Source organism: Oreochromis niloticus, unplaced genomic scaffold (genome assembly GCF_001858045.2).
Source record: "Oreochromis niloticus isolate F11D_XX unplaced genomic scaffold, O_niloticus_UMD_NMBU tig00002136_pilon, whole genome shotgun sequence".
NCBI lineage: Eukaryota > Metazoa > Chordata > Actinopteri > Cichliformes > Cichlidae > Oreochromis > Oreochromis niloticus.
Window position 1 is genome coordinate 170,967 of NW_020327578.1, and position 144,179 is coordinate 315,145.

The window sequence follows — 144,179 nt, forward strand, 5'->3', positions numbered from 1 at the left end:
CATTTGAATATCTTCTGGTTCCACTTTTCCTTACCTGAAAGCTGAGCATTGCTGATTTCTGACAAGGACACAAACCTCAGCGCTTATCATGGATGTTACATCCTCTGTGCAGCAATTCCAGAGAAAACGAGAGAGCAACGACCACTCATTAAGACCAGCCAGAAATCTGTCCCTTTCTGGCAGCTGTGGAAACTTCCAATAAGAAAGTTTGCATTCTTAGAACAATGCTGGGTCATGTGTGATGTGTCATATGAGGATATTACACTGTTATGGCCCATCTAGGCGCGGCCAGACCACAACATAAAGGGTGATCCATCCCCGTCCAACCCCAAGCAGCACGTCACACACTTAATATTTTGTGACAGTGATTTATTTACAATGAGTGCAGTTAAACAAAGGAAGGGAGCATATCATAACTTCAGGGTGAACCCAAGGCCAAAACAACAAACAAAAGGTAGCCTATCTCAGGAATAAACACAACTTACCTACTCAAAAGAACTAAACCAAACGACAATCACTTTCCTCCCTGCCTAACAAAAACAGGAGAAAACTGATCAAACAAAAAGGCGGTCCACCCCTACATGCTCTTACATTAACCAACATAGTAACATAGTGACACAGTGAACGGTCTGCCGGTTGGGTTGGGCCGAGGATGAATGAATTGGCAGTCCCTGGCGGTCTCTTCTTATCCGCTGCCTCCCGGTCCTCAGCCAGTCGGTGCGAGCCATCCACCCTGGATGCACCAACCACGGAGGAGCACCTGCACACTCAAATTTACATATGATTACGATCACAGTCATAACATACACTTTGCCTTAATTCTGTTCAATTAAGTGTTTTGATCGCTGATCTAGTATGGCAGCTTTGTGTTGTGCTGCAAGTTAAAACCCATTGTCCTCATGAGCACAGCATCTAACAACTCTCCTTAAAAAAGTCGATTGACTTTAACTGGACACAATGGTTTCCAGTGGGAGATACATTCATCACTCATCCGTGACACTGGAGAAGTCACCTGGATGTAGGGCTGTGCGATATGACCAAAATCTCATATCCCGATATAAAAATTCTATCGTCCCGATAACAATATAAATCACAAAGATTTAACATTTTCTGTAAATTCTGTGAATCTCTGGCAGCTCGTCTTGCAGGAAGTGTTTCCAGCTGCACGTCGTGTACCTGGAGTCGAGTGTTTTAACCGATGCATAAAACTACACATTTTTAGTCATAAGTTGTAACAGCCGCCGTTTTTCTTTGTGAGTATTTATTACACAGCGTGCTGCGAGGAAAAGTCTGTTCTAACGTTTGGGTTTATTTTTTAACACCTGACGGCTCTTTTTTACTTCGCATCCGTAAATAATCTGCTCTTTCACGTGATTCAGTTTATTTTGAAAAGTCTCAAGAGGATCTTGAGCTTTTTGATGCAGTCTCAATCATCCAGGAAAGTAAATCTCCAAAAGTTGAATCTGTTCATCTGGACGTAGCGTTTTGTGGGAGAAGCGTTTCGTCACTCATCCAAGTGACTTCTTCAGTCTCAGCTGACTGCAGGTTTCCCCAAACCTTATAAACAGGACATCTGCATAATGACTGAAACCAGCCCACTGAAGGAACAATGGGCTGTGAGGTCAGTTCCTTAATCATAATTATGCAAATTCCCATGACCATGGGAATTTGAGAAGGTGAGAGATGTCATTATGGAGGCAGATGAAACCATGGTCTCGTACGACGTTACATCTCTCTTCACTTGCATCCCAGTCACGGAAGCGTTGGAGGTAGTTCGTAAGAGATTACAGGATGACCCCAACCTCAGCAACAGGACCACTCTCAGCATCGACCAAGTGTGTTTGCTTTTGGAACTGTGTCTTCATTCCACCTACTTCACATACAAGGGTCAGTTCTACAGGCAGAAACATGGGTGTGCCATGGGTTCCCCAGTTTCACCCATCGTGGCCAATTTGTACATGGAAGAAGTGGAAAAGAGGGCTTTGCTATCCTACCCTGGAACACCAGCAAGCCATTGGTTCAGATATGTGGATGACACCTGGGTGAAAATCAAATCTCAGGACGTACTACATTTCACGGATCACATTAACTCGGTGGACCGACACATCAAATTCACCAGGGAGGATATGAAAAGTGGCAGGTTAGCCTTCTTAGACAGAGATTTCCATCAGTAATGGGGGGCATCTAAAAGCTGACATGTACCGTAAACCTACGCATACGGATCAGTATCTAAGGTTTGACTCTCATCATCCACTGGAGCACAAACTGGGTGTCATCAGGACGCTACAACACAGAGCAAACACCATCCCCACTGACACAGCGGCCAGGGAGGCAGAAGAACAGCACATCAAGAAGGCCCTGAGTAAATGTGGTTATCCCAGCTGGACTTTTGTCAAAGCTGGGAAGGCACCTAAAGAAAGCTCCAGCCGATCCAGGAGAGAAGGACAACCGCTGCCCAGGTGAAAACCTGTAGTGATCCCATATGTGTCAGGAGTATCGGAGCAGTTGAGACGCATTTTTTCGAAACACTGGGTCTCTGTGGCTTTTAAACCCCAAAACATGCTGCTCCAAAAACTGGTCCACCCCAAGGATTGGGTCCCCCGACACAAACAGGGTAACATAGTGTACGCTGTTAAGTGCCAGGAGGATTGCCAGGATTTATACATCGAGGAAACCAAACAACCTCTGGCGAAGCGGATGGCACAACACAGAAGAGCAACCTTGTCAGGCCAGGACTCTGCAGTCTATTTACACCTACAGGCCACAGGACACTCTTTCAAGGATGAGGATGTACACATCCTGGACAGGGAGGAACGCTGGTTTGAGCGCGGAGTCAAGGAGGCCATTTACGTGAAGAGGGAAAGACCATCTCTGAATCGAGGAGGGGGCCTAAGGGTACATCTTTCGCCATCTTACAATGCTGTGATTGCAGCCATTCCCCAACTCTCTGTGAATGGGACTCATGGCCATTGATCAGTGGTCTTTGATCAGTGGGTTTTGGTCAGTGGTTGTTGATCAATGGTCATGGGAATTTGCATAATTATGATTAAGGAACTGACCTCACAGCCCATTGTTCCTTCAGTGGGCTGGTTTCAGTCATTATGCAAATGTACTGTTTATAAGGTTTGGGGAAACCTGCAGTCAGCTGAGACTGAAGAAGTCACTTGGATGAGTGACGAAACGTTTCTCCCACAAAACGCTACGTCCACATGAACAGATTCAACTTTTGGAGATCTTGAGCTTTATTGTGAAAGGTTTATGTGGAACATAAACAAGCGGACACGCGATGCTGTTACCATCATTGTTGCTAACGACATCGCATAAAAACAGGCACTTGTCCGTCTGTAGTGTGGTTATATTAAGTATAAGAGACAGAGAGAACTTTAAGAAATTAATATAGCCATTACAGTGACCGTCAAAACGATGAAAAAATATTGCCGTAAACAGTTTATTTTGCGACACCACGAAACAAACGATAGCATAAAATGAAACTATAGACGTTTTTATATCGTCATCCGATATACAGGTCCTTCTCAAAAAATTAGCATATTGTGATAAAGTTCATTATTTCCTGTAATGTACTGATAAACATTAGAATTTCATATATTTTAGATTCATTACACACACCTGAAGTAGTTCAAGCCTTTCATTGTTTTAATATTGATGATTTTGGCATACATAACTCATGAAAACCCAAAATTCCTGTCTCAAAAAATTAGCATATCATGAAAAGGTTCTCTAAACGAGCTATTAACCTAACCATCTGAATCAACGAATTAACTCTAAACACCTGCAAAAGATTCCTGAGGGTTTTAAAAACTCCCAGCCTGGTTCATTACTCAAAACCGCAATCATGGGTAAGACTGCCAACCTGACTGCTGTCCAGAAGGCCATCATTGACGCCCTCAAGCAAGAGGGTAAGACACAGAAAGAAATTTCTGAACGAATAGGCTGTTCCCAGAGTGCTGTATCAAGGCACCTCAGTGGGAAGTCTGTGGGAAGGAAAAAGTGTGGCAGAAAACGCTGAGAAAAAGTACTTTGGACCACTGAGCAACAGTCCAGTGCTGCTTCTCTGTAGCCCAGGTCAGGCGCTTCTGCTGCTGTTTCTGGTTCAAAAGTGGCTTGACCTGGGGAATGCAGCACCTGTAGCCCATTTCCTGCACACGCCTCTACACTGTGGCTCTGGATGTTTCTACTCCAGACTCAGTCCACTTCTTCCGCAGGTCCCCCAAGGTCTGGAATCGGTCCTTCTCCACAATCTTCCTCAGGGTCCGGTCACCTCTTGTCGTTGTGCAGCGTTTTCTGATACTGTTAGATCTATGTCCCTCTACAGAAAAAAGGCAAATATTTCATACAGCCATTACTAGCAGCTCCAAAACTATGGAACAATATGCCTTTTGAGATAAGACAGGCCTCTTCTGTTTTTTTGGTTTATTTGATTCTGTGCTGTTTTATCTTATTTTAAACATAGGGCTGTTTTAATTTTAATGTATTATGTGTTTTATTTTTTTATTCTATTGTTCTTAACCTATTTACTGTACAGCACTTTGGTGCTGTGCTGGGAATTTTAAAGTGCTTTATAAATAAAGATGGTTTGGATTAGATTGGATAAAATTAAATACATCTTGTTCTCTTAGAATTTATTGTTGTGATCCAGTGGAACCCTTTTCCTGCTCCCTGTTATGGATCGCTGTGACTACAATAAAACTCCCTCCATCCATCACTGAACTGTACTGAAGTAAAACATCATCCTAAGGACTGCAGTACACCAAAGGACACCACTAATAAACACTGATTACACTCTGTTCTTCTTGCAGCAACAATTTTTTCTGCAGGTAACAATTTCCCATGTTACCTGCAGCTGCAATTGAGCAGTAAGACTGTATTTGTCTCTATTCAAATGATGATTCAGTGAATTTGAATTATTCTGCAGCAGGAGAATGACCCCAAGCATACAGCCAAAGTCATTAAGAACTACCTTCAGTGTAGAGAAGAACAAGAAGTACTGGAAGTGATGGTACAGCCCCCCACAGAGCCCTGAACATCATCGAGTGTGTCTGGGATTACATGAAGAGAGAGAAGGATGTGAGGAAGCTGGTAGGAACAACCTACCTTCAAAAACTGTGTGCAAGTGCACTCAGAAGAATTGATGCTGTTTTGAAGGCAAAATGTGTTTACACCAAGTATTGATTTGATTTATCTTTTGTTCATTCACTGCATTTTGTTAATTGATGAAAATATGGTGACTTTCAGCTAGCAGGGCTCAAATTAGAGCACCAATCAGTCGTCTTGATGCATTCTCAATCATCCAGGAAAGTAAATCTCCAAAAGTTGAATCGGTTCATCTGGACGTAGCGTTTTGACCAATCAGTCATATTTGTAGGTTATTGTTACGCCCCAGTCTAGGGGTACAGAAACATAACATAAGGGTTAGAAATAAGGGTTAAAAAGGAAGTGACCCCCCCCCCCCAAAAAAAACAAAACAAAACAAAAACAAGCAAAGTCAGGAAAGGAGGTGCTATCTAAACCCTATGTGAAACATAAACCAAACAAAGGACACATGCTACACCTAACTCCCTAACTGAATTAAACAGGAGAATATTAAGGCAGCTCACCCCTTCTGCTTCAGTGCCTATATACAGTTTACTATTTACAACTGAAAATGTGTCTACACACTATGTACAAAGCTCTGTAGAACCCAAGAATCACACACACGAATATCATAAAGTTTGGAGGCCAAGGATGGCTCTGCTGCTGCTGTCAGTTGCTTCAGCCAACAACTGCTGGTGAGGGATGTTTTAAAAACAGCCACATGATGAGGGGACCAATAACCACCGCCAGCTCTCCAATCAGGAAAGACCTGTAGATACTTAAAGACATAGCGCAGAAACAAACTCTAGATGGCCAGGGCCGTAACAGTTATTGCCAATAACCTTCAACTATTAAAATACGTTTTGCTAAATGACTTTAATGTCTCCTGTATTAGATCAAAATAAGAGAAAACAGATAACCACTGTGTGATACTCTTTATCTCTCACCTGGGTTTGTTGGTTTTGTCAAGTCAATTAATACAAAGAAGGACTGGCTTTGTTGAGCTTCCTCAGTTAAAACACTAACACAGGTACACACTTAGCCTGTATTTTTGTAGGAAATTTACATTCTGGCAACTTAAGCTCAGCATCTGCAAAATTAACATGAGAAGTTCAAGATTACAGAAAACAAACTGAAGCAGAATTAAGAGAAACTCTATATTTGTTTCTTTATCAGTACCTGTGAGAAGACTGTTCATACTGTGTTGTTCTCTCTGCAAAGGTTTCTATCAGTAAATCTCAGAGAGACAAAGGAAACATTTACCATCAGGTCCTGAGCTACTGCTAAAGATACTGTTACTGTGCCACGTGCATATCTTTGGAAGTAATGAATTAGGTGGCAAAATTTGAGAATTAAAATCAGTTAATTAACTAAAAAGATAGAAAACAAGTAGAAAACCAAATTGAAAAGAAATATGTGTTGGTGTGTCGCCTCCTCTGATAAACCTCCACATGCACCACTGAAAACAGTTAAATTAGTTTGAATCTGAAATCAGGGCTCAAACTACTTGTTCTGAGACCATTTCTTCATTTTTCACACCAAACTGTTTAATAAGACAAACGTTACAGAGTTCATCAAATATAACTAACACTTTAACATTATCAGGATTTCATAATACAAACTTCAAATCAACAGGAAAACAGCTGCAGAACATGTGGATCAAAATTAATTCATTAAAAAACAACACGTGGACTTCAAGGATACAGTAAATACACTAAAGTGAAAGGAGGAGCCAAAATTTGAAGGAATTTGAATTAAGTAAAAGTCACCTGTGATCTTTAAAATGGTCCTGATGTGTGCTGCTGTTTTTAACTTTAGACATTTCTTTGCTGCCACTGTGAATACGAATGTGTTCTTTCCCCAATTAAATAAAGGTTACACTGACTCACTGCTTCATCTTCTGGTACAAACTGGTATTATATGGAAGCACAGCCCAAAACCAGTTTAGCTTGAGTTTCTTTTTTCTGGACATAAAGTCACAGCAGGTGTTGTTTCAAAGCTGGTGGACAGATTTAGTTCATTTTGGAAGTTTTAAGAGCAAGTGCTGTGAAAATATTTGCAGTTTTGGGAGAAAATGATTTAAGAGAAGGAATTACCACAGCAAAAGATTATATATGAATGAAGGATCGAAATTTAACTGAGGTAACACATAAAATGAATACAACTACTAAACACTACTGTGTCCTAAGGGAACAAAGAATAAAATGTAACAGGGATAACATTTTAGAGAATTAAAATCCCTCAAAGGAAAAAACATAAACTTGATATGCATATCTATACATGCAGCTTCCTAAATGTAACATTCAGGATTATTCACTGCAGCTCCAGAAATCAGAGCTACCTCATCAGATCCAAGTGTGACATCAGCTGACACTCTTTACAGGAGATTCCATCTGAACTCTGTGGAGCCTGATCTCAAGGTTTTTAAGTCTGACCCTGAAACCAGAAGAGGATCTTTCTCTCTCTTCAGATTCATTGTGATCCAGTGATTTCAGTCCTGCATGATCAGGCTGATGTTTGCACAGAGCAGATAATGAAGTGAATGTTTTTGCACATTGGTAACAGTGAAACAGTTTATTTACAGTGTGGAATTGTTTGTGTTCGGAGTATGAACTGAGATTCCTGAAGCTCTTGTCACACTGGTCACAGCTGAAGTTCACTTCCATGTGTGTACGTTCATGTTTGTTACGATGACCTGATTGTGAGAAGCTTTTGTCACAGTGTCTGCACTTGTATGGTGTCTCTCCTGTGTGGATTCCCTTGTGCTTTTTCATTGAGCTCATGTCGAGTGGTGAAGGATGACCCACACTGGTCACAGATGTGCTTTTTTACCCCACTGTGGAAGAGTTCATGTATTTTTAATGTACTTGGTGTGTGGAAGCCTCTCCCACATTCTTTGCAGTAGTTCATTTTGTCTCCAGTGTGTCTACGTTGATGAGGTTTTAGGTCCCGTTGATGATTGGAGGTTTTTCTAAAAAGGTCACAGAGAAACTCTTTCCCACCACCACAGTGACGACAGGGTTGAGAACTGGATCCATGTGCTTTGCTCCACTTCTAAACAAAGACAGTGTAAGTCAGGGAATTCCTTCAATGTTTTTATCCTGAACGTCGCCTGAAATAAAGAGCATCTCTGCCAACGTCCAATTACATTTTACTGTTTACATTACAACACTCAGCTTACTGAGAGAAAACGAGTCTTCATTTTTCCGAAGAGTTCATTCAGTATAACTCCATAAGTTTACTGATCAGACTTGTTCCAAACAATCAGGGTACAATTACAAGATAAAAATAAATATATCCTCACAGTAACTGCACTTGTAGAGTTACTTTCTGGTGTGGATCTGTCGGTGTTTTTTCAGCTGATGATGAGCTTTAAAAGTCTTCTCACACAGGTCACATTTATAAGGTCTCTCCTCAGTGTGGCTAAACATGTGTCGTTGTAACTGTGCACCTGTTGTAAACAGTTTCCCACACTGATCACAGCAGGAAACATCATTTCCAGTGTGAATCCGGAGGTGACTATTTCGGTACTGTTTGTCACTGAAACTTTTTCCACAAAAGTCGCAGCTGTACGCTTTAATTCCAGAGTGGGTAACTAGATGCTTCTGTAAGTGTACATTTTGAGAAAAAGCTTTACCACACAAGTCACAGCTGTATGCTTTAACTCCACTGTGGATGAGTTGGTGTGTTTTTAAGCTTCCAGCTTGGGTAAAAGACTTTCCACACAAGTCACAGCTGTATGCTTTAACTCCACTGTGGATGAGTTGGTGTTTTTTTAAGGTTTGAGTGTGCGTAAAAGACTTTCCACACAAGTCACAGCTGTACGGTTTAACTCCACTGTGGATGAGTTGGTGTTTTTTTAAGGTTTGAGTGTGCGTAAAAGACTTTCCACACAAGTCACAGCTGTAAGGTTTAACTCCACTGTGGGTGAGTTGGTGTGTTTTTAAGTTCTGAGCCAGGGTAAAAGACGTTCCACACAAGTCACAGCTGTAAGGTTTAACTCCACTGTGGATGAGTTGGTGTGTTTTTAAGTTCTGAGCCAGGGTAAAAGACTTTCCACACAAGTCACAGCTGTATGGTTTAACTCCACTGTGGATGAGTTGGTGTCTTTTTAAGTCTCCAGCCTGGGTAAAAGACTTTCCACACAAGTCACAGCTGTAAGGTTTAACTCCACTGTGGATGAGTTGGTGTGTTTTTAAGTTCTGAGCCAGGGTAAAAGACTTTCCACACAAGTCACAGCTGTAAGGTTTAACTCCACTGTGGATGAGTTGGTGTGTTTTTAAGTTCTGAGCCTGGGTAAAATCCTTCCCACACTCATCACAGCTGTAGGTTCTCTCTCGCTTTCTTCTGTGAGGTTTGTCGGCCTCCTGAGAGCGCTGACTTCTCGCTCCATGTTGGTCCTGCAGTGACAGAGATACAAACAGAGGCAGTGAGTGAAATGCAGTCGTGGAACAAACAGAAACTCCCTCCATTGGTGGAATCAAACATGTCAAAAAACACATTGTAGGTGTGTTACCACCACCTTCTGGTGATAGTATCACATTACAATGATGTGCTACAATGAGAGTTGTAATGAAAATGACATTATTGAAGAAATATTGATCAGTAGAGAAACTCTTTTACTTCAGAAAAAATTGTGAGTTCAACTGATGATGTTGTTGTTGTTTCAATGTGTGTAGAGAAAATATGATCTTTGTATTTTCTTGTAACTTCTGTGGTTTTTGGTTGTGAATGTAGATTCTGTATATATGGAGGAGCCCAGGATGGAAAAGATAAAGCTGCTGTTAATGGGTTTTTAAAAACCAACCAGCTGTACACACAGTTTCAATAACAGTGTAACTGTGATGTTTTTCTCACCTTTTGTGTTGAAGTCATTGTTTCCTCTGTAGTGGCTGAGCTGAGTCCAAATAGCTGAAATTGTTCCTCTGCTACACCACCAGACTCTTCTCCTCCTGTTACTCAGCTGGGACACAAAAAGTATATATATGTATTTTATTCCTGACAAATAGAAGCAGAGCAAATAAACATGACTAAACTCCTCAGTGACAACAATACATATGAAGCTTCAAGGTGAAACCCCAGAAGCAACTACAAAAAGAAAGTCATCAGTTGCCTACAAGAACTTGAAAGGAAAAACCACTGACCCCCTGCATGTCATCGCCTTTACCCAGGGGATGCTACACCCTGTATATATGGACTTCCATAGATCCACAAAGACGGAGTCCCGATCAGTCTCAATGGTAGCAGTATAAACTCAGCCACCTACAACATTTCAAACACCTCATTACCATCCTAGCTCCCCTAGGATGGTTATGAGGTTTTTAAAAAACATTTCGAAACTCACTTTGTTAATGTGGAATTCTAAAATTATTTTACAAATGGAGAATTTATTCTACAATTCATCATCTAAGCATCTAAGAATTCTGTATTTCGATGTGTGTCTTATTTAATGAATCATTTCAATGTAAGCAGCTATCTCTTGGTAGTTTTCAGTCTTTTGAATATGTGGCTTTACAGCTGAAGGCCCCATCCAAAGTTATGTTTCTTAATTTTTACAGGCCTCCCAAATACTGCACAGACTTTTTAATGATCTCAGTGAACTGCTGTCTGTGATCTGTGTTGATTTCGACTGTGTAATTATTGTTGGGGATTTTAACATCCATGTGGACAACCCTCAGGACAAAGGGGCTAAAGACCTGAGTAACACTCTGGGCAACTTTGGGCTGACTCAGCATGTAACAGAGGCCACACATAATAGAGGACACACTCTTGACCTACTGATCTCCAAGGGCCTGAGCATTTCAAAGGTTACTGTGTCTCACGTGGGCCTGTCTGATCATTACTGTGTTTTCTTTGAAAGTAAAATTTCAGCCCACGTAAATATATCAACAGCAGTGATCACAAAACGGTGTATAACTGAAAACAGTAGTGAGATCTTTAACCAGGTCTTCCCCTTAACACCTGACCTGTCCAGAGGTTCAGTCAATGAGCTCGTCAATAGCTTCAATGCTAAAATGTTAAATGTAATGGACACTATTGCTCCCATTAAGGTGAAGGTTATCTCTGGAGGGAAAAAGTCTCCATGGAGAAACTCCACACTGGTGAAAAATGAAAAAAGAGAGTGTAGGAAAGCTGAGCGCAGATGGAGAAAAACAAACCTGCAGGTTCATTATGACATCTATAAAGAGAAACTTCACAATTATAATTTACAACTGAGGAGTGCAAGGAGGTCCTACTTCTCTGACATCATCACCAAAAACAGTCATAATGCTTGGGTCCTATTTTCTACAGTTGACAGGCTAACAAACCCTCCTGTGTCAGTGGCAGCTGAACTTCATTCGACCACGGCCTGCAATGACTTTGCCAAATTCTTCACAGAAAAAATCCAAAAGATTAGACAAGCAATTGGTACATCAACAGAAGATTCAGGATATGTACTGTGTCCACCGAAAAACTGTCTAAACACCATCGAACAGTTTCACCCTATAAACAGCAAGGACCTGGAGGACATCTTAGGTCAACTGAACTCTTGCTGTTTAGATGTCCTGCCAACAAGTTTTTTCAAAAAGGTCTCAAAGACTTTGGAGTCAGACCTGTTACAGATCGTCAACTTTTCTTTAATATCAGGTGTATTTCCAGAACCACTAAAAACTGCTGTAATTAAACCTATACTGAAAAAGGACAATCTTGACAAGACACAAATGAACAACTACAGGCCGATCTCAAATTTCCCATTTTTAAGTAAGATCATTGAAAAAGCAGTTTCTCAACAGCTCAATTACTTCTTACAGTTTTTCTCAGTTGCTTTGGTGCATTTCTCACAACAGAATTGATCTCTGCACCACTACTAAGGCTCTTCTCAAAACAATTAGTGCAAACTGCAAAACATGGTGGATAACTTGCAAAGGTGAGTCACTTCATCAAAAAGAAAAGTCAGTTGTTCAAAAGCAAGTCAGTTGCTCAAAATAAGGAGTCAATGCTTCAAAAGCAAGTACTTATATCAATCAAAGTGTCTGGGCTGTCACAATTACAAGTCAGTACACCAGCACCTTTGGTCACAAAATCAAATGGTTTGAACATGTTCTGATTGTGACGGATTTCTTTGTAGGTGCTTCCCAATGACATGTCAAGTCTGAAAACCATAAATTGTAAAGGAAACTCAAGACACTTCATATGCACTCTTGATAATATTCAATTGAAACTGTGCACAGCATTGTGCAACTGGGGAAATACAGTAAATCAAACATTTTACAGCAAACATTAACTCACTTAGATAGTAAACCTTACTGCAGTAGTTATGAAACAAAAAACCCCCTGAAAAACAGACACTGCTGCATATCAATCATTGATATCTAGATGCTCCCGTCTGTCTGCCCACATATTTGCATCAACATCACAGCGAATGTCAGCTCTATCGATGCATCGGGGAAAGTATCTTCTGGAGTGTCGAGTCCACCCTCTGCAGGACTCTGCTGTGATGTCATCACAAGCTTTTGTAGGTTCAGTATGCACCTCATGCCAATCCTGTCTGTTGGTTTACATTATATATATACTTGTAGAGTAGGGGATACTGTAACGCGATTCACCTGTGACTGGGTAGAAGAGGCTTTTCATTGGTTGCAAGTAAGAGTAACACACACCAATTTTCATTAGTGTGAGATAAGGTTCACCTGAGAAAAGTAATTTATGGAGATTTTCATGGAAACTCCTTAAAAATAGGGTTTTCAAAATGGGTGTACAAATTGTTTGACAAGATGTTCAACAATTTTGAGTGCACTGACACAAGCAATGAAATGAAGACTATTAGTTGTATGGACAATGACTATTCAGCTGGTACAAGTATAAATAATTGTGACATTCATGATAGAAGCAAGGAGATAGTGATGAATAGCAAGTCAAAAGTGACCATTCTTTAGATATTTGTACTTACTCAACTGCTTCATGTCCAAAGGCATTTGCCTTTGGGTGAAATGAACATGAAACCGCCACAAGGTTGTGCCAAAACGACTACATGTTGTGGAGGTTGAACTAACTATTGTGCAAAGTTTAATTCTGTTGTGAGAAATGCACCAAAGCAACTGAGAAAAACTGTAAAACAGAATAACTGCTATGATGCCTTCCAGTCAGGTTTTAGACAAAACCACAGCACTGAAACCGCTCTGACCAAAGTGTTTAATGACATATGTCTGAATACAGACAGTGGAAAAATGTCAGTCTTAGTTTTACTGGATCTCAGTGCAGCATTTGATACAGTTGACCACAACATATTACTCAAACGACTGGAGAATTGGGCAGGTCTTTCAGGAACTGTACTAAACTGGTTCAAAACATACTTAGAAAACAGGAAATACTTTGTATCAATAGGTAACTTCACATCTGAGCAGACAAGTATCACATGTGGAGTTCCCCAAGGTTCCATCTTGGGACCCCTTCTGTTTAACATTTACATGCTCCCACTGGCACAGATTATAAAGAACAACAAAATAAACTATCATAGCTATGCAGATGACACACAAACATATATCACAATGTCACCAGGAGACCGAGGCCCTGTACAGGCTCTTGGTAAATGCATTGAGGAAATTAATGACTGGTTGTGCCACAATTTTCTCCAGCTAAACAAAAACAAAACTGAAGTAATAGTCTTTGGTGCCAAAGAAAAACGATTACAGGTCACCAGAGAACTTCAGTCTATACACCTAAAAACCACAAACCAGGCGAGAAATTTGGGTGTAGTGATGGACGCAGACCTAAACTTAGAAAAACACATTAAGACAATAACAAAATCAGCTTACTATCACCTCAAGAATATTTCAAGGATAAAAGATCTGATGTCTCAACAGAACCTGGAAAAACTAGTCCATGCATTCATCTTCAGTAGGCTTGATTACTGTAACAGCATCTTTACAGGTCTACCTAAAAAATCAGTCAGACAACTACAGCTCATTCAGAACTCTGCTGCTCGAGTCCTCACTAAGACCAAAAAAGTGGACCACATCAGTCCAGCTCTGAGGTCTTTACACTGGCTGCCTGTCCGTCAGAGGATAGACTTTAAAGTTCTGATGCTGGTCGATAAAGCTCTGAATGTTTTAGGACCAAACTATATCAGTGACCTCCTGACCCAGTATGAACCTTCCAGATCCCTCAGGTCTGGATCTGGTTTTTTATCAGTTCCCAGAGTCAGAACCAAACACGGAGAAGCTGCATTCAGCTTTTATGCTCCATATATCTGGAACAAACTCCCAGAGAGCCTCAGATCAGCTGAAACACTAAGTTTATTTAAATCCAGGTTGAAGACTCACCTATTCTCAGCTGCATTTGAATAAAACACCAAATCCACACTTAAGTTTAAATTTCTAAACTTCAATTTTAACTACTGATTTTATCTACTGTTCTGATTTTATCTACTGTTTTTTTAATCAATTCTAATCATGCTTTTTATTTGTTTTTGTTTTTAATGTCCCTGTAAAGCACTTTGAATCACCTTGTTGGTGAATTGTGCTATATAAATAAACTTGCCTTGCCTTGCCCTGCCTTGTGTGGCTATTGTGGTTCTCCATATGGTGGTACAAATAGAGGACATAGAGGAAGTGGCACACATCACGAGGGGGTACATGTTGAAGGTGTTAACAACACACAGTGTGGTTGGCTAGGTTAACTCACAAGCAGAATTTAGCTGTGCCTGACTACAATAGAGACTTTCTTCTTTAGATGTTTCTGAAACAACAAGGTGTAGTAAACAGATTTGTTTCAGAAAAAGGGGAAAGGAATTAAAACGACATACATAAGCACAGAGTGTTTTAATCCTGCTAACACATACACACACATGCAATGAAGCTCATGAATACCAGATGGTATTTTAAGCCTGTGTTTCTGATTTTATCATCTTGTTCGGTTCACTTAGTGAGATGAGAAGCGATATATGAACTAGTGGACTAATATTATATTAGGAAAGATGACTGAATGATAGCAGGGGTGAACAGAATGCAGCAGAGGGTTTAAATGAGTGAGACTAACAGATTCTTAGTTTCTTGTTCCTGATGATCAGATAAATGATAAGTTTAAAATCCAGTTAAGGAACGAAGAAATAAAGAAGGTCAAAGATTTTAAGTTTTTAGGAATAATTTTTGATTTACGTCTTAAATTTGACAAGCATGTAAAGAAGATTGCTAAGATGGTCAAGGCTAATCTGAATTGTTTTGAGTTAATTCAGCACCATATACCTGCTTCAGCTATGGGCAGAAATCTGTGCCATCAGAAACTGAATTTGAATAAGTTAAATTTGAATTTGAATTACTCAGATTGAATCTGAATTGTAACTTGAATAAATGCTTTTGAAAACTGAATTTGAATTAGTCTAATTTGAAATTGAATCTATGGTTTGAAAATGATCATCACTAAATTGAAATTGAATTTTATATATTGAAAATGAATTCATTTGCTCTGAAACTGCATTTTATCATTTGAAAATTCAACTCTCGAATAATTTCAGTTTCACTCTCACCATTCAGTTTCAGTTCTACAATTCAATTTCAGTTCCAAAATTCAGTTTTTTGGAACTTGCATCCGGTTCCGGTTCAAGCGCAGATTAATAGAACTACGTTTTACTAGCAGACCGAAAGTGTTACTGATGGGAATCTACAGCGTCTTGAGCTGAATTAAGACTTCAGAAGTCATTCGTCATGTCGAATGACCAGCGGATAAACTCTCAGGTTGGTAATAAATGTATTACATGTATAAGAACAAGCGTCATGTTAACAAATGATAGCCGTACAGTAACTTTTATGCTTATTGTAGCTGTTAGCTAAAAACGCTAATTTAGCGTAGTTTGCCCTGAATTCAGCTTTGACAAACAAATATGATCGACTGTTTCTAGTAGAAATCCAAAGTTGTCATCTTGGACCCTCTCAGAGCCCTGTATGCTTGCAGAGACCCCTACAGTAGGGAAACAGGCAAAACGGTGTCCAAACCTTTGTATTTTAGCTTTATTTATGTCTTACACAACATCGCAACTCTTTAGCTAACTTAATAACTTTAGCTAAAGTGAGTAGTTAGTCTAATTCATTAGTGCAGCATTACTGGATCACCTGTTTGAAGTGATCAACACCCAAGACAAACGCTACACAGTGCCGTCCTGCAACTATTTTTCAAATGTTGCACTACCTGTTCTATACACGCAGTGTCGGACAAGGGTGGAGACGGAATTACAAGCAGTACAACATTTTGCTGCAACGACAGACTTATGGTCCAGCCGAACTAAGCATTATATTTTGTTAATAATTGTGGTTTACATTTTAAGAAACATCACTATTACCTACCTCTCTCATCACCTTACACACGGAAAGAATACTGTTCAAAATGTTATTGTTAGAAGAATTTTAAGGTTTTGTATGTAAGAGTAGACAAGTGAGACATTGATTGTTTTTATGTTCAGTCTCAACTGTTAGGAAGTTGATGTGCAGTTAATAAGTGCAATAAATATTTATATTGGAAAAGAAAATCGTGAGAGAATTGTGATCTCAATTCTAAGCAAAAAAATCGTGATTCTCATATTATGCAAAATCGTGCAGCCCTGGCATCATTGTCACATTTTAGAGAAATATAATCTATTTGAGTTTTCTTAAATTAGTCTTTAAATGTATAAATAGGATGGCCCCAGAGTGTCTTAATAGATACATCCAGAGACAAGATAGTAATCGTATTACTAGAAGCATGGTGAACGGAAACTGCAAGATATCATATTGCAGATCTAAATTTGGTCAGTCGGCATTTTACATAAAGGCTTGCCATCTGTGGAACACACGTCCAACCAAAATCAAATTGATTACAGACAATCAATTAATTGTAGTTGTATTTATGATGTATTTTGGCTTTATGAAAATGTATGTTTTATGTGCATTAAATCAGTTTCATGTTTTGTACCTGGACTATGTCAGTCTGCATTGTCCCTTTTAAATAAATTTAAATTCAAATGTGTGGGGGAGGCTTTACCATGACATACACCTGGTTACATGGGAAGAAACTTATTATCTAATAGGACACTAGGGTTGTGTGAAATGTGTGTGGCTGGTGGATGAAAGTTTTGGGGATTTATTTGGCGGCTACATTTTTTTTTTTACCAAGTGGAACCTGTCAATACGTTTTGGTTTGATTTATCAGTTAAAGGAGACGAGTATGCTTTGGCAAGTACTAAAACTAGACTTTTGTATTTTTACATTTTGTAGTATTTTCTTTTTACTTTTCATGTTTGAGGAGTGCACTAAGACTGGACTGATAATGGGGACAAATGGTTCACTGACTTGACACTGATGCGCAGATTGCACCTACTCCAAGCAGACAAGGAAAGGGTGGATGTATGTATGTTTTTCCAGGAGCAGGAAGATGACAGCGACATCCTAGGGTCACATGAGCTTGTGGGCCATGCAGACTTAATCTTGTAGTTGTTCATTTCTGTGTGTATTTACCAGCGCTGTGTTATTCATGTTGTAGTGCCACATTTCTTTTTTTATAAATCATATCACATTAGTAACAGTAATATTATTTCCTCACTTTAGTGTTCACCAGTTGTATACATGCATGTAGAATGTTATCACAAGTGGGCCCCATGTTATTGCACCTTCACAATGGACCCATCGTAGACTGGAAGACATCCTGCTTTAAGGGAGGTGACAGCGAAAATTGTTTTTAAATACTGAAGCTAGCCCTCCACCTCTACCATTGGTCTGGGGAGAACTGAGAAATGAACAATCGGGAGGAAGGAGTTCCGAGAAAGAAGAAAACTCACCACGTCCAAGCCAAGTTTCCATCAGGAATATAAAATCCAGTCCCGACGAGATATAAAAGTCATCTAGGATGAAAGTCAGCCGATCAGCTGATCATTGATCAGTTTCATGATTGAAGTAGCAACAGGAGATCCTCACAGATGCTGTCTTTACAAAAGATAAAAATAAAAACTAGGCCATTGTTTATTGGCAGACCAAGACTGTGATGATAAAAGGCTTGATTTTCGACATCGTGTTTTTAGTGATGACACTTCTGGCAATATGACGTTTTTGTTTATTTGCCGAACATATCTCCAAAAATGCACATCATTGTTGAGAAACTTCACAGCACAGCACACTGGTTTTGCATGCGTGAAGTCGGGTCCAGGATCCAAGACTACGACAGAAAAGCCAATCAGCTGATCATTGATCAGTTTCATGATTGAAGTAGCAACAGGAGAGGGAGGGGGAGAGAAGAAGAGGCAGTCACTCCATATATCGGTTGTTAAGCTTAGCGTGGGAATGCTTTCTTGATTTCTCCGGGACAGCTTTCTCTTAGATGAAATGCTGGTTTCGTAGCAAAGCTCCAAATGCTCCACCAGACCACCGACAGCTCTCTTACGCCACAACCGCTCTATCACGTGACACATGCTGCTCCGACGTGCTAAGGTTATGAGCTGGGTTACGCTATGTCGCAAGTTTTTGTGAAGTCCTTTTGTGATATTTAAAAGATCGGATTAAATTTTGAATTTCTTTTCGATAACCGATCGAGTAATTTAGGTGAGTATCGGACCAATACGTAATATCGGATCTGTCCGTCTCAAATCTCCACTGCAGGGGCAGAATAATCCCCTAGTCTGTGGAAAAACATATCTCAGGGCAGTCTACCCCTGAGATTGAAGCAAGAAGAGGAGGAAGAACGCAGAGAATCACCCAACACGGAAGACACTGAGTGTTAAATTACAACAGAGGTTCTAGTTTTAGTACAGAGAGAAGAAAGAGACACAGGTGAAGATGGTTTTGTGGGGGAGCAAAACACACTTAGCCAGATTAGTGTGTTTAGTATGGGACTGACACTTGTAGAGCATATTTTAATGGAATAGACGTGGACTACATTGAAGTGGAAACACCAGCTGAATTGTGTGAGTGTAGCCTGTGGCTATGTCAACACTAACGCGTTTTTGTTTGAAAATGCATCGTTTTCTCTCCATTTTGGCATCCGGTCCACACTGAGACGGTGATTTCGCTGATGGAAAGCGCAGTGGCTTGAAAATGCTCTTGGAAACGAAAACTTTCTAAAACGATGATGCATGTTAACCTTATGAGTTAGTTGCTTTGTTTGCTCTCAATTTTGACAGTCCTATTAAAGATTAATATCAGTCTGTACATGCTGCAGATTTCTTGAAATTATTTAACTCTCAATCACTTTTGCAACTTTTTACTTTTGTTTTACTCACAGCAACAAGTGCACCTCATTATTAGTCCATTTAAAAAAACTGTGCTTTTCCTCAACATTTTGCTGCCACGTTTCAAAGAGCCGGTGTTCTGGGAATCCATCCTACCTGAAATACCATCCTACCCATTGTTTCTGCACATGGGCCAAACCATCCTACCTTTGTTAATCTGAGCTACAACCATACTTTAACAGCTAAAGTTCAGTGGCGAACCATCCTACCTTTGTCAATAACAGCTAGAAACATACTCTGATGGGTAAAATTAAGTGTCAAACCATGATACCTTTGTGAATGTTACCTACAAGCATACTTTAACGGGTAAAATTAAGTGGCAAACTGTCCTGGCATTTTGAATATGAGCTACAAGCATACTCTGATGGGCAAAGTTAAGTGGCAAAGTGTCATACCTACTTAAATTTGTGCTGGAATTACTCGGTGACAGCAGAAATGTGCATAAACTACTTACCGTAGGATGTTTTGCCAAAGTGCGATGGTTTGTCAGAATACCAGAAAGTAAATAAGCAGCAGACAGAAATGAGGCAGGTCGAATCTTCTTGCTTTTCATGCATGCGCAGTACTGACACGTAAGCGTTTTCGGCCGTTTCAATCTGGATGCGCAACGCTGTGAAAATGACTGAAAATGCTAGTGTGGACACGGAATGTTTTCAGAAGAGAACGCCGTTTTCCAATCTATCCGGGCTAGTGTGGACGCAGCCTCACTCTTCTCTCAACGTCTTCACAATAAACTGTGAACAGATACCGAGGAGAGCAGCAGAAGACCTCATCCAGGAGCTGTTGAAGTACGATTCTTTTTGATGGCAGCAATCAGGCGGAGACTTTTACTTCCAAAATCAGACTGCTGGCAGCAGGCACGATATTTGCCCATTTTGGGGGTGCTTCAGCCAGAGCGATGGCGGCTGAGACGCAGCGGAGCGGAGGTTGAGTGTCTGGCTTAAAACAGGACATGTTAGCTGCATTTAACCCTCAGTTACTCTTTATATAGGTAGGTAGGACTCAGACCATGTTTCTTTTTAGCAGAAAAACATCACACCCAGGTAACCTGCAGTGTTGAAAATGTCTTTTCTGACGATGGTTGCTACTCTACAATCCATCCTACTCTGTAGTAAAATCAGCCATATCTAATCGTCCTGTTGCTCCCATTGAAATTTATATAGACTATTTAAAATCTAAAACTTAAGATTGTCCGTAGCCTACTGTTGTTACCACTGTCCTGTTTGCAATGGATACTGAGAGAGGAATTTTTGTTAGTGATCTTAATAGAATTTTTTTTCATTCCAACATAACATTATCATTGATTGGGGAGATTAAAATTAATGATATATTTTTATGTGGTTCAGCCACAACTCTATTAAAACCTCAGCCAGTAATAGGTAGGCCAACTTTTGGACCATCTAGTTGTCTGTATGACTGCCGCAGTACGTACATCACATTTGCACACTATGAGAAAGTGCCAAACGGAGCCCTGGTGGAGTGAGGAGCTGTAAAGAGAAGCAGATGCTCTGTTTATATTTTAAAAATGTTTTAAGCTTGTTTCAAAGATTCTGTACTGCAGCTTAAAATGTTTTCCAAAAGCACACATACACTTATCAGTGTTTCTCAAACTTTTTACAGTGTGTACCACCTGATAAAAATGTCAAGCTCTCCTAAGTACCACTATGAAAGCATGAAACTCATAAATCTTACAACACAAAATTATTATTATTAAATTAGTAAAATTAGTATCTGCAGTAAAGATTTTTTCATACATTGTATACATTCTACCACAGGCAAAGTTGCCTCTATTTTTATAGTTTTTATTAACATTTTTTAATAATTTATTCTGTTTTGGGAGTGTTTTTTAATGTTTCTGTATTATACATTATACACATTAAAAGTGAATCTCTGTCCAGAAAATGCACTGAGTTTACTTTTTACTCACTATGAGCATCATTCATTATTCTCCCCCAGTAATTAAGGTCAGGATATGTATTTTTTTTTATTCCAATCCATTCTTATTTTGCAGCAGCAACATTTAAGGATGCAGGGACTGACAGAGACAGGTTTACCTTGCCTGGCTGGGCAGCTCTCTGGGTGCTCAGCACCCCCAAAGATCTGATCCTAGAATCGCCCCTGGCTGGGAGTAAATAAAATACAGACGCATCTGGAGATCATCCTATGAAGTCCTATTCTGAAGTGTTTGAGGAGCATTCCTCACACACACCTTTATAGCGTAAGGGGGGAAGGGCGGCGGGGGTAGCCCTTTGGCACCCCTGCTCTGTAGGCTTCCACTACTCTCTCTCTATTAGTCACCCTGGGGTTGCCCTCCCCAGGCTTGTACCTGTGGCTTCCTGTCCTGGGGGTGGAGGTTGGCTGTTCTTCTGCCCTGCACCCTTTTGTTCATATTCAAAGACTATTTTTCTGTATGTATTCTTACCCCCTAGAAACCGCCATAATATAATGTTGCAAGCAATCACGAACTCTACAGTCTGTCTAACTCCAGTGTATACCAAGCGATCTATTATTCTCAACAGAGATAAACTCAACATAAACTGAACCCACATTAAAGTTAGCTCGGTGCTTACCTTTAGATGAGCCCACAAACCGAGAGAAACTCCGTGATGAAGCTGGAAGTCTTTCCAAGCACAGGAAACAGATCAGGGAGCAGAGACCCACGTGGTTCACGCTGATCTCAGCTACAATCCAGGAGACAAGGGTGTGCAGATCGATGCAGATATCGATCCAAACGTTGGTAGTGGTATATGTTCCTGTAAGTTCACTACTTTACTCCCGTTTCATGAAAAAGCAGCTCTCTCTGCTCGACTCCTCTCCTGCACACACAGTTTGCTCCACCCCCTTTTCCCGGCTCTGCTGTGATTTGTGGCTGTGCGGTCACGTGACTCAGCTGAACAAGGTATCCAAGTGGGGAGTTATTTCAAAATTAGCCCCTATCTCCTTTCCCTAAACTGTTTCCTTGGCCTCGTGGAAAACGTCATCGTGAGAAGGAGATTTGCTAAGGACTCAGGGAAAGAGAGGATCGGTGCTGAGAATTAGAACAGCCTTTTGTTTTGTAGTGCCCAGGGTGTAGATTTGGTTGTGGCATTGGTGGGGACAGATGATTTAGCCATCGACCCCTGCCCCGATTCTTATTTTTAAAAAGGAGAAATATACTTGCCTACATATGCTATTCTGCGTGCTTTTAAACTATTTAAAATTACAATTCATTGTTTTATATGTGAATTATATAATGTCAAATTACTTAAGTATTTTAGGCTTTAGTTATATTCCATGTAAATCAGATATCATACAAAAATAGAAAAAATAGAGTCACGACAATAAAAGAATATGACTTTAAGGACTTAACAACATTACTTCAGTTATAGTGCACCAACATCTCTTATATATTAGCACTAAGGGAACACTGAATGACCTGCTGGTTTTTGTCCATAAAACTACTCATCTATGATTACCACACAGTAAACGATCTCTCAGCAACATTATGCAACATTTTAGGCACTTTTGCCCCGATCAAGTCAGTGAGCTGGGATTTTTTATTCTAAACATGAACTACTGTTGCCCCACACAACAACTCAATGTCCACTATGTGAAGGAGCCGAACAAATGCCTTCTCCTCTCGTTATGTCAAGAGATTTATTCTAAATAACACTTCTTCAGCTTCGAATCAGAGAGGAGAAACATACACTGCAGTTAGTTACTTGCAAGCAAGGGCAGCCACAGCACTCGCACAGAAGTGAGGACTCTGAGACTCACGCCCTGCCACTGCCCTGGTCTTTCTTTATGTACATCAGTGGGTGCGTTTGTTCATTACATTGGGATGTGGAGTCGTATACAGGGAGTGCAGAATTATTAGGCAAGTTGTATTTTTGAGGAATAATTTTATTATTGAACAACAACCATGTTCTCAATGAACCCAAAAAACTCATTAATATCAAAGCTGAATGTTTTTGGAAGTAGTTTTTAGTTTTAGCTATTTTAGGGGGATATCTGTGTGTGCAGGTGACTATTACTGTGCATAATTATTAGGCAACTTAACAAAAAACAAATATATACCCATTTCAATTATTTATTTTTACCAGTGAAACCAATATAACATCTCCACATTCACAAATATACATTTCTGACATTCAAAAACAAAACAAAAACAAATCAGCGACCAATATAGCCACCTTTCTTTGCAAGGACACTCAAAAGCCTGCCATCCATGGATTCTGTCAGTGTTTTGATCTGTTCACCATCAACATTGCGTGCAGCAGCAACCACAGCCTCCCAGACACTGTTCAGAGAGGTGTACTGTTTTCCCTCCTTGTAAATCTCACATTTGATGATGGACCACAGGTTCTCAGTGGGGTTCAGATCAGGTGAACAGGGAGGCCATGTCATTAGTTTTTCTTCTTTTATACCCTTTCTTGCCAGCCACGCTGTGGAGTACTTGGACGCGTGTGATGGAGCATTGTCCTGCATGAAAATCATGTTTTTCTTGAAGGATGCAGACTTCTTCCTGTACCACTGCTTGAAGAAGGTGTCTTCCAGAAACTGGCAGTAGGACTGGGAGTTGAGCTTGACTCCATCCTCAACCCGAAAAGGCCCCACAAGCTCATCTTTGATGATACCAGCCTAAACCAGTACTCCACCTCCACCTTGCCGGCGTCTGAGTCGGACTGGAGCTCTCTGCCCTTTACCAATCCAGCCACGGGCCCATCCATCTGGCCCATCAAGACTCACTCTCATTTCATCAGTCCATAAAACCTTAGAAAAATCAGTCTTGAGATATTTCTTGGCCCAGTCTTGACGTTTCAGCTTGTGTGTCTTGTTCAGTGGTGGTCGTCTTTCAGCCTTTCTTACCTTGGCCATGTCTCTGAGTATTGCACACCTTGTGCTTTTGGGCACTCCAGTGATGTTGCAGCTCTGAAATATGGCCAAACTGGTGGCAAGTGGCATCTTGGCAGCTGCACGCTTGACTTGTCTCAGTTCATGGGCAGTTATTTTGCGCCTTGGTTTTTCCACACGCTTCTTGCGACCCTGTTGACTATTTTGAATGAAACGCTTGATTGTTCGATGATCACGCTTCAGAAGCTTTGCAATTTTAAGACTGCTGCATCCCTCTGCAAGATATCTCACTATTTTTGACTTTTCTGAGCCTGTCAAGTCCTTCTTTTGACCCATTTTGCCAAAGGAAAGGAAGTTGCCTAATAATTATGCACACCTGATATAGGGTGTTGATGTCATTAGACCACACCCCTTCTCATTACAGAGATGCACATCACCTAATATGCTTAATTGGTAGTAGGCTTTCGAGCCTATACAGCTTGGAGTAAGACAACATGCATGAAGAGGATGATGTGGACAAAATACTCATTTGCCTAATAATTCTGCACTCCCTGTAATAGTTAATCACATGTTAGAATTGTACGGTGGCCCTGAGAGGCAAACGGACTGCAACTTCAGAAAACACTTGCAAAAAGAAAAACACCTGCAAAAAGAAAAACACCTGCAAAAAGAAAAACGCTGCAAAAAGAAAAACACTTGCAAAAAGAAAAATGCTGCAAACAGAAAAACGCTGCAAAAAGAAAAACACCTGCAAAAAGAAAAACGCTGCAAAAAGGAAAAACGCTGCAAAAGCACACAAGACACAACGAAAATGTTTCTGGGGAGACAATAACCCGACGGACCAGTTGCACGAACCAAAACATGCTAACAACTGCACTGGGACTGGGAGACACTTGAAATAAGTGCAGCGTTTTTCTTTTTGCAGGTATTTTTCTTTTTGCAAGTGTTTTCTGAAGTTGCAGTCCGTTTGCCTCTCAGGGCCACCGTAGAATTGTATATACAGTTGCTTCCAGATGCCTATAGCACCTGCTGCTTATTGCATTTGTGTATAATACGTAATAAACATTAAGATTAAACAGTGTTAAAAAAGAGGAAGAAGAAGTATGCCGCCTTCCTGCTGTGTTTGTGATAGTGAGGACAGTTTATTGTTTTAGGGGGAAAGGTTATCAAAACAAGTTTCTGATCCGCTCAAACTTGTTATTTCAGTTCCAAAAGTTTGGCTCTGTCCTAAAACACTCCAGTTAGTCCTGCGTTTGGTACCGTGGATCATGGATTTTACTCTCTCGTTTGGAGCACTGGGTTCAGGTCCTACTTGGCGGGACAAACTTTTTGCGTCAGTCTCTGACCATGTTTCGTACTCCTCTCCTCTCTTGTGTGGTGTCCCACAGAGCTCAGTTCTACGTCCCCTCCTCTTTTCTTTGTATCTGCTCTCTCTTGGATCTATACTGAAAAAACACAGCATTGCATTTCACTTCTATGCTGATGACTGTCAGATCTATGTCCCTCTACAGAAAAAAGGCACATATTTCATGCAGCCATTACTTCAGTGTCTTGATGACATTAAGGCTTTGATGTCTCTTAACCTTGTAAAATTCAGTGACAAAAAGACTGAGGTGATGGTTTTTGGCAGCCCCACTGAGACACCAAATGTATATTTAGATACCTTGGCCCAGTATGTTAAGCCAACTGTCACAAACCTGCTGGTCAAAGTGGACTGTGATCTGAAACTTGACAGTTAGATCAAAGCAGTGGTAAAATCAAGCTTCTTTCAGCTCAGGCAGCGAGCTAAAATAAAGCCAATTCTTTCACAAAGGCACTTTGACACAGTTATCCACGCCTTTGTTAGCACTCGGTTGGATTACTGTAATGCACTTTATATAGGGGTCAGTGCTTCATACATTTAGAGAGCGTCCAATATGCTGCAGCTCGAAAGTTGGAGCACATTTCCCCTATTTTAGCTTCACTTCACCTGCTGCCCATTTCTTTTTAGGATTCCTTTTAAATTCTTTTATTTGCTTTTAAAGCCCTCCATGGCCTAGTCCAATCTTATCTCTCTGAGGTGCTACAGCTGTATACACCCACCTCTCTCAGGTCAGCTGATCAGCTGTTCCTGAATGTACCCAGGACTGAGCGTAAACTTAGAGGAGATCGTGCTTTTTCTGTAGCAGCTTCAAAACTGTGGAACAATATGCCTTTTGAGATAAGACAGGCCTCTTCTGTTTTTTTTGTTTTATTTGATTCTGTGCTGTTTTATCTTATTTTAAACATAGGGCTGTTTTAATTTTGATGTATTATGTGTTTTATTTTTTACTGTTTTTTTAAAATTCTACGTATTTTGCCAGAAACGCAGGGAGCTCACAAAACTATTTCAATGACCACCAAACAGCTAAAACAATAAATGAGAGCAGGTGAACAGATTCCACACAAAGAAGCGAACACAAAGCGTGGATCCGATGCATCAGTGAGATGTCGTCTTTCTCACCCGACGACATGAACACGGACACGCCGTCGGGGCAGAAAGTCAACATCTCACTGATTCTGAGCTGCAGCTTTTGTTCCTCTCCGACCAAAAGAAAGCTTCATTTTTGGTGCTTAATACATTTGTTTTTTTAATTATGCCAAATTGAAAAACGCTTAGCTTGCTGTTTTTCTGTGTTTTATCCTCAGTTACTTTGAAACAGTTGCTGAGTCAAAATTGAATTTAATCAAATAGATTATAGAAATCAGTGACGATACCCAGCCCTAGGGCGTTTATCAATATGCGTACTTGTGCGTACTTGCATTCTCGTGTACTCGTGATACGTCATCAGTCGGAGACCAAGTACTGTTCCAATTCGAAGTACGCATCAAGCCGAGAACGCGAAAAAATCCCGGATGTGTTCTCGATCCGCCCGTTTTATCGAGCATGCATCGGTGTGGACTTGGGACAGCTATATATCCCAGAATGCATTTCGTCCAAAACTCAACAGCGGACTCCCGGCACATCGTCCCCCCCCCCCCCCGCGCTCGCGGTCTTCTCACTACTCAGGTTAAAGAAACTCCAGCAGCTGTCTATAGTATTGAGTGTCCACTAGAATAGAAATAAAAGCGTTCTAACATCTCACCTGCTTGTTTTTATTAAGGTATGTACACGTATGTACATGTACACTATTTTTATTAATAGAGGTTTCACTACTGAGGTTAAAAATGATATATAAGTTACTTAGATCACTTCTAAATGTTAATGTTTGGTTTATTTCAGTGTTTTATTTGTTCCTGAGTAAACCGGTTTGGCTGTGATTAAAGTTAAGCTTCATAACATGTTACTCACAGTTACATTAAGAGGGGACGGCAGTAAAAACTCCGGACCTGTGACATCATCACGTACGCAGGTGTTCCAATTGTACATATCGCGAGTCCGTGCTCGCGTTCTCGCGTACATGGGCATTGATAAACGGCCCTAGTGAGTAGCCTAAGCCCAACAGAAGTGGATGTAGCTGTGGGTAATGAGAAAAGATGAAAAGGTTGATAACACATTATATGCAGTAAATGCACTGCCCAAGTGTCCCCTCTCCCCACTGCCTCTCAATAAAGAACTTTGTGTTTTCAAGATTGTTAGGTAATCATTTACAAATCTATAATATCTGCATGGACAGCGTTAACTGATGACATTTCCGGCCACATTTGGAATTGGGACAGCCTTCATCACGTCACTGTGGTGTAATCAGCCTTCAAATGGGGTCTCAAAATTGTACCAAAGAACTCTGTACCTCCCTCCATCCAACCACACACTTCTTTGGGTTTGCCATCAGCCCTGCCTGCCTCAGGGAATCCAGGACCGTGACCAACCACTGCACATGCTCCACCGAGGTATCACTATGAATGATGACATCATCCAGGTAGGAAACAGCATATGCAGTGTGAGGACGCAGCTATCGCTACAGGAGGTGCTGAAAAATGGCCGGGGCTTCAAACAAGCCAAACGGAAGTGTGACGAATTGGTACGAACCATACAGAGTGGAGAAGGTTGTTTTTGTCTTTGGACTCTGCAGACAAGGGAACCTGCCAATCAGCTGCGTTTCAAAGTGGTGCTCCATGAGAGTCGTGCACACGGGCAGGGGGGAGAACACATCTGCAAAGCGCTGTTGCAATGCAGGAACATCTGCTTTATTGGAATGTGTGAGATGTTGATCACAATGCATCTTAAACACACTCTCCAAAAATATCATGCCCACAGCACGTTTTTGAGAATAATCACATATTTTTGTCCTTGAAGATCATTTCAGAGTTGTTAATGAGCTGCAGGAACCCTGTTCTGTGTGAGTGGAGAACAGCCAAGTCGCCTCCTCTGATAAACCTCCACATGTACCACTGAAAACAGTTAGATTAGTTTGAATCTGAAATCATGGCTCAAACTACTTGTTGTGAGACCATTTCTTTATTTTTCGCACCAAACTGTTTAATAAGACAAACGTTACACAGAGTTCATCAAATATAACTAACACTTTAACATTATCAGGATTTCATAATACAAACTTTAAATCAACAGGAAAACAGCTGCAGAACATGCGGATCAAAATGAATTCATTAAAAAACAGCACGTGGACTTCAAGGATACAGTAAATCCACTAAAGTGAAAGGAGGAGCCAAAATTTGAAGGAATTTGAATTAAGTAAAAGTCACCTGTGATCTTTAAAATGGTCCTGATGTGTGCTGCTGTTTTTAACTTTCAACATTTCTTTGCTGCCACTGTGAATACGAATGTGTTCTTTCCCCAATTAAATAAAGGTTACACTGACTCACTGCTTCATCTTCTGGTACAAACTGGTATTATATGAAAGCACAGCCCAAAACCAGTTTAGCTTGAGTTTCTTTTTTCTGGACATAAAGTCACAGCAGGTGTTGTTTCAAAGCTGGTGGACAGACAAGGTTATTATCGTTAACGAAAACTAACGAAATAACGAAAACTAGAAGTGAAAAAACATTTTCGTTAACGGAAATAAAAAGGAAAACAAAAAAAAGAAAACTAACTAAAACTGTAATGAGTGTTCACAAAACTAAAATTAACTGAATTTATAGCAAAAATGTGTTTAGTTTTCGTTGATGTGTGCGTGTCATACAATAGTCAAGGGTAAAAATGAAGTTTAGTTTCCAGGTTTTTTCTTGCTGTGTCTCATTATGCCAGCAGGTGGCAGTACGTTAGTCGAGTCGTCTGTGTCGGTGCTCCGTCCACGCGCAGAATCATGTCAGGAAAAGTCTGGAGAAAGCACCAGAGTCCAATTTGGGATTACTTTGAATATGACTTTTTTTTGGATAAAGCAAGTGTCTTGTAGTGGAAAGAGACAAATTATGAGGGACATTTCTAAAGGGAAAAAAATCCCACAAACCTTAAAGTGCACTTGAAAAGCTCACACAAGAAGGCTAACCTAGCTTACCTGGAGAAGGTAAGGGAGCACACTCAACCCTCATCCCCAGAAACAGAAGCTAACCCCAGGCAAGGCAGCGTGATGCATCCCGAGACAACAGGACTGGGATATCTACATAACTGTGTGAGTCAATTGCCTTAACACCCGGTGCTGCAAGAGTTAATAGTCTCATTGGGGCCAAGATATACATTTTATAGTTGCCTGGTATCAATGGTTGTTCATCTGCCTTTATTTATTTATTTAAAGAACCCATAGGTGGGAATGTGAGTTGTCTGTCTCTGCGTGTTAGCCCTGCGACAGACAGGCGACCTGTGCAGGGTGCAGGGTATGGTAGCTGGAATAGCAACATACCCAAGGATAAGCAGAAGAGAATGACTGATATGATGAAACTGGGATTTTGTTACACTTTATTGCAAACACAACTAAAACTATAACTGAAACTAATCAAAACTAAACTGAAACTAAGGATTTTCAAAAAAATAAAAACTAAACTAAACTAGCAAACAATTGGTAAAAACTAATTAAAACTAATATAAAATTGAAAATCTGAAGTCAAAACTAAATAAAAATAAAAACTAATGAAAATTGCAAAACTATTAAAACCCTGTGGACAGATTTAGTTCATTTTGGAGGTTTTAAGAGCAACTGCTGTGAAAATATTTGCAGTTTTGGGAGAAAAGGATTTAAGAGAAGGGATTACCACAGCAAACGATTAAATATGAATGAAGGATGCAGACCTTTTTATTTACCACGGGAATTCACCACTGTTTTCATTATCGGAGTGTACATTCCACCTAGCGCTAATGCTAGGTGGTTAGGGGAACTATATACAAACATCAGTGAACTGCAAAACACACACCCGGATGGACTGTTCATTGTTGCTGGAGATTTCAACCATGCAAATCTCAAGTCAGTGCTTCCCAGATTCCATCAGTATGTGGACTTTGCAACGAGAGGGGAAAACACGCTGGATCTTGTTTACACAAACATCCCCGGCGCATATCGGGCAGAGCCCCGCCCCCACCTTGGCTACTCAGACCACATCTCTGTTATGCTAATCCCAGCATACAGACCACTCGTCAGGCGATCAAACCAGTTCTGAAGCAGGTGAAAACCTGGCCAGCAGGAGCCACCTCTGCTCTTCAGGACTGTTTTGAGAGCACTGACTGGAACATGTTTAGGGAGGCTGCAACCTACGGCGACTTCACTGACTTGGAGGAGTACACGTCAACAGTGTCCAGCTACATCAACAAATGCACCGATGACGTCACTGTCTCCAAGACCATCATCTCACGACCCAATCAGAAACCGTGGATTACTGCGGAAGTGCGTGCACTTCTGAGGACCCGAGACTCTGCCTTCAAAGCAGTAGATAAGGTGGCGCTTAGCAGAGCTAGGGCCGAACTTTCTCGGGCCATCAGAGAGGCGAAGCGTGCACACGCCCAGAGAATCCACAACCACTTCAAGGACAGCGGCGACACACGGCGCATGTGGCAGGGCTTAAAAGCCATCACCAACTACAGGATGACAACACCTGCCTGTGATGGTGACGGCTCCCTTCCAGATGCGCTGAACAACTTCTACGCTCGCTTCGACAGGCAGAACGACGTGGCGGCGAGGAAGTCCACCCCTCCTCCGAACGACCAGGTGCTGTGTCTCACTACAGCTGAGGTGAGGAAAACTCTACGCAGAGTCAACCCATGTAAAGCTGCTGGACCAGACAACATCCCAGGCAGAGTGCTCAGAGAATGTGCTGAACAGCTGGCAGATGTTCTCACCGACATCTTCAACATCTCTCTGAGCAGTGCCGTCGTTCCCACGTGCTTCAAGGCCACCACCATCGTCCCCGTGCCCAAGAAGTCTTCTGTGTCCTGTCTCAATGACTACCGTCCTGTTGCACTTACACCCACCATCATGAAGTGTACGGATCGGGAACTGCACCTCCAGCACCACCACACTGGGCACTGGGGCCCCACAAGGCTGTGTGCTCAGTCCTCTGCTGTTCACACTGCTGACTCATGACTGTGTAGCAACACACAGTTCAAATCACATCATTAAGTTCGCTGATGACACGACCGTGGTGGGTCTCATTAGCAAGAACGACGAGTCAGCGTACAGAGAGGAAGTGCAGAGGCTAACGGACTGGTGTAAAGACAACAACCTGTCTCTGAATGTTGACAAGACAAAAGAGATGGTTGTTGACTTTAGGAGGACACGAGGCGACCACTCACCGCTGAGCATCAACGGCTCCTCTGTGGAGATCGTTGACAGCACCAAATTCCTGGGCGTTCACCTGGAGAAAGATCTCGGATGGTCCCGCAACACCAGCTTCCTGCACAAGAAAGCCCAACAGCGTCTTTTCTTTCTGAGAAGACTGAGAAAGGCCCAGCTTCCACCACCGATCCTGACCACCTTCTATAGAGGAACTATTGAGAGCATTCTGAGCAGCTGTATCAGTGCCTGGTTTGGGAACAGTGCCATATCGGACCGCAAGACCCTACAGCGGATAGTGGGAACAGCAGAGAAGATCATCGGAGTCTCTCTCCCCTCTATTAAGGACCTCTACACCACACGCTGCATCCGCAAAGCCACCAGCATTGTGGCTGATCGGACACACCCCTCTCACACACTCTTCACACTCCTGCCATCTGGAAAAAGGTACCAAAGCATTAGGGCACACACATCCAGACTGTGCAACAGCTTCTTCCCACAAGCCATCCGTCTCCTCAACAAAAAAGGGACTGGACTGATAAACAAACACACACACACACACACACTATCACTCAGCTCAACTCAACTACCTCAAAGCATTGAGACTGGACTTACACATCAATCTGAAAATGCTCTTTTTGCACAATATTTTTATGTTTACTGTTCCTGCACTACCTACATATCAAGTATGTTTACGGTTTCCTTTGCACTACTTACCTAGTTAGAATAGTTAGTTTTAGTTAGATAGTTAGTTTTTGTTAATTTATGTTGTAATTTATGCTAGGTCAGTCTGCCCTGTCTCGAGCTAGCTAGTTTAGTAATTTTCTGTTAATTTATGTTGTAAATTTATGTTGCATGTAGCACCTTGGCCCTGGAGGAACGCTGTTTCGCCTCACTGTGTACAACTGTATATGGCTGAAGTGACAATAAAGCCAACTTGACTTGAGGATTGAAATTTAACTGAGGTAACACATAAAATGAATACAACTACTAAACACTACTGTGTCCTAATGGAACAAAGATCAAAATGTAACAGGGAGAACATTTTAGAGAATTAAAATCCCTCAAAGGAAAAACAAATGAACTTGATATGCATATCTATACATGCAGCTTCCTAAATGTAACATTCAGGATTATTCACTGCAGCTCCAGAAATCAGAGCTACCTCATCAGATCCAAGTGTGACATCAGCTGACACTCTTTACAGGAGATTCCATCTGAACTCTGTGGAGCCTGATCTCAAGGTTTTTAAGTCCGACCCTGAAACCAGAAGAGGATCTTTCTCTCTCTTCAGATTCATTGTGATCCAGTGATTTCAGTCCTGCATGATCAGGCTGATGTTTGCACAGAGCAGATAATGAAGTGAATGTTTTTGCACATTGGTAACAGTGAAACAGTTTATTTACAGTGTGGAATTGTTTGTGTTCGGAGTATGAACTGAGATTCCTGAAGCTCTTGTCACACTGGTCACAGCTGAAGTTCACTTCCATGTGTGTACGTTCTTGTTTGTTACGATGACCTGATTGTGAGAAGCTTTTGTCACAGTGTCTGCACTTGTATGGTGTCTCTCCTGTGTGGATTCCCTAATGCTTTTTCATTGAGCTCATGTCCAGTGGTGAAGGATGACCCACACTGGTCACATATGTGCTTTTTGACCCCACTGTGGAAGAGTTCATGTATTTTTAATGTACTTGGTGTGTGGAAGCCTCTCCCACATTCTTTGCAGTAGTTCATTTTGTCTCCAGTGTGTCTACGTTGATGAGGTTTTAGGTCCCGTTCATGACTGGAAGCTTTTCTACAAAGGTCACAGAGAAACTCTTTCCCACCACCACAGTGACGACAGGGCTGAGAACTGGATCCATGTGCTTTGCTCCACTTCTAAACAAAGACAGGGTAAGTCAGGGAATTCCTTCAACGTTTTTATCCTGAACGTCACCTGAAATAAAAAGCATCTCTGCCAACGTCCAATTACATTTTACTGTTTACATTATAACACTCAGCTTATCGGACAAAGATGACTCTTCATTTTTCCAAACAGTTCATTCAGTGTAACTCCATAGGTTTACTGATCAGACTTGTTCCAAACAATCAGGTTAAAATTACTAGATAAAAATAAATACATACCTCACAGTAACTGCACTTGTAGAGTTACTTTCTGGTGTGGATCTGTTGGTGTTTTTTTAGCTGATGTGGAGATTTAAAAGACTTCTCACACAGGTCACATTTATAAGGTCTCTCCTCAGTGTGGCTAAACATGTGTTGTTGTAACTGTGCATCTGTTGTAAACAGTTTCCCACACTGATCACAGCAGTAAACATCATTTCCTGTGTGAATCCGGAGGTGACTATTTCGGTAGTGTTTGTCGCTGAAACTTTTTCCACAAAAGTCGCAGCTGTACGCCTTAATTCCAGAGTGGGTAACTAGATGCCTCTGTAAGTCGCTATTTAGAGCAAAAGCCTTACCACACAACTCACAGCTGTGTGCTTTAACTCCACTGTGGATGAGTTGGTGTTTTTTTAAGTGTGCAGCCAGGGTAAAAGACTTTCCACACAACTCACAGCTGTGTGCTTTAAATCCACTGTGGATGAGTTGGTGTGTTTTTAAGCCTCCAGCCTGGGTAAAAGACTTTCCACACAAGTCACAGCTGTAAGGCTTAACGCCACTGTGGATGAGTTGGTGTGTTTTTAAGCTTCCAGCCAGGGTAAAAGACTTTCCACACAAGTCACAGCTGTACGGTTTAACTCCACTGTGGATGAGTTGGTGTGTTTTTAAGCCTCCAGCCTGGGTAAAAGACTTTCCACACAAGTCACAGCTGTATGCTTTAACTCCACTGTGGATGAGTTGGTGTGTTTTTAAGCCTCCAGCCTGGGTAAAATCCTTCCCACACTCATCACAGCTGTAGGTTTTCTCTCCCTTTCTTCTGTGAGGTTTGTCGGCCTCCTGAGAGCGCTGACTTCTTGCTCCATGTTGGTCCTGCAGTGACAGAGATACAAACAGAGGCAGTGAGTGAAATGCAGTCGTGGAACAAACTGAAACTCCCTCCATCAGTGGAATCAAACATGTCAAAAAACACATTGTAGCTGTGTTACCACCACCTTCTGGTGATAGTATCACATTACAATGATGTGCTACAATGAGAGTTGTAATGAAAATGACATTATTGAAGAAATATTGATCAGTAGAGAAACTCTTTTACTTCAGAAAAAATCCAAATGATGATATTGTTGTTTCAATGTGTGTAGAGAAAATATGATCTTTGTATTTTCTTGTAACTTGTGTGGTTTTTGGTTGTGAATGTAGATTCTGTATATATGGAGGAGCCCAGGATGGAAAAGATAAAGCTGCTGTTAATGGGTTTTTAAAAACCAACCAGCTGTACACACATTTTCAATAACAGTGTAACTGTGATGTTTTTCTCACCTTTTGTGTTGAAGTCATTGTTTCCTCTGTAGTGGCTGAGCTGAGTCCAAATGGCTGAAATTGTTCTGCTGCTGCACCACCAGACTCTTCTCCTCCTGTTACTCAGCTGGGACACAAAAAGGATATATGTGTATTTTATTCCTGACAAAAAGAAGCAGAGCAAATAAACATGACTAAACTCCTCAGTGACAACAATACATATGAAGCTTCAAGGTGAAACCCCAGAAGCAACTACAAAAAGAAAGTCATCAGTTGCCTACAAGAACTTGAAAGGAAAAACCACTGACCCCCTGCATGTCATCGCCTTTACCCAGGGGATGCTACACCCTGTATATATGGACTTCCATAGACCCACAAAGACGGAGTCCCGATCAGTCTCAATGGTAGCAGTATAAACTCAGCCAGCTACAACATTTCAAGCACCTCATTACCATCCTAGCTCCCCTAGGATGGTAATGAGGTTTTTAAAAAACATTTCGAAACTCACTTTGTTAATGTGGAATTCTAAAATTATTTTACAAATGGAGAATTTATTCTACAATTCATCATCTAAGAATTCTGTATTTCGATGTGTGTCTTATTTAATGAATCACTTCAATGTAAGCAGCTATCTCCTGGAAGTTTTCAGTCTTTTGAATATGTGGCTTTACAGCTGAAGGCCCCATCCAATGTTGTGTTTCTTAATGTTTACAGGCCTCCCAAATACTGCACAGACTTTTTTTAATGAACTCAGTGAACTGCTGTCTGTGATCTGTGTTGATTTCGACTGTGTAATTATTGTTGGGGATTTTAACATCCATGTGGACAACCCTCGGGACAAAGGGACTAAAGACCTGAGTAACACTCTGGGCAACTTTGGGCTGACTCAGCATGTAACAGAGGCCACACATAATAGAGGACACACTCTTGACCTACTGATCTCCAAGGGCCTGAGCATTTCAAAGGTTACTGTGTCTCATGTGGGCCTGTCTGATCATTACTGTGTTTTCTTTGAAAGTAAAATTTCAGCCCACATAAATATATCAACAGCAGTGATCACAAAACGGTGTATAACTGAACACAGTAGTGAGATCTTTAACCAGGTCTTCCCCTTAACACCTGACCTGTCCAGAGGTTCAGTCAATGAGCTCGTCACTAGGTTCAATGCTAAAATGTTAAATGTAATGGACACTATTGCTCCCATTAAGGTGAAGGTTATCTCTGGAAGGAAAAAGTCTCCATGGAGAAACTCCACACTGGTGAAAAATGAAAAAAGAGAGTGTAGGAAAGCTGAGCGCAGATGGAGAAAAACAAACCTGCAGGTTCATTATGACATCTATAAAGAGAAACTTCACAATTATAATTTACAACTGAGGAGTGCAAGGAGGTCCTACTTCTCTGACATCATCACCAAAAACAGTCATAATGCTCGGGTCCTATTTTCTACAGTTGACAGGCTAACAAACCCTCCTGTGTCAGTGGCAGCTGAACTTCATTCGACCACGGCCTGCAATGACTTTGCCAAATTCTTCACAGAAAAAAATCCAAAAGATTATACAAGCAATTGGTACATCAACAGAAGATTCAGGATATGTACTGTGTCCACCGAAAAACTGTCTAAACACCATCGAACAGTTTCACCCTATAAACTTTGGCACTTGCAAACGTGAGTCACTTCATCAAAATGAAAAGTCAGTTGTTCAAAATAAGGAGTCAATGCTTCAAAAGCAAGTCCCGTAATCAAAACAGATAATATATTCATCAAAAGCAAGTACTTATATCAATCAAAGTGTCTGGGCTGTCACAATTACAAGTCAGTACACCAGCACCTTTGGTCACAAAATCAAATGGTTTGAACATGTTCTCATTGTGACGGATTTCTTTGTAGGTGCTTCCCAATGACATGTCAAGTCTGAAAACCATAAATTGTAAAGGAAACTCAAGACACTTCATATGCACTCTTGATAATATTCAATTGAAACTGTGCACAGCATTGTGCAACTGGGGAAATACAGTAAATCAAACATTTTACAGCAAACATAAACTCACTTAGATAGTAAACCTTACTGCAGTAGTTATGAAACAAAAAAACCCTGAAAAACAGACACTGCTGCATATCAATCATTGATATCTAGATGCTCCCGTCTTTCTGCCCACATATTTGCATCAACATCACAGCAAATGTCAGCTCTATCGTTGCATCGAGGAAAGTATCTTCTGGAGTGTCGAATCCACCCTCTGCAGGACTCTGCTGTGATGTCATCACAAGCTTTTGTAGATTCAGTATGCACCTCATGCCAATCCTGTCTGTTGATTTACATTATATATATACTTGTAGAGTAGGGGATACTGTAACGCGATTCACCTATGACTGGGTAGAAGAGGCTTTTCATTGGTTGCAAGTAAGAGTAACACACACCAATTTTCATTAGTGTGAGATAAGGTTCACCTGAGAAAAGTAATTTATGGAGATTTTCATGGAAACTCCTTAAAAATAGGGTTTTCAAAATGGGTGTACAAATTGTTTGACAAGATGTTCAACAATTTTGAGTGCACTGACACAAGCAATGAAATGAAGACTATTAGTTGTATGGACAATGACTATTCAGCCGGTACAAGTATAAATAATTGTGACATTCATGATAGAAGCAAGGAGATAGTGATGAATAGAAAGTCAAAAGTGACCATTCTTTAGATATTTGTACTTACTCAACTGCTTCATGTCCAAAGGCATTTGCCTTGAAATGAACATGAAACCGCCACAAGGTTGTGCCAAAGCGACTACATGTTGTGGAGGTTGAACTAACTATTGTGCAAAGTTTAATTCTGTTGTGAGAAATGCACCAAAGCAACTGAGAAAAACTAAAACAGAATAACTGCTATGATGCCTTCCAGTCAGGTTTTAGACAAAACCACAGCACTGAAACCGCTCTGACCAAAGTGTTTAATGACATATGTCTGAATACAGACAGTGGAAAAATGTCAGTCTTAGTTTTACTGGAACTGAGTGCAGCATTTGATACAGTTGACCACAACATATTACTCAAACGACTGGAGAATTGGGCAGGTCTTTCAGGAACTGTACTAAACTGGTTCAAAACATACTTAGAAAACAGGTAACTTCACATCTGAGCAGACAAGTATCACATGTGAAGTTCCCCAAGGTTCCATCTTGGGACCCCTTCTGTTTAACATTTACATGCTCCCACTGGCACAGATTATAAAGAACAACAAAATAAACTATCATAGCTATGCAGATGACACACAAACATATATCACAATGTCACCAGGAGACCGAGGCCCTGTACAGGCTCTTGGTAAAAGCATTGAGGAAATTAATGACTGGTTTTGCCACAATTTTCTCCAGCTAAACAAAAACAAAACTGAATAATCTTTGGTGCCAAAGAAAAACGATTACAGGTCACCAGAGAACTTCAGTCTATACACCTAAAAACCACAAACCAGGCGAGAAATTTGGGTGTAGTGATGGACGCAGACCTAAACTTAGAAAAACACATTAAGACAATAACAAAATCAGCTTACTATCACCTCAAGAATATTTCAAGGATAAAAGATCTGATGTCTCAACAGGACCTGGAAAAACTAGTCCATGCATTCATCTTTAGCACATCAGTCCAGCTCTGAGGTCTTTACATTGGCTGCCTGTCCGTCAGAGGATAGACTTTAAAGTTCTGATGCTGGTCTATAAAGCTCTGAATGTTTTTGGGACCAAACTATATCAGTGACCTCCTGACCCAGTATGAACCTTCCAGATCCCTCAGGTCTGGATCTGGTTTTTTATCAGTTCCCAGAGTCAGAACCAAACACGGAGAAGCTGCATTCAGCTTTTATGCTCCATATATCTGGAACAAACTCCCAGAGAGCCTCAGATCAGCTGAAACACTAAGTTTATTTAAATCCAGGTTGAAGACTCACCTATTCTCAGCTGCATTTGAATAAAACACCAAATCCACACTTAAGTTTAAATTTCTAAACTTAAATTTTAACTACTGATTTTATCTACTGTTCTGATTTTATCTACTGTTTTCTTTTAATCAATTCTAATCATGCTTTTTATTTGTTTTTGTTTTTAATGTCCCTGTAAAGCACTTTGAATCACCTTGTTGTTGAATTGTGCTATATAAATAAACTTGCCTTGCCTTCCCTTGCCTTGTGTGGCTATTGTGGTTCTCCATATGGTGGTACAAATAGAGGACATAGAGGAAGTGGCACACATCACGAGGGGGTACATGTTGAAGGTGTTAACAACACACAGTGTGGTTGGCTAGGTTAACTCACAAGCAGAATTTAGCTGTGCCTGACTACAATAGAGACTTTCTTCTTTAGATGTTTCTGAAACAAGAAGGTGTAGTAAACAGATTTGTTTTAGAAAAAGGGGAAAGGAATTAAAACGACATACATAAGCACAGACTGTTTTAATCCTACTAACACATACACACACATGCAATGAAGCTCATGAATACCAGATGGTATTTTAAGCCTGTGTTTCTGATTATCATCTTGTTCGGTTCACTTAGTGAGATGAGAAGCGATATATGAACTAGTGGACTAATATTATATTAGGAAAGATGACTGAATGATAGCAGGGGTGAACAGAATGCAGCAGAGGGTTTAAATGAGTGAGACTAACAGATTCTTAGTTTCTTGTTCCTGATGATCAGATAAATGATAAGTTTAAAATCCAGTTAAGGAACGAAGAAATAAAGAAGGTCAAAGATTTTAAGTTTTTAGGAATAATTTTTGATTTACGTCTTAAATTTGACAAGCATGGAAAGAAGATTGCTAAGATGGTCAAGGCTAATCTGAATTGTTTTGAGTTAATTCAGCACCATATACCTGCTTCAGCTATGGGCAGAAATCTGTGCCATTAGAAACTGAATTTGAATAAGTTAAATTTGAATTTGAATTGCTCAGATTGAATCTGAATTGTAACTTGAATAAATGCTTTTGAAAACTGAATTTGAATTAGTCTAATTTGAAATTGAATCTATGGTTTGAAAATGATCATCACTAAATTGAAATTGAATTTTATATATTGAAAATGAATTCATTTGCTCTGAAACTGCATTTTATCCTTTAAAAATTCAACTCTCAAATAATTTCAGTTTCACTCTCACCATTCAGTTTCAGTTCTACAATTCAATTTCATTTCCAAAATTCAGTTTTTTGGAACTTACATCCGGTTCCGGGTCAAGCGCAGATTAATAGAACTACGTTTTACTAGCAGACCGAAAGTGTTACTGGTGGGAATCTACAGCGTCTTGAGCTGAATTAAGACTTCAGAAGTCATTCGTCATGTCGAATGACCAGCGGACAAACTCTCAGGTTGGTAATAAATGTATTACATGTATAAGAACAAGCGTCATGTTAACAAATGATAGCCGTACAGTAACTTTTATGCTTATTGTAGCTGTTAGCTAAAAACGCTAATTTAGCGTAGTTTGCCCTGAATTCAGCTTTGACAAACAAATATGATCGACTGTTTCTAGTAGAATTTCAAAGTTGTCATCTTGTACCCTCTCAGAGCCCTGTATGCTTGCAGAGACCCCTACAGTAGGGAAACAGGCAAAACGGTGTCCAAACCTTTGTATTTTAGCTTTATTTATGTCTTACACAGCATCCCAACTCTTTAGCTAACTTAATAACTTTAGCTAAAGTGAGTAGTTAGTCTAATTCATTAGTGCAGCATTACTGGATCACCTGTTTGAAGTGATCAACACCCTAGACAAACGCTACACAGTGCCGTCCTGCGACTATTTTTCAAATGTTGCACTACCTGTTCTATACACGCAGTGTCGGACAAGGGTGGAGACGGAATTACAAGCAGTACAACATTTTGCTGCAACGACAGACTTATGGTCCAGCCAAACTCAGCGTTATATTTTGTTAATAATTGTGGTTTACATTTTAAGAAACATAGCTGTTACCTACCTCTCTCATCACCTTACACACGGAAAGAATACTGTTCAAAATGTTATTGTTAGAAGTATTTTAAGGTTTTGTATGTAAGAGTAGACAAGTGAGACATTGATTGTTTTTATGTTCAGTCTCAACTGTTAGGAAGTTGATGTGCAGTTAATAAGTGCAATAAATATTTATATTGGAAAAGAAAATCGTGAGAGAATTGTGATCTCAATTCTAAGCAAAAAAATCGTGATTCTCATTTTATACAAAATCGTGCAGCCCTGGCATCATTGTCACATTTTAGAGAAATATAATCTACTTAGTTTTAGGAGTTTTAATCATTTGTGTTTTCTTAAATTAGTCTTTAAATGTATAAATAGGATGGCCCCAGAGTGTCTTAATAGATACATCCAGAGACAAGATAGTAATCGTATTACGAGAAGCATGGTGAACGGAAACTGCAAGATATCACATCGCAGATCTAAATTTGGTCAGTCGGCATTTTACATAAAGGCTTGCAATCTGTGGAACACACGTCCAACCAAAATCAAATTGATTACAGACATCAGATCCTTTCCATTGAAGGTTAAAGCTTGGTTAAAGGGAAATCAGAGATGTAGTCATTTTAACTAATGATTTTATTTTTATTTATTGTCTATTAATTCTAGTTGTATTTACGATGTATTTTGGCTTTATGAAAATGTATGTATGGTAAAGTGTACTTATTTTCATTGTAAGCCCAACAAGGGACAATTGTTGAAAATTAGCAATAGCTATAAACTTGTGTGCGTTACATCACTTTCATGTTTTGTACTTGGACTATGTCAAACTGCATTGTCCTTTTTAAATAAATTTAAATTCAAATGTGTGGGGGAGGCTTTACCATGACATACACCTGGTTACATGGGAAGAAACTTATTATCTAATAGGACATTAGGGTTGTGTGAAATGTGTGTGGCTGGTGGATGGATGTTTTGGGGATTTATTTGGCGGCTACATTTTTTTTTTTACCAAGTGGAACCTGTCAATAAGTTTTGGTTTGATTTATCAGTTTAAGGAGACGAGTATGCTTTGGGAAGTCCTAAAACTAGACTTTCGTATTTTTATATTTTGTAGTATTTTCTTTTTTTCTTTTCATGTTTGAGGAGTGCACTGAGACTGGACTGATAATGGGGACAAATGGTTCACTGACTTGACATTGATGCGCAGATTGCACCTACTCCAAGCAGAGAAGGAAAGGGTGGATGTATGTATGTTTTTCCAGGAGCAGGAAGATGACAGCGACATCCTAGGGTCCCATGAGCTTGTGGGCCATGCAGACTTAATCTTGTAGTTGTTCATTTCTGTGTGTATTTACCAGCGCTGTGTTATTCATGTTGTAGTGCCACATTTCTTTTTTTATAAATCATAACACATTAGTAATAGTAATATTATTTCCTCACTTTAGTGTTCACCAGTTGTATACATGCATGTAGAATGTTATCACAAGTGGGCCCCATGTTATTGCACCTTCACAGTGGACCCATCGTAGACTGGAAGACATCCTGCTTTAAGGGAGGTGACAGCAAAAATCGTTTTTAAATACTGAAGCTAGCCCTCCACCTCTACCATTGGTCTGGGGAGAGCTGAAAAATGAACAATCGGGGCGAAGGAGTTCCGAGAAAGAAGAAAACTCACCGCGTCCAAGCCAAGTTTCCATCAGGAATATAAAATCCAGTCCCGACAAAATATAAAAGTCATCTAGGATGAAAGTCAGCCAATCAGCTGATCATTGATCAGTTTCATGATTGAAGTAGCAACAGGAGATCCTCACAGATGCTGTCTTTACAAAAGATAAAAATAAAAACTAGGCCATTGTTTATTGGCAGACCAAGACTGTGATGATAAAAGGCTTGATTTTCGACTTAGTGTTTTTAGTGATGACACTTCTGGCAATATGACGTTTTTGTTTATTTGCCGAACATATCTCCAAAAATGCACATCATTGTTGAGAAACTTCACAGCACAGCACACTGGTTTTGCATGCGTGAGGTCGGGTCCAGGATCCAAGACTACGACAGAATGGCCAATCAGCTGATCATTGATCAGTTTCATGATTGAAGTAGCAACAGGAGAGGGAAGGGGAGAGAAGAAGAGGCAGTCGCTCCATATATCGGTTGTTAAGCTTAGTGTGGGAATGCTTTCTTGATTTCTCCGGGACAGATTTCTCTGAGATGAAATGCTGGTTTCGTAGCGACGCTCCAAATGCTCCACCAGACCACCGACAGCTCTCTTACGCCACAGCCGCTCTATCACGTGACGCATGCTGCTCCGACGTGCTAAGGTTATGAGCTGGGTTACGCTATGCCGCAAGTTTTTGTGAAGTCCTTTTGTGATATTTAAAAGATCGGATTAAATTTTGAATTTCTTTTCGATAACCGATCGAGTAATTTAGGTGAGTATCGGACCAATACGTAATATCGGATCTGTCCGTCTCAAATCTCCACTGCAGGGGCAGAATAATCCCCTAGTCTGTGGAAAAACATATCTCAGGGCAGTCTACCCCTGAGATTGAAGCAAGAAGAGGAGGAAGAACGCAGAGAATCACCCAACACGGAAGACACTGAGTGTTAAATTACAACAGAGGTTCTAGTTTTAGTACAGAGAGAAGAAAGAGACACAGGTGAAGATGGTTTTGTGGGGGAGCAAAACACACTTAGCCAGATTAGTGTGTTTAGTATGGGACTGACACTTGTAGAGCATATTTTAATGGAATAGACGTGGACTACATTGAAGTGGAAACACCAGCTGAATTGTGTGAGTGTAGCCTGTGGCTATGTCAACACTAACGCGTTTTTGTTTGAAAATGCATCGTTTTCTCTCCATTTTGGCATCCGGTCCACACTGAGACGGTGATTTCGCTGATGGAAAGCGCAGTGGCTTGAAAATGCTCTTGGAAACGAAAACTTTCTAAAACGATGATGCATGTTAACCTTATGAGTTAGTTGTTTTGTTTGCTCTCAATTTTGACAGTCCTATTAAAGATTAATATCAGTCTGTACATGCTGCAGATTTCTTGAAATTATTTAACTCTCAATCACTTTTGCAACTTTTTACTTTTGTTTTACTCACAGCAACAAGTGCACCTCATTATTAGTCCATTTAAAAAAACTGTGCTTTTCCTCAACATTTTGCTGCCACGTTTCAAAGAGCCGGTGTTCTGGGAATTCATCCTACCTGACATACCATCCTAACCGTTGCTTCTGCACATGCACCAAACCATCCTACCTTTGTTAATCTGAGCTACAAGCATACTTTAACAGCTAAAATTCAGTGGTGAACCATCCTACCTTTGTCCATAACAGCTAGAAACATACTCTGATGGGTAAAATTAAGTGCCATCCATGATACCTTTGTGAATGTTACCTACAAGCATACTTTAACGGGTAAAATTAAGTGGCAAACTATCCTGGCGTTTTGAATATGAGCTACAAGCATACTCTGATGGGCAAAGTTAAGTGGCAAAGTGTCATACCTACTTAAATTTGTGCTGGAATTACTCTGTGACAGCAGAAATGTGCATAAACTACTTATGGTAGGACGTTTTGCCAAAGTACGATGGTTTGTCAGAAAACCAGAACGTAAATAAGCAGCAGACAGAAATGAGGCAGGTCGAATCTTCTTGCGTTTCACGCATGCGCAGTACTGGCATGTAAGCGTTTTCAGCCGTTTCAATGTGGACGCGCAACGCTGTGAAAACGACTGAAAATGCTAGTGTGGACATGGAATGTTTTCAGAAGAGAACGCCGTTTTCCAATCTATCGGGCTAGATTCGTAGCCCGACGCAGCCTCACTCTTCTCTGAACTAGAGCAGGGCGATATGGCCAAAAATATTTATCATGATATATATTTGAAAATTTGCGATAACGATATAACTGACGATATAATTGACGCGAGACAAAATACAACTCCACAACTTTACTAGCGCAAAAAAAACCCATTCATGTATTTTCACTTAAACAAGTAGCTGTTTTATGTGCATTAAAGCTATATAAAAATTTAAGCGTGCAAATGAAGTTTAACCAAAAGGCATTTCCAGTAGAAATGGGCTGACATATCCTGAGCATAACCATGTATAATATCCACTGAAGTTAAAAGAGGTGCTTTGCAACATGAAACCACAGTGTGCCAAATAAAAAAAGTCAAATGCGTATTTTTCAGACCATAAGGTGCACGGGATTATAAGGCACATTAAGAGAAATAAAGCAGTCAGATAAATCAAACTTTAGTCAACTCATTCTTCTTGCTTCCTCCACTTCTGTACCATTGATTCATTAATGCTGTATTCTATCACAGCTGCTCTATTCCCATGTTGTTGCAGTATATTATTGACTAACCTCATATTGTGGATGGATTGTCTCAGTTGTTCTCCTGACTGAAGTTTGGTCCGTTTACAGCATCCTGCCATGCGATTGCATTTGTCTCTAACCCTCAGGAACCCTCATGTTAACTTTTATCGAGTGGAAAAGTGTTAGCGTTGATTCCTCCAGCTTCACTGTTTATGTTATGCTAACATAGCTGTGTCGCTAGCGATCACGTAGCACATCATTATAAACCAGCTAGTCCAACTTCAGTAACCCTACAAACGTCACTGCTGTTTAGTTTCCTGTCTTCATTTATGTTGGAAGTGATAGCAGAGCTGTACGTTTGAATTATTTCAGAAATCTCTCAGTCAGAACATGCTATATCATGCTCAGGTAACTAGCGAGCTAACTTCCGCTAACTTCCTGCTAGCTTCTAACTCCGTTAAGTGTAATAAATTCTGTTTTCATGGATGCCTGGATGTTAAACTTCATAGTTACACTTGGTAAAGCAGCAATGCTGATCATTTTATTAAAGATGAAAGAATTTAGACAGTTTTTTTAACTCTCAGTGATGCTGCAGTGTTTGTTTGACTTTGGGACCTGAAACAGACGGAGTTTAGGACCGAGATTACTCCAAGATTTACGAGCGCCTTAGTCCCACAAATACGGCAATAACGACGCCCGCTTGCATGTTCTATAAAAAAACTGTGCTTTGTTGTGTATCTGACGGACAAACACCAAACCAGTTCCACATCACTGAAGTGGCACTATTTTTACAAACTAATTCTGGTTCATCCGCTTCACTCAACGATCCGCTTTCTCCCTTCTCATTCTCCGTTGCCGCCATGCTTTTTTTGGCCATGTGCGGATGAAAACAAAGGCACTGCGCATGCGTGTTTTACCCATCTTCTATCGCGATATTTCATTTTCTTATCGTTGCCCAACATTATACCGGTATTACCGTGAACGGTATAATATGGCCCAGCCCTACTCTGAACCTCTTCACAATAAACTGTGAACAGATACCGAGGAGAGCAGCAGAAGACCTCATCCAGGAGCTGTTGAAGTACGATTCTTTTTGATGGTAGCAATCAGGTGGAGACTTTTACTTCCAAAATCAGACGTCTTCATTTGTGCTGGCAGCAGGGGCGATATTGGCCCATTTTTGGCGGTGCTTCAGCCAGAGCGATGGCGGCTGAGACGCAGCGGAGCGGAGGTTGAGTGTCTGGCTTAAAACAGGACATGTTAGCTGCATTTAACCTTCAGTTACTCTTTATATAGTTAGGTAGGACTCAGACCATGTTTCTTTTTAGCAGAAAAACATCACACCCAGGTAACCTGCAGTGTTGAAAACGTCTTTTCCGACGATGTTTGCTACTCTACAATCCGTCCTACTCTGTAGTAACATCAGCCACATCTGACCGTCCTGTTGATCCCATTGAAATTTATATAGCCTATTTAAAATCTAAAACTTAAGATTGTCTGTAGCCTACTGTTGTTACCACTGTCCTGTTTGCAATGGATACTGAGAGAGGACTTTTTGTTAGTGATCTTAATAGAATTGTTTTCATATTAATATAAATTTTCATCTAATTGAATACAAGCTATTTGTGTATGATTGTCAGTGCAAAGAGGGAGAGAGGAAAGAGGAACGTGAGGAGAAAGTACAAGGTCAGGAAGAACCAGGTAAGAAAACAGACAACTGACAGGCAAAACAGAAACTGTTAAACTGACAAAGAGACAAAACCTGATTTTGCTCACACAATCTGGAAGTTGTGTCCTCCCTATATTACAGCTGCTATACAGAATCTGCAAAACAAACTGGGTTGAAACATTTTTGACCCTCTTTAACAACATTCCAACATAACATTATCATTGATTGGGGATTTTAAAATTAATTATGTATTTTATGTGGTTCAGCCACAACTCTATTAAAACCAAAAATAGGTAGGCCAACTTTTGGACCATCTAGTTGTCTGTATGACTGCCGCAGTACATACATCACATTTGCTCACTATCAGAAAGTGCCAAACGGTTCCCTGGTGGAGTGAGGAGCTGTAAAGAGAAGCAGAGCGCTCTGTTTATATTCTAAAAGTGTTTTCAGCTTGTTTCAAAGATTCTGTACTGCAGCTTTAAATGTTTTCCAAAAGCACACATACACTTATCAGTGTTTCTCAAACTTTTTACAGTGTGTACCACCTGATAAAACTGTCAAGCTCTCCCAAGTACCACTATGAAAGCATGAAACTCATAAATCTTACAACACAAAATTATTATTATTAAATTAGTAAAATTAGTATCTGCACTAAAGATTTTTCCATACATTGTATACATTCTACCACAGGCAAAGTTGCCTCCATTCTATAGTTTTTATTAATATTTTGTAATAATTTATTCTGTTTTGGGAGTGTTTTTTAATGTTTCTGTATTATACTTTATACACATTAAAAGTTAATCTCTGTCCAGAAAATGCACTCAGTTTACTTTTTACTCACTATGAGCATCATTCATTATTCTCCCCCAGTAATTAAGGTCAGGATATGTATTTTTTTTATTCCAATCCATTCTTCTTTTGCAGCAACAACATTTAAGGATGCAGGGACTGACAGAGACAGGTTTACCTTGCCTGGCTGGGCAGCTCTCTGGGTGCTCAGCACCCCCAAAGCTCTGATCCTAGAATCGCCCCTGGCTGGGAGTAAATAAAATACAGACGCATCTGGAGATCATCCTATGAAGTCCTATTCTAAAGTCTAAACACATCTTTATAGGGTAAGGGGGGACGAGCGGCGGGGGTAGCCCTTTGGCACCCCTGCTCTGTAGGCTTCCACTGCTCTCTCTCTATTATTCACCCTGGGGTTGCCCTCCCCCAGGCTTGTACCTGTGGCTTCCTGTCCTGGGGGTGGGGGTTGGCTGTTCTCCTGCCCTGCACCCTTTTGTTCATATTCAAACACTATTTTTCTGTATGTATTCTTACCCTCTAGCAACCGCCATAATATAATGTTGCAAGCAATCACGAACTCTACAGTCTGACTAACTCCAGTGTATACCAAGCAATCTATTATTCTCAACAGAGATAAACTCAACATAAACTGAACCCACATTAAAGTTAGCTCGGTGCTTACCTTTAGATGAGCCCACAAACCGAGAGAAACTCCGTGATGAAGCTGGAAGTCTTTCCAAGCACAGGAAACAGATCAGGGAGCAGAGACCCACGTGGTTCACGCTGATCTCAGCTACAATCCAGGAGACAAGGGTGTGCAGATCGATGCAGATATCGATCCAAACGTTGGTAGTGGTATTTGTTCCTGTAAGTTCACTACTTTACTCCCGTAAAGCAGCTCTCTTTGCTCGACTCCTCTCCTGCACACACACTTTGCTCCGCCCACTTTACCGGCTCTGCTGTGATTGGTGGCTGTGCGGTCACGTGACTCAGCTGCACAAGGTATCCAAGTGGGGAGTTATTTCAAAATTAGCGCCTATCTTATGGAACGCCAGGACTGCCATAATGAAATACTTAAATACACTATTAAATAATTAATTAAATGTGGCAGTATTTAATTAAAATTGGAATTAATTAATTAAATAAATAGTTATGACACATGTAATTAATTAATTATTGACACATTTCATTAATTATTTATGTATTTCACATTTTAATTAATTATTGACACATTTAATTAATTATTTAATGATATATTTATTTATTTCATTTTGGCAGTCCTGGCACCTGGCTCTCATCATGAATTAATTTTATCTGTCAGCCTCACCCATCAAACTCAGGGGGCGGGGTTAACGCTGCCCAGGCAGCTTCTCTAACATTTGATTGGTTGCCGTGCAAAGTAAGTCGAAACAGGTCGATCCTAGATAATCGATTGCTTCTGTAGACTTGAGGCAGCCGTATCCCAGAATGCATTTCAAATCACAAGCAGTGTAGTTTTAAAATACCCCGTTTTTCTGTCACTAGTGATGGCCAAATGAAGCTTTCTGAAGCATTGAAGCTTGTATTGAAAAACGGTTCATTACTCAAAGCTTTTCAACACAGTTCTCTCTGGTGACATCTGGTGGCCAAAAATATGAAGAGCAGCTTGAATCCACAAAATAAAAGCAACTGCTTCATAATGACTGCCCACTCTACAGAGCGGAGTTCTGTCTGATATTGGGCTGCTGTTGTGTTGCTTTGAACGTGTATTTTTTGGTGTTAAAAAATGTGGTTTATTTGTTTAATAAATAATTTTGACCAGTAAACCTTCCTTGTTTAAACATGCTCCATGGTTTGGTCTTTCTTTGCTTGTGACTTCTTGATGTTGGTAAATACAATAATTGAAAAATACCACGTTACATATAACATACATATAAAAATGCACATTATGGAGTATGCTTCTGCTGTGAGGTCCTGCCTCCATGTACTTATGCAATTAATCGCTAGACGGGTATATTTATAAATAATATTATATTAGGGAAATTTTCCTATGCATATTTTTGACCAGGGGGCAGAATTAATTGTGAAATGGAAAGTGAAAATGCTTGTGAACTTGCAAATTAAAAACATGATACATTTAAGGTGACCCTTTTTCATTTTTATTTAAGAAGAGAATTTGTTCCACTGTGCGATGGCCGAATCTGTTCCTTTTTGCGGAGATAATTTCTCCTGCCTTAAGGAAAATCCCTTCACATGGCAGAGAAGAGGCTGGAGTGCAGGGAAACTGGTAGAGATGCAGTTATACATTCTAACTGGGCCCCACAAACTATCAGCTAAAGGGAATAAATAAATTAAATTGCTGCACATTTTGTAGACTAACATTTTAAGGTTATTTTGAAAATAAAATATATCTTTTTATAATATTAAATGTTACGAGTCAAATGGAAGTCTTTCTAAAGTTATTTAATGATATTTATATTATGAAAAGTAGATTTCTGACATTTTAAGTTTTTACCATTTTCAGATAAAATAAACACGCACAAAACAAAAGCAAACAGCCAGAACACAAAGCTGGAAAACCCACCCGATTGACCAGAATCAACTCAAAATATTCCCACACAACAGAACCTCCTCTGTTTCTCGCTGGCTCCAAATCTCTCAGTAGAATGATCAGTGGTTTACTATCTGTCACCATCAAAACATTCCACAAATCCCGCGAATGATTCACCTGCTTGTAAACCATTGAATCAGATACCGAAGCAGTGAGGTTCTAAATGAAGCTTTGGACGTCACTGATCACGTGACTCTGGCCAAACAAATCAAGCTTCGACACAGTGCTTCTGAAGCAGTGTGTTGATTTTTTTGACACACGCACCGGAGCGTCAGCTTCAAGCAAGCCATCACTAGATTTAGCCATCGACCCCTGCCCCGATTCTTATTTTTAAAAAGGAGAAATATACTTGCCTCCATATGCTTTTCTGCGTGCTTTTAAACTATTTAAAATTACAATTCATAGTTTTATATGTGAATTATATAATGTTAAATTACTTAAGTATTTTAGGCTTTAGTTATATTCCATGTAAATCAGATATCATACAAAAATAGAAAAAAATAGCGTCACGACAATAAAAGAATATGACTTTAAGGACTTAACAACATTACTTCAGTTATAGTGCACCAACATCTCTTATACATTAGCACTAAGGGAACACTGAATGACCTGCTGGTTTTTGTCCATAAAACTACTCATCTAAGATTACCACAAAGTAAAAGATCTCTCAGCAAAATTATGCAACATTTTAGGCACTATTGCCCCGATCAAGTCAGTGAGCTGGGATTTTTTATTCTAAACATGAACTACTGTTACAGCAGCAGACATGGACTACTGTTGCCCCTCACAACAACTCAATGTCCACTATGTGAAGGAGCCGAACACATGCCTTCTCCTCTCGTTATGTCAAGAGATTTATTCTAAATAACTCTTCTTCAGCTTCGAATCAGGAGAAACACACACTGCAGTTAGTTACTTGCAAGCAAGGGCAGCCACAGCACTCGCACAGAAGTGAGGGCTCTGAGACTCACGCCCTGCCACTGCCCTGGTCTTTATTTATATACATCAGTGGGTGCGTTTGTTCATTACATTGGGATGTGGATTCGTATAGTATGCTTTATATATTCTGAGGTAAGTTGATCTTTAGTGTTACATCATATTCTATAAGGATGTTATGTGTTTGTAGACTTTCTGCCCAGTTTGACCCATTTAACAGAAGTCAGCCTGTTTAAGGCTCTGATATCTATTCTGTATGACTTAAAGCAGTTATGACATGGTCTGATTTTCTCACCCAATAAAGGAATATTTCATATATCAGTCTACTCTTCATTCTATCAGAAACAGTTATCACAGCTCGTACATTTTCCTTTTTACACATATATGTGAGCATTGAGCCAAATTTAGTAATGACAACATATTAAAAGAACAATGTTTGTCTCTTATGTATAATACATCTATATATACACTGTCAGAGATATTTGTCTTTGAGTGAAGATTTAAGGTCATAGGAAATATAAATAACTGCTACTTGCACCTTTGACCCAGAGTTCAAGCTCATATATATGTGTGTATATATATATATATATATATACAGTGGGGCAAAAAAGTATTTAGTCAGCCACCGATTGTGCAAGTGCCCCCACCTAAAATGATGACAGAGGCCAGTAATTTGCACCAGAGGTACATGTCAACTGTGAGAGACAGAATGTGAACAAAAAATCCATATATATATATATATGTATATATATATATATATATATATATATATATAGTCTGACAATACATATAATATTGGCCATATTATATTAACATTACCACAGTGAGATGACTTTAGTCTCATGAACAACATTAGCTAATTATTATTTACTAACTAATCTTGAAATGACTGTTCAGTACAGGAATGAAGCCCAACTATCATGTTTTACAGTCCTGTGGTCTCAACTAATCAAAGTGATGTCATGACAAAAATGAAGGACCAACAAAACATTTTTTCTCCTTCATTTCTGTCACACACTGCTGTATGACACGTTTCTCGCGTACTTGTAGTATGCACCGTACATAGTACGCGTAGTGTGCGTACTACAAGCGTGCAGACGCTGAATTGGGACACAGCCACTGCCTCCTACAGGACACTCTCTTCTTCCACCTTTTTACGGGACATTCACGTAACACAGCACCGATACTGCCTCACCGGGCATTACCAGTAGAGCAACACACTATTATCACACTCATTCTATCAGTGTGTTCTTCAGATGTCTGTACTTGTAAATAATACCCTGCATACAGTCCAACAGATCCATCCTACAATAACAATGGATACACAAACAAATATATTTATATAAACAAATAATTCCTTTTGATACCACAAGATCAAACAGATTTAAATATCAAACAAAGAAAACACAAAATCCAGTTTCTAAATGGAGATGTTTGTAATTAAGGGAAAAAAAATCCAAATCTACATGGTCCTGATGAGGACTTATAGAAAATGTGAATAAGAAATGTGTGCAGAGAGGCGTCATGCACTTGATACCATGACAACAGGACGGCCCTGAGCCCTCAGAGGCCGACACAAAGCTGTGACTGTTTATCTGCACGTCTCAAACACTCCTCCATTCTGACTGAGCTCAGCCTCCATTTTCTACAGGGAGACTCAGAGAGGCTTTCACTTTCATTTCACAGGAACAGCTTTGCCTCTACTTTACCTGCAGGTTCACATATGGAGAGAAATTTGCCTCGCATAGAAATCTGTGTATGCTTTGGAACTCTGAACCGAACATCCCCAACACAATACACTGTTCCTGTTTTTATGCATAATCAGAGAAAAGAACATTCGTTGAGTTTGTGAGAACAGCTTAACATTTATATATGTTATTTATACTATGAAGAGTATTTAAAGGTTTTTTTAACATTGGAGTGAAACTGTGACTCCAGCCACCCATGAAACACCAACCATGTGAGACTCAAAGCTGCCATTACTGATCCAATCACATGTGCTGAGGTTGTCACTGTGGACAAACACAGCGTCTCATAAACTCTTTGATCATGTGTTTCACAAAAGAAAAGGAACAGAACACAAAAACACAGACTCACCACTGAACATCCCCACCAGTGACTGTGTCCACAATGCACTGCATGCTGCTTACTTCCACTAACAATGAAGTTACTGCATCATTAGAGCCCTTCATGTTTCCACAAAGTGGCCACACACATGCACATACAACAGTGATTCACATGGTAGATAAGAAAGAAAAAAACATACGCACAATTTCTTTTTGGAAAAACAAAAACAAAAAAAAACAGTTGGGTGGTGTGTGATGGCTCATATAAAAACTCGCCCATAAAGGCAAACAGAACCACACTCACCTCAGACTCTCTGACCAGGGCAACTGGAACCCAGTTCCACACCTGATGGTTTCCACTATTTTTGATTTGATAAAAGGCAGGAAATCACTCAAGAAATTGATTCTCTTTTTTCATCTTTAAGTCAATTTTTTTTCCATCCTGATGATCAGAGGAGTGTTGGAGGGTTTCAGATCCTTCAGAACAACAGTAAGTGTTTAAACTGACGTCTTTCAGTCTTTGAGGTAATCTGACAGGTCGACTGAAGTCTGTGAGCTTCAGTGGATTAACAGATTGTTAATGTTAATCCATCTGAACCAGGATTAAAACTTCTCCTTATAGGTTACTGGTTACAGATGAAGGTCATGTGGAGTTAGTGGAAACCATCTGATTTACTGTGGGCTGGTTTCATCTGTGAAAACACATCTTATGAAATGGATTCAATGTGTTTTATCACCTGAAGAACCAAAAGCTACCAGACTTTATCTGACACAATATAAAGAAGAAAATCACATAAATCACAAAGAGGAAATTTACTCAGTTACTCTCCTGTACTCTGATTACAGTCATGTATGTTTTCTCTGTGTGTGTTTCTGCTCCTTCTTTGTCCCTCACTGTAAACAGATGTACTGAGAGACTCCTGCACTGATGTTTCATAGGAAAGTCCAAACAGCCTCACTGGTTCTCCATAAAGAACAAAGATTTGCTCTCTGTGGCTCCAATACAACCTAAAGACAATCAAAGGTGGAAAAAGTTCTCCAGAACAGCTCTAAAGGAGGCCATGACCTTTGACTTTATTCATTTCAGTTGATCTCAATTCACTGACAGACAGAGTGGAGGGTTGTCTCTACATTTCCTTGTTTCCTTGGAAAAGTTCATTTCCTGTTACTGTAAAACCTGCTTTACCTGTTAAATGGGACGTCAAAGTGAAACGAAAGTCAGTTGTTTAGCTGTCTGGCACAGAGGTCAGTTCACCAACAGATTGACTTCTTACACTTCTTACAAACTGCTTTGGACCTACAGAGAAAGCAGATGGATTAAACCAACCTCACAGTTTTTATCTTCATATGGATTTTTGTTCCATCCTGATGATCAGACCAGTGTTTGAGGATTTAACAGATCTCTTAAGAACAACAGTAAGTGTTTGCTGTCTTTTTCTAAAATCATTCTCAGATCAATCATCTTCAGTCAAACTTTTTAGGTAAAAAGTTTCAGTTGTCATGGTTACAGTTCAGTTAACATCCACCCACAAAAATGTTTGAACAGAAAAACTGTTTCAAAAACGATTGAGACAAAATTTAAAATGTCATTCAATTTCTACAGGATGTTACCCCTGTAAACCTTGAAACACGAAATTTCTAGAAAATTCACATTTTACTGGTCCAACATATCAAACGTCCACCGAACACGACTTCTTCTTCTGTATCAGGTGTTGAATCTCAGTTTGAAGTGTTGAGTTTGACAATCCAACGTCACAAGAGATTGAATCGCTGAAGAGTTTGAACACGCAGCTGAACAACAGGTCACGTGGAACAATATTCCACGCAACCTGTTGTTGTGAGAAATCACAAATCACTATGTAACATGTCACTACGTTAGTCCAACGTAACTGTAGGAGGTTATGTTGGACGTAGTGACATGTCACTACGTTACGGGTTACGTGTTACTACGTAACACGTCACATGGCTCAACTTCCTAAGAAGTCGGACATTTTGAGATCATCGAGTGGCAGATAAGCTAATTTTGATCTTTATTTAAACCTTAAATATAATCTGATGTGTTCAGGTTTAAACTCAGGTTCAGTTATTGAGTGAAAACACCAACAGACTCAGACATTTAGAACAAACTAAGAGTCAGATCAGCAGAAACAGAGAACACGGACATGTCTGCTGTAACTGCGTCACTCTGCTCCACGCTGATGTTTGTCCTGTTCGTCTCTGCAGGTCAGATTTAACTGTTAGAAACTAAACTGAGTTTATTTCTGAGATAAAGAGTCTCAGTCTGGTTTACATGCTGATAATATTTCTCTAAGAATTAGTTTCTGATTCATTCAGTGTTGCGATCGACACAAAGCTGGGTGGAGTCTGTGTGTGTTGGTGCAGTTTGCAGCACAGACACAAAGAAGTGTAATGTGTGTGTCAGTGTGATGTGTTGTAGTGTCAGGAGTCAGTATACAGCTACAAAGCTTTTTGTTCAGTGTATACAAACAGCTGTAGCTCCATAAAGGCAGCATGCAGAGACTCACAGTGTCTTATAATGAGAGGCTGCTTTCTCTCACACATTATGTTCACTTATTATCAGCACATGTTGTTGTTTGTGCAACAGAGTTATTGTAGTTTTGTATTTTCTCATTAGTTTTTATTCCATTTGGACTTTTTGTGTTTAGTTCAGTTTAGTTTCCAGATGATTTTCTTCTTTTTCAGGTTTGATTATTTATTGCTTGAAGAGTTTTTAATGGTTTTATTCTTTTTTCATTCTTACTGTTTGGAGGTTTGTGTCAGAGGCCAGATTTAGGAGCATCAGTACAGCTGTTCCAATAAAAGCAGAGACTCAGTCTGACAGACATCCAGAGTCTCAATGAACTCGTCCATCAACAACATTTGATCAAACTAACAGATTCTAAAACTAAAGATTTGTTTTTATTTGTTCACAAAATGGTTTCAGATGATGTTTTTCATCCATCTCAGTCTTTCTCATGAACTTTGTCTCCAAACCTCTCAGCCTGAGCTTCCCTCTGATCAACTCGTTCATAATCTCGTCCATTCTGCTCTCAATGAAAATCTGAACATGTTCAGCTCGGCCTCCTGTCTTTGTGTCAGAGTCTCCAAAGCAAACATCACAGCAGCTCACTGCCATCTTTAAACCTTCCCTTTCACTCTTGCTGCTGTCCTTCTGTCACAAATCAGCTCTGATGAAGATGCTCGGGATCAGGTGAGGAGGAGGAGAAGACTCGCTGTGGTGACGCCTGAAGGGAGCAGCTGACACAAGAAGAGACACAATCAAAGATCATCATCTAATAACAGAAGACAATCTTTTATTGTGTGTTTCTGATTGGCTGCTGTTGAAGTGAACAGTTGCACTTTGACCTTTAACCTCTCTGCTCTGTGTTGTTTCCTCTTTCAGACCAGAAAAACATCACAGCTGAGTCTGGACAGGACGTCACTCTGACATGTCGAGCTCCAAACAACAACATCATCAGTTTAGAGTGGAGCAGAGCTGACCTGGGAGATGAATATGTGCTTTTGTACCGGGATGGAAAGTTTGTTCCAGCCAACCAGCATCCATCTTTTAAGAACCGGGTGGATCTGCAGGACAGACAGATGAAGGATGGAGACGTGTCTTTGATTCTGAAGGATGTGACGATTAATGATGCTGGAACATATGAGTGTGGTGTCGTCCAGACAGGAACAGAGCATTTGAATCCCATCAACACCACCAACCTTCATGTTGTTCCTCCAGGTGAGTGAGTAGAGTTGAGTGTGTGTGTGATCAGAGGTGAAGCTGCTTCCTGGTTGTTGATGTTTGTTTCTAAAGATGTTGTTGATGAGACTTTGTAGAAAGCAGCTGGTCTGAGTGATGTGATCAGAGTGCAGTAGATAATGTCTGACAGCAGTTTGAAGAGGAAATGGATTCTGTTCTGTTCTTCACTCATCACCTACCTGACAGCTGACACCTCACACCTGTTTCTCACCTGCAGGTCAGACAGGAGGACAAGAGAAGGATGAAGACAACAAAGATGGAGGAAAGGAAGACAGGTGGACTGCTGGACTGATAGTTGGTCTGTCAGTTCTTGTTGCTGCTGTTGTTGGTTTCCTGATCTACAGAAGATGTAAACTGAATCCTGCTGATCCACATGTAGCAGAGCGTCTTCAGCATGATTGTGAGTCAGATGAACAAACACAAAGATAAATAAATGATGGTGAACATCCAGCAGACGGCTGTAGAAAGCTGGATGTTCAGAGTCTGATGTTATTTCTCTGATGATCATCATGTTCAGACTCAGACCAACAGTGTGTGTCTGTGCTGTCTGTCAGTGACTCTGAACTACAGTTTCTTCATCTTCAGGCTGTTCATGAGATTTACTGACACAAAGTCAAACTGTGTTACAAACACACATGAATTTCTGAGCTCTGGGCCCTGTTTCAGAAAGCCGGTTTAGTGCAAACTCTGAGTAAGTATACCCTGAGTTAACGAAAACTCTGGGTTTTCGGTTTCACAAAGCGAGTTTAGATTAATGCTGGGTGAGTTACTATGACGACACACTCCGTGAAGCTAACCTGCCCCCTAGCAGGTTTACTTCAACTAACCCTGAACTTCTCCGCCTCTTTGTCGGAAACCTGACTGTAGGAAGTGTCAGACATGGTGCCCCTTCCTTGAAGAGCCAGTAGATGTTGAAGCCCAAATTCTCCGCAGAGCTCTCCGCCGGGAGAGAGTGATTAGAGCGCGTTTGGACATTTTATCATGTCCTGATGATTTTCTGTGTGAACGTTACTGTTTTTCAGCACAATCGATAATTTATTTGAATAACATTCTCGGGCCTTATATTGCTCATGTGACACATCGCGGACATTCTCTCGGTTCTGTACATATTATTTGTATTGCACTTCGTTTTTTTGCAAACGGGAGCTTTCTGTATAATATTGGTGACGCTGAGCACGTTTCCAAGGCTACCGTCTGTCGGGCAGTCAGGAATGTTACAGTTGCACTGAAACGTCTCCTGTACTCGTTTGTGGTGTTCCCCGGTCATAGACCCACAAGATTTATCAAAGAGGGATTCCACAAAATTGTAGGTATCAGGATGAACAAAACTTAATTCATGATGTGGTGATACTTGAACTACTACTTAGATTTTACATTTATTTTCAGGGTTCCCAGGCGTGATTGGCTGTATAGATGGCACTCACATTCCATTCTGCTGCTTGAAGTGTTCCATTTCCAAAAAGCATTTTTTTATTTTCTTGATCAAATAGGTCTTGTACAGCTGCTTTACAGGGAGCTATTGAAACACAGAAAATAGCATTGACATTCATAGTACATGCCTACTTAGGTTGGTTGTAAATCAGTGCTGAACATCTTACTGAGGAAAGGTTTGTTGGAGAAGTGGCTGGACCCTCTTCCTCTACATTTTTTATATTTCATTTTTACTTGCTGCCAGGAACGTTTGGGGCCTGTTGGGTTGCACATGCGCTCACATCACATCACAAAATAAAATGTATAAAATAAAAAATAAAATGAAATATAATAAAATAACGTGTTAAATGGGTGGAAATCCCTAGATCAATTTTTAAATTAACACTCACGCATTGACTCTGTCGGCTATGTATTGCCATGCATGCTCCCTTTCTTTTGCAGCTGAGGCTGTGTTACTTTTTTTCCGCAAAATTTGCATGTTATCGGCATATGCTGCCATCAGAATTTCGGCCTCAAGCGCTGTAAAATACATTGGCCGCGCCTTCTTTCCCTCCGTCTCCATGGTGACTCGCTTAATCTGTGCTCCACTAATCAGGGCTTTATGCGCGTGCTTAACTTGGGGTTAAAGCAACTCCGCGTTGATTGAACTAATTGTTATCAGCCTTTCTGAAACCGAATATTCCGAGTTGGACAGTTCGGGGTTACTCAACCCTGAGTATCATTTTTAACTCTGAGTTTTCTAAACCGGCTTTCTGAAACAGGGCCCTGATCTCAGAGTCAGTGAGTGTTTTTGTGTTGGAGCTTCAGCTGTTTGTAAGAACTTGTTCTGTGAGAGATGAACAACACAGACCTGAGATCAGCTGTTACAAACACTGAATGAAGTGACAACACAAATGCTGTGTGATGATCTGAGTGTAGATGAAGGTCTGTGGATTATAGACGATCAATAATCTGCCTGATTGTGTTCAGGATCATTGATCAGTTACAAATGAATGAGCTGTGACTCAGTTTGGATGTAGAAATGTTGTCTCAGTCAAACTGAGCTCTTTCATGTTTCTATGAACTTTGTGTGTGTTGAATGCAGCAGGAAGAAAAACAAAGTGTGTGTAACAACCCTCTCTGTAACTGATGCTGCTTATTTTACACTCAGCAGGTTTCATCATCTTTTCATTAAATACAGCTGAGAGTGTTTTACAGTCACAGTGTTATGATTGTTATGAAGCTACAGATTTATGGAGCTGCACACTCAGAGATTTCTGTCTGATCCTGATACTCTGAAACTTTTATTGAACTTTTGTTACAGAACAAATATAAATAATGTTCAGCTTCATGTTTACATGTGTTCTGCATACGTTACCATGGTGATTTAACCAGGTTTGTGAGAGAGACGACTCTGACTGTTTGCCCGACACAGCTCACTAACTCATCACTCTGGCTTCATATTTAAATTCTTCTGCACTTCACAGTCAAACCTACCAAACATCAACATGTTAAATCTCCATGGTAGCTGCACATTATTTACATTTGTTCTGTAAGAAAAGTTCGATAAAAAGTTTTAGTTTTCACAAACTATGAACTGGAAATGCTGAGTGTGTCTGAAATAACAAGAACACACACACTCTTGAATAAATAACATCTTGTAGTTTCTGACACTTTGCATGTTTAGCATGAGGCTAAAATTCCCCCTCAGTGGGTCACTGGTGACCTGCTGGATGTTCAGAGGTTCATTAAATCCAACATGACTAAAAACTCAAATGTCAAAGGAAATAAACAAAATATTTAAAGTCAATCATTCTGATCATAATTGTACTTTGACCTTTAACCTCTCTGCTCTGTGTTGTTTCCTCTTTCAGGTCAAAAAAACATCACAGCTGAGTCTGGACAGAAGAACATCACTCTTCTATGCCGAGCTCCAAACAACGGATACCCTCAGATGACTGTAGAGTGGAGCAGACTTGACCTGGGGGATCGATATGTGCTTTTGTATCGGGACAGTCACTTTAATTCACACAACCAGCATCCATCTTTTAAGAACCGGGTGGATCTGCGGGACAGACAGATGAAGGATGGAGACGTGTCTTTGATTCTGATGAATGTGACGATTAATGACACTGGAACATACGAGTGTGGTGTCGTCCAGAAAGAAGGTTTAAAGCTCATCAACAGCACCAACCTTCATGTTGATCCTCCAGGTGAGTGAGTAGAGTTGAGTGTGTGTGTGATCAGAGGTGAAGCTGCTTCCTGGTTGTTGATGTTTGTTTCTAAAGATGTTGTTGATGAGACTTTGTAGAAAGCAGCTGGTCTGAGTGATGTGATCAGAGTGCAGTAGATAATGTCTGACAGCAGTTTGAAGAGGAAATGGATTCTGTTCTGTTCTTCACTCATCACCTACCTGACAGCTGACACCTCACACCTGTTTCTCACCTGCAGGTCAGACAGGAGGACAAGAGAAGGATGAAGACAAAGAGAAGAAGGAGGATGGATCTGTTGGACTGATTGCTGGTCTGATAGTTTCTTCTGTTCTTCTTGTTGCTGCTGTTGTTGGATTTTTGATCTACAGAAAATATAAACAACAGCAGAGTGAGGAAACAAGCCAGCCTCCTGTTGAGCTGCAGCAGGCTGAAATGTCTCAGAGTTCTTCCAACTTTGATTCTGCTGCTGCTGTTCAGAGTTCTGGGTGTTGTCAGTGTTTAAAATCCTGCAGAAACAGATGAACTGAGCACAGACAGCAGGCCCACAGTACTGTAGGTTTATTTCATTTTAATCTTTAATGGCTGCTTCTGTTTCTGCTGACAGCTCATCTCAGTGGACGACTTTCATCTTTAAAACAAGTCTTTATATTTCAGCTCTGTAGTTCACTGGAACATCCAGAGGGCTGTGACTACAAATCAGCTTCAACACAGTCAGACTTTCTTTGTGTTAGCTGGCTCAACTAAACCTGAAACTGCAGTCAGAGACAGCAGGTATCACCATGGTGATTATCAACTTCCTCTGTTACCCTGGCTCTCTGCTTCAGGCTCTGAGCACGCTCAGATGAAAAGGAGCGTTTCATGTGTCATGTGACTTTTCCTCTACACAAAATGATCCCTGTGAGCGCCACTCAGTCCAATCAGAGGCATTACTCATTGATAACTTCACTAATGTCTCCACTAAATGAATACAGGTACATTGTGACAATGAGATGTGCAGTTTAGCTTCATTCAGTGTTTTCAGTAAGTTACAGTTTAACAAGCTGCACATATAAAACATTTCATCCAGCAGAGAATCTGCATCACAGTGAAAACGTGGCTCTAACAGCTGATTTAAAAACAAAACTCTGAACATGACCTGCTCCTGACCAGGTGATGTTTCACCATCAGTTACCATGGTGATTTAGCCTCTTTCTGACACAGAAAGCTCTGACTTTGAGTGTGACACAGCTCACTGAGACATTACTCTGGTTTTGTTGTGCTCTGAGGTTCAGTTTTTCAAAATTAGAAAATCTCAAAGTAAAACGCTTTAAAACTCTACAGCTGCTGTCAGCAAAAATAACTTTTAACTCTTCAAACAAATGAAATCAACACTTGAACATTTTTCACTTTGATGGTTTTGTTTCCACTGACTGTAGTTACATCATTTTGAGCTCAGATTACACATTTATGAAATATGTTCACAACTTAATCTGATGTGTGATTTCAGTTTCTCCTTGTCTTTGTGATGTGTGGTTTGTTTACCCTCAGTATCCATGAGCAGTGTCACAGACCTGGGATCAGTGTTTTTGTTTATAAGATCAAATATGACCTCATCATGTGAGTTTAAGCTTTGGACCACAAAACTTCAACAACACTAATCCTCAATCAGCTGTTTCACTAAAATTACATCCAAGTACAAACTGATCCCATCGTTCATGCATCAATTTGTAGCTGACAGATGGTTGCCTAGGTAACCCTCTAATGTATTTACTGCTGGTACATTCATCACTCAGCAGTACGATTTAATCTGATTGGTTGTCACTTCAATAGTTCTCAAGTAAAGAAAAGTTTACCTCAGTACTCGCTCACTTCAAATCACTGATCAGTTATTTCCTCGTCTGAGTTTCGTTGACCTTTCGTGACCTCTGACTGCTGCTGGTCTCTTTGTGTGAACACTTTTCACTGAAACTGGAAATCTGAGTTTCTGTGAAGTCTGACTCAGGATCCAGTGATCAGGGACGACTGAATGGTTCAATTCAATTCAGTTTTTAATCACAACAACAGTCGCTTCAAGGCCCTTTATGCTATCATTATTATTATTATTATTATTATTATTATTATTATTATTATTATATTTATATTGAAAAGTAAATAATGTGCAATAATACATAATGTACTCAGAGTCAGAGTTTTTTAGTTTGTTCATTAATAACAGTTTTAAGCATGTTGAGTGTTTTTCTTTATTCAAGCATTTTTAATGATGTGATTGGTGATTAAAATGTGTAGCTGCTTGTTTTGTATGTTTGGCCTTGTATGTGTGTTTATGCTCTGATTGTATTTTCCTGCTGCTCACACACAGGATTAAAAAAGCCTGAAAACTCAGTGTTCACAGAGTCTGAGCTCCAAAGGTCAGTGTGAAAAGTGTCTCTGTATTTGAACAATAAACTACTGGATAAGTCTGATGCTGATATCATCCTCTGTTATTTCATGAATGAGTCTCAGTCGCTCTGACTTTGGTTTAAATTATTCATTTTTTAAATTTGTGTCATTAGCAGAGAAACTAAATCATGTAAAGTTTATCATCATGTCACATGTCATCACAGATTGAAAAGATTTAATATCTGTGTGTTTGTTATTAACACTGAGTATTTATTGTTGTTTTTAATCATAAACTGAGGTTTGAAACATTTCTGGATTTATTGAAATGTGTCTGTGAGAGAGATGTAAACTTGATAATGTGGAATAAATGTTTGATAATATTGATAAATTTTGACAATAATGAATGAAATCTTGGAATCTATGATCCATGCTGGATTCTTGTCATTAAATCTTTATTAATTGTCTAACATCCTCTTATATTGTGCTTTAAAAGCTGTGACTATAGAATTAATCACTCTCACACATAGTTTAAGCAGTTTAACATGTGTACCTAATAAACTGGCAGGTGAGTGTAGCTCCCTGTAGTTGAATTGGGTTCATGAGGTTCAGGTTCACTTTGATTAAGTTAAAAACAAAAGATTTTGACGCCTAAAAATAACAAATTAATAATAGCAATACAAAATAATAATAAAATCAGTAGTAGACTTTACAGTTTCTAAAGTCTCAACTAACTTAAATGTGTGTGGAGGTCTATTGAAGTTTGCTGAATTATCACATGCAATGGTCCAGTTTGACCTCATGGAGGCAGTGCTGTTATCAGTCATCAGGCAGGAAACAGGACATCTGTTCAGGCAGGATATTGTCTGATGACCTGGCTGTTTTGAAGAATTACTGTGAGCTGGTTTTGCAATGAAAGAAAGAACGTGTACTTTAGTGATCCCCGTGGGGAAATTTCTCTCTGCATTTAACCCATTCACTCAGTGAAGCAGTGGGCAGCCATTGGGCGCCCGGGAAGCAGCGTGTAGGGACAGTACCTTGCTCAGGGGTACCTCAGGGTGGCTATTCAGGGGAACTGAACCCCCAGCTTTGCGATCATGGGGCGACCACTCAACCTACTGAGCTATCCCTTTTAAAGCAAATCCGCATTAAACCTCAAACCATTTTTTTCTGAGTATTTTCAGAGTGATTTCTGATGACAACAGCTGAGTGACATTTCACTCCGATGTTACAAAGAGTCTCTGAGAAACCTGTTTCTGACTGAAACTCTTCATTCCTTTGCAGATGATCTGTTAGCTGTTTCACAACTACATTTTCAAGAATTTTTGAGATGAAAGAAAATATAATTTTTATATGGAGGGTCTTGAGTGCCAAAATGAATTCCTTAAATAAATTTCATTAAAAAATAATTAATAAATAATTAAATTTGTAATCAAATGATGCTCGTCTGCATTGTTGTTGGACCACATCTGTCCCAATGAACTCTCAGCAATGCTGTCACAGCTAGAACGTCACAAACAGCAGAGACGTGTCTGATATCTGGTTTTAGTACAATCACAAGTTAAGAGATGGAGTTTGTTAACATGAGAAACATAAAGAGACAATTTAAAGTGTTTCTGCAGGTAAAACCACAGCAGCTTCCTTTAGACTGGAGTTAGTGTGAAGCTGATGAGCTTCTCACTGCAGTGTGTTCTGGTTTGGTTAATAATCATGTTCATGCTGTGAGAACATGTTTGCTTTGAGCTCTGTGGTGAAGAGTGTCAGTGTGCACTGGAAGAAGATGCAGCTTTGTGGTCGTCCACCTGCCTTTTTCTCAGAAACTAAACCCAGTTCTTTGTGGTCACTCTTGAGTTTCACAGCAGACGTGTTAGGATGGAAAAAACTGTGAAAAGCTGCATAATAATATCACAGTCCTGTTGCAGTTGTACCTGCAGTTATTTTAACGTGTTTTATTGTACAGAGACTGATTCAGCTGTGGTCTACTCAGCAGTGAGAACTGAAGACGTCAGTTATGGACAAACAACCATCAGAACAAGGAGGCCCAGGTACAGCTGCTCTTTATCTGTGACTGAGACAAGCTAGCTGCTCACCCTGCTGTGTCAGAAAAATGAAGACCACATCCTTCGGAGGACCCGGCCTTCGCAGTCTACATAGCTAACACTGCCAGTGTCATTTGATTTCATTCATAATGTGATCATCAGCAGAATTCACACAGTGATATTTATTAAATCACAAACTGACCAAAACTGTAAGTGAAATGTTTCAGTGTGTCTCTGTAATCACACACAATTACATGTGTTTGCAGAGATTTAATGAAGTGTGTGTGTGACATGTAAATGGTTCAGCGTCCAGCCTGCCTGGGAGGAGCTCATTGGGCTCTCGCTTTTGGCCCACACACCTGAGCTGATTGGTTCCCATTTTCCCTAGCCGCTATTTAAGGTTGTGGCTCAGAGGAGCTCATTGCTGGAACATTGAATGTCCTGAGTTTGTCCAAGTTTGCCGCCTGTGATTGTTGGCGTAGTATTAATACGCGCTTCTTTATATAAATTCCCTGGACCTGTTTGTGTTTCCTACCCTGGATCCCTGAGTGCAGCTGTGTGGATTCAGTCCAGCGTGACAGACACAGTCTTACCAGGGTGAATGGGATGCCAGATGAGGACAGGTCAAACAAAACAAAACAAAGCAAAAAAATCACCAATGCATACATGCAGCTCACCTTCACACACTCTGACACTATAGTGCAGCTAGACCCCAGTCACCTCCACTTTTGGCCTTCTGCGTCTGACTAAAAGAAACAAAAGTTATAATGTATTCCAACAAAACCCTGAATATACCCTCTGCCCAACTGCAGAAACACGCTGGCGATCTGCAGCTAGAACATAAACAAAGGTCTACAAATACAAAACATTCAGAAACCAAATATACAAACAAAACATAAACCTTTAATGTAGAGCAGATGGCGTCACAGTGTCACGCTAAATCGCCACATCCGACTGCTCTAATTAGATGATTTGATCAATTAACATGCACAACAACAGGCTCCCGTATCTGGCATGTACGGCTCAACTGTTTTTGAAAATGTCCCCTTCTAATAAGATGGCAAAAGGCAAGAAACAAAAAAGAAATCCAAAAGGAAAGGCAAAGCAGTAGCACTTCTGTAAACGTAGCCTGGAGAAGCAGTAGAGGCTGTAAGGCTATCGGCTGCCCACTGAGGCCCACAATTCCTGCAATGCATCATACATATTTGCAGCAAAAGACAATAAAAGGCTGAGATCGTGACGAATGAGTTACGCACCAATCAAAGGACATTGCTTAATTTATTAACAAAGTGACCCATAGCAAACTCCTTCAACTACAAACACACTTGTTTACCAACGAGTAAAATAATAAACATATGGCACAAAATAAACACTTACCAGCAGCGATGGAGGCTTCAGGGAAATAATCAGCAGGTGATCTCTGTAACATGATAACACCAATCAACCAAAGTGTAGCCAATTCAGCCGAGGCAACAAGTATGCAACTCCTACCTGAAGTAGAACAGGCATCTCGGAAAACGTTGGAGCAAATATGTGATGTCTTGATAAATCGAGTAGATATTTGAAGTTTAAACAGCACCATTCTCACCTGAAAATATCTTAAAAGTTTATTTTGCGATTCAGAAAGAGTAATATTTTAAATCTGCGTCACTCTGAAACTGCCTTGTTCAAGTTTTCGATGAAATGCATTCTGGGATATTTGCCTGGGTTAGCCTACAGTAGCTAGCGAACTGATTGGAGACCAAAACAGCCAATCAGAATTTTTGCATCCAAGTCTGTGATTGGTTGGTTTTGTGGCACACTTATAACGGTGTACAGAGAGTTGAGCGCGCGAAGCAGAGATGTTGTGAGAGCAAACAACACACTGACAGCAGGGGGATGTTCTTCGTACCTCGCTTACTACATCCAAGATCAAATGACACATCCAAGATCAAATCATCGCGCTAACCGTGAGCTCGCTAATTCGGTTCTCCGAACGCACCTGTTGTTGACGATTAGTACAGCTGGATGAAGTAATCTGAGATCACTGGGTGACTTAAAAGGGGCTACGCATCGATAGTAGAAACATTGATCGGCAACCCTGTGATTGGTCGGCGAAGATGTGGAAGGAGCGCACTCAGTGTATTACGGCAGCAGAGCAAGAACTCTTGATTTTGGGATATCAGAAGTTTCAGAGTTTAATTAAAACGCAGGGGAACACTGCAAAGGCTGCAAAAGCAAGGAGAGAGGGCTGGCAGAAAGTTGCTGACAAATTACACTCGTAAGTGATCCATGATATTACATTATATCATGTGATATTATATTATACCACATTATATTATATTACACCATATCCTCTTCCACATTAGAGCCACAACAGGACCCACTAGAACATGGGAACAAGTAAAAGTGAAATATAGGAATATTCTACAGAATGGTAATATTTATCACTTATATTGCTTTTAGTCTATGACAAGAGACCCTGGAATAATCTGTTTGTTTATAACAGCAACCAAGAAAAGGGCAGAGCAAATAAAGACAGGTGGTGGTCCTGCACCCCCTCGTCACACCCCTTTTTGTACTGTGACATTTATTGACATTGTGGGTTTTTATGTGTGTAGTTTGAATAACACTCCATCACTTTTACCTGTTCCCATGCAAGGGGTGACTGAAGCATGCACAGTAAGTCGGGAGTAAGTATATACAGTACAGTAAGTATATATACAGTGTTGGGGAGTAACGGAATACATGTACCGCCGTTACGTATTCAGAATACAAAATATGAGTAACTGTATTCCGTTACAGTTACCGTTTAAAAAGGTGGTATTCAGAATACAGTTACTTTGTTGAAATAAATGGAATACACGGCGGTACTTTCCTGTTTCATATTATCGCGGGTCAGGACTGTTTGGGTTTGTTTGACAGCTACGTTCTGTTGTTCCAGGCGGCAGCGTTACGGTTGCCATGGTTACAGGGTGACGCGCTCTCTCTCTGCGTGTTTCCTGGGTGAGAGAGCGCTTTTTTGTTGTTGTTGTTGTGCTAAGCTAAAAGGCAGAATGCTACAGGCATAGCTCTAAAGCATGTAGCCTCATGGGCAGTGTAGTCCGTGCTGCAGGGAGAATGGACTACCATACCCGTTATGTGTCTGTGAGCGAGGGAGGGAGAGAAAGGAAAAGTCCGAGCTGTCACGGAGCAAAAACGGGAGCTGGAAGCATGTAAATATAATAATAACCACAGCAGCCAAGAAGAGTGCCTGAGGAGCCCATTTGTAAGTAAGCTATTAAGACTCAACTGTACACTGTGTTCGTGTTTTCCTCCGGAAAAAATAAGTTCCGTTGGAGAAGCCTTTCAACGCCTCTCTCTGTCTCCCGCAAGCAAAGTTGACCCAGACAACAAAGTAAAGCTAGTTTTCGGCTACCAGCCCGACACGAACCCGACGTATTAGCCAGAGGTCCCTTTACTACGTTTCGGAGCCGCGGACCTTCAGTAACAGTAATAAATCACAGCAATAGGACATTCATGTAGTTGTAAACAGCATGATAATATATTAAGTATTCCAAAGTATTCAGAATACGTTACTCTCATTGAGTAACGTAACGGAATACGTTACAGAATACATTTTGGGGCATGTATTCAGTATTCTGTAGTGGAATACATTTTAAAAGTAACCTTCCCAACACTGTATATATATATATATATATATATATATATATTTGGAGAGAGAGAGAGAGAGAGAGAGAAAGTAAATAATAACCTCACGGGAGAATCGATATCTCTCTATGAGCACACCGTCGCGCCGAGCTAAAGGATCCCGTCTATCCCGCAATATACGCTAAATTCTGTAAACTCTCCTTATCAATCTTGCACCTTCCTTGCTCGCGTACAAACGGACAGGACATGGCTGCGACAGACTTCCCAAATCCACCTTCGCTTTTTTAGCCGTGGTCTCTCATCTTGATTGCACGTAGTAATTTACTATTACTACTCTAAAATATGAATTACATCTGACATGATCTACTACATGTAATAGAATGATTAATAGTACATTTCCCTTTTTTTCGGAAATGACCTGTATGTATCTGTATGAAATCAATAAAAGAATCAAATACATTATCTTTAGTTACATTGATAATATTTATTTATGGTAAAACAGTGGCGAAATATCGCTCTTGCTTTCATATAACTGCAGCGGACATACCTGAGAGGCCGCGATCTAATCCTGTTTACATAAAGTAAACCTGCTCCCGAGCAGGCTTACTTTTACGGCTCTGTTGCTATGACAGCAAGCCCCAGATGAGCTTCGGAGAACCGAACGATCCAAGATCACGCCAAATCGTCAACATTCAAATCCGGCTAACTTGCTTAGCGAGGTACGAAGAACAGGCCCCGGGGGCCTGCGCTTGAGTCCTCCTCCAGACCGTAACAAAAAGTCTGATTCTGATTTGATTTATTTACTCAAACAGCATTTTTGGGTTTCTTGTCTCAGGCCAGCATCATTGTGCACTTAGGCCACTTTTCTTAGTGCAGTAATGAATTAGCAGTGCTCCTAAACTCTGTTTGTTTTGGTTTTTAGGGCTTCGTCACTCAAATGATCACCTCGTCATCAGGCTGCAGCATTTACACCCAGCTGATCATTTGAATGGAGTGTGCTGAATCAGGGACTGGGGTCATAGAGAGAATGTGTTAATAACACTGAGTGGTGGGATTTAAAACTATGGACACTATGTGCTGACATGACCTTTTATAAATTTACTGTCCAATCACAAACCTTTAATGGGAGGAAAGAATTTGATTGGACAGTGAGAGTCAAGTTCTCAGTAAGGACAGAGTGAGAAAGAGTGGACTAAAGACTCAGAATTAAACAACAGTTAGGTCATCGCTGGTCAGGTAAAAGTTATATGTTTATATCATTATATTGATTATTAGTCAAATCTCATTAGGCAATAAAACTACTGTGGTCAGAAAAGAATTTATTCATTAAAAAAATAGAATTTACAAATAAAAGAAAAAGGTTCCATTAAAAATGACGTGAAAGAAGAAATTGAAACAAAACGTTCATCACTTTGTTCAGAAGGATAAGAAAACAGCCTCTGAGTGCGACCTGCTTTGGTTCAGTCCATGATCTACTTGTTGAGCCTTTCTGAGAAATGATCCATGTGATTGATTAGTTATGCCTGCAGAGACCAGAAGGGGGAGCTCGGGTACAGATGCCTCATTATCAACGACATCATTATGTGAAGGATCTTCATGGATTTTTGAGTTTGAAATGTATGTTTATGCTCTTAAACTGAGGAAAAAAAACATGTGAAACTCTTCTGACTGATAATTAGAGACGTTCAGAAGTATGGAAGCAGAACAGTAACACTTGATTTTGTTATACATACAATTAAACTTAAAATAAATGGCATTAAAGATGAAAAACACAAACTAATAATTAAACATTGGCAATATTTTTTTTTTTTTTACATTTTCTGCTTTTCAGTTTACATTCTGTGTCGCTCTTTTGGTGTGTGGGAGGAGCTGAGAGGCGGGACACCTCACACCTGTTTCTCACCTGCAGGTCAGACAGGAGGACAAGAGAAGGATGAAGACAACAAAGATGGAGGAAAGGAAGACAAAGAGAAGGAGGATGGATCTGTTGGACTGAAAGTTGCTCTGTCAGTTCTTGTTGTGCTTCTTATTCTTGTTGCTGTTGTTGGTTTTTTGATCTACAGAAGATGTAAACTGAATCCTGCTGATCCACATGAAGCAGAGCATCTTCAGCCTGATTGTGAGTCAGATGAATAAACACAAAGATAAATAAATGATGGTGAACATCCAGCAGACGGCTGTAGAAAGCTGGATGTTCAGAGTCTGATGTTATTTCTCTGATGATCATCATGTTCAGACTCAGACCAACAGTGTGTGTCTGTGCTGTCTGTCAGTGACTCTGAACTACAGTTTCTTCATCTTCAGGCTGTTCATGAGATTTACTGACACAAAGTCAAACTGTGTTACAAACACACATGAATTTCTGAGCTCTGATCTCAGAGTCAGTGAGTGTTTTTGTGTTGGAGCTTCAGCTGTTTGTAAGAACTTGTTCTGTGAGAGATGAACAACACAGACCTGAGATCAGCTGTTACACACACTGAATGAAGTGACAACACAAACGCTGTGTGATGATCTGAGTGTAGATGAAGGTCTGTGGATTATAGACGATCAATAATCTGCCTGATTGTGTTCAGGATCATTGATCAGTTACAAATGAATGAGCTGTGACTCAGTTTGATGTAGAAATGTTGTCTCAGTCAAACTGAGCTCTTTCATGTTTCTATGAACTTTGTGTGTGTTGAATGCAGCAGGAAGAAAAACAAAGTGTGTGTAACAACCCTCTCTGTAACTGATGCTGCTTATTTTACACTCAGCAGGTTTCATCATCTTTTCATTAAATACAGCTGAGAGTGTTTTACAGTCACAGTGTTATGATTGTTATGAAGCTACAGATTTATGGAGCTGCACACTCAGAGATTTCTGTCTGATCCTGATACTCTGAAACTTTTATTGAACTTTTGTTACAGAACAAATATAAATAATGTTCAGCTTCATGTTTACATGTGTTCTGCATACGTTACCATGGTGATTTAACCAGGTTTGTGAGAGAGACGACTCTGACTGTTTGCCCGACACAGCTCACTAACTCATCACTCTGGCTTCATATTTAAATTCTTCTGCACTTCACAGTCAAACCTACCAAACATCAACATGTTAAATCTCCATGGTAGCTGCACATTATTTACATTTGTTCTGTAAGAAAAGTTCGATAAAAAGTTTTAGTTTTCACAAACTATGAACTGGAAATGCTGAGTGTGTCTGAAATAACAAGAACACACACACTCTTGAATAAATAACATCTTGTAGTTTCTGACACTTTGCATGTTTAGCATGAGGCTAAAATTCCCCCTCAGTGGGTCACTGGTGACCTGCTGGATGTTCAGAGGTTCATTAAATCCAACATGACTAAAAACTCAAATGTCAAAGGAAATAAACAAAATATTTAAAGTCAATCATTCTGATCATTATTGTACTTTGACCTTTAACCTCTCTGCTCTGTGTTGTTTCCTCTTTCAGACCAGAAAAACATCACAGCTGAGTCTGGACAGGACGTCACTCTGACATGTCGAGCTCCAAACACCAACATCAAATCTGTACATTGGAGCAGAGCTGACCGGACAGATAAATATGTGCTTTTGTACCATGATGGTCACTTTGTTACAGACGACCAGCATCCATCTTTTAAGAACCGGGTGGATCTGCAGGACAGACAGATGAAGGATGGAGACGTGTCTTTGATTCTGAAGGATGTGACAAGTAAAGACACTGGAACATATGTGTGTGCTGTCTACATGGAAGAAACACGCTCATGGAATAACAGCATCATCGACCTTCATGTTGATCGTCCAGGTGAGTGAGTAGAGTTGAGTGTGTGTGATCAGAGGTGAAGCTGCTTCCTGGTTGTTGATGTGTGTTTGTTGTATGGATGAGCTGGTGGATGTCAGAGGTAGACAGATGTTTCTCCAGCTGTTGTCTTTGTGGCTGGTAGTCTAGAGTTGTAGAGCAGCATTGTTTGGGTAAGGTTAGAGCAGAAACATTTATTAATCTTCTTGTTGCATTCTCAATCATCAAGGTAAATTAATTTCCAAAGATTTATTCTGTTATCTGTACATTTGAGCGGAGTCAAGGAGGTCATTTACATTAAAAGGGACCATCTCTGAATTGAGGAGGGGGCCTAAGGGTACATCTTTTCACTATCTTACAATGATGTGATTGAGGCCATTCCCAAACTCTCTGTGAATGGTACTCATGGCCATTGATCAGTGATTGTTGATTAATGGTCATGAGAATTTGCCTGATTATGATTAAGGAACTGACCTCACAGCCCATTGTTCCTTCAGTGGGCTGGTTTCAGTCATTATGCAAATGTACTGTTTATAAGGTTGGGGAAACGTTACGTCCAGATGAACAGATTCAACTTTTGGAGACATTTATGAATCAGTCTCTTCTTCTCTTGCTCTCTAACTCGTCTGTAAACATGTGTGGGGAAACTCAATGTTAAAGCCTACAGCTGGAGGGGGAGGGGAGGGGTGAAGCTGGTGGTTGTGAGTCTGTGAAAGTGAATCCTGCCGGTGCCATAGCTGCTGAAAACGTACTTAGTGCAGACACAAAACGTCCATCAGCTTCAAAGTGTGTCAGAAAAATGTCCACATGATGACTGATGGATGAGAGAGGTCCCATTTTTGTTGTTGTGCACAAATCATTGAACAACACAAACACTTAGAGCTCCTTTCAGTGCTGCCTGTTTTGTTACTGCACACATTTCTGATGGTCCTACAGTCCAACGTAGCAAACATCTCCCTGAAGCCTCTTCCTTAGAGACCAAAGGTTGGATCAGAGCAGCTGAAAGGACACATCTATGAATGCAGGCAGAGACTTTCTCACAGCCTCACACTTCATCTGATCACATTTAGACTCAGGTTCTCTGTTAGTCACTGAGATTACAGACTCACATATGTATAATAATGTAAGATCAACAGTAATAATAACATAACAAAAATAAAGCCAATTCTTTCACAAAGCCACTTTGACACAGTTATCCACGCCTTTGTCAGCACTTGGTTGGATTACTGTAATGCACTTTATGTAGGGGTCAGTGTTTCATACATCTACAGAGCGTCCAATATGCTGCAGCTTGAAAGTTGGAGCACATTTCCCCTTTTTTAGCTTCACTTCACCTGCTGCCCATTTCTTTTTAGGATTCCTTTTAAAATTATTTTATTTGCTTTTAAAGCCCTCCATGGCCTAGTCCAATCTTATCTCTCTGAGCTGCTACAGCCATATACACCCACCTGCTACAGCTGTATACACCCACCTCTCTCAGGTCAGCTGATCAGCTGTTCCTGAATGTACCCAGGACTGAGCGTAAACTTAGAGGAGATCGTGCTGTTGTAATTTTGATGTATTATGTGTTTTATTTTTTACTGTTTTTTTATTCTATTGTTCTTAATCTACTTACTGTACAGCACTTTGGTCCTGTGCTGGGTATTTTAAAGTGCTTTATAAATAAAGATGGTTTGGATTGGATAAAATTAAATACATCTTGTTCTCTTAGAATTTATTGTTGTGATCCAGTGGAACTCTTTTCCTGCTCTCTGTTATGGATCTCTGTGACTACAATAAAATTCCCTCCATCCATCACTGAACTGTACTGAAGTAAAACGTCATCCAAAGGACTGCAGTACACCAAAGGACACCACTAATAAACACTGATTACACTCTGTTCTTCTTGCAGCAACAGGTTTTTCTGCAGGTAACAATTTCCCATGTTATCCGCAGCTGCAGTTGAGCAGTAAGACTGTATTTGTCTCTATTCAAATGATGATTCAGTGAATTTGAATTATTCTGCAGCAGGAGAATGACCCCAAGCATACAGCCAAATTCATTAAGAACTATCTTCAGTGTAGAGAAGAACAAGTACTGGAAGTGATGGTACAGCCCCCCACAGAGCCCTGAGCATCATCGAGTGTGTCTGGGATTACATGAAGAGAGAGAAGGATGTGAGGAACAACCTACCAGCCGAGTTCCTTCAAAAACTGTGTGCAAGTGCACCTAGAAGAATTGATAATGTTTTGAAGGCAAAAGGTGTTTACACCAAGTATTGATTTGATTTATCTTTTGTTCATTCCCTGCATTTTATTGATTGTTGAAAATATGGTGACTTTCAGCTAGCAGGGCTCAAATTAGAGCACCTATCAGTCATATTTGTAGGTTATTGTTACGCCCCAGTCTAGGGGTACAGAAACATAACATAAGGGTTAGAAAGGAAGTGACCCCCCCCGGTCCCCAAAACCATACTCAGAAGTCAATCTTTGAAGTGAACAGTGGTTTATTTTTGTCTACACTGAAAAACTTAACTCTGGGATGAACAAAGCCCAAAATACCCCCCCCCCCAAAAAAAAAACAAAAAAACCAAAAACAAACAAACAAACAAAAAAACAAAAGAAGAACAAGCTAAGTCAGGAAAGGAGGTGCTATCTAAACCCTGTGTGAAACATAAACCAAACAAAAGACACATGCTACACCTAACTCCCTAACTGAAATAAACAGGAGAATATTAAGGCAGCTCACACCTTCTGCTTCAGTGCCTATTTACAGTTTACTATTTACAAGTGAAAATGTGTCTACACACTATGTGCGAAGCTCTGTAGGTCTCAAGAATCACACACACGAATGTCACAAAGTTTGGAGGCCAAGGATGGCTCTGCTGCTGCTGTCAGTTGCTTCCGCCAACAACTGCTGGTGAGGGATGTTTTAAAAACAGCCACATGATGAGGGGACCAATAACCCACCGCCAGCTCTCCAATCAGGAAGGACCTGTAGATACTTAAAGACACATCACAGAAACTCTAGATGGAAGAGGATCTGGTATCCCACAGGTCATACACCAGTCGTCTGACTAGGTCTCCGCTGAGAGGAGTCAAGAAGGTGAAGATCATGCAGTGTAAAGTCTCTAGATGGCCAGGGCCATAACAGTTATTGCCAATAACCCTCAACTATTAAAATACATTTTGCTAAGGTGACTTTAATGTCTCCTGTATTAGATCAAATTAAGCGACAACATATAACCACTGTTTTAACCTCCTAGGACCTGCCGTCCACATATGTGGACATCACATTTTGCGTTATTTAGACCAAAATACTCAATTTTGCTCTACATGGGCCTGATATCCACTTACGAGGACATTATACTGCTACTGTTCTATCAAATTTTTAAATGAATATCCTCATTAGTATGGAACGCCAGGACTGCCATAATGAATTAATTAAATACACCATTAAATAATTAATTAAATGTGGCAATAATTAATTGGCTCTTATTTTTCTTAAGAACAAAAATAAGGTAAAAAAAAAAATATCTGGAAATTCTTTGTTTTTACATTCATTGGGCCCCAATATGCCCAAATATCCAAGAGAAATTAAAAATGCATGTCGTGGAAGAGTTCGGGTCTAAGGAGGTTAAAAATATATGATCACCTTTGGTTACTCTGGTATGAATAACTCTGAATCACTTTATGGTAAATAACACTATGTGCAGAAAACTGTGAAAGACTTCCAGATGACAAGTTTGTAGTTCAACATACAAGTGACGACCTTTGACCTTCATCAGGTTTTATTTAATTGTGCCAGAGAAAATCTCATATGCTCTTCATGCAGCTGAGTACATCAAGTGTTTAAAACGGAAGCTGTGCAGGTCTGAGATCAGCAGCTTTGTGAAACACCAAACCACACACCAGCTTTCAGCACGTGTGGTACTTTAACCTTTGCACTGTTTTCATCAGTTCATTTTGCAGTTAACATGTTAGATGATCTGTCTGCTGTCACTGGGTGGTGCTGAGGTCTGAATCTGAGGGCAGCTCCTGTAATCACAAAGAAAACAGAACCATCACAAACTCAGATATAAATTTTATCCCTCAAAATTGAAATAAAGCTGATTCTTCTGTCCTCACACACTCAGGATCTGAAGTTCTTCTCTTACATTTTTTCAGTTCTACAGTTTAATCCATAGTTCCTGATTAATGAGGAGTTACTGAAGTACAAGCTTGTAAAAAAGATGTTACTGTCTTTACAGTAGTGATGGGATTTCCGGCTCTTTCGCCTCCCAACCGACTCTTCAGGTTGTTTTGTTGCTTTCATTAATTTATTATTAACAATAATATAAAATTATGCACAAAAGGAATTACTAATGTAAAAAAAGTGGTTTTATTTATATATGTTTATACATAAATAAATGCTGTGGTCCCTAGAGACAAAGCACATACAAACTCCAAAACACATTTCTAGCGTTAACTGAACTTCCAAAACAGAGCTACCTAGATCACTTAAATTACACAATTGAAAGCATATGTGTATTGTTTGTGTATTTATACACAAGCACTCATATATATTCAAATAATTTTAAAAGAAAGTTCATTTACCTGTTACTACCACACACCAAATCCGGTCGTTGGTACTTCCTGGCTTGTGTAGCCACTAGGTGTCATGGTCCTGGGTCGGTGACCCAGCGCTTTAAGTTTATTATTATCCTTTTTCTAGTTTATTCTGATTTTGTATTTGTTCTTAGGGTTTGAGTTGTGTGTTTCTTTCATCCCTACCTGTGTCTCTCCTCTGTGTTCTGTCCGTGTCCCCAGTTGGTTGTATAAAACAGTCCTGTTTCCTGTTTTACTTTGTAGGTTTGTGTCTCGTTAGGTCCATCAGTTCCAGCTGTGTCCCCTCCTGTCTGCCATTTCCTAATTACCTGGTGTGTGTATTTATACTGCGTGTCTGCCTGTGCTCCTCGTCGCGTCGTCTGTGTTCATTCCCTTTGTTTCTCTACGTCTCCCTGTTCTGCTGTCCTCATCTGCCATCTCTGAGTTTCTCCCGCTGACCATATGTCCAGGTTTGTTTGTTAGTTTCACCCAGTTTAGGTTTATGTTCAGTCCTGCCCTCACTTCTGTTATTTTCACTGTAAATAAACCTCCACTCGCATCTCCATCACCGTCTGCATCTTGGGTCCTCATTTATTCATCACACGACTGCTGCCCCAGTCGTGACACTAGGTAACAAAAGCTCAACACTGCGCCTAGCATCCTGGAGCACTTCTGTCGTGTTTTGTACGTGTTTTGGAGTTTTTACGTGTTTTGGAGTTTGTACGTGCTTTGTCTCTAGGGGCCACCGTAAATATACTTTTATTTATTCATGCCACATAAAATGTAATAAATAAATCATATAATACAAAAACCAACTATTCAAATTTCAACTTTTAATTATTTAAATTTTCAGCTTTTTCCTTTTACAAATTTAAAGTGAAACAGCATAAAACACTGCAAACCACAACACAATTAAATATAAACTAAAATATGAAAACAAAAAGAAGATGCATATTCTCTGTCATATAGGCCTGCATGAATAAACTTTCTGAATCCTTTATCATCTGCAACTGAAAATAGTTGTGGACAGGGGCGGATCTAGAGACATTTTCTTAGGGTAGCAAAGAAATCAAATGGGGTGGCAAAATCAAAGCCTTCACAATCTCATTGTTACAGCTTAAATTACACAAAATGTCAGAAATCTGCACTGTCATGAACAAAAAATTTAAACCTAATTTTTCATTATTTGTTGGATCAACCCACTGAGGTCTGAAATACAACCGACCATTTTTGACTCCTTTTGAGTTTACGTCTTGATGCATTCTCAGTCATCCAGGAAAGTAAATCTCCAAAAGTTGAATCTGTTCATCTGGACGTAGCGTTTTGTGGGAGAAACGTTTCGTCACTCATCCAAGTGACTTCTTCAGTCTCAGCTGACTGCAGGTTTCCCCAAACCTTATAAACAGTACATTTGCATAATGACTGAAACCAGCCCACTGAAGGAACAATGGGCTGTGAGGTCAGTTCCTTAATCATAATTATGCAAATTCCCATGACCATTGATCAACAATCACTGACCAAAACCCACTGATCAACAACCACTGATCAAAGAACACTGATCAATGGCCATGAGTACCATTCACAGAGAGTTGGGGAATGGCTGCAATCACAGCGTTGTAAGATGGCGAAAGATGTACCCTTAGGCCCCCTCCTCGATTCAGAGATGGTCTTTCCCTCTTCACGTAAATGGCCTCCTTGACTCTGCGCTCAAACCAGCGTTCCTCCCTGTCCAGGATGTGTACATCCTCATCGTTGAAAGAGTGTCCACTGGCCTGTAGGTGTAAATAAACTGCAGAGTCCTGGCCAAAATCTCTCTTCACTTGCATCCCAGTCACGGAAGCGTTGGAGGTAGTCCGTAAGAGATTACAGGATGACACCAACCTCAGCAACAGGACCACTCTCAGCATCGACCAAGTGTGTTTGCTTTTGGAACTGTGTCTTCATTCCACCTACTTCACATACAAGGGTCAGTTCTACAGGCAGAAACATGGGTGTGCCATGGGCTCCCCAGTTTCACCCATCGTGGCCAATTTGTACATGGAAGAAGTGGAAAAGAGGGCTTTGCTATCCTACCCTGGAACACCACCAAGCCATTGGTTCAGATATGTGGATGACACCTGGGTGAAAATCAAATCTCAGGACGTACTACATTTCACGGATCACATTAACTCGGTGGACCGACACATCAAATTCACCAGGGAGGATATGAAAAGTGGCAGGTTAGCCTTCTTAGACAGAGATTTCCATCAGTAATGGGGGACATCTAAAGGCTGACGTGTACCGTAAACCTACACATACGGATCAGTATCTAAGGTTTGACTCTCATCATCCACTGGAGCACAAACTGGGTGTCATCAGGACGCTACAACACAGAGCAAACACCATCCCCACTGACACAGCGGCCAGGCAAGCAGAAGAACATCACATCAAGAAGGCCCTGAGTAAATGTGGTTATCCCAGCTGGACTTTTGTCAAAGCGGGAAAGGCACCTAAAGAAAGCTCCAGTCGATCCAGGAGAGAAGGACAACCGCTGCCCAGGCGAAAACCTGTAGTGATCCCGTATGTGTCAGGAGTATCGGAACAGTTGAGACGCATTTTTTCTAAACACCGTGTCTCTGTGGCTTTTAAACCCCAAAACACGCTGCGCCAAAAACTGGTCCACCCCAAGGATCGGGTCCCCCGACACAAACAGAGTAACATAGTGTACGCTGTTAAGTGCCAGGAGGATTGCCAGGATTTATACATCGGGGAAACCAAACAACCTCTAGCGAAGCGGATGGCACAACACAGAAGAGCAACCTCATCAGGCCAGGACTCTGCAGTTTATTTACACCTACAGGCCAGTGGACACTCTTTCAACGATGAGGATGTACACATCCTGGACAGGGAAGAACGCTGGTTTGAGCGCGGAGTCAAGGAGGCCATTTACGTGAAGAGGGAAAGACCATCTCTGAATCGAGGAGGGGGCCTAAGGGTACATCTTTCGCCATCTTACAACGCTGTGATTGCAGCCATTCCCCAACTCTCTGTGAATGGTACTCATGGCCATTGATCAGTGTTCTTTGATCAGTGGGTTTTGGTCAGTGATTGTTGATCAATGGTCATGGGAATTTGCATAATTATGATTAAGGAACTGACCTCACAGCCCATTGTTCCCTCAGTGGGCTGGTTTCAGTCATTATGCAAATGTACTGTTTATAAGGTTTGGGGAAACCTGCAGTCAGCTGAGACTGAAGAAGTCACTTGGATGAGTGACGAAACGTTTCTCCCACAAAACGCTACGTCCAGATGAACAGATTCAACTTTTGGAGACTTTTGAGTTTACGTTTGTATTTCACCCTCAAATTGTTTCATTTTATTTTTTTTTCCCCTTGCCTTGTTTGGTTTCATTCTTTTCAGCTCAACTGAATTTAGTTTTTTTTCACTGACATACTGCATTAGTATTACTGATCTGAAATCACACAAAGAACTTAAAATCCTAGTAGCATTTTTTTACTGTAAAAAAACCCCACAGACATGTTGGGTAAATGTTTATAACTTGAAATGCAAATATAAAATGTACATTTTGTAAACATATACAACTATTTATCTAAAAATGCAGCCAATACACCTGCAGTTTTTTTCATTTTGTACAACCATTTAAAAATATTACTCAAACTAAAATGAGAGAACAATCAGGTGTCGCAATAAGATGCCCCACAAATGATGTGTGTCAGTAAAAAAAAAGTTTGTCCACCAAAAGACAGAGGAGAACAGCACAGGGACAAACCTGCAGGCCTGACAGCAGGAGGTGTGTCACTCCACTGGTTTTCTACTTAGTGACAGTGTTTACACTGCAATGTGCCTTTGTGACATTCATTAGTGCCCTCACTGACACACAAAACAAAACGACTACACAACAGAACAACTACACAAGACAACACAACACACTAAGTATACACTCCACACAAATCTTCCACATCTAAAAGCTCTCTCTCTCACCCACACTCGCTCGCTCTGTCTCGCTGCCATTACCGTCACTCCCAAAATTTTCCCCTCTTCCTAAACAACCACATCCCACGTGTTGACTTTTTTAAAAATTGGTCGACATGTTTCTCCATGACTGCAGCTGCCAATCAAAACTGTTATGATGATGTTTCACCCCAATTTAACATCGCCGCGGTAGGAATTAGAAATCAAACTTATGGGAAAGGAGACCCCTTGGACATCAATCGGCGTTATGAGAACTATTACTCACAGTGTGTGAATGGGTGGATGACTGGTTGTGTAAAGTGCTTTGGGGTCCTTAGGGACTCGTAAAGCGCTATACAAATACAGGCCATTTACCATTACTGATAACAAAAGAAAGAATTTTTGGAAAAAAATTAATTAATTAATGAATTAATTTATTTTAGTCTGAGTGGTAAGCCAATCACATGACCACTTAAAGACAAAGCAACAAGGTGATATATGTATACCAGTTTATAAATTGTGTTGATAGGCCACGTAAAACCAGAGACATGATAAACAATATACACGGCGTTTTTTCCTCAATAGTTTCGTCACGTTTACTGTCTAAGGACAGTAAGCTCTCTTTGCTTATTACCAAATATAATAAAACAAAACAAAAAAATGCCCTTTCCTGTTGGTGGAAAAATGCACCATGTCGACCAATCAAAAAAATGACATGGCAACATGACATTTGGTTGTTTAGGAAGAGGGGGAAGTTTTAGGAGTGACGGTGAAAGAAAGAGAGCAGAAACAACAGAGAGTGAGTGAGTTTTAGGTATCAGGCTGTGATGTTCTCCTTTATAGTGGACAGAAATTATTTTTTTTGGAGTGGCACAAATAATTTGTGTGACATCTTATTGAATGCAGAAATAAATAAATAATAAATAAAATATATTACATATAATCAACACACCGTACTAAATGAAGGTTTTTATAAGTCACATTTATAATAAATAAATTCTAATCAGAAGCCTCTTTATGATTATGATTTTCCCACCATCAAATAAAACAGATAAATGCTGATTATAGATCTTAGTTTGTTGTTGTTCCTTAAATTATTTATTTATTTAAAATATTCTGGAACAATCCAGAGGATGTGTTTTAGTTACATTTTGGTCATGTGTTTTTTAAAATTTTATTTAAATTATTTAAATGTTTTTCTCAATAATTACTCCAAGGTTTTTTGTTTTGTTTTGTTTTGTTTTTTCCAAATTTCAGCTTGTTGTTGTCATAGTAACAATGTCAGTCAGTGTACTTACTGCTTTTCTTGGGTTACTGCATCTATAACATGAGCTAGCATTGTTTTATCCCATTAAACAGAAATGAGGCATCTTTGGCACAATTTTGGCTTTAGATGCTGAGATTTGAAGCATTGGGTTTTGCATTATGTCCACTGACATTTTTACATGGTGTTCAAAACAACTGCCCAAATATCTGCTCAGAGATGTATGCAACACAAAAAATGACTCCCCCATTCAAGCACCAATGCCACAGCAAGTTTTACAGTTTCACAAAAACAAAATGTTTTATTCGTCTTTAGAAGAACATCAGAGGGGAAAAACTAACACAACAAACAAAGCCTTGTAGAAAGGAAACAAAAATGACATAAAATAAATGGAAAAAGGCTTCCCACCCCTACAGCTACAAAAAATTATAATTAATTACAATATTAATAATTTGTACAAAAAATTAATTTAGCCCTTCTAGATGCAGAAACTTCATCACACAAGTAAACACAGCCTGATTGGAAATTGGTAGGAACGACCAGTCTTGTAGTCGCTCCATTCAATCTCCAACCAATGATCACCTTCCAGCTGGAACTTACATGAGCATAAAGGAAGGGAAAAACTCAGTGCATCATGGGAATCCCCCAGCAGCCTACAGGGTCACCTGGTCCAGCCCTAACTAGTAGATGGTAAATGGTAAATGGTCTGTATTTGTATAGCGCTTTACTAGTCCCTAAGGACCCCAAAGCGCTTTACACATCCAGTCACACACACATTCACACACTGGTGATGGCAAGCTATATTGTAGCCACAGCCACCCTGGGGCGCACTGACAGAGGCGAGGCTGCCGGACACTGGCACCACCTAGTAGAGATAGTGTCTGTCTCCTGAATCCAAACTGGAAGCTGGTTCCACAGAAGAGGGGCCTGAAAACTGAAGGCTCTCCCTCCCATTCTACTTTTAAATACTCTAGGAACAGCAAGTAGGCCTGCAGAGCGAGAGTGAGTCAATCAAACCTTTATTTGTCACATGCAATATTTACACCTGCAGGGAAATTGGACCATACAGACATTACGTGGAAAGAGAGGCCAGAGACGGGTAGTAATTTGGAAAAACACAATGAAATGTACAATACAATGGGCAAGTGGAGGAGGAAAAAAAAACCCTCTACTCATGCTGGGCTCCTTGTGGGAGGTCAGCATGAGAAGAGAAAACAAAAAAACTCCTCTGCACTGAGAGCACACACATATTCACATCACAACAGCATAAACCACATGACAAGCAACGAGGAACAAGTAACAAGGAACAGTCTAAACACAGTCTGTAAACACGACCCTCCAGTTCCTCCACCCGTCCATCATGTACCGGCAGGGAATGTCCCTCCAGGACACTCAGGCTCACCCGAGCCCAGGTTTCTTGTAGAGAAGAGGGTGTCAATAGCATTCAGGGACAAGTTGATCAAATTCATAATTCCTCTTTTAGGTTTTAGAGAACAGACTGTGAGAGAGTTCCAGGGAAAGAGTAGAAAAGTAGAAAAGTAGACGAGACTAGACAAGGACACTGAGAAGCCAAGCAGGAAACTAACTCTCTGGATCAATAATCAAGTTGATGAAGCTGTTCGCTCATTTTCTCTGACTCGCTGCTTGGAGCTCGACATGTCAGAGTGACGTCCTGTCCAGACTCTGCTGGGATGTTTTTCTGGTCTGAAAGAGGAAACAACACAGAGCAGAGAGGTTAAAGGTCAAAGTACAATCACGATCAGAATGATTGACTTTAAATAATTTGTTTATTTCCTTTGACATTTGAGTTTTTAGTTATGTTGGATTTAATGAACAGGTGACGCATTGAGGGGGAATTTTAGCCTCATGCTAAACATGCAAAGTGTCAGAAACTACAAGCCAGAGTGATGTGTTAGTGAGCTGTGTCGTGTCCAAATTCATGGGCTGCATCCTCCTGAGGACACATTTGTAGACCGATTACGTCACAGCGACGCGCCGAAGGCTGTCCAAATTCGTAGACTCCTCCGAATGCAGCCGACAAATGCGTCCTCCTTTTCCCCGAATTTGAAGGATGGGTCGGGTGTGTCTTTCGTGGCCCACCATATCCCAGAATTCATAGTGCGGCCCAGCCAAACTCCAGTTTCCGGCAATGGCGGCCGCTACTAAGTTTTAAAATTACTCTTACTAATCTTTCTGAGTCACAAAATAAACTTTTAACATATTTTCAGGCAAGAATGTAGCTGTGTAAACATCAAATATCTGCTCGGTTTATCAAGATATCGCATATTTGCAAAAGTGCTTCGACGTTTTTGGAGACGTCTGTTACCCACCAGCTCGATAGCTAGCCGGGAACTCGAGGGTCACTGAAGCCGCCGAGAACGGCACAACTCCCGGCACATCATTTTCAGATCACCGCGGACTTTCACTAGTCAGGTTAAACGTAATATATAAGTCACTGAGACAACCTAAAAAGACTATTGTTTGGCTTTTTTCAGTGTTTTGTTTGTTCATGAGTAAATCGGTTTGGCTGAGATTAAAGTTATTAGATTAGATTAGATAAAACTTTATTAATCCCCCGGGTGGTTTTCACACAGCTGAATAAACGTCAAACAGAAAACTGATTAAAAGGAAGTGTGAGACCAGTGTCCTGTTATATTTTAGATAGCAAGGAGCAGACGGCTGAGTTTATTAAACTCTGTCTGCTGGATGTTCACCATCAATCACCATTTATTTATCTTTCTTTGTGTTTGTTCATCTGACTCACATTCAGGCTGTGGAGGCTGAAGATGCTCTGCTACATGTGGATCAGCAGGATTCAGTTTACAGCTTCTGTAGATGAAGAAACCAACAACAGCAACAAGAAGAAGCACAACAAGAACTGACAGACCAACTTTCAGTCCAACAGATCCATCCTCCTTCCTTCTGTCTTCCTTTCCTCCATCTTTGTTGTCTTCATCCTTCTCGTGTCCTCCTGTCTGACCTGCAGGTGAGAAACAGGTGTGAGGTGTCAGCTGTCAGGTAGGTGATGAGTGAAGAACAGAACAGAATCCATTTCCTCTTCAAACTGCTGTCAGACATTATCTACTGCACTCTGATCACATCACTCAGACCAGCTGCTTTCTACAAAGTCTCATCAACAACATCTTTAGAAACAAACATCAACAACCAGGAAGCAGCTTCACCTCTGATCACACACACACTCAGCTCTACTCACTCACCTGGAGGATCAACATGAAGGTAGGTGGTGTTGATTAGAGTCAAAGGTCCTCTCACTCGCTGGACAACACCACACTCGTATGTTCCAACATCATTAATCGTCACATTCTTCAGAATCAAAGACACGTCTCCATCCTTCATCTGTCTGTCCTGCAGATCCACCCGGTTCTTAAAAGATGGATGCTGGCCTTCTGGATCAAACTGCTCATCCCGGTACAAAAGCACATAATCATCTCCCAGATCAGCTCTGCTCCACTTTACAACTATGATGTTGTTGTTTGGAGCTCGACATGTCAGAGTGACGTCCTGTCCAGACTCAGCTGTGATGTTTTTCTGGTCTGAAAGAGGAAACAACACAGAGCAGAGAGGTTAAAGGTCAAAGTGCAACTGTTCATGATGGGTCTGTCTAGCACACACCCGCCGCTGGAACGAGACAATTTCTACTACACAGAAAAGCAAGACACGAGTAGGCAAAGTTGTTTATGCTTCTCGTGCACAAGGAAGACAACTGGACAAACGCCGTTCTTTCGCTTGACCCCAGTTTCTCTCGTCCGCTCCCCAGTAACACTGCTCTTTTATTGAGGTTACATGAATATGCATAGATTCATTAACACATGACGTCTTACATAGGTATACATGCGAACAAAGAATACCTTGTCTGTGCGTTTTGTGTGTGTGTGTGTGTGTGTGGTCATGTGAACCTGTGAGGACTCCCCAAAGCTGGTGCCAGGAGTCCAGCGGTCCATCTAAGCAAAAGGCCCTTATACTGATACCAGATACAGAGTAGGTTTCCTCCTATACCACATGTGTCAAAGTCAAGGCCCGCGGGCCACATCCGACCCGGCGTACATTTATATCCGGCCCACGAGATCATTTCATATAGATGTACTATTATTGTTGTGCATGGCCCAGCGATATGAAGCTTTTCTAAGATACAAACTACAGATCCCATAATGCAGCCCTGCAGCCTCCTTGCTGAAGGCTAGGCTAACTGGGAACATTCCCAGTCAATCAAGTCAAACTTCTGTTATTGCCAAGCTAGCCGCTCACAATGGTGGAGAGAAAAGTTGATTCTGAAAGCAGAGCCTTTCAGCGCCAGTGGGTGACTGAATACATGTTTAGAGACATGCTGGTAAACCCGTGTGTCTTATTAGTGGAGCTAATGTGGCTGTAATTAAGGAATTTAATTTAAGATGGCACTACGAGACAAAACGTCAGGATAAGCTGAAAAATCTAAATGCAGAAACTACAGAAAGCAGAAGAGCTAAAGAAGAATCTGACATTTCAGCAGACTTTTGTCACCAGAGCAAAATCACAAAGTGAAGCTGTTGTGAAAGCAAATTTTATTGTAGCAGAGGAGCCAAATCAGCCCCGTACCACTCTGAAGAGCTACATGATGAAGGTGTGCGACGTCCTGTGTCCAGACAAAACGCAGAGCTTGGCAAATGTGAGCCTGAGGAGAAATACGATTGCTGATCGGGTTTGTGAGATGGCCACTGATTTAAGAACACAGTTGTGTGAAAGAAGCAAAAACTTTCTTGCATACTCTCTTGCTGTGGATGAAAGTATAGACATGATGGACATTGCACAGCTGGCCATCTTCATCCGTGGAGAGGAAATACTGAACATTAAATCGATGCACGGGACAACGACAGGAAAAGACATTTTTTAAAACGTATGTCAAAGTGTAACCGACATGAAACTGCCCTGGGACAAACTTGTTGGACTTACAACAGATGGAGCGCCGGTGTTGTGCGGTGGAAAAAGCAGACTAGTCAGCAGGATGCGAGTAAAGATGCAGGAGGAGAACTGTACTGGTGAGTTATCAGCATATCACTGCATCACACACCAGGAAAGGCTGTGTGGTAAAGTCCTAAAAATCGAGCATGTAATGATCACCGTAACGCAAACCGTAAATTTTATCTGAGCTAAAAGTTTAAATCACCGTCAATTTCAGTCTTTTATGTGGGAAATAGATTCAGAGTTTGCCGACATTCCTCATCATACAGAGGTCCGTTGGCTGAGTTGGGGAAAAGTTCTCAATAGAGTTTTTGAGCTCAGCAAGGAAACCTGTCAGTTCATGGACATGTATGATGCGGTGAAGGCATTTTAAGTAAAGCTGTCACAAATGCACCAGTGCAACCTGCCTCACTTTCCCTGTTGCCAAGTAATGTTGAACCAAGTCAGCGGACTTTGCTGAACTGCACCTGTGCAGATTCAGATGGAGCTGCAGTGTAATGATACACTCAAGGCAAAGTACGACACTGAATGGCCCGCACAGTTTATTAGTTCCACTCCTGAAGCAATGCTCCGTCTACATGCGGCTCCAACCTTGTGTTTGCTTTCATTTTTTTTTTCTGGGGTTTTTGGCAGCATGTTCATATTTCTAACTTGCATAATTTTGACAGGATATATTTTTATGACGTGCAAAATATTTAAAGTTAAAGTTTATTTTTTTTTAAGTTTATTTAATCTGGAATAATATTCCTGTCTGTTTTTATTCATATGTATGTTTAAATAAAATTGTTTTAGTGTGTTCAATAAATGTTTATCTTGATTGGCCCACGACCTAAAGTGTGCCTTGAGTTTTGGCCCCCTGTGCAACTGAGTTTGACACCCCTGTCTTATACCATAAATCAGTAAGAGAAGACATAACCTCTCTCATGACCTTAAGATGTGTGTGCATGCCAGAACACTCTGGAAGGCACACACAGTCTTTGCAGACTGCTAAGGATCAGACCCCTACCAATATGACATCGACTATAACTCTTAGCTTATATGAGTAAATATTTCTAAGCATAAATGACAATCAACAATATAACCCTGACAGTTCACTTCTACAGCAGCCAATCAGAGGGAGAGTCTTCTGTGTCTCTGTAACAGTTGGATTACAGATGTTAACTCCAATCAGCCTCGCACCACTCATGATTCTGAATGAATCAGAAACTCATTCTTAGAGAAATATTATCAGCATGTAAACCAGACTGAGACTCTTTATCTCAGAAATAAACTCAGTTTAGTTTCTAACAGTTAAATCTGACCTGCAGAGACGAACAGGACAAACATCAGCGTGGAGCAGAGTGACGCAGTTACAGCAGACATGTCCGTGTTCTCTGTTTCTGCTGATCTGACTCTTAGTTTGTTCTAAATGTCTGAGTCTGTTGGTATTTTCACTCAATAACTGAACCTGAGTTTAAACCTGAACACATCAGATTACATTTAAGGTTTAAATAAAGTTAAAGCTGCTCGTTCAAACTCTTCCGTGTTGTGTGAGGATGTCGCGTTAGAGTGACGTTTGGTAGGTTGGACTGAGGATGAGCAGAAATAAGTGCGTCATAACAAACGAGGCGAAGACGAAAAGTTTTAGTGTTCAGTTGTTGAACGATCTCCACAGAACAAAATCAGAAGCTCTCATGTGTCGTCATGTATGAACAGTTTGTGTTTCAGTCGCTGAAGCAGAAGTTTTGTTTTGTTTCTGACGGCAGTTTGATTCTTGTTTCATCGTCACAAACATAATCAATATGACAATAAGTCTCAGGGAAATATTTTTACTGTGCAGCCAAAACTTCCTGTTTTATGTCAAAGTTAAATCTGACCTGCAGAGACGAACAGGACAAACATCAGCGTGGAGCAGAGTGACGCAGTTACAGCAGACATGTCCGTGTTCTCTGTTTCTGCTGATCTGACTCTTAGTTTGTTCTAAATGTCTGAGTCTGTTGGTGTTTTCACTCAATAACTGAACCTGAGTTTAAACCTGAACACATCAGATTACATTTAAGGTTTAAATAAAGTTTTATCTTTCAGCTGCTGATTCAGACTCAGCACTTCAGATTGATTGTCTCGTACAGAAGTCCTGTTGGAGTCACATTTGATGTGTTGGACAAATAAAATGTGAATTTTTCTGGAAATAATTTCATGTTTCAGGATTTACAAGGTTAACATCTAATAGAAATGAAATTACATTTTAAATGTTGTCTCACTCGTTTTTGAAACAGTTTTTCTGTTCAAACATTTTTTGGGTGGATGTTAACTGAACTGTAACCATGACAACTGAAACTTTTTACCTAAAATATTGAAAATGATTTTAGAAAAAGACACAAACACTTACTGTTGTTCTTAAGAGAGTTAAATCCTCAAACACTCGTCTGATCATCAGGATGGAACAAAAATCCATATAAAGATAAAAAGTGTGAGGCTGGTTTAATCCATCTGCTTTCTCTGTAGGTCCAAAAGAAACTACTCAATATGAGCAATTTTTTTTTTTTTTAAAGTGAGCGATTAAAAAAGAAAAAAATATCTAAAAATGTAAATCTGTGGCTGAACTGATCTCAGTGCCAAACTGCTGAACCAAATGACTCTTGTTTCACTTTTACATCTGTTTTTACAGACATGTCTCAGATTTGCGTGACACACCACATATGCAAAGCAGGTATTACAAAAACTCAAAATGAACTTTCTAAGGAAACAGGTAAATGTAGAGACAACCTCCACTCTGTCTCAGTGAACTGAGATAAACTTGTTCTAATGAATAAAAGTCAAGGGTCATGACATCCTGTACAGCTGTTCTGGAGAATTTCGTCCACCTTTGATTCTGACCAACTGGCCCCTGAGTGGTGCGACACCAACAACCTGCTGCTCAACACCGAGAAGACCAAGGAGCTCATTGTGGACTACAGGAGGAATGCTGACCCACATCCACCCATCCACATTAAGGGGACGGCTGTGGAGCGTGTGAGCAGCTTCAAGTTCCTGGGAGTCCACATCTCCGAGGATCTCATCTGGACGACCAACTGCTCCAAGCTGGTCAAGAAGGCTCACCAGCGCCTCTTCTTCCTGAGGACTGAGGAAGAACCACCTGTCCTCAGACATCCTGGTGAACTTCTATCGCTGCACCATCGAGAGCATCCTGACCAACTGTATAACAGTCTGGTACGGGAACTGCTCTGCCTGGAAGGCAGTGCAGAGGGTCGTGAAAACTGCCCAGTGCATTGCCGGAGCACCACTTCCTGCCATAAAGGACATCTACAGGAAGCGGTGTCTGAAAAGGGCTGGGAAAATCATCAGAGACCCCAGTCACCCATCACATGGACTCTTCACCCTCCTGCCCTCTGGGAGGCGCTACAGGAGCCTCCGGACTAAGACCACCAGGTACCGGAACAGCTTCTTCCCCACAGCTGTCAGACTCCTGAACTCTGCCTCCTGACATCTGACCCACGTTAAACTCATGGACTGAACATACGCACACCCACAACCAACTACACACACACACAACGGACAACTGTACCCTCAAACACACAATAATAACATGGACTGAACCACCACTCACAACCACTAGCACTTTATATAGCCTCTGTAGAAATTATCCACATATCTCACTGATCTCAACTGCACCCCTGTATAATGCTGTATAATAATAATTATAGTTCTACAACTGTTTATAACTTGTATAGTTCATACTTCATATTTCTGTATAGTTTTCATATTTATATCCTGTTCATAGCCTGTACATATAGTTATAGCATATTCTATTCTATTCTATTGTTTTTAAGTTGTGTTGGAGCCACAGAGAGCAAATCTTTGTTCTTTATGTAGAACCAGTGAGTTTGTTTGGACTTTCCTGTGAAACATCAGTGCAGGAGTCTCTCAGTACATCAGTGCACAGTGAGGACAAAGAAGCAGCAGAAACAGAGAAAATATGGAAAAGATGAGCAGAGTCTGCAGAGAGAGAGCATGCAGCTGCTGCAGCACCTCCTGGAAATCATGACTTTATAGTCTTCAGTTATTGATCTGATTATTTGTTCTTTTGTGATTTTTGAGGGTTTTTTCTGTTTCCTGCTGTTTTATTTTGGTCTGTTCTTCCTTGTATCTCATGTTTAGTTCTACTTGTTGTGTCTAGTTTTACTTCCTCTGTCTCGTCCTCTGTGATTGGCTCAGCTGTGCTCCCACATGTTATACTGTGTGTCTATGTTGTCTCAGACTTCTCCTGCTCTTTGTTCTTCTCCCTCACAGCTGTGTCCCATGAAGGTTATAGTTTAAGATAGTGAGGAGTAGATAATGCCTCATGGAGTGTGTGGCACATTCACTTTGCTGCATCGACACTGTGTTAAATCCAACAGCACCATCTGTTGGATTTTTTAAAAATCATTTCAGATAACCTGGATAAAGAGTGTGAGACTGAACTACGGTCATTGCCTAAAGACAGTTCTTACACTGTGATCTCAAAAACTCAGTGAATGAGCAAAGATGAGAGGAACACACAAAGTAAAAGGTCAGAGGGAAGCAGAACATGTTCTCATGTTTATTCAGATTTGCTTAATGAAGTTTAGACAATAATGATCACACTGATGATGTGACAGTTTCCTTCTGGTCCCTCCTCTGAGGTCAGAGCCTGAAGATGTTTCAATCAGACACTCTGAAGCTCTTTGAGTGTGGAGAGAGTAAAACATGTGACATCAATGTCTCAAAGTCACAATAATAAGAAGAACGTTTCATCTTTATCAAAGTCACATCACATGTTACAAAGTGCTGCCCCACTGCTGTGTGCACCATATGAACATGTGACACCATCTCAGTGTTTAAGTGTTAGAGTGAACTCCTCATCCTCTCCTTCAGTCTGAAACAGGAAGTGATGTCAGCACAGATCAGAGTTTTTCCTCTTTGACTGAATGTTGTAGGTGAAACTTTTAGAGGACACCAGTCAGCTGCTCTGTGATTCTACAGCCTGTGATTCCAGTTTTTACAGATTCAAGAAGATCTGAGGCCGACTCAATGATCTGCTGTGAGAACACACTCACATGTGACAGAAACCCTCAGAGACACAAAGTAACATTTTAGTGTTTTGTAATAAAGTAACACACTGACACTGATCACAGCTTCACTTTCTCTGAAAGCAGCTTTGAGCAGCAATCAGCAGGATTCTGGTGAACAGCTGTCCAGGTTTAGGACGGAGCTCGATCCTGGTCACACTGAGCAGTGACTGTTTGCTCATCTGGACTCTTTGTGTTGTTGTTTGTATGTTCCTTCAAACTGTATTACCCTTCCAGGACCTGCAGCTCAGTAAAGCGTCCCTCCGACAGCCAAACCAATCTGTTCTCTGATTGGATAGCTAAATTTGTGATTGACATGACATTGACCAATCAGTAAAAAGGAAGAAAAATCAGGTCAAAAATTTGTACTCATAAGTTGAAAGTCACACACAAGCAGGGAACTTGAGCTGAGAGTTTTACACGTAGTTTTTTGCTTTTTATCTGTAACCAGACCTTAACAAAAAAAAATATAACTTGTGTAAATATTTTTTTTACAAACACACAAATTCTCATCTATAGATGCACAAGCATAAAAATTTCAGATATTTTGGTTTACAAGGTTACAAATCAGTTCACAACTGCGCAAAATATCAGTGACCACAATTTGAGCCCATTGTTTAAGACCTGGAGAGGTTTGAAAACCTTTTGTCCTCCACAGAAACAGGTATCACTGTAGTCAGCTCCTAGTTTCATAAATTCTGCATTCAGCTCTCCAGTCTCCGGATGTTTATTTTACATTTTCACTCGTTTCTTCAATTTTTCCCAACAGGCTTACCTTTAAATCCAACTCCCCGTCTCTGTTTACCTGGCCTGTACCTCTACAGTTGCTGCCCCCCTTTCTTCTTTTACACAATGGTATGATCCCAGTCTGTCTGTGCATGTAATTAATCACATGGTGTGCCCATCAAAATAAAGTCTCACCTCTACCTGCATTGATTCTAAGCAGAGCTGAAGATTCGGCCCCTACATACCAACAGGTTATTAATAACTGACATATGAAATAATCTTGCGGGCTGGATGTGGCCCAGAGGCCACATGTTTGACACCACTGCTCTAGATCAGAGCAGCTACCTGATTGCTACTTCTACAGAGGTCGATTATCTTGTTAATAATTTTACCTCCTCACTACGTACGACTCTGGATACTGTAGCTCCTGTGAAAAATAGAGCCTCAAACCAGAAGTACTTAACTCCGTGGTATAATTCTCAAACATGTACCTTAAAGCAGAAAACTCGTAAGCTGGAGAGGAAATGGCGTGTCACAAATTTAGAAGATCATCATTTAGCCTGGAGAAATAGTTTGTTTCTTTATAAGAAAGCCCTCCGCAAAGCCAGAACATCTTACTATTCATCACTGACTGAAGAAAATAAGAACATCTGTAGGTTTCTATTGAGCACCTGTAGCCACAGGGCTGCAGAAGGTCTGCACTGCTGGGGGATTCCCATGATGCACTGTTTCTTTTTTTACTCAACTTTTTAATGTCTGGCTCAATTCCACAGCGTGTCTTTTGTTCTGTCTTCCTCCTCTCACCCCAAAAAGTCGCAGCAGATGGCTGCCCCTCCCTGAGACTGGTTCTGCTGGAGGTTTCTTCCTGTTTAAAGGGAGTTTTTTTCTTCCCCAAAAAGCGCTTGCTCATAGTAGGTCATATGACTGTTGGGGTTTTCTCTGTTCTTCTTATTGATTGCAGGGTCTTTACCTTACAATAGAAAGTGCTTTGTGATTCGGTGCTATATGTATATATAGAAATTTGACATTGGTGAGCTGAGGGGTTAGTACTGACCTTGAAGCATGATCTGTTGCACATACCAACTCCCACAGTCCCAAGGCATGCAGTTCATGGGCTTAGGTTAATTGGTCATTGTAAGGCTATGTCCATACTAGCCCGGATAGATTTGAAAACGGCGTTTTCGTCTGAAAATGCTCCGCGTCCACACTAGCGTTTTCAGTCATTTTCACAGAGTTGTGCGTCCACATTGAAATGGACGAAAACGCTTACGTTCCAGTACTGCGCATGCGTGAAACACAAGAAGATTCGACCTGCCCTATTTCTGTCTGCCGTTTATTTACATTCTGGCTCTCTGAAACGTCGCGGCAAAATGTTGAGGAAAAGCACAGAGTTTTTAAAATGGACTAACAATGAGGTGGAGTTGTTGCTGCGAGTAACACAAAAGTACAAAGTTGCAAAAGTGAGTGAGAATTAAAGAAAACGCTGTCTCAGTGTGGACGGGAAGCCAGAACGGAGAGAAAACGATGCGTTTTCAAACGAAAACGTTTCAGTGTGGACGTAGCCTAAATTGGCCATAGGTGTGAAAGAGTGTGAATGGTTGTCTGTCTCTCTGTGTTAGCCCTGTGACAGGCAGGCAACCTGTGTGTACCAGTGTGTACCCTGACAAGGATAAGTGGAAGAGGATGGATGGATGGTTAGCCTTTCCTTTAACTGGTTGTGGATTCCCTAAGCAAACATCATCCACCAGGTCAAATCCTAGATCTAACTTCTGTGCAAAAGATGTGTTGCTAGAGTTGGTCTTTATAGATTCCAGGATTGTCCCTGTCAAGGAAAAGTGGAATATGAGTGTTCTCATCTATAGCTGGGATTTCAGCATCACTTCTCCTGTGATGGTAGAATGTAGTCTCAGGTGTTAGGATTTCTTCACAATTGTTTGTAATATCATTGCTTCCAATCAGTGTTGGCAGTGTGAAGCCGATGCCTCCATCAAGGGGGAGATCACGACAGGTGATGATGAGCCATTTTCTTTTTCTCCTTCCCTCTGCCACAGTGTCTAAGGACTTGGCTGTCCATGGTGGTGGACCAGGATGTAATGCTGAAATGGGACTGTCGCTTTTGCACTGCACTGCATTTTAATGCAGCTTTGCAGATGTGGACAAGATGTGCAGATAATGAGCAGCACATTTGGGAACATGAGATATTTAGGCACTTATATTTATGCTCCTGTCTAAACGGTGATGGACAAAAGGCTAACATCTAAAACCCACAGGTAACGTCATAGTGCCTACATCCATCTCTCATTTAGAGTTAATGGAGCAAACAAAGCTAGTTCATGGACACAGTAATTCAAGAAAAATAATAAGGTTAATTTTTACTATAATAAAAAGCTGAAATGTCAGTCAGTCATATTTTCCTGTTCAAATGGGAAGCAAAGATTCGATAGGAGATGGATTATTACAAAAAAAATGTTTATGTGAACAAAGTAACAGTAACTAAATAACTACATAATAATAATAGTTAGTAATAGTCACTTTAAAGAGATGTGTATTCACAGATTTGTTCATACACAGTATTTGTGAATCCAACCAAAAAATAAATGAATGAACCGAAGTAAAAAAAATCGACTTCTGAATTCGTTGATTTGCTTCTTGAGCTTCTTGTTTATTTACTGATGTGAATCAAAATGAACATGAATATCATTTATGGACCAAACACAAAACAACTTTAAAATTAATCTGGACAAAGATGTCCCTCTTTCTGGTTGAGCTCTCCAGCTGCCTGCGTATGCGCTCACCGGACCAGACTGGGATCAGGGCTCGCACCTCTTGGTCGCTCCAGTTTAAACCTGTGTCCTACACAGCTGTGAAGTTAAAACCTTCAGAGTGATGTTGTCATTTTATAGGGAATGGGATTAGTGAGCACCGCTTTTCTACCCGAGGCTCTCACCAAACTGCACTATGGTAACCTCGGCATTTGCCACACACGATATTCGACTACTGGGATCTCAGAGCAGCAGAACTGCCAGCCCTTTGTGGTGGATATACTGCATGGCAAGATAGCTGTAGCAAACAATGGAGAGCTGGTTAATGCCCATGCCGTGTGGAAAAAGGTGAGGAGGGGCCTGTGCTTGTCCAGGCTGAATGTTGCACACATGTGACATAAAAATAATGAACTAAACACACACAGAGATTTACTTTCTGCTGAAATATTTATTTGCTATATCCACTTTTAACAAAAGTCATGGGCTGCATACAAACACGTCCACATACCAAAGCTGCATCCATCATCCAGTTAAAGAATTCATTGGACTATTAAGTGCTTTGTGAATTGGTATCTGCAGTTAATTAATAAGATACAAAATGAATAACTTTTTAAATGTGTATCTCTTAAGAACATTGCAGGCTGAAAATCTAATTCACTGGCTGGGCCCATGTCCACATGTTAGGTTTGACAGCGTTTTAGTAGGTAAAGGTGAATGCTTGGACATGAATTGAGCTGCGGTTTGGGGAAGGCCTTGAAGGGGACTGGCAGATCCCCAAAGAAGGCATCGCCTAGAAGCAGTAATAGCTGTGCATTACGAAGGTCAACGACCTCAGCAGTAATAATTCGATTTTTGGTTCAACTTATTTATGCAGCATCAAACCACAGTGACAGATGCCTCAAGACCTTCCAATGATGTCTAGAGGGGAACCCAACAATCATATAACCACCTATGAGCAAGCACTTTGGCGACAGTGGGAAGGAAAAACTCCCTTTTAACAGGAAGAAACCTCCGTCTGAACCAGGCTCAGGGAGGGGCGGCCATCTGCCGCAACCGGTTGGGGTGAGAGAATGAGAACAGGACCAAGGCAAGCGCAGGGAGAGTGAACGCCGAGTGACATCGCCACCCAAAAGAAAGGAAAATAACTGGTTGCCAGTGTTGGGTAAGTTACTTTAAATTAGTAACTTAGTTACATTACTAGTTACTTCTATCAAAAGTAACTCAGTTAACCTGAAAATGTAACTGTTATAACTACTTTACTGCAGTATGTAACATATGACTGTGCCTGAGGTACTTATTCAAGTGCTAATGTCGGCTGATCTAACTTGTGGTAATTAAACATTAGCTTTTGTTTTCTCATTCTGAAAGGATACTTTTTCACACTGACAGGTGACTGGTCAGTGTCCTCTTGGTCACTGCACTCCATCTCAAGCTGGTGCGTCTGCTCTGTGTCTTTATTGTTCACTTGTGCCTCTGTATCCTCGTCATACAGGTTGTGTTGGTGTTCTATATTGTCCACGCCCAGATTCTCTTCTTTGCAGTCCTCCTGGTGTTCCATGTCATTGTCATCACAGAGATCCTCCCTCCTGACAGCTCCACTCTCTGCATTGAACTCTGATGCCTCTGTCCACCTGGGCTGTCTACCACGTTCCCCTTGTTCTGCCGGCAGTCCTCTGATTGCTCTCCATTCATCCTCATCCTCTGAACTGTGCTCTTGCTCATGTCGCTCATGTCTGTCCTTGTTGTTTTTCTGTTTTTGCTTTCTCAACTCGGCATTTGAGTTGACTTTTTTGACTGGCAAGAAGTCACACGGCAGCAGAAGGTTCCTGTGGATGACTCTGACACGTCCCTTGCCATTTTCTGGCTTAATCTCATATACTGGGCTATCCTTATGTTTCCTTTGTGTCACCTGAAACACCTGGTCCTCCCAGAAGGATCTCAGTTTCCCTGGTCCTCCCTTTTCACCAAAATTCCGGACCAGTACTCTGCACCCTGGATACAGCTCTGCACCGTGTACTTTTCTGTCATAGAGCACTTTCCCTCATCGACTCTCCTTAAAGGCTGTCGCTGAGGCCAGTTTGTAAGCGTCCTTCATGCCAATCTTCCACTTCTCGGCATAGTCTTGATGAGAAGTGCTTTGGTCATTAGCTGTGAGACCAAAAATCATAACAATGAGGAGTCTGGGGTTCCTCCCAAACAAGAGGAAATAAGGGGAATATCCAGTGGCCTCGCTGTGTGTACAGTTATACGCATGGATCACCTTTGCCAGGGATGCCTTCCAGTCTGCTTTTGCTCCCTCTGGGAGGTTGCGAAGCATGGCCAGCAGTGTCCTATTGAACCTTTCTACCTGGCCATTTCCCTGGGGGTGGTATGGTGTGGTTCTGGATCCCTTGACTCCACTGTATTCTTCCAGCTTGGCGAAGAGTTTGTTTTCGAACTCTCTTCCCTGGTCATGATGGAGCTGTGTGGGAAAACCAAACTTCAAGACGAAGTCTCCAAATATTTTTTCTGCCGCTGTTTTGGCACTTTTATCTCTGCAGGGATAAGCCTGAGCAAATCGTGTAAAGCGGTCCATGGCCACGAGGATATACTCATACCCTCCCTTACATTTCTCCAAATGCCAAAAATCAATGGAGACCAGCTTGAATGGGTATGTTGTAGTGATATTCATCAGTGGGGCTCTGGTTGGCTTGTTGGGACGCTTGTTTTTTAGACAGCTACACACCTGTGTTATGTAGTGCTCCACGTCCATCTGCATGTGAGGCCAGTAAAAGCGATCCCGAATGAGGGCCAAAACTCTCTCCACCCCCAAGTGGCCCATGTCTTCATGTAGTTCTTTATAAACGAGCGAATGGAACTTCTTAGGCAGGAGTAGCTGTGTTCGGCTGGGTGTTTTCCTGTACAGTAAACCATCCTCATCAAGGTGCTTTCTGTTTTTCCCTTGCCAGGGCAGCGATCTCCTTGTTGCATGCCTGTTTTCTGCCTTTTGGCCACCGATTAGAGACGACATACTTCAGAACTTCTCCGATTACAGGATCCTCTTTTTGTGCATCTCTTGGGTTTGTCTTAGGGATTTCCAGACCTGACATCCCTACCTCCTCAATTTGCTCTGCTACCACAGTTGAGATGTTTAACGGGCAGAGCCAGGGTTCACTTCCCTGCAGCTGAACAGCCAGAGCCTGAGTCACGCTGTTTAGGACCTCAGGTGTCACTGCCTCTGTACAAGTTTGTATGTAGTGTTCCATATCCAAGGGCATTCGTGAGAGACCATCTGCATCTCTGCTAGCTCTGCCAGGTCGATACTTGATGGAGAACTGGAAGTCAGCGAGTTCAGCTACCCATCTGTGTGTGGTTGCATTTAGTTTTGCCGTTGTCAGCACATATGTGAGGGGGTTATTGTCAGTGTAGACAATGAAGGGTGGTGAATAGTAGAGATAATCTCTAAACCTCTCACATATGGCCCACTTCAGGGCAAGAAATTCCAGCTTCCCTCGAGGTGGTAGTTCTTCTCTGGGGCAGTAAGGATCCTAGACCCATATGCAATAACCACTAGCTTCCCATTTTGTCTTTGGTAGAGCACAGCTCCAAGTCCCTCCTGTGATCACAGTGTAAGATGAATGGTTGCTCGAAGTCGGGATAACCTAAAACTGGGGGCTGAATGAGGAAGTTGACGAGCTGACAGACCACCTGATGATGCTCAGCTGACCATGCCACTGGGTGAGAGGATGGTAGCTGACTCCCTTGATTCTTTTTCTTTTTGTTGTGTTTTGACTTCCTGTCTCTCGCTTCCCCTGGCTTTTCTGAGGAGAGGTCATAGAGTGGCTTTGCAATGCATGAAAAATTAGGAATATAGTTGCATTATATAAACACTCCAGTGCAGATATATATAGACAGAGTATACGGGTATATATGATTACATAGTGTATGTGTGAGTACACAGATATATGTCATAAAAAAATCCACAACAGGACCTCCCTCTTCCCTCTTCAGTGTAAGGTTAAAAACTTTCCCATTTTAGTCCCATGTGTGGGACTAATAAAGGTTTATCTTATCTTATCTGCTTCCACCGATGCACAGTCAGCATCATGGAGCACTGCATGGGAGCACGTGTTGGGTGGATGAACCTCCACCCTGTCTGAACTGAGTTTGTACACACACTGCCTCCTGTTGAACTCATATCATTCTTTAACCTTTAAAGTCTGACAGTTTCTAAAAGAGAGTAAATCTGCTGAAGTGAAAATCAGCCTCAAACCATCTGCAGGTTTATAACTAAAACTGTTTTACACACAGAAGTGAAGCCCAAGAGTCACCATCAGTTTACCTACAACATTTATTTAAACAAGACGACATCAGACTGTCTATGAGATTCAAATCACTTTTTTTTAACCTGCTATTAATAACAAAAAAAAACAACAAAAAAAACTCCACATCACAAAAAACACTGAAAGAAAAACCTCAGGGGGTTTACATGTGAAACGTACTTAATCTCTAAGGGGCTCAAGAGGCAACCATCCATGACTTCAAGCTTTTTATGCAAATACCAACATGTGTGGTATCCAAAGAAACCTTAGAATCTAAACTAAATGCTCATGTAAACCATTTCTACAACAACCAAAACACAGCAAAAACAAGCGATGATTACAACAGAAGTTACGTAACTGCGCAAAGGTCTCCTAAGAAGCCATACAAATGTAGAAGTTTACAATATCTCCAAAATTAATGTTTTTTGTTCTTCCTACAACAGAAGTTACATTCATCATGTTGAAGCGTCAGAGTGTCAGGATCAAACTGAGAGAAATATCTGAGTCTAGGTTGGATCAACTCAAACTAACTCTCTGGATCAATAATCAGGTCGATGAAGCTGTTGGCTCATTTTCTCTGACTCGCTGTTTGGAGCTCGACATGTCAGAGTGACGTCCTGTCCAGACTCAGCTGTGAGGATTTTTGGTTCTGAAAGAGAAAACAACACAGAGCAGAGAGGTTAAAGGTCAAAGTACAATTATGATCAGAATGATTGACTTTAAATATTTTGTTTATTTCCTTTGACATTTGAGTTTTTAGTCATGTTGGATTTAATGAACAGGTGACCCACTGAGGGGGAATTTTAGCCTCATGCTAAACATGCAAAGTGTCAGAAACTAAAAGCCAGAGTGATGAGTTAGTGAGCTGTGTCGGGCAAACAGTCAGAGTCGTCTCTCTCACCAACCTGGTTAAATCACCATGGTAACGTATGCTGAACACATGCAAATATGGAGCTGAACATTATTTATGTTTGTTCTGTAACAAAAGTTCAATAAAAGTTTCAGAGTATCAGGATCAGACAGAAATCTCTGAGTGTGCAGCTCCATAAATCTGTAGCTTCATAACAATCATAACACTGTGACTGTAAAACACTCTCAGCTGTATTTAATGAAAAGATGATGAAACCTGCTGAGTGTAAAATAAGCAGCATCAGTTACAGAGAGGGTTGTTACACACACTTTGTTTTTCTTCCTGCTGCATTCAACACACACAAAGTTCATAGAAACATGAAAGAGCTCAGTTTGACTGAGACAACATTTCTACATCAAACTGAGTCACAGCTCATTCATTTGTAACTGATCAATGATCCTGAACACAATCAGGCAGATTATTGATCGTCTATAATCCACAGACCTTCATCTACACTCAGATCATCACACAGCGTTTGTGTTGTCACTTCATTCAGTGTGTGTAACAGCTGATCTCAGGTCTGTGTTGTTCATCTCTCACAGAACAAGTTCTTACAAACAGCTGAAGCTCCAACACAAAAACACTCACTGACTCTGAGATCAGAGCTCAGAAATTCATGTGTGTTTGTAACACAGTTTGACTTTGTGTCAGTAAATCTCATGAACAGCCTGAAGATGAAGAAACTGTAGTTCAGAGTCACTGACAGACAGCACAGACACACACTGTTGGTCTGAGTCTGAACATGATGATCATCAGAGAAATAACATCAGACTCTGAACATCCAGCTTTCTACAGCCGTCTGCTGGATGTTCACCATCATTTATTTATCTTTGTGTTTGTTCATCTGACTCACAATCAGGCTGAAGATGCTCTGCTTCATGTGGATCAGCAGGATTCAGTTTCCATCTTCTGTAGATCAGGAAACCAACAACAGCAACAACATGAAGAAGAAGTGCTGCAGAAACTAACAGACCAACAGGTCCTCCTGTCTGACCTGCAGGTGAGAAACAGGTGTGAGGTGTCAGCTGTCAGGTAGGTGATGAGTGAAGAACAGAACAGAATCCATTTCCTCTTCAAACTGCTGTCAGACATTATTTACTGCACTCTGATCACATCACTCAGACCAGCTGCTTTCTACAAAGTCTCATCAACAACATCTTTAGAAACAAACATCAACAACCAGGAAGCAGCTTCACCTCTGATCACACACACACTCAACTCTACTCACTCACCTGGAGGAACAACATGAAGGTTGGTGCTGTTGATGGGATTCAATCTGGGTCTCTCTTGGTTTGGTTCCTTTTGGGCAACACGACACTCGTATGTTCCAGTGTCATTTATCGTCACATCCTTCAGAATCAAAGACACGTCTCCATCCTTCATCTGTCTGTCCTGCAGATCCACCCGGTTCTTAAAAGATGGATGCTGGTCATCTGTAACAAAGTGACCGTCACGGTTCAATAGCACATATTCATCTCCCAGGTCAGCTCTGCTCCACTTTACAACTATGATGTTGTTGTTTGGAGCTCGACATGTCAGAGTGACGTCCTGTCCAGACTCAGCTGTGATAGTTTTCTGGTCTGAAAGAGGAAACAACACAGAGCAGAGAGGTTAAAGGTTAAAGTGCAACTGTTCACTTCAACAGCAGCCAATCAGAGAGAGGATCAGAGAGCGCTGAATTGAACAAATGGAAGAATATTAGACATTATATAGGAGAGACTAAAGGAGATATTAAACTGCATAAACCTGCATTATTAACATTATGTATGGAAGGTGTGATAGAAAAAGGAACTTCTTTGTCTAATTTTAGGGGTTTAAGATTGACCATTTACTGTAACTGATGCATATTATGTTCATTTGTGACGCAGAAGGGGCGTAACCCTGATGAATGAAACCATTCTGAATTGAGCTGTTCGGGGAAGATCGATGCTGGTGTTGGAGTATACATCTTCCCACGCGTGTACTCAATAAATCATTGTTTGACTGAACTCTTCTGGGCCTCTGTTGGTTTGTTTCTATGCTCAACATTTTCGAACTCAGAACACATTCTTTTACAAAAGCAGTTTTTTTCTACATCATAGATTTATATCTATCATTCATACACATTCATACTATGTCAGATGTATCGGAGAGAGATTTGACTTTAATTCCTCTTAGAACTGAAGAAGCTTCTCAGATGAAACCTCTTCAAGAAACTTAAAGGAGTCCAGACACTTTTCTTTCCAGCTCCTTAGATTAACATGATCTGGATGACTGACGTCTTCACTGACACATCTTCCAATTTGTAGACCTGCTCTACCACCTGAGGTACAGCCACCCCGATCTTGATGTCTGTAAAGCCCCCTTTTCCATTAGTACCTACCTGGATCGACTCACCATAGTTTTCAGGGTTTCCTTTAGGTCATAGTACCTGGTACCAGGTTCTAAGATAGAACCCTAGCAGAGCAGGTTCTAAGCGACCTGACAAGGTATTAAACTGTGACGTCATGAGACTGAGTGACAGTGATTGGCTGGTCTGTGGCATCGCTTCATGAGTCATGAGAGTGTCTCGTTCATAAAAATCAAAACCGCCATATTTGAAACCCAGCAGTGAGTCTGACGAAAAGCCATCAGATATGTTGCTATGGCAACCACTACACATATTAGGAGGTACTAAATTGTAACGATAAACCAGTCAACGTGAGCAGGTACTTATAGAAAGGCGACTTAAGTATTTATGTTTTCAGCATTAAATCACAATCAGATTCAGAATACTTTATTGATCCCTTGGGGAAATTAAACACACTGACAGTGATGTTTGATCAGTCTGACCAGTCACAGCAGGTTATACATCGTTGGTTATTGATTTCACTGTTTAAAGATTCATACAGGTTGGCAGAAAGTCCAGTATAAATAAAAATGAATATAGTGATTGATGGGCAGCACAGTGGTTATGCACTGTTGCGTCACAGCAAGAAGGTCCTGAGTTCAAGACCTTGCTGTGGAGTTTGTTCTCCTGGTGTTTGCGTGGTTTCTCTCCGGGTACTCCGGCTTCCTCCCACAGTCCAAAAACATGCAGTTAGTGGCGTCAGGTTATCTGACGATTCTAAGTTGTCCATAGGTTGTCTGTCTGTGTTATACCTGCGATAGACTGGCGACCTGTTCAGGGTGTACGCTGCCTCTCGCCCTATGACAGGTGGGATAGGCTCCCAGAAATTCCATATAAATGATTTTAACCTTAAAACATTCAGCTGGTGCTAAATGACGTTAGCACCAGCTGACAAACCAAATCATACGAAAATAATTCTTAGTGAAATATCATTAACATGTCACCCAGGCTCATTCTCTTCATTCCTCTTTATCTCACAGATAAACAGTTTAGTTTCTAACAGTTAAATCTCACCTGCAGAAACGAACAGGACAAACATCAGCGTGGAGCAGAGTGACGCAGTTACAGCAGACATGTCCGTGTTCTCTGTTTCTGCTGATCTGACTCTTAGTTTGTTCTAAATGTCTGAGTCTGTTGATATTTTCACTCAATAACTGAACCTGAGTTTAAACCTGAACACATCAGATTACATTTAAGGTTTAAATAAAGATCAAAATTTGCTTATCTGCCACTCGATGATCTCAAAATGTCCGACTCCTTAGGAAGTTGAGCCATGTGACATGTTACGTAGTGACGTGTCACAACGTCCAATGTAACCTCCTACAGTTACATTGGAGTAACGTAGTGACACGTTACATAGTGACACGTTATGTTGGACTGTAGGAGGATCGTACAGTGGGCCATAATAAAACAGGTCAAAAATTTCTTTGCAAAATATATGAAATCTAAAGCAGGTCTGAGTGTTTAACAGGTTCAGTTCTTGAATGATCTCCACAGAACAACACAAATATAACCCATCTCACCATCAACCATCAGCTACATATTAAAGACCATCATCAGCCAAAGGACTTCAAAATGACGCCACTGTATAAAAATGTGTATTGTTCTATAGAGGAGGCAGCATTTAGCTGTAGCCTCCATAAAACCACAGCTGCTCCTGAGAACTTTGTCCACGTTTGTGAGGAACAAAGAAGCAGGAGAACGAACAAGTTTCAAAAGAGTACAGGAGAGTAACTGAGTACATTTCCTCTTTGGGATGGAGGTGATTTTCTTCTTGATATTGTGTCAGATAAAGTCTGACAGCTTTTGTTTCTTCAGATGATAAAATCCCCACACTGAATTAATTTCATAAGATGTGTTTTCACAGATGAAACCAGCAGTAACAATAAATTAAATGCTTCACACTAACTCCACATGACCTTCATCTGTAACCAGTAAAGTGAAGCTTTAATCCTGGTTCAGCTTGATGAACATTAACAATCTATTAATGTTAATGTTATTAATAATGCTAATCCACTGAAGCTCACAGACTTCAGTCAATCTGTCAGATTATCTGCAGTCTTTGTAATAAGAAAGTGCAGCCAAAATAATCTGGTCATTATCAGGTTCTAATATGATCAAAATACAGTCTTTCATGAAAAACAGAACATGGCTTATTACACTGTGACATTATTAATTTATTGTAAGTCCACCCTTACAGCTTCCACAGGAATTCAGATGGTAAAAAGCAGCCTGGTGCTGCTAATCAATAGGTTTCATTTGTTGATCATCAGTAAGTGTGAGCATGGCTGTAAAAGTTTTTTTAAGGAGTTTTTACAGTTTGCTGTTTTAACCCTTGTATGGTGTTCGGGTCTGTGAGACCCATGCCATTTAGAGGCCATTGCCCCTTTAGGCAGTATATACCATCAAAACCTGCAAAATATGGTATAAAGATACTTGATTATAGATGATTTTTTTTATAACATTTTATTGAAAAAAAATGAGAAGCACATTAACTCATAAATGTGATCGAACAAAGGTAAAGGGAAAAAATTAACCATGTTTGCTGTTCACATGGCTCATAATTGGGATGAAGTAAACATCTGTTGAGTAATTGATGAACACTGGCTGAGTAACAAAAATACGAACACCATACAAGGGTTAAGATATTCAGCTGTGTGTTAACACAATGACAAGAAGGAAAGACACCAACAACGATGTTAGAGACACAACTGTTGCTGCCCATCAGTCTGAAGTTATAAATTCAGCTTCAATCATGGTTAAGATGCATTAATATTAATGTTAATCCACTGAAGATTACAGACTTTAGTCAACCTGTCAGATTACCTAAAAGACTGAAAGACGTCATTTTAAACACTTACTGTTGTTCTGAAGGATCTGACACCCTCAAACTCTCTTCTGATCATCAGGATGGAAAATTATCCACTGAGAGATTAAAGAAAAAAAATCAATCAATCAATCAAAAAGGACTAAAAACCATCATGTTTGAACTGTGTTCCAGTCGTCCTGAGAGGCTGAGCTGAGTGTGTCTGACTTTATGGGTGTGATCACTCTGACTCTAGGATTCTTCTTCCCATCTTGTCTACATCTGATCTCACTGTCGTTTGTGCCTGTGGACGGCAGCAAAGATGAATGTTCAAAGATGAATGGATGTATGTTAGTGTTTTGATAACAGCATGCAGTGCGTTGTGTAACATTTGTGGACACACTGATCGATGGACTGAGATTTTCACTTGTGCTTTGGATGTTTTAATTTCCATTTATTTGATGGCAGGAATCATATTCACAAAAAAAAACTGTTGTTCTAAAAGTTGATAAAACATATCAAATATTCTTCACAGTTTAAATAACATCTTAAATGTTTTAATAGACTCAAACTTAAACTACACACTGGTCTGTTTTTATATCAGCGAAGCTTTTTGTTTAGTCTAACTTCAGCTGAACTGAAACTGCTGAACAAAGCAGAAACAATCAGAAGAATCTGATATCAGAGATGCCGTACTGAGATACCAGTGAATTGTTACCATGGAAACACATGGTTCAGCCTTAACGTGTCATTCTGTTGTAAAGTCACTAAAGTGTAAAAACTTTATTTTCACAAACTAAACATGTGAAGAGCTCATAAACAATGTTTGATCAGAAACTACGAAGCTAAATGAGTTTCTTTCAAATAACCTCAGATGTAAAAACTGCAGCTTTGATTTCTTCAGTGTTGATTGTTGTTCAGGTGAGTCGGCAGCAAAGACAGAATATGTCAACAAGATTTAGATTTAGATCTAGATCAGGAGCTGAGGCCTGCTTCCTCCTCCTGCTGCTGATGGACAACACGTCCTGATAAGATGATTGTTATCAGGACGTGTTGTCACGATGTGGGATGGACTCCGTTTATTGCTGTACAACACCAGGTGCGAAGTGAGAGGGCGGGGGCAATCCAGGGCACAGGGGAATCCAGAAAAGTAGCTCTTCACACACGAGGGACTTCACAAAAACACAGCACACCAGCAAGCCTGCACACAGAGGGTTCCCAAGGAAACGGAATTCCTGTTCACAGAAAACAAGTGATCAATCCAAAGAGTCAGCGATGCGAAACGGCAACAAGAAACTAGTACTCCGGAGCTTACTACCGAGGTTACTCAATAGTCCAGCGACGAGATGTTTCCAGCCACTGCCTTAAGTAGTGGATGAGTTTAGGCGATGAGCCACAGGTGTGTGATTAACCTAAGGTGCGAGGGCCAGGGGCGGGAGCGCCCAATGAGCTCCGCCCCGGCGAGACACGGCAAGCGTGAGAGAGGTAGATGTAAACAAGAAACATATGTAGCCAACCTGAGTCAGCCGGGCAGACATGGGGACCATGACATGTGTAAACTCGGGCCTTCAGCACTCACAGCACAACAATGTTTGGTTGTTTTCTTCCAGGTGCAATAGTTGGTGACCTGTTGTGTTTCCCTCTTCGTGCTCTGTCCTTTTAGTCTTATATTTTCTCCTCTTTGTTCCTGCCTCTCAGCTCTGGCATTGCTTTCTTACACATTCATGAATAAAGAAAGAAAGAAACACATGAACAGAGGCGTCTATGTAGCCAGTTACAGTTTGTGTTAGAAAAGCAAGTTCAGATCATAGTTCTGACTGCAGGAGCTGTCAGACAGGACAGGCTGAAACAAAGAAGCTGAGCAGAGAAAAGGCAGCAATGAGTGAACACAAGCAAAGAAACAGACGCTGATCATCAGGAATCATCCTGGAAAACTAAACAGGGAGAAGCAGAAAGTGTTTAAGGTCATAAACACATATATATATTAGGGGTGCAACGACACAAAATTCACGGTTCGATATTTTTTTTTCGATACAAAAAAATGGTCATGGTAAATGGCCTGTATTTATATAGCGCCTTTCTGGTCCCTAAGGACCCCAAAGCGCTTTACATATCCAGTCATCCACCCATTCACACACACATTCACACACTGGTGATGGCAAGCTACGTTGTAGCCACAGCCACCCTGGGGCGCACTGACAGAGGCGAAAAATGCTCATGCCTTTTTTAATTTGTAATTTATTAAGATTATAAATATTTCTTTTAACTCTAAAATACAGTTTTTAAATTAAATGTTGCTGAAACAACAAAAATAATAAAAGAATAAAAGAGTTTGGAAACGAGTTTATTACAAAGAAATGTCCTTTTCCAAAATAAAAGCTATGCTATACCCTTCTTCTGGGGTAAATTCTCAGGAGCATATTGAACATGACTGTATTTTCTATTCTTGGCAAAATATAAAACAAACACACCCAATCCCTGACATGAAATTTTTTTAGAACCATGTTCTATCGCGTACAGAAAACACATGAAAACTTAAATCTGGTAAAGCTATACTTCACATATTTTCTGTTGTGCAGACTTGGCACCATGTAAAGAATAAAAAATAAATAAAATAAATACAAATAAAAGCTATTCTATACCCTTCTTCTGGGGTATATTCTCAGTAGCATATATAACAAATCCCATAAAATGAACCACTCTTTAATGGACCTCCCCTAACACTCATCTTCTGGAGCGATAGCACTTAGCTGCATATACAGCATAAATAATTTAAATAAAAGGTCCTGTTAAATACAAACCAAAACATAGTTTACTCAATTTCCATGTTCTTCTTCAGAAAAATTAGGATGTCCACATGTTCTGCTGACAGTACAGATCTGCTTGCTGTGACAATGTCACCTGCTGTGGAAAACACCCTCTCACTTGGGACAGAGGTTCCAGGTACAACCAAGTAACACTGTGCCAACTTGGAAAGATGAGGGTACAAGCTGTGATGTTCCTTCCACCATCTCAGTGGGTTACCATCTGTGGGAATGCAGTCTGCTAACCTGTTGTTAATTGTATTTGTTTAACTAATATTTATAAATCAAGCAGTAGCAAAATAAAATTTCAAAAATAAAAAAAGAATACCTACTTGTTCAATGCTCAGGACAAGTTCTCTGCTGAGTGCTCCATAGACTCTCAGCTGAGTGACATCATCCAAGTGTCGCAGGGACTTGAATCGAGGATCTAAAGCTGTGCACTTGTGTAGGTAATTCTGAAGGGCAGGATCAGCGTATCTCTGCTCCAGGTCCTCCCTGATGTTTTCTTTTACATCTCTCACTGCTGGGCTGTCATCATCAGACTGCGCCATAGAGTTCAGGATGTTTATTTTAAGTGGCAGGATCATGGATGCTGTTGGAGACGACGCTTCACACATCATGACTGTCACAGTTTTTAGGGTTTTCATGACTGTAACAAGATTTTCAGCCAGTGCATGTTCTTCCTGAGTTAGATTCTGAATGTTCTTCATACTCTTGTTCACAGTATTGTCGGCCATAGCAGCATACACTGCAGCTTGCTGTTCAAGGTATCTTTGCATCATATCATGAGAGGAGTTCCACCTAGTGGGAACATCTTGAATCATTTTTTTTTCACTAAGCTGCAGCAGTTGCTGTTTTTTTTCTTAAACACGTTGCATCCTGTTGTGCTTCTGTGAAAGAAGGAGACAATTCTCTCATCTTTGCCAGGAGATGGGAAACCTTCTGCACTGCCATTCCTTTCTGAGCAGCTATATTAATAGTATGTGCAAAATATCCGATTTGTGGCCCCAGTCCAGCAGCTGTGATGGCATTAACCATGTTCTTAGCATTGTCAGTAGTTACCAGTATTGTCACATTTTGTCCCACTAACTTCCAATCTTCCACAGCTTCAGAGAGACCTTTGGCTAAGTACACACACACAAAAACAAAACAGCAAAACTGTGTCGACACAGTATCGAGACAGTTTGGGGAATGTGCTGAAACGCTTCACGAGGCCTCATCTACCCATCACTATTAAAAACCAAAACAAACAGTTTAGGAGCACTGCTTTTTCATTACTGCAGTAAGAAAAGTGGCCTAAGTGCACAATGATGCTGGCCTGAGACAAGAATTCCCAAAATGCTGTTTGAGTAAGTAAATCAAATCAGACTTTGAAAAAAAAAATTTCACATATTCAAACACATGTACATACTTTTAATATACTTATTTCAAAACATGTATAAAATTATATTAGTCTTAGCAGATGCTGGATCAGTGTGCCATTCGTCTTTTTTACCAGGTCAAAGGTCAAACCCTCTTTTACTCCTCATTTCACTGAACAGTCGGGTGTCTTGTTAAGTCAAATGTGTTTTGTTGTTTCCGGGCAACATTATGTCACAGATATGGCGTTATTTTAGTGCCACTATTCTGAGCGCACCTAAAAACAAATTTGCAAGTGCAAATGTTGGTGTTGAGGAAAAAATTATTTTAAGCGAGCAAAAGTTTAATGCGAGTGCACAAAATTCATTTCTGCGTGCAAGAAACATTTCAGTGTTTGCGATTATCTATACACACACACACACACACACAATAACAGCCCCTCTCGCTCAGTTGTTGGCCTTTGTCCTGCTCAGATCTCTGCTCTGTGTGCTCACAGACATCTGCAGACCTGCTCTCAGTGTGTTGTTTGTGCTCACAACATCTCTGCTTCGTGCGCGCTCAACTCTCTGTACACCGTTATAACTGTGCCACAAAACCAACCAATCACAGACTTGGATGCAAAAATTCTGATTGGCTGTTTTGGTCTCCAATCAGTTCGCTAGCTACTGTAGGCTAACCCAGGCAAATATCCCAGAATGCATTTAATCGAAAACTTGAACAAGGCAGTTTTGGTGTTGCGGCTCCTCCACCCTACGGCCGCGGCAGGCTAAACATGAGGACACAGATGACGCACAACAATAAACGCATACAATACGCTTCTGTAACATTTGCTCCTTTTATTCCACATGCAGCACATCGGATTAACTATTAAACAAATGCACAAACAAATAACTGCAACTCACAAATAACTGCGCTAATTACAATGCCAAATTACAATTTGGCCTATGGCATCAATTAGTGCACAAATATACCTAAACCATCAAGTTACAGTCTAAATACATAAAAATAACTCAAGCTGTGAGTCCATTTAAACCAACCCACTTAGTCAAAAAAAGGAGCAACTCATATGGCTCCTACATTCGGAGTGGCGCAGATTTAAAACATTACTCTTTCTGAATCGCAAAATAAACTTTTAAGATATTTTCAGGCGAGAATGTAGCTGTGTAAGCTTCAAATATCTACTCGATTTATCAAGACATCACATATTTGCAAAAGTGCTCCAACGTTTTCTGAGATGCCTGTTCTACTTCGGGTAGGAGTTGCATACTTGTTGCTGCTGCCGATTTTTAATTTCTGGCGTTTTGCACTTCCCAGCCACCGTAAATTGTGGGCCTCAGTGGGCAGTGGGTAGCCTTACAGCGGGACCTCTACTGCTTCTCCAGGCTGCATTTACAGTGCTGCTGCTGCTTTGCCTTTCCTTTTGGATTTCGTTTTTGTTTCTTGCCTTTCGGCGTTGTTTGCCATCTTATTAGAAGGGGACATTTTCAAAAACAGTTGAGCTGTACATGCCAGATACGGGAGCCTGTTGATGTGCATGTTAATTGATCGAATCGTCTAATTAGAGCAGTCGGATGTGGCGATTTAGCGTGACACTGTGACGCCATCTGCTCTACATTAAAGGTTTAATTTGTTTTGTTTGTATATTTGGTTTCTGAATGTTTTGGATTTGTAGACCTTTGTTTATGTTCTAGCTGCGGATCGCCAGCGTGTTTCTGCAGTTGGGCAGAGGGTATATTTAGGTTTTTGTTGGAATACATTATAACTTTTGTTTCTTTTAGTCAGACGCAGAAGGCCAAAAGTGGAGGTGACTGGGGTGCCTTGGTGGTGGGACTTGGGTCTAGCTGCACTATAGTGTGAGAGTGTGTGAAGGTGAGCTGCATGTATGCATTGGTGACTTTTTTGCTTTTTTTTGTTTTGTTTGACCTGTCCTCATCTGGCATCCCATTCACCCTGGTAAGACTGTGTCTGTCACGCTGGACTGAATAGACTCAGGTGCAGACACAGCTTGGGAAAACAAGAGTTCACTGTTTGTTTACAACAAATCAACAAGGTGCAAGAATATATACAAAGTGTTGGGCAGGGGGTCCAGGGCTGCGGAGGCAGAGGGGAAGGGAATCAACACACGAATCTTTAGTGATAGCACGTCCACACTCTTTTCAGCTTGCACTCGCTCCTCTTCTGCCACTCCACACAGCTGTGCTCAGAGATCCAGGGGAGGAAACACAAACTGGTCCAGGGAATTTATATAAAGAAGCGAGTATAATACTACGCCAACAATCACAGGCGGCAAACTTGGACAAACTCGGGACATTCAATGTTCCAGCAATGAGCTGCTCTGAGCCACAACCTTAAATAGCAGCTAGGGAAAATGGGAACCAATCAGCTCAGGTGCGTGGGCCAAAAGCGAGAGCCCAATGAGCTCCTCCCAGGCAGGCTGGAGAGACGCTGAACGTCTTCAAGCAACTTAAAGAAGTCCAGACGCTTTTCTTTCCAAGCTCCTTAGACGCTGAACCATTTACATGTCACACACACACACTTCATTAAATCTCTGCAAACACATTTGATTGTGTGTGATTACAGAGACACGCTGAAACATTTCATTTACAGTTTTGGTCAGTTTGTGATTTAATAAATATGATGATCACATTATGAATGAAATCAAATGACATGCAGTGTTAGCTATGCAGCAAAAACAGAAGCAAGTTTCTGCTCCTCATCATGATGGAAACATGAAAACATGTTGATGCTCTTTGAGCAGGAATCAGTCCAAAGCAGCCGTGAGTGTGAACCAACAGACATCATTATAATAACTCTGACCTGAATCCTGATAGAAATCCTGCTCACTGACCTCTCTGACTGTAACTCTGTCACTGACACATCTGCCAACATCTGTTCCTGTAACAGCTCGGAGGACGAGTTCAGCACTTTCAGATTATTGTCATAACAGTCAGAACAGGAGGAGCATTTTAGTAAATGTGGCTGAAATCAGCGATAAACAAAATCCAGACCACAAATTCACAGACTTTGAGGATTGTTCACAGATGTCTCTGAGGTCTGTGTGGAACACATTTTTAGCCATTATTGAAGGTTTTGCCTGAAGTCGGTTTTTAAACTGTGACCTCAAAAACTCAGTGAACGAGCAAAGATGAGAGGAATTCACAAAGTAAAAGGTCAGAGAGAAGCAGAACATGTTTTCATGTTTATTCAGGTTTGCTTAATGAAGTTTTCAATCAATCAATCAATCAATCAATCTTTATTTATAAAGCACTTTTCATACAAAAAAACTGTAGCGCAAAGTGCTTTACATGGTTAAAAGCAGCCCCCCCATTTTTTAGATGATAAAATCCAATTTTGGTTACATGTTTAATATGTGGGATAAAACCAAGCTCAGAGTCAAAAATAACACCCAGGTTTTTCGCTTGTAGTGAGGGACATAGTGAAAATGCCTGTAACTTAGACAAGAGTTTCTCTCTCTGAGCCTCAGGACCGATGATTAAAACTTCAGTTTTGTCCTGGTTAAGCTGTAAAAAGTTTTCTGCCATCCAAGATTTTATATCTAGAATACAGTTAAAAAGGGCATCCATTGGTCTGGTGTCATCACGAGACACGGAGATGTACAGCTGAGTATCATCAGCGTAACTGTGGAAGTTCACTCCATGCCTCCTGATGACACCGCCAAGAGGGAGCATATACAAATTAAAAAGTACAGGGCCTAAAACTGACCCTTGAGGCACACCACAAGTCATTTTATGGATCTTAGAGGAGCATGTATCCATACTCACCATAAAAGTTCTGTCTGAGAGATAGAAAGTGAACCAGTTGTGTACAGCACCAGAGAGGCCCACCATGTGTTTCAGTCTGTTTAAAAGTATAGCGTGGTCTACTGTATCAAAGGCTGCGCTTAGATCCAGTAGCACCAGGACTGAGAGCTTTTGGGAGTCCCAGTTACATCTAATATCATTTAAAACCTTTAGGAGAGCCGTCTCTGTGCTGTGGTTCACCCTAAATCCAGACTGAAATATCTCCGGGATTTGTCTATCGTTCAAAAAATCATTAATCTGAGTAAAAACAAGTTTTTCTAAAATTTTACTTAAAAATGGTAAGTTGGATACAGGTCTGTAGTTATTAAAATCATTACAATCCAAATTGCTCTTCTTCAGAAGGGGCCTCACCACCGCCGTTTTAAAGGCAGCAGGGAAGACACCCGACTGAAGAGAGCAATTCATCATGTATAAAAGCTCAGCTTCAAAAAATCCATAAAGTGTTTTAAAAAGTGAAGAGGGGATTGGATCTAAAAGACATGTGGTGGGTCTCACTGTGGAGAAAACTTTCTTAAGGTTCTCAGCATTAACCAGGACAAAGCTGTCCAGTGTCTCCTCAGGTACAGTCGAGCCCTCAGATGTGTTTAAAATCATATCACGAGAAAATAAAATATCACATCTGATGGTGTTGATTTTTCCCCTGAGGTGGTCTGCAAACTGCTCACAGAGTGAGTCTGTGGGGGTTCTTTGGGAGCTGTTAAAATCAGGGTTAAATAAGTGATCTATGGTGGAGAAGAGGACCTTGGGATTATTTTTGTTATTACTGATTATTTTGGCGAAGTATGAGTTTCTTGAATTCCTGAGTGTATTATTGCAAATTTTAAGTTGCTCGCAAAGTATTTGATGGTTGATTGCATTTTTATTTTTCCTCCATCTCCTTTCTGCTGCCCTGCAATTCCTTTTGAGTTTTTTGACTTCTTCGTTTCTCCAGGGTGATACACGTTTTACGTTAATCTTTTTGGTGGTGAGTGGAGCAACGGAGTCAAGGCTTTTCTTCAGTTTGCTGTTAAAATGATTAAAAATAAAATCACAGGGGGGCATTCGTCTAAAACCCTGGTAAAATTTGCAGCCACTTCAGAGGTTAGATAGCGCCTCCTCACAGTTCGCACCGAGGTCTCCCGCTGAATAAAACCGGTGATGTTAAAAAACACACAGTAGTGGTCAGAGACAGCCAAGTCAACAACAGAGGACACACTGGTGGACAGCCCATGGGTGATGACCAGGTCCAGAGTGTGTCCTCTTGAGAGTCGGCTGCGTGACGTGCTGGGTAAAATCCATACAGTGAAGAATGTTTAAGAATTCTTTTGATGCAGGGTCAGAAGGATTATCTATGTGCAGGTTAAAATCACCGGTTAGAATTATCATGTTATATTTTGAATGTATGTTTGTTAAAAATTCTGAGAATTCCTTGATAAAAGCAGCACTGTCTTTAGATGGTCTATAAATTGTGACAGATAAAACTGGAGGGCTGCTAAAAACAATAGCGTGGAACTCAAAAGTGGTAAAATGATCAAATAAAATTTGTTTGGTGGTGAGTGTGTTGTTGGTTAAAGATGCAGTCCCACCACCTCTCTTACCACTTCTAAAGGAAAAAGAGAAATTAAAATTTGGTGGGGAGGCCTCAGTGAGAACAACTGGTGCATCTGAACCCAGCCATGTTTCAGTTAAAAATAAACAATCAAGTTTATTATCTAAAATTAAATCATTAATAATAAAAGACTTGTTCAACAGAGAGCGGACATTTAAAAGTGCCATACTAATTGAGACTGGTGGATTTTTGACAGTAGAGTTCAATGAAGTCTGAGATTTTTGAAGAGGCTGGAGGTTATTAATGTATTTGGAGTTACTGGATTTATGATAATTGTGTTGCTCTCTGTTTGTGATTATGACGGGTATTGTGTTGACTGTGGGAGAGAGAGGTCCGAGTCCAGAGTTTTGTGTATTTTGTGTATTACTGTTAAAAGTGGAACAATAATAATGATCACACTGATGATCTGACAGTTTCCTTCTGGTCCCTCCTCTGAGGTCAGAGCCTGAAGATGTTTCAATCAGACACTCTGAAGCTCTTTGAGTGTGGAGAGAGTAAAACATGTGACATCAATGTCTCAAAGTCACAATAATAAGAAGAACGTTTCATCTTTATCAAAGTCACATCACATGTTACAAAGTGCTGTCCCACTGCTGTGTGCACCATATGAACATGTGACACCATCTCAGTGTTTAAGTGTTGGAGTGAACTCCTCATCCTCTCCTTCAGTCTGAACCAGGAAGTGATGTCAGCACAGATCAGAGTTTTTCCTCTTTGACTGAATGTTGTAGGTGAAACTTTTAGAGGACAGCAATCAGCTGCTCTGTGATTCTACAGCCTGTGATTCCAGTTTTTACAGATTCAAGAAGATCTGAGGCCGACTCAATGATCTGCTGTGAGAACACACTCACATGTGACAGAAACCCTCAGAGACACAAAGTAACATTTTAGTGTTTTGTAATAAAGTAACACACTGACACTGATCACAGCTTCACTTTCTCTGAAAGCAGCTTTGAGCAGCAATCAGCAGGATTCTGGTGATCAGCTGTTCAGGTTTAGGACGGAGCTCAGACGATCCTGGTCACACTGAGCAGGGACGGTTTGCTCATCTGGACTGTTTGTGTTGTTGTTTGATAGCATCACGGTGTCATATATCAATCAATCAAAGCTTTATTCGTCACATGCAGGTTGCCCTGCAGTGAAATGGGACCCCCCCCCGACCTTACACATACAACACAGACATTACATGGGGATACAGGTCGGAGATTGGTAGCATTAGAGAAAAACATTGAAATGTACATTACAATGGGAAAGTACAAGAGGAACAAAAGAGACCCCTACTCATGCTGTGCCTCCATGGTAGGACAGCATGAGAACAGGAAACAAAAAAACTCCTCTGCACAAAAAAAGCACATGAATGTCCACAGCACAACATTATGAAGGACATGACAAGCCACGGGGATGGGTGGGGGGTGAGGAGTTATCCGAAGCGAACACAGCAGCCGCCCTGCACAGCGCTATCATTCCAGCGCGGCACATAGACCCGCCGTGTTCCCCCGCAGGAAACAAGCATCGAAGGCGTTTGGAAAGGGAGGGGGATCAGTGTATGCTTATCAGTGTAAGTGTATGTGTATGCGTGTCCATAGTTCAGCGGAGACAGTGTCCTTCGCCCTGCCAGGCTAAGTAAACAGTCTACCAGCCAACCCAGGTGGCCTTGCATGGGATGGGAAGGAACAGTCTCAACATAGTCGTTATCAGGGATTGTTTAGATCGGCTCCAGCCTTGAGCCCCCAGCTGGCGCCGGAAGGGTAGTCATATTATGATTGCGATTGTCTTCCAACAACTCATGAGAATTTCGAGCTGTTTCTTTTAGCACTCCGACACTGGTCCCTCCATCACCCGTTGGATAGCTGCGAGTTTTTCCATGATGTTATTTACCTTCAATTCCGTGATCTTGTCACTCTTTTGCTCACAGATCAGATTCTGAGACCTCGCGACCGCAGCTAACTGTACTTTATCTGCATTATACTTTTCTACATAGATCATAAGTAGTTTTTGTGCTCTTGCTCTGATTGTTGTGTGTGTGTACTTGTGAAGCAGCACTGCATCAATGCATATAACTGATGTGCACATGTCCAACAGAAGAAGGTCGTCATCGTCTGTCCTGTTCCTTATTCTGTCATTATTGCTCCCAGAAATGTGTTATTATTTCAAACATGTGAAGCTGAACTCTGACACATAACATCAAACAGCTCAGCAACCAGTCACACATTCAAATGTAATGCAGCTCTTTGAGTGTTTGAACCTGCTGTTGTGTTGCTTTTGTGTGCTGGTGTCACTGATGGCTGCTGCTGCCGTGACAACAAACACACAACCACTGTGATGATGTCTGTCTGTGTGTTAGCAGTGTAGCCTCCCATATGGAAAAGAAATAGAAAAAACTTATAAAAGACTTGCATACTATATGGCCTACTTCATATAGTGAATCATATAAGGCTTATTGATTTTACTCATGAAAGTGGCCACTTTCTCATTACTTTCATATATTGTTTTAGTGAGTATCCAAAACATACAAGCTTCATTTATATAGTTTTTCAAGGGATCTTATATCTGTTTTCACTCTTGTATGCTTTTCATAAAAGTTTCACACAAGACAGATACAAACTTTATAAGTTTTATATATATCTTTTCCATATGGGTTAGCTCGGCTAAGCATTTGACCTTTGTTGTTAGGGCCAAAGGTCAAAGTTGAGCTTGAACAATAATGTAAAGAAACCATGTGGAGTATAATATCTGATATGAAAGGACATGAAGAGAGATGAACAACACACAGTTTAATTTTTCAATACGACGTCACAATGACGCCAGAGAGTGTCACAAAATCACACACTGCATGAAAACATCTTAAAATCTGAAGTTTTTACAGGTTATAGATGCCAAAGATTTCCAGTTCTGCTCCAATCATGTGGGTAAAGATAATAAATACAAAGGTCAAAGGTCAGGGTCACGTGACTGAGGACAAAGCTTTAGTTTCCATCTCCAAACTTTAAAGTAATATTTTAGCCATTGGAGGACATGAACACTTTCTTTGTTTGAGCTTTTTAAATATTATTTTTTCAGTGCAACATTATGTGACTTCACACTGACACAAAGATTAATATACTGCACTAGATTTACATATTAACACTGCTGACATCAGCACATGATCTATAAAACCTGATGATGTCATCAGGCTGACGTCAGCATGATGTCATAAACACATGATAAAACATCAATTTTAGCAGAGCCCTCTTGTTCTCTCCTGTAGTCTGAGTGTAGCCATTATACAGTGAGACAGCACTGCCACCATGAGGTCAAACTGGAGCATTGCAGGTAATAATTCTCAGCCTGAACACTGTTGGAACATCAGACCTCCGCACACTTTGAACTCATTGTTATTCTGAGTGTTTCTAGTTTCACTTTGATTCTGTTATTTTCTTCTCTCTGTGGTGATCCTTTGGTCTCTTAATGTTTCTGTGCCTCCTTGTCTGTGTTTGCTTCACTGTTTCCTCTGCATGGCTCCAACACTGATCTCTGTTTGGTGTTTCACTGACTGAACAGACAGCCTTTGCTTCTGTTTTGCTTACAGCAGGATTCGTAACACTGACAGCAAACACACGGGCAGGAAACTCCGGCTAAACTACTATTGTCTTGTTTGTATCATGTGTTCATTTTGTTTTTTTGCTGCAGTTACTGTAATTACTGTAAAGCTTCGTGACTGTTATTGTTGTTAACGTGCAATAGAAATAAACTTTACTTACTGGAACAGAGATATGAAAGTGTTCACCTCTGTCTAAAATAGCTGATTAAATCCTGTCACAAATATTTGCTCTTCTGTATTTGTATAATTATTTTTACCAGTTTCCTGTTCAAGACATGCCAGTGATCAAGAGTCAAACCCAGACACACACATTTCTCCAACACAGAAAAAGCTTCACAATTTTATTTTATTAATTTTTCTTGTTTGAAAACCAAACGAGAAAATCACATATTTCAGAAGTCCCATGATTACAGACTCATCAGCATATTTACATAAAATCCTGATCCCAACACTTTATAAAGGAAATAAAAATGGTGAAATAACAGCGTTGAGGGGAATCAGAGGTAGATTCATCTTCACATTACACAACAGGAACATTTGAAGCACAATTCAAAGCAGTGTCACATAAACTGTGTCAGACCTCTTTGCAGAGCCGCTTAAAGCCCTGCTGCTCAGTGCTCGTGGCTTTTTGTTAATCCTGGTCAGTTTAGTTCAGTCTGACCTGGAGGTCCAGAATCCAGATGTACTTCTCAGCAGGTATGAAGTATGTTGTGTTCTCACTGGAAAAATGACAAAACTCACAGCCCTACAAACAGAAAGCTGCCTTTAACAAAGATGACTTGAAACTCACAGAACCACAGGTGGAAACATCTGAGAGCAAAAGTTTATTAATCCTGCAGAGAAACTGCTGTGGGAACAAAAGCCAACAAACATCAAGTGAATGAACTGACTTCCAGTAAGTAGTTCTGGGTCATCAGAGTCTAATTCAGTGATAAAAAGACATAAAACATATAAAAATCTGTAACATGTGGATGTCCTCTGGTCTGAGGTGCTGGGGGAACCAGTTAGAGACCAGCAGCTGGATGTCAGTGGTTGGACTGGTGGACTACTTCAGTGAAGAGTAGACGACGTCTGGCTCTGGTTTAAAGTCTGAACACAAACACACACAGTTGAAACAACAGGAAACATGATCACAAGCTTTGTAGTTCAATCAAGACCTCCAATCTCCACCTCTCTGCATCACACACAGTCCCAGTTCAGACTTTACTGGGAACCAGCTCAGATACAAATCACAGAGCTTCCATACTGCTCACACTTTAACTGCTTCTATAAACCTGGAGCCACAGATCTGTGCTGATCTTTAACTTTGATCACATGATTTCTTCTAGTGCGGGTTTAGTGTTTCTTTCTCTCAGCTTCAGTTCTTACTTTGAGTTTGTCATTAGTTCCCTCTGTGTTTCCTGTCTGTCCTCCCTCTGCCTCGTCTCTGTTCCCTGTTTTACTTCAATTATGTGTCGCTGTTCCTGACTGAGTTTGATTTTTGACTTCCAGCTAATAAAGCTCACATTTCCTCCCTCTGACCTCTGTCATCCTCTGTCATAAATCATAACACATCCTTCCTCACATGAAACACACAAATGGTTTCTACATCATCATCTGAGGTTTCTTCAAAGCTTTTCTTCTCTTGTTCTTTTTTTTAACAGCTTGTAAATCATTGATGACAGAAATCGGATGCTCTGAATGAAGTGATCTATGTTTCTACTTAGACTTGTTAAACTGAATGAGAAGTGAGTTCATACTAAAGTATGGCTACATGTAGTGCACTGTGTACCTGGATGGTCTGCTGATAAATAGCACTTCACCCAAATATTCAAATGTTCTGATATTTGTGATTTACTTTCAGCTTTGTTCAGTTTGAAATCACATCAGGCATGTTTCAGAGTTTTTCCTGCACTGGGTCTTTTATTTTGAAAATCGACTGGATTTTCTATGAAATTTCTGACTCTCTTTCTGTCCTCTGCTCTGTGCAGCTTGAAATGGCTTAATCTGGCTCACACATCAGATTAAGTTGTGAACATATTTCATAAATATGTAATCTGAGCTCAAAATTATGTAACTAGAGTCAGTGGAAACAAAACCATCAAATGGCTGAAACCTCACACTATTGTAATGCAACATCTGAAACAAGGTGTTTTAGCTCCTCCCCTTTAAGACAACTCTGTTCTGATTGGCTGCCCCTCGGCGATCGTGGCTCAAGAATTGGGAGTTCGCCTTGTAATCTGAAGGTTGCCGGTTCGAGCCCCGGCTTGGACAGTCTCAGCCGTTGTGTCCTTGGGCAAGACACTTCACCCGTTGCCTACTGGTGGTGGTCAGAGGGCCCGGTGGTGCCAGTGTCCGGCAGCCTCGCCTCTGTCAGAGCCCCCCAGGGTGGCTTTGGCTACAATGTAGCTTGCCATCACCAGTGTGTGAATGTGTGGATGACTGGTTGTGTAAAGCGCTTTGGGGTCCTTAGGGACTAGTAAAGCGCTATACAAATACAGGCCATTTACCAAAAGGCAGGTGGAGCTTCTGTGCATGAGATAAACATAATAGAGATGTATTTAGTGCAATCTGCTCACAGGGGTTACTGTACACACCGGCCCTCATCTAAACTTTGGAAATGTTTAACATGAACATCTGCTGTTTGAAGATGAGATGTGACAGGAAATAAGAAAAAGTAGAACATGATAATTCGTTATGATAATTTAATAAAAGAAAAAAAAACTAGAATTTCATGTGGGAAAGGATCACTTCCCTGGAAGCACCTTGTTTATTAATTTACTTGACATGGAGCTGAAAAGTTGATATTAGTAAGTCTGAGCTCTGAGTGATGATGTGGTTTGGTTAGCTTAGCTTAGCTTAGCATGATGACTGTAAACAGGAGCTGTGTCCCAAAACGCAGGCTGCATCCTCTGGAGGCCGCATTTGAAGTCTGATTAAGAAGGCTGTCCCAATTCGTGGACTCCTTCAAATGCAGCAGACAAACACATCCTTCATTTCTCAGAATTTGAAGGATGGGTCGGGTGTGTCCTTAGTGGCCCACCATATCCCAGAATTCATAGGACGGCCCAGCCAATTCCAGTTTTCAACAATGGCGGTGGCTACTAAGTTTTAAAATTACTCTTATCAATCTTTCTGGGTCACAAAATAAACTTTTAACATATTTTCAGGCGAGAAAGTAGCTGTGTAAACTTCAAATATCTGCTTGGTTAATCAAGACATCGTATATTTGCAAAAGTGCTCCGATGTTTTCGGAGACGTATGTTACCCACCCGCTCGATAGCTAACCAGATGTTTCAATGGTCACTCGAGCCGGCGAGAGCAGCGGACTCCCGGCTTCATCGTTTTCAGACCCCCGCTGTCTTTCGCTACTCAGGTTAAACATGATCTATAACTCACTCGGATAACTTAAAAATGTAATTGTTTGGCTTTTTTCAGTGTTTTATTTGTTCTGGAGTAAATCAGTTTGGATGAGATATTTTGGATGAGTTATTAGATTAGATTAGATCAAATAAAACTTTATTAATCCATCGGGTGGGTTCCTCTGGGGTTTTTACACAGCTGAATAAACGTCAAACAGAAAATTGATTAAACAGAAGTGTGAGACGGTCGAGAATTTACGCCACCGTCTGTTTTTTCAGACCCAGCAACACACTCAGACAAAAACTGGTTTCACCTGAAAGACAAAACTCCTGAACACAAACTTAACAACGTGGTGTATGCTGTACAGTGCACAGCCACTTCACAAGCGCATAGCACAACATAGAAGAGCCACCTCCACGGGACAAGATTTAGCAGTCCATCTGCATCTAAAGGTCAAAGGTCACTCTTTCGAGGATGCCAATGTTCACATTTTGGACAGAGAGGACAGATGGTTTGAAAGAGGAGTGAAAGAAGCCATTTAGGTCCACTGTGAGCGACCATCTTTGAACAGAGGTGGTGGTTTACGACACCAGCTGTCTGCCATCTATAATCCAGTTTTGAGATCCCTTCCCAGACGCCTTAACGCCCACTCACATCCTGGGCCATCTGACCTCAGGAAATCACATGATAGGGTGGGGCCAGGTTTTACAATGAGCTCACCCGAAACCCTGGCTGATTGTGGCCCACAACTGCTTTCACACCTCGGCTCATGTGATTAGGTAGAGGATCCTCAGGGGGTCCTTTGTCCCTCTTTGGGGGGAAACTCCCATGGGGTTTAAATCTGGGACTCTCCACCATTTGACCCTTAGAACTGAAGAAGCTTCTCGGATGAGAGGTGAAACATCTTCAAGCAACTCAAAGAAATCCAGACGCTTTTCTTTCCAAGCTCCTCAGACATCTGACGTCTTCAGTTCTCACTGCTGAGTAGACCACAGCTGAATCAGCCTCTGTGCAATAAAACACGTTAAAATAACTGCAGTTACAACTGCAACAGTACTGTGATATTATTATGCAGCTTTTCACAGTTTTTTCCATCCTAACACGTCTGCTGTGAAACTCAGAGCACGAAGAACTGGGTTTAGTTTTTGAGAAAAAGTCAGGTCAACGACCACAAAGCTGCATCTTCTTCCAGTGCACACTGACACTCTTCACCACAGAGCTCAAAGCAAACATGTTCTCACAGCATGAACACGATTATTAACCAAACCAGAACACAGTGCAGTGAGAAGCTCATCAGCTTCACACTAACTCCAGTCTAAAGGAAGCTGCTGTGGTTTTACATGCAGACACACTTTAAATTGTCTCTTTATGTTTCTCATGTTAACAAATTCCACCTCTTGTGAATTTACATGAATTTACATGTTTGCACCAAAACCAGATATCAGACACGTCTGTGCTGTTTGTGACATTTTAGCTCAGTGACAGCTGAGAGTTCAGTGGGACAGATGTGGTCCAACAAGAATGCAGACGAGCATCATTTGATTACAAATTACAAATTGCATTTATTTAAGGAATTCATTTTGGCACTCAAGACCCTCCATATCAAAATAATTTTTTCTTTCATCTCAAAAATTCTTGAAAATGTAGTTGTGAAACAGCTAACAGATCATCTGCAAAGGAATGAAGAGTTTCAGTCAGAAACAGGTTTCTCAGAGACTCTTTTTAACATCTGAGTGAAATGTCACTCAGATGTTGATGTCATCAGAAATCACTCTGAAAATACTCAGAAAAAAAAATGGTTTGAGGTTTAAAGCGGACTTGCTTTAAAAGGGATAGTTCAGTAGGTAGAGTGGTGGCCCCATGATTGGAAGGCCGGGGATTCGATTCCCCTGAATAGCCACCCTGAGGTACCCCTGAGCAAGGTACTGTCCCTACACACTGCTTCCCAGGCGCCCAATGGCTGCCCACTGCTTCACTGAGTGAATGGGTTAAATGCAGAGAGGAGTTTCCCCACGGGGATCACTAAAGTACACGTTCTTTCTTTCATTGCAACACCAGCTCACAGTAATTCTTTAAAACAGCCAGGTCATCATAAGACAATATCCTGCCTGATGACTGATAACAGCACTGCCTCCATGAGGTCAAACTGGACCATTGCATGTGATAATTCAGCAAACTTCAATAGACCTCCACATAGGGCTGTTCGATATAACGATATACAGTTAAGCCCATAATTATTCATACCCCTGCCGAATTTTGACTTAAAGTTACTTTTGTTCAACAAGCAAGTTCTTTTTTGAGCAGAAATGACACAGGTGTCTCCCCAAAGATAATAAGACGATGTACAAGAGGCATCATTGTGGAAAAAAATATTTCTCAGGTTTTATTTATATTTTAGCAAAAAGTATCATGTCCAGAATTATTCATACCCTTCTCAATAATCAATAGAAAAAAGCCTTTATTGGCTATTACAGCAATCAAACGCTTCCTATAATTGCAGACCAGCTTTTTGCATGTCTCCACAGGCATTTTTGCCCATTCATCTTTAGCAATGAGCTCCAAATCTTTCAGGTTGGAGGGTCTTCTTGCCATCACCCTGATCTTTAGCTCCCTCCACAGATTCTCAATTGGATTCAAGTCAGGACTCTGGCTAGGCCACTGCAAAACGTTAATGTTGTTGTCTGCTAACCATTTCTTCACCACGTTTGCTGTATGTTTTGGGTCATTGTCGTGCTAAAATGTCCACTGGTTCCCAAGGCCAAGTTTTTCTGCAGACTGCCTGATGTTGAGAATCTTCATGTATTGCTCTTTTTTCATGGTGCTGTTTGTGATTAGGTTCCATGGTCCATTGGCTAAAAAAACACCCCCAAAGCATTAGGTTCCCACCACCATGTTTGACAGTGGGGATGGTGTTCTTTGGGTTGAAGGCTTCTCCATTTTTATGCCAAATGAAGGCAACATCATTGTGACCAAATAATTCAATTTTTGTTTCATCTGACCATAACACTGAAGACCAGAAATCTTCTTCTTTGTCCAGATGAGCATTTGCAAAGGCCAAATGAGCTTTGGCATGCCTTAGAAGTGCCTGGAGAAGTGGTGTTTTCCTTGGTCTGCATCCGTGGAACCCAACAGTGTCCGTTGGACTGTCTGCCTTGAGACATTGCCACCAGCAGAGCCCAGATTCACCAGAATGGCCTTGGTGGTGATCCTTGGATTCTTTTTCACCTCTCTCACTATTCTCCTGGCCAGCACAGGTGTCACTTTTGACTTCCGACCACGTCCTCTGAGATTTTCCACAGTGCGGAACATCTTGTATTTTTTAATAATACTTTGCACTGTAGCCACTGGAACTTGAAAACATTTGGATATGGCCTTGTAGCCCATTCCTCACTTGTGAGCAGCCACAATGCACAGCTGCAGGTCCTCACTGAGTTCCTTTGTCTTAGCCATGAATGTCCACAGACCACCTGCAGAGAGCTGCTGTTTTTCACCTGTTGAGTTGATCAAAACAGCTATTTCCAATTAATCAGGGTAATTAGGATGCTTTAGAACAGCTTTGACTATTTGGAATGGTATGGAACTTTGGATTTTCCCAGAGACTGTGACAGTTTGTAAAGGGTATGAATAATTCTGGACATGATACTTTTTGCTCAAATGTAAATAAAAGCTGAGAAATATTTTTTTCCACAATGATGCGTCTTGTACATCATCTTATTATCTTTTGTGAGACGCCTGTGTCATTTCCAGTCAAAAAATAACTTGCTAGTTGAGTAAAAGTAACTTTAAGTCAAAATTTGCCAGGGGTATGAATAATTATGGGCTTAACTGTATATCGGATGACGATATAAAAACGTCTATCGTTGCATTTTACGCTATCGTTTGTTTCGTGGTGTCGCAAAATAAACTGTTTACGGCAATATTTTTTCATCGTTTATATGGTCACTGTAGCGGCTATATTAATTTCTTAAAGTTCTCTCTTCCCCTTATATTTAATATAACCACACTACAGACGGACAAGCGCTTGTTTTTATGCGTTGTCGTTAGCAACAACGACGGCAAAACCACGGCGTGTCCGCTTGTTTATTTTCCACATAACCCTTTCACAATAAAGCTCAAGATCCTGTTGAGACTTTTCAAAATAAACTGAATCACGTGAAAGATGCAGAGTATTTACGGATGAGAAGCAAAAAAGAGCCGCCAGGTGCTAAAAAATAAACCTTAGACTCAAACGTTAGAACAGGCTTTTCCCCGCAGCACGCTGTGTAATAAATACTCACAAAGAAAACGGCAGCCGTTACAACTTATGTCTAAAAATGTATAGTTTCATGCATCTGTTAAAACACTCAGCTCCAGGTACGTGACGCCCAGCTGGAAACACTTCACGCAAGTCGAGCTGCCCGAGATTCACAGAATTTACAGAAAATGTTACATTTTTGTGATTTATATCGTTATCGGACGATAGATGTCTTAATATCGGGATATGAGATTTTGGTCATATCGCACAGCCCTACCTCCACACACATTTAAGTTAATTGAGACTTTAGAAACTGTAAAGTCTACTACTGATTTTATTATTATTTTTTATTACTATTATTAATTTGTTATTTTAGGCATCATAATCTTTTACTTTTAACTGAATCAAAGTGAACCTGAACCTCATGAACCTGATTCAACTACAGGGAGCTACACTCACCTGCTAATTTATTAGGTACACATGTTAAACTGCTTAAACTATGTGTGAGAGTGATTAATTCTATAGTCACAGCTTTTAAAGCACAATATAAGAGGATGTTAGACAATTAATAAAGATTTAATGACAAGAATGCAGCATGGATCAGATTCCAAGATTTCATTCATTATTGTCAAAATTCATCAATATTATCCAACATTTATTCCACATTATCAAGTTTACATCTCTCTCACAGACACATTTCAATAAATCCAGAAATGTTTCAAACCTCAGTTTATGATTAAAAACAACAACAATTAATAGTCAGTGTTAATAACAAACACACAGATATTAAATCTTTTGAATCTGTGATGACATGTGACATGATGATAAACTTTACATGATTTAGCTTCTCTGCCAATGACACAAATTTAAAAAATGAATAATTTAAACCAAAGTCAGAGCGACTGAGACTCATTCATGAAATAACAGAGGATGATATCAGGATCAGACTTATCCAGTAGTTTATTGTTCAAATACAGAGACACTTTTCACACTGACCTTTGGAGCTCACAGACTCTGTGAACACAGAGTTTTCAGGCTTTTTTAATCCTGTGTGTGAGCAGCAGGAAAATACAATCAGAGCATAAACACCAGAGATGGGCAGTAACGCGTTACTTGTAACGCGTTACTGTAATCTGATTACTTTTTTCAAGTAACGAGTAATGTAAGGGATTACTATTGCAAAAACGGTAATTAGATTACCGTTACTTTCACGTAGGAACGCTGCGTTACTGCGTTACTAAAACCGTGATTTTTTGCGAGAACGTCTCATGACAGTGACGTAAGCGAGTGCGACGTTCGTGACAACAGCTGTCTGCAGATCATAATATATCGAGTGCGGGACAGAGTGTAGCATGCAGCGTTCAAAGCGTGGAAGTACTGACCTTATTTTGAGTTTGAGTCCATAAAAAGTGACAAAAACATTAGTGTCCGTTGTGCGTGGGAAGAAAACTTCTTTTTACAGCGAAAAAACCCCTAAACTTCCAAGCAAGCACCGAGTGTACTACGACGTAATGTGAAATTCACAGAGAAACTCGCGGATTCTTCCACTGACCGCTGCAGCACACCTGCACCAGGGTAAACCTCCTCCGCCTACCCCAGTCCTGCTTTACAGGTGAAAATAGAGCAACAGGACCGCTAGTCTTTGATTTTATTTATTTTCTGCTGTGTTTTACTTGCATCTATTTGAAAGAGTGAGTGTAAACACAAAAAAATATTTTATGTGCTGGAATGTGCAGAAAATAGGTTTAAATGTTAAACAAATTTCTTCCAGTCAGAGAATGTTGCATATAATTTAATTTTTGCTTGATGCATAAAGTTAAAAGATTAAAACTAATAAAACAAGTTTTAAAAAGAGACTTTTCCATTTGATTACATTTTGTATGATGAATTATGCAGAAAAAGTAGAATTGGGCTGAAAGATCTATCGCTTTATCACCTATTCAGGTTGTAAATCGTGTTTTTAAAAAGTAACTAAGTAACTAAGTAACTAAGTAATTGATTACTTTTGAAAATAAGTAATCAGTAAAGTAACAGGATTACTTTTTGGGGGAAGTAATCAGTAATTAGTAACTGATTACTTTTTTCAAGTAACTTGACCAACACTGATAAACACACATACGAGGCCAAACATACAAAACAAGCAGCTACACTTTTTAATCACCAATCACAACATTAAAAATGCTTGAATAAAGAAAAACACTCAACATGCGTAAAACTGTGTTATTAATGAACAAACAAAAAAACTCTGACTCTGAGTACATTATGTATTATTGTACGGTCTACTTTTCAATATAAAGGGCCTTGAAGTGACTGTTGTTGTGATTTGGCGCTGTATAAATAACACTGAATTGAATTGAATCATTCAGCTGTACCCGATCACTGGATCCTGAGTCAGACTTGTAATTGTCTTTAATTTACAGAATTTCATAGAAACTCAGATTTTCAGTTCCAGTGAAAAGTGTTCACACAAAGAGACCAGCAGCAGTCAGAGGTCACGAAAGGTCAACGAAACTCAGACGAGGAAATAACTGATCAGTGATTTGAAGTGAGCAAGTACCGAGGTAAACTTTTCTTAACTTGAGAACCATTGAAGTGAAAACCAATCAGATTAAATCGTACTGCTGAGTGACAAATGTACCGGCAGAAAATACATTAGAGGGTTACCTAGGCAACCATCTGTCAGCTACAAATTGATGCATGAACGATGGGATCAGTCTATACTTGGATGTCATTTTAGTGAAACAGCTGATGGAGGATTAGTGTTGTTGAAGTTTTGTGGTCCAAAGCTCAAACTCGCATAATGAGGTCATATTTGATCTTATAAACAAAAACACTGATCCCAGGTCTGTTACTCTGTTCATGGATACTGAGGGCAAACAAACCACACAACTCACAAAGATAAAGAGAAACTGAAATCACACATCAGATTAAGTTGTGAACATATTTCATAAATATGTAATCTGAGCTCAAAATTATGTAACTAGTCAGTGGAAACTAGAGATGGCACGATACCACTTTTTTATGTCCGATACCGATATCATAAATTTTGGATATCTGCCGATACCGATATGAATCCGATATAGTGTTTTTTAATCAATAAAACTGTTTTTTTAATATCTTGCTGCATTTTGTATAAGTTCATCCTCAAGTTTAAATAAACAACAACACTAAAGCTATTCTGTTATACCTGTATGTAAAAAATACACTGCACCCAAAATATTTCATAGTTCAGCAACACTGATCAATCTAATAAACTTAAACCTACTCCATCCTCCCTATTCTGGTATTTTAAAGAGTACTTAGAAGAAATATTAAGCAACCTAACTAATAGGGTTGCAAACAAAAAAGAAGAAGAAAGAAACCCTCCACCTCATGATGATTAATTGATGTAATCAACTTTAATTTGATGCAGTGTGAAAAAAAAATGCACAGAAATAAATTATTTTTTCAAGAATAATTAAATAGATTCAACATCTTTCTTCTACAGAATTACAGACTGCACAGATGGTACCTTCCCAAAGGAAAAAGTACTATAGCTTACTAGGGTATATTAGACTTAACAGTTACTATATACAGTAATGGACTTCTATACATTTTACATCAGATTAAAACTTTGAGTGTAAGATTCAGATAATTATTTATTAAAAGCTAGACATTTTAAATGAGAATAAGAAAGAAAAGTATGTCTTTGTGCCCCCTTTTCCCTGTTCATGCCCTATCGGCCCCCCTGGCTAAACTTTGCTAGACCCGCCCCTGCACAGTTACCAGCCGTCAGCTACATAGAAAAGGATCCTGGTCTAGAAAGTAATATTAAATAAATTCTAACAACAGCTTATCAAGCTTAAACGTGCTGCTGTTGTTCAGCCGCTGGTTTCCTCTTTCTGGTGCAAAGTGGGCCAAAAACAAAGAAGAGAGACGGACTCGCGACAGAAAAGCCGATCAGCTGATCATTGATCAGTTTCATGATTGAAGTAGCCGCAGGAAGGTGAGGGAGAGAGAAGAGACACTGGCTTCATATATCTGTTGTTAAGCTTAACATGGGAACGCTTTACAAACATTCAGAGATGAACTTACACACTTGCTTTACTTCTCTCTGGGATAACTTCCTCGGAGATGAAATGCTGGTTTGGTAGCGAGGCTACAAATACACACAGCCGCTCAATCACATGAGCACACTGCTGCGACGTGCTACGGTTATGAGCCGAGTTACGCCGTGTCGCAAGTTTTGTGAGGTGTTTTTTTGATATTTAATGGATCAGATTACATTTTTTATTTCTCGCCGATATCCGATCCAGTAATTTAGGTCAGTATCGGACTGATACCGATACGTAATATCGGATCGGTCCATCTCTAGTGGAAACAAAACCATCAAAGTGAAAAATTTTCAAGTGTTGATTTCATTTGTTTGAAGAGTTAAAAGTTATTTTTGCTGACAGCAGTTGTAGAGTTTTAAAGTGTTTTACTTGAGATTTTCTAACTCTGAAAATCTGAACCTCAGGTGCGTGCACTACTCAAGTCTGAACTTTCTGTGTCAGAAAGAGGCTAAATCACCATGGTAACTGATGGTGAAACATCACCTGGACAGGAGCAGGTCATGTTCAGAGTTTTGTTTTTAAATCAGCTGTTAGAGCCACGTTTTCACTGTGATGCAGATCCTCTGCCGGAGGAAATGTTTCATATGTGCAGCTTGTTAAACTGTAACTTACCGAAACCACTGAATGAAGCTAAACTGCACATCACACTGTCACAATGTACCTGTATTCATTTAGTGGAGACATTAGTGAAGTTATCAATGAATAACGTCTCTGATTGGACTGGGTGGCGCTCACAGGGATCATTTTGTGTAGAAGAAAAGTCACATGATACACAAAATGGTCCTTTTCATCTGAGCGTGCTCAGAGCCTGAAGCAGAGAGCCAGGGTAACAGAGAAAGTTGATAATCACCATGGTGATACCTGCTGTCTCTGACTGCAGTTTCAGGTTTAGTTGAGCCAGCTAACACAAAGAAAGTCTGACTGTGTTGAAGCTGATTTGTAGTCACAGCCCTCTGGATGTTCCAGTGAACTACAGAGCTGAAATGTAAAGACTGTTTTTAAAGATGAAAGTCGTCCACTGAGATGAGCTGTCAGCAAAAACAGAAGCAGCCATTAAAGATAAAAATGAAATAAACATACAGTACTGTGGGCCTGCTGTCTGTGCTCAGTTCATCTGGTTCTGCAGGATTTTAAACACTGACAACACCCAGAACTCTGAACAGCAGCAGCAGACTCAACGCTGGAAAAACTCTGAGACATTTCAACCTGCTGCAGTTAAACAGGAGGCTGGTTTGTTTCCACTCTCTGTTGTTGTTTATGTTTTCTGTAGATCAAGAAACCAACAGCAGCAGCAATAAGAAGAAGCACAAAAAGAACTGACAGACCAACTATCAGTCCAACAGATCCATCCTCCTTCTCTTTGTCTTCCTTTCCTCCATCTTTGTTGCCTCCATCCGTCTCTTGTCCTCCTGTCTGACCTGCAGGTGAGAAACAGGTGTGAGGTGTCAGCTGTCAGGTAGGTGATGAGTGAAGAACAGAACAGAATCCATTTCCTCTTCAAACTGCTGTCAGACATTATCTACTGCACTCTGATCACATCACTCAGACCAGCTGCTTTCTACAAAGTCTCATCAACAACATCTTTAGAAACAAACATCAACAACCAGGAAGCAGCTTCACCTCTGATCACACACACACTCAACTCTACTCACTCACCTGGAGGATCAACATGAAGGTAGGTGGTGTTGACCAGAGTCATACGTCCTCTCACTTGTTGGACGACACCACACTCGTATGTTCCAGTGTCATTAGTCGTCACATCCTTCAGAATCAAAGACACGTCTCCATCCTTCATCTGTCTGTCCTGCAGATCCACCCGGTTCTTAAAAGATGGATGCTGGTTGTCTGGAACAAAGTGACCATCCCGGTACAAAAGCACATATTCATCTCCCAGGTCAGCTCTGCTCCACTTTACAACTATGATGTTGTTGTTTGGAGCTCGACATGTCAGAGTGACGTCCTGTCCAGACTCAGCTGTGATGTTTTTCTGCTCTGAAAGAGGAAACAACACAGAGCAGAGAGGTTAAAGGTCAAAGTACGACTGTTCACTTCTACAGCAGCCAATCAGAAACACACAATAAAAGATTGTCTTCTGTTATTAGATGATGATCTTTGATTGTGTCTCTTCTTGTGTCAGCTGCTCCCTTCAGGCGTCACCACAGCGAGTCTTCTCCTCCTCCTCACCTGATCCCGAGCATCTTCATCAGGGCTGATTTGTGACAGAAGGACAGCAGCAAGAGTGAAAGGGAAGGTTTAAAGATGGCAGTGAGCTGCTGTGATGTTTGCTTTGGAGACTCTGACACAAAGACAGGAGGCCGAGCTGAACATGTTCAGATTTTCATTGAGAGCAGAAAGGACGAGATTATGAACGAGTTGATCAGAGGGAAGCTCAGGCTGAGAGGTTTGGAGACAAAGTTCATGAGAAAGACTGAGATGGATGAAAAACATCATCTGAAACCATTTTGTGAACAAATACAAACAAATCTTTAGTTTTAGAATCTGTTAGTTTGATCAAATGTTGTTGATGGACGAGTTCATTGAGACTCTGGATGTCTGTCAGACTGAGTCACTGCTTTTATTGTAACAGCTGTACTGATGCTCCTAAATCTGGCCTCTGACACAAACCTCCAAACAGTAAGAATGAAAAAAGAATAAAACCATTAAAAACTCTTCAAGCAATAAATAATCAAACCTGAAAAAGAAGAAAATCATCTGGAAACTAAACTGAACTAAACACAAAAAGTCCAAATGGAATAAAAACTAATGAGAAAATACAAAACTACAATAACTCTGTTGCACAAACAACAACATGTGCTGATAATAAGTGAACATAATGTGTGAGAGAAAGCAGCCTCTCATTATAAGACACTGTGAGTCTCTGCATGCTGCCTTTATGGAGCTACAGCTGTTTGTATACACTGAACAAAAAGCTTTGTAGCTGTATACTGACTCCTGACACTACAACACATCACACTGACACACACGTTACACTTCTTTGTCTCTGTGCTGCAAACTGCACCGACACACACAGACTCCACCCAGCTTTGTGTCGATCGCAACACTGAATGAATCAGAAACTAATTCTTAGAGAAATATTATCAGCATGTAAACCAGACTGAGACTCTTTATCTCAGAAATAAACTCAGTTTAGTTTCTAACAGTTAAATCTCACCTGCAGAGACGAACAGGACAAACATCAGCGTGGAGCAGAGCGACGCAGTTACAGCAGACATGTCCGTGTTCTCTGTTTCTGCTGATCTGACTCTTAGTTTGTTCTAAATGTCTGAGTCTGTTGGCGTTTTCACTCAATAACTGAACCTGAGTTTAAACCTGAACACATCAGATTATATTTACGGTTTAAATAAAGATAAAGCTGCAGGTTGAAACGTCGCGTTAGAGTGACGTTTGGTAGGTTCGACTGAGGATGCGGAGAAATAATTGCGTCATAACAAACGAGGCGAAGTGGAAAAGTTTTAGTGTTCAGTTGTTGAACGATCTGCTCAGAACAAAATCAGAAGCTCTCATGTGTCGTCATGTATGAACAGTTTGTGTTTCAGTCGCTGAAGCAGAAGCACGTTTTGTTTCTGACGACAGTTTGATTCTCGTTTCATCGTCACAAACAGAAAAACAGAAAACCAATGATCTTTCAGGCTTTTCATGGTTAACATCCACTGAAAATGAAATTATATTTTAAATTTAGTTTCACTCGTTTTTGGAGTTTCTGTTCAAATACTTTTGTGGGTTGATGTTAATCAAACTGTAACCAAGAAAACTGAAACGTTTTACCTAAAGAACTGAAAATGATTTTAGAAAATGACAACAAACAGTTACTGTTGTTCTTAAGAGATCTGTTAAATCCTCAAACACTCTTCTGATCATCAGGATGGAACAAAAATCCACTTGAAGATAAAAACTGTGAGGTTTGTGTAATCCATCTGCTTTTTCTGTAGGTTCAAAAGAAACTACTTTAGGTGAGTATTTTGTTTTTAAAAAAAGTGAGCGATTAAAAAAGAAAAAAAAACCTAAAAATGTAAATCTGTGGCTGAACTGACCTCTGTGCCAAACAGCTGAACCAACTGACTCTTGTTTCACTTTGCTGTCCTGTTTAACAGGTAAAACAAGGTATCACAGTTACAGGAAATGAATTTGTTTCCAATGCAACAGGTAAACGTGTAGAGACAACCTTCCACTCTGTCTGTCAGTGAATTGAGATAAACCTGAATAAAGTCAAAGGTCATGACCTCCTGTGCGGCTGTTCTGCAGAACTTTGTCCACCTTTGATTGTCTTTAAGTTGTGTTGGAGCCACAGAGAGCAAATCTTTGTTCTTTATGGAGAACCAGTGAGTTCTACTTTCTGTGTCTAGTTTTACTTTGTCTGTCTTGTCCTCTGTGATTGGCTCAGCTGTGCTCCCACATGTTATACTGTGTGTCTATATTCTCTCAGTCTTTTTTGCTCTTTGTTGTGTTCTCCCTCACAGCTGTGTCCCCTGAAGGTCATAAATGCTGAAAAAACTCTGGTAGATGTTATTTTATATATTATGCTTTGTATGTTGTTCAGTATATTTCTATGCAAAACAAGAGGAATTTCAACACACAGCAGTTTATTCACAGTTTAAACCAGATATTTACATACACTTTATGGAAAACACAAGAACATTTTTTACTGTACAACATCAATTTAGAGTAAACTTGTTTTGTTTTAGATAAATAAATATTGAAATATCTTTTGAATTAGTTAAATGTCAGAATAAAGAGAGACAGAGCTGTCTATTTTTTATCACTTTCATCAAATTTAGGAGTACATATACACTAAGTTTATTGTTAATTAATAAGAAAACTCCAGACGATTCCATTCTGAGCGGAAGAAGCTTCTGATAGGTTAGTAGAGTCCATGTGAGTAAATTGGTGGCACAGCTGTGGATGCATATAAGGCAAAACACAGAGCCTGTTTCTTTGAAATGGGAAAATCAAGAGATGTCAACCAAAACACCAGGAAAAGAATTGTGGAGCTCCATAAGTGTGGCTCAGTTTTGAATACAATTTGGTGCCATTTACAATTAAGAAATACAGATAGTTTCTCTCTTTACTCTAAAAGTTAACAAATATGTTTTTATATTTATCAATCTAAAAAAATAAACATTTAGTCTGATTTGATGTTACAATTAAAAAAGTGTTTGTGTTTTTATCTGAAGAGTATGTAAATATCTGGTTTCAACTGTATATTTGATGATGTTGGTGTTTGGCTTGATTGTCAGCACAAAGAGGGAGAGAGAGGAACAGAGAGGGAGAGAGAGGAGCAGAGAGGGAGAGAGAGGAACAGAGATGGAGAGAGAGACGAGCAGAGAGGGAGAGAGAGGAACAGAGAGGGAGAGAGAGGAACAGAGATTTTGATTTTAAAAAAATACGTTTATTTCTCATGAAATAATCGACATATTACCACACCTGTCACATTGAAGTGTAACACAAAATCAATAAAAAGTTACATCAACACCTGCCCAAAAACTAGCTGCCCCTCCACCACACTACAGATTGCCCCCCTGTAACCCCAGACCTGAGAAAAAGTATGTAGGTCTGAGGCAGTCTTATAGAAATTAAATTCTAGCAACAGCCTAGACTTCACCATGCTGACAAACACAGGGACTACCCCAACATTCAGCCCTTCTGTCACCTTTCTCTTCCTGCTCATGTACACTGCCATTTTTGCCTGTCCTAATAAAAAATTAAGCAGCTGGCATTTGTTCTTCCAAAGACGAGTAAATTTAAAACCACAAATGAAAATAGTCAGTGTAAAAACTTCCCCACATCTACTAAAGATGGCTTTTAGAAGCACAAACAGAGCCGAGAGGCGAACACATTGAGAAAAAACAGTGAAACAGGGTCTCCCTCTGCTCACAGAATGGACACAGCAGCGTTAATAACAGAAACAAAAGAGTTTACAGCAACAATGCCATGAAGAATTCTCCACTGCAAGTCTGCATGTTTTTTTGTGAGGGGAGGTTTGGGACCTCCATGCTGGCTTGATGTCAGGTGCCAAGGAGAGATGGGTCCTCCACACCGTGTCATTGCGTCCATTCAGTTTGCCTTGATTGAGAGTTTTTACCAGCAGCCTATACAAAGTTTTTCCAGAGGCCCCTTCCAGGGACACCCCCGCAACATCCACATTATCCAGTAAAGGACCAAAGCAGTTCTTAAAACCAGGAAACAGTCTGATGGAAGGATAAGGATCTAAATGATTCGGAGACATACTGCCATCACAATAACTTCCCAAAAGTGAATACCCAACTCCACCTAACTTGCGTTTCCAATGATCCAAAAGCTGACCAACAACTCGAGTAGACCGTATCCCAAGCTGTGCAGTGAGTCCCTCCGGAGCATCTAGCCGAGGTCCAGCCAGCTCCACCACCCTCTTCAGAGAACAGACTTGTGCAGCGTGGAGCCGTCTGGATAAAGTAGTCCTCCCCCCGACAGGGCAATCCAGCAAGCTGCCAAACAGTACAGGTTCCTCCAGCAACCAGTACAGAGAATCATCCTGCTGCCACCTCTCTTTCCTCAGCAGAGCCCATACAGAAAAAACACTCTTGTAAAAAGGTGGAAGAAGTGAAGAGTTCAGCTTGCTTGCGTCCATCAGAAACAGAGATAAATCCAAACCCATATTACCAACCTGCTGAAGAATACAGCACGATACACTCCTCCATACTACATCTTGGGGTCCTGTAAGCAGACTCTGAATAAACTGAAAGCGAAAAGCAGCTCCTCTACTGGCCAAATGGACCAGACCTTGTCCACCTTCCTCTCTAGGGAGAAAAAGGACACTCTGAGGAATCCAGTGCAATTTATCCCCAAAAAAGTCCACCAGGATTCTTTGAATGTTAGACAAGAGGGTAACTGGGGGATCAACACAGGTCAACCGGTGTCACAAAGCAGAAGAAACCAGATTATTGATAACAAGAACCCAACCTCTGTATGACATGTTAGGTAAAAGCCACCTCCCTTTGGAAAGCCGACCGTTGACTCTATCAACCACATTTTCCCAATTCTTCTGCAAAAAAGTGTCATTGCCTAAAAACACCCCTAAATAATTAAGACCACCCTTTCTCCAGATCAAACCTCCGGGCAGACTGAGCTGATCCCCCAGCTGACCTGTCACAGTTACAGCCTCACTCTTTTCCCAGTTTATTTTGGCAGAAGAAATACAACCAAAAAGAGAAACTGTGTTCTCTAAAACCTTGATATCTGTCTGTGAGTTGATCAGGACAATTAAATCATCGGCATAAGCAGACAACTTCAGAGGTACATTGCACCCAGGGATAGAAACACCACACAAGTCCTGTCTTAATTTGTGAAGCAAAGGTTCAATTTCCAGGGAATACAGCATCCCTGACAAAGAACAGCCCTGCCTCACCCCCCTTAGAACACTGAAAGGACCACTCAAGACCCCATTTATTTTCAGGACACTCGTAATGTCACGGTACAGAACCTGAATCATGGCTACAAAACCTGGGCTGAAGCCAAAAGCAGCTAAAGTGTGCCACAAATATTGGTGTTCAACCCGGTCAAAAGCTTTTTCTTGGTCTAGAGCAGGGGTCGGCAACCCTAGGCACGCGTGCCACCGTTGGCACGCGAAGGGTTAACTGATGGCACGCACGACCATAGCTGGACTGAACATCGGGCATACCGGACATTTGCTCGGTGGCCCGATGATTTTTTTTAATTTTTTTTTTTTATTTTTTTGGTGGTGGATTGGCCAGACGCTGGTCGGTCTGTAAAAATAACTCAGTTGTTTGGTGGTGGCTATGGCGTAACTTCCACAGATTCAGTAAAATTAACAAGTGGTGGAGGCCAGCAGGTGGATGAGGGAAGGGGAGGCAGGAGGAGGAGAGACCCAAGGCAGCCGCCGGTCCGAGTGTCAGGTGAACTGAACTTCAGGTAAGAAGTTATGACCTGCAGTCTATCTGGGTCAGATATAAACCAAGTTTAGGTGGAGTTTATTTTCGTTGTGCTGACTTTTTACAGTCAGTTACAATAACTCGTACTGCGTACTAGCTAGCATGACGGAGTTTATATACTGCTGGGCGGGTGCTATGATTTTATTGATAGTGAACTTTATTTTATTCATAAGGTTAGTTAGTAGAGTTGCCAACCGTCCCGTACAAACGGAATCGTCCCGCATTCAGAGAAATTATTACGCGTTTCGTGTTGAGCTGAGAAGGAACACAGTTTGTCCCGTACTTCAGCCAGGATGGAAAAAGACACAAAGCTGGAGTTATTCTGCGTCTTTGCTGCACAGCTGCATCTTCTTCTTCTCTCATTCTCTCCCCCTCCCTCTCCTTTTTCTACTTCAATCATGAAACTGATCAATGATCAGCTGATCGGCTTTTCTCTCTTGTTTATTTATCGCCCACTTTGCGCCAGAAAGAGGAAACCGCCGGATGTCGCGCTAAACAACAGCAGCACGTTTAAGCTTGGTCAGCTGTTGTTAGAATTTATTTAATATTAATTTCTAGTATCAGCTGATGTTTGCTGGAGCCACAGCTGTAAAAGCTGCTGGTCATGATATCGTTTGGATATCTGGTGTGAGGGAAACGTGAAGATGAAACCAGGAGATGTCCTTACTGAATCATCAGAGCTGAACAGGTGATGGAGAAACAGGTTTACCTTTTAGGTGACATGAATGAGTTGAAGGGAAGTTATGAACTGTTTCTGAGAGACAAATAACACCAGGATCATTTTCTATGTAGCTGACAGCTGGTAACTGTGCAGGGGCGGATCTAGCAAAGTTTTGCCAGGGGGCCAGGTAGGGCATTAACAGGGAAAGGGGGGCACAAAGAAATACTTTCTTATTCTCATTTAAAATGTCTCGCTGTTATTAAATAATTATCTGAAGCTTACAACCAAAGTTTTTATCTGACGTAAAATGAATAGAAATCATACATTTACCAACAAGACAGTGTACATCACTGTCACAACAGCGTTTGTTTTCATTCAAAGGCTTTATGGCTTTAATATCTGGGGGGCCGGTCTTTAGTCAAAATGCATCCATAGACTCGAGACACAATGCATTTTTTGGACTTTCAGGTGTATGGACCAATGTTTTATTTTATGATCAAACCAGAAATCTTTAATGAGCAGCTAGATTTGTCTCGCATTAACTGGCTGAGTTAATGCCAGTTAATGCGACATCGAAGCAGCTTGAATCCACAGCTGTGCGTGTTCATGGAGCTTGCATTTTCACCTGCTGGACATCACTACCTGACAAGTTTAACTGTCTTCAGAACATTGCAGAGGCCTTATTGACAGTATTTGGCTCTACATATCTGTGTGAGCAGATTTTCTCTCACATGAGTGTCCTCAGGTAGCCGTCTGAATGTTGGACACTCGGAGACCTGTGTCTCTGAGTGGGAGACCAGAGATCACATTAACATGTGTATCTCTGTATTAACAAACATGCCATATTGGCCCAGTTTATTTTTCTTATCATTGTTGTGAGGAGACCATAAATAGCATTTGTATTTTCTGTTGTACAGTCCATTTGCTGTTATGGATAAAAAGCGTCTTTTTTGTTTCAAAATAGCTGATAACTATTCGCTGATAGCTGCCAACATCTGCGAACAAATATAATTGTATAAAGTGGTTCTATATAGTGTGTAACTGTTCATATAGAGCGTTATTAAATTTATTGCTAATGCAATCATATGGCACACTGACTTCTGAGGAAATTTTAAATGGCACTCGCCATCAGAAAGGTTGCCTACCCCTGGTCTAGAGAAATGAGACCAACATCTATGCCCAAAGAGCTAGAGAGGTCCAAAACATCCCTAATCAAAGTGACATTATCACTTATCAGCCTGCCGGGCACGCAATACATTTGGTCCCCATGAACAACAGAAGCCATCACGTCACGAAGCCTGGTGGCCAAGACTTTGGAGAAAATCTTATAGTCTGTACAGAGCAACGATACTGGTCTCCAGTTCTTCAAACTGCGTAGATCTCCCTTCTTTGGCAGCAGAGTGATGACCGCCTGTCTACAGCTCAGAGGCAGCAAGCCTCTCTGCAGACTATCCGTGACAACCTCCAGCAAATCCTCACCCATCACAGACCAAAAGTCTTTGTAGAACTCAACAGGAAGGCCATCCATGCCAGGAGCTCTACCATTCTGAAAACTCATCAGAGCAGCATGAAGTTCATGCAAAGTTGGCCGAACCTCAAGTTTTCGATTGGTTTCAGCTGCCACCTGAGGGAGTCCCTTGAAGGATCTACTGCACAAACTAAGATTTTCTGAGAAATCACTCTTTAAAAGGTTCTCATAAAAGCTGACAGCAAACTTTCTGATCTCAGAAGGATCCGAGATTATTGAGCCACCGTCAGACAGAGAGTGAATAACTTTTCTTTGCCCATTCTTCTTTTCCAGTCCAAAGAAAAAGTGAGATGGGGCATCCATCTCCGTAACACTGAGGAAACGTGACCTGACCAAAGCCCCTTTGGCTGTCGTGCCCAACAGGTCGGCTAAAAAAAGCCTTTTTGGATTTGAGGGAATCTAAAAGCTTTTGAGACAACTTCAGCAAATCCTCATCAAGCATGTTGTCATCCTCACAAAGATCATCACACACAGACTCAAGAGTCGTGTCAGCTGTCTGACTGGTGTCAGAAAAACCAGCAGACTGGTCATTAATCAGTTCCATTTCTACACCATCAACACTTTTCAAAATTCCTCTCTGGAGGAACAGAGAGGGAGAGAGGAACAGAGAGGGAGAGAGAGGAACAGAGAGGGAGAGAGGAACAGAGAGGGAGAGAGAGGAACAGAGAGGGAGAGAGAGAATGAGGACAGAACAGAGATGAACAAGAGCAGGTGAGACACATGTTAGGCAAATGGTTGTTTACCAAAAGTATCACCGTATAATAGGTACTCATGTATCTCGTACATAGTGTTTCTTTTTAGGTTTGTTATTTTTCAAATTCTATATTTATTAAGTTATGCAGGCTTTTTTGCACAACAAGGCTAAATAATTATATAAACTTTTCTAAATAGTGGACTTTGGAAGAATTAAAAAATAAGTGCAGTGCAGGTCTATGATGATTTTAAGTGCTACTATCATCTAGTTTTGATTCTGGTTCTGTCTTGGTTGAGTTCTAAGTAGTCCTGATTTTGAACTGTTGTAGTCCTGTTTTAATTCCGGATCAGTTCTGGGTCTGGTTGAATTGGGGTTTAGTCCTCGTGTCTTGATACAGCCCCACTTTGTTCTGCCTTACTGCTTAATTGAAACACTAGTTTAAGGTGTCCTGCAGATGTGAGGTTTATTTTTCCCTATATGAAGTCATTCTTTTTGAACAAAACTCAAAACACAGCCTATTAATCTTTCAGTATTATTACCTTCCTGTTACTTCATAATGGAATGACAGTATTGGGATTAGAGAAATTATTTCCCTGCTATTGTTCATATTACCATGGCATTAATCACATAATCTCCAAGTAGGGATAGTGTATTTAGATGTTTAAACATATTGGCACCCAATTAAGCTTTTATTACAAGTCCAGTAAGAACCACTTTAAACTGTTGAGTTGAATCTATAATTTTAAAGGCTTTTGAATGTTTTTATATTCTTACACTGAAGTCTTCAGTGGGTGAGAAACTGAGCTGCAGGGACAGGAAATATACTCTGTGTAAAAGGAGACAGGAAACGCCATGCTTTGCAAAAGTGAAACTGAAAGCAGAGTCAGATTGTAAGGTGTTTTGAGCAGGCTGTTTTATTATACATTAATATCTTTGATTAAGCTTTGATTAAGTTTTAAGTAGTTGTATTAGATTGAAACATTTGTTTTACATATAAGTCAAGATCAGTACACACAGGATGGCCTTAGCCTGGTTGCCTAAGCTGAGGTCAATTAAGGTGCAGCGTGAGGATCACACATGTATAGACATACACACCAACAAACACATATAGTTTCAGCTGTGTACGTGCGCAGGCCTTGTGTCTGGAAAGGACGAGAGGTGTGAGGTGAGCCAGGGTGCAGGAGAGGTCATGACACAGTACATAGTACTCAGCACACACATACATACACGCACACACACACACACATCTGTAGACTCGTTTATATAGGTAAGAGTTTAATCATGTTTTGCTTGCGACTGCAAAATTGTGCCTGCATGAGTGACAGTTTGTGCAGAACGTGGACCTGATGTTCCAGAAGATAAGCCTGGGCAGAATGGAGACAGGAAGCACTTGGGTTCGAGCCGAAGACAATGTTCTTTTTAAACTATGTTAAAAGTTGTCAACAGAACAGTTGTGGTTTTGGATTGACGTATGCTGTATTGTGTCTGAGAGGAGGGGGCTGTACTATCTTTTTCCCCTATAAAGCCTTTGTTCTGACTATTGTAAGATAGTTCAACACTAAATATGCACAGTGTTTGGACTCCGCGCGTGTATTCATTAAAATCTTCGTCTAATTGCACCCGGCAGGATCAGTGGTCATTATTTTGGTCTTCCTCCTCAATTTCCGAACCCTAACAACAGTTAATGGTAAAAGTCTTGAATAGTTTTGAATAAAAAATAAGTGCATTATCTTTTTTTTTCCATGATCCCACATTTCATTCAATCACTCGTGTACTTGTATGAATGTTACATATATTATTTTCACCTGTGGATTTAGAGACACTTTGTGAACACAGTTTCCATTTTATCCAAAGGCAAAGTTTTACTTGATGGTCATTGATTCAAGGTGAACACAAACTATTTCTCATAAAATACTGACAGACAACAGAAACAGGAGCTCTGAGAGAAATTCAATTCAACTTTATTTATACAGCGCCAAATCACAACAACATTTGGTTTTATTTTACAGAAACTTAAAACTAAACCAAATTCAGGACGTGTATTAAACCTGCAGCTCCCTGTTCACTACCTTTGATTTCTGTTACCAGCATCATCTCATGTTCCCCAGGTTCACTGACGATGCTGAAATCACCAGCGGGAGACTAAGAGTGCTGATTTGAAAAGATTCAGACATTTTACTTTGCTGCAGCTCAACAT

At 40.5% G+C, this 144,179-nt stretch overlaps 2 protein-coding genes and 4 long non-coding RNA genes across 6 annotated transcripts; 1 reads left to right on the top strand and 5 right to left on the bottom strand.

The window, feature by feature from the left end:
- Nucleotides 1-9,430: 9,430 nt before the first annotated feature.
- LOC109199724 (uncharacterized) lies at nucleotides 9,431-21,947 on the bottom strand. The gene is made up of 3 exons (XR_002060037.2): nucleotides 21,889-21,947; nucleotides 9,949-10,054; nucleotides 9,431-9,491 (listed from the first exon to the last, which is right to left on the bottom strand). It is a non-coding gene; the product is annotated as an uncharacterized LOC109199724 (long non-coding RNA).
- Nucleotides 21,948-34,681: 12,734 nt separating this feature from the next.
- LOC109199723 (uncharacterized) lies at nucleotides 34,682-48,613 on the bottom strand. The gene is made up of 3 exons (XR_002060036.2): nucleotides 48,557-48,613; nucleotides 35,188-35,293; nucleotides 34,682-34,740 (listed from the first exon to the last, which is right to left on the bottom strand). It is a non-coding gene; the product is annotated as an uncharacterized LOC109199723 (long non-coding RNA).
- A 6,784-nt stretch (nucleotides 48,614-55,397) lies between these two features.
- LOC109199726 (uncharacterized) lies at nucleotides 55,398-62,803 on the top strand. The gene is made up of 5 exons (XM_019355041.2): nucleotides 55,398-55,689; nucleotides 56,870-57,205; nucleotides 57,444-57,626; nucleotides 60,511-60,849; nucleotides 61,088-62,803. The coding sequence occupies exons 1-5, from the start codon at nucleotides 55,629-55,631 to the stop codon at nucleotides 61,369-61,371; spliced, it is 1,203 nt and encodes a 400-aa protein (XP_019210586.1). The 5' UTR covers nucleotides 55,398-55,628; the 3' UTR covers nucleotides 61,372-62,803.
- On the bottom strand, nucleotides 61,100-67,111 carry LOC109199727 (uncharacterized). The gene is made up of 4 exons (XR_002060039.2): nucleotides 66,735-67,111; nucleotides 66,621-66,663; nucleotides 65,921-65,989; nucleotides 61,100-61,211 (listed from the first exon to the last, which is right to left on the bottom strand). It is a non-coding gene; the product is annotated as an uncharacterized LOC109199727 (long non-coding RNA).
- Nucleotides 67,112-83,371: 16,260 nt separating this feature from the next.
- LOC102076505 (uncharacterized) lies at nucleotides 83,372-88,926 on the bottom strand. Its single transcript, XM_019355042.2, has 4 exons — nucleotides 88,694-88,926; nucleotides 85,655-85,990; nucleotides 85,201-85,416; nucleotides 83,372-84,140 (listed from the first exon to the last, which is right to left on the bottom strand). The coding sequence occupies exons 1-4, from the start codon at nucleotides 88,752-88,754 to the stop codon at nucleotides 84,031-84,033; spliced, it is 723 nt and encodes a 240-aa protein (XP_019210587.1). The 5' UTR covers nucleotides 88,755-88,926; the 3' UTR covers nucleotides 83,372-84,030.
- Nucleotides 88,927-100,328: 11,402 nt separating this feature from the next.
- LOC112844911 (uncharacterized) lies at nucleotides 100,329-106,472 on the bottom strand. The gene is made up of 4 exons (XR_003217679.1): nucleotides 106,387-106,472; nucleotides 102,390-102,737; nucleotides 102,011-102,151; nucleotides 100,329-100,896 (listed from the first exon to the last, which is right to left on the bottom strand). It is a non-coding gene; the product is annotated as an uncharacterized LOC112844911 (long non-coding RNA).
- Between the last annotated feature and the right edge of the window lie 37,707 nt (nucleotides 106,473-144,179).

Bases quoted from the DNA above. Each gene is read 5' to 3' on its own strand.
- LOC109199726 (XM_019355041.2), top strand. From the start codon at position 55,629: ATGTCTGCTGTAACTGCGTCACTCTGCTCCACGCTGATGTTTGTCCTG. The intron at 57,627-60,510 runs GTGAGTCAGATG...TTCCTCTTTCAG, and splicing joins AGAGCGTCTTCAGCATGATT to GTCAAAAAAACATCACAGCT. The intron at 60,850-61,087 runs GTGAGTGAGTAG...TCTCACCTGCAG, and splicing joins CCTTCATGTTGATCCTCCAG to GTCAGACAGGAGGACAAGAG.
- LOC102076505 (XM_019355042.2), bottom strand. From the start codon at position 88,754: ATGTCTGCTGTAACTGCGTCACTCTGCTCCACGCTGATGTTTGTCCTG. The intron at 85,991-88,693 runs GTCAGATTTAAC...TTCCTCTTTCAG, and splicing joins TGTCCTGTTCGTCTCTGCAG to ACCAGAAAAACATCACAGCT. The intron at 85,417-85,654 runs GTGAGTGAGTAG...TCTCACCTGCAG, and splicing joins CCTTCATGTTGATCCTCCAG to GTCAGACAGGAGGACACGAG.